Source organism: Bubalus bubalis, chromosome 3, assembly GCF_019923935.1.
Source record: "Bubalus bubalis isolate 160015118507 breed Murrah chromosome 3, NDDB_SH_1, whole genome shotgun sequence".
Taxonomy (NCBI): domain Eukaryota; kingdom Metazoa; phylum Chordata; class Mammalia; order Artiodactyla; family Bovidae; genus Bubalus; species Bubalus bubalis.
In genome coordinates this window covers 43,024,830-43,160,981 of record NC_059159.1, presented here as the reverse complement: position 1 = coordinate 43,160,981, position 136,152 = coordinate 43,024,830, and the positions used below count along the sequence as shown (strand labels likewise).

The 136,152-nt window shown below is 50.4% G+C and overlaps 8 protein-coding genes and 3 long non-coding RNA genes across 36 annotated transcripts in view; 4 read left to right on the top strand and 7 right to left on the bottom strand.

The window, feature by feature from the left end:
- Window positions 1-15,681, top strand: part of SLC13A2 (solute carrier family 13 member 2) — a 27,175-nt gene extending 11,494 nt beyond the window's left edge. For 2 of the 3 annotated variants that reach the window (XM_006042198.4, XM_006042196.4), the window contains exons 2-12: window positions 6,268-6,396; window positions 7,128-7,264; window positions 7,372-7,577; window positions 8,266-8,446; window positions 8,548-8,670; window positions 11,204-11,422; window positions 11,600-11,688; window positions 11,979-12,100; window positions 13,584-13,745; window positions 14,375-14,512; window positions 14,983-15,681. In XM_006042198.4, coding sequence (XP_006042260.3) covers window positions 6,298-6,396; window positions 7,128-7,264; window positions 7,372-7,577; window positions 8,266-8,446; window positions 8,548-8,670; window positions 11,204-11,422; window positions 11,600-11,688; window positions 11,979-12,100; window positions 13,584-13,745; window positions 14,375-14,512; window positions 14,983-15,153 — 1,647 coding nt within the window. In that variant the 5' untranslated portion in view covers window positions 6,268-6,297 and the 3' untranslated portion in view covers window positions 15,154-15,681. Of the gene's footprint in view, window positions 1-3,542; window positions 3,977-6,267; window positions 6,397-7,127; window positions 7,265-7,371; window positions 7,578-8,265; window positions 8,447-8,547; window positions 8,671-11,203; window positions 11,423-11,599; window positions 11,689-11,978; window positions 12,101-13,583; window positions 13,746-14,374; window positions 14,513-14,982 lie in introns of those variants that run through there. The other variant, XM_006042197.4, reaches the window with a different exon arrangement.
- A 9,602-nt stretch (window positions 15,682-25,283) lies between these two features.
- FOXN1 (forkhead box N1) lies at window positions 25,284-53,177 on the top strand. 14 transcript variants are annotated; one of them, XM_044939512.1, is made up of 10 exons: window positions 32,030-32,079; window positions 35,574-35,831; window positions 38,577-38,713; window positions 39,133-39,591; window positions 41,945-42,058; window positions 43,991-44,121; window positions 45,451-45,547; window positions 48,987-49,194; window positions 49,381-49,872; window positions 51,612-53,177. In XM_044939512.1, the coding sequence occupies exons 3-10, from the start codon at window positions 38,591-38,593 to the stop codon at window positions 51,923-51,925; spliced, it is 1,938 nt and encodes a 645-aa protein (XP_044795447.1). In that variant the 5' UTR covers window positions 32,030-32,079; window positions 35,574-35,831; window positions 38,577-38,590; the 3' UTR covers window positions 51,926-53,177. The 14 variants fall into 14 exon arrangements, with proteins under 14 accessions (XP_025136790.1, XP_025136789.1, XP_044795446.1 ...); XM_044939510.1 differs by having other exon boundaries at window positions 38,562-38,713; XM_025281005.2 differs by lacking the exons at window positions 32,030-32,079; window positions 35,574-35,831 and adding an exon at window positions 25,284-25,536.
- Window positions 26,061-28,097, bottom strand: LOC123332684. The gene is made up of 2 exons (XR_006549643.1): window positions 27,212-28,097; window positions 26,061-26,252 (listed from the first exon to the last, which is right to left on the bottom strand). It is a non-coding gene; the product is annotated as an uncharacterized LOC123332684 (long non-coding RNA).
- A 4,363-nt stretch (window positions 53,178-57,540) lies between the features above and the next one.
- Window positions 57,541-63,209, bottom strand: UNC119 (unc-119 lipid binding chaperone). Of its 2 annotated transcripts, none has more exons than XM_044939517.1 (5): window positions 62,903-63,209; window positions 59,350-59,463; window positions 58,745-58,847; window positions 58,427-58,630; window positions 57,541-58,213 (listed from the first exon to the last, which is right to left on the bottom strand). In XM_044939517.1, the coding sequence occupies exons 1-5, from the start codon at window positions 63,120-63,122 to the stop codon at window positions 58,186-58,188; spliced, it is 669 nt and encodes a 222-aa protein (XP_044795452.1). In that variant the 5' UTR covers window positions 63,123-63,209; the 3' UTR covers window positions 57,541-58,185. The 2 variants fall into 2 exon arrangements, with proteins under 2 accessions (XP_044795452.1, XP_025136792.2); XM_025281007.3 differs by having other exon boundaries at window positions 58,458-58,630; window positions 62,903-63,198.
- On the top strand, window positions 63,097-71,058 carry LOC123332685. The gene is made up of 3 exons (XR_006549644.1): window positions 63,097-63,233; window positions 64,055-64,169; window positions 70,928-71,058. It is a non-coding gene; the product is annotated as an uncharacterized LOC123332685 (long non-coding RNA).
- On the bottom strand, window positions 64,191-75,830 carry PIGS (phosphatidylinositol glycan anchor biosynthesis class S). The gene is made up of 12 exons (XM_006042192.4): window positions 75,676-75,830; window positions 75,258-75,397; window positions 75,065-75,176; window positions 72,584-72,673; window positions 72,075-72,166; window positions 70,508-70,715; window positions 69,836-69,978; window positions 68,678-68,792; window positions 67,365-67,510; window positions 66,486-66,586; window positions 65,645-65,855; window positions 64,191-65,289 (listed from the first exon to the last, which is right to left on the bottom strand). Exons 1-12 carry the CDS (start codon window positions 75,707-75,709, stop codon window positions 65,014-65,016), a joined length of 1,668 nt encoding a protein of 555 aa, XP_006042254.3. The 5' UTR covers window positions 75,710-75,830; the 3' UTR covers window positions 64,191-65,013.
- A 2,236-nt stretch (window positions 75,831-78,066) lies between these two features.
- ALDOC (aldolase, fructose-bisphosphate C) lies at window positions 78,067-81,651 on the bottom strand. Its single transcript, XM_006042191.3, has 9 exons — window positions 81,494-81,651; window positions 80,358-80,479; window positions 80,057-80,268; window positions 79,897-79,951; window positions 79,642-79,802; window positions 79,437-79,520; window positions 79,028-79,202; window positions 78,696-78,895; window positions 78,067-78,566 (listed from the first exon to the last, which is right to left on the bottom strand). Exons 2-9 carry the CDS (start codon window positions 80,467-80,469, stop codon window positions 78,471-78,473), a joined length of 1,095 nt encoding a protein of 364 aa, XP_006042253.1. The 5' UTR covers window positions 80,470-80,479; window positions 81,494-81,651; the 3' UTR covers window positions 78,067-78,470.
- A 624-nt stretch (window positions 81,652-82,275) lies between these two features.
- SPAG5 (sperm associated antigen 5) lies at window positions 82,276-101,254 on the bottom strand. 2 transcript variants are annotated; one of them, XM_006042189.3, is made up of 24 exons: window positions 101,091-101,254; window positions 100,723-100,842; window positions 96,146-97,236; window positions 95,868-96,042; window positions 90,653-90,727; window positions 90,326-90,418; window positions 90,096-90,230; window positions 89,766-89,885; window positions 89,553-89,645; window positions 89,338-89,451; window positions 88,930-89,023; window positions 88,632-88,779; window positions 88,450-88,552; window positions 88,127-88,260; window positions 87,530-87,668; window positions 84,701-84,812; window positions 84,447-84,533; window positions 84,063-84,183; window positions 83,833-83,944; window positions 83,362-83,442; window positions 83,046-83,201; window positions 82,890-82,964; window positions 82,679-82,759; window positions 82,276-82,468 (listed from the first exon to the last, which is right to left on the bottom strand). In XM_006042189.3, exons 1-24 carry the CDS (start codon window positions 101,139-101,141, stop codon window positions 82,397-82,399), a joined length of 3,582 nt encoding a protein of 1,193 aa, XP_006042251.3. In that variant the 5' UTR covers window positions 101,142-101,254; the 3' UTR covers window positions 82,276-82,396. The 2 variants fall into 2 exon arrangements, with proteins under 2 accessions (XP_006042251.3, XP_044795439.1); XM_044939504.1 differs by lacking the exon at window positions 101,091-101,254 and adding an exon at window positions 100,947-101,084.
- A 77-nt stretch (window positions 101,255-101,331) lies between these two features.
- Window positions 101,332-102,595, top strand: LOC123332683. 2 transcript variants are annotated; one of them, XR_006549642.1, is made up of 3 exons: window positions 101,332-101,630; window positions 101,964-102,083; window positions 102,536-102,595. It is a non-coding gene; the product is annotated as an uncharacterized LOC123332683 (long non-coding RNA). The 2 variants fall into 2 exon arrangements; XR_006549641.1 differs by lacking the exon at window positions 102,536-102,595 and adding an exon at window positions 102,461-102,520.
- A 132-nt stretch (window positions 102,596-102,727) lies between these two features.
- Window positions 102,728-108,260, bottom strand: RSKR (ribosomal protein S6 kinase related). 5 transcript variants are annotated; one of them, XM_006042186.3, is made up of 12 exons: window positions 107,972-108,260; window positions 107,343-107,591; window positions 107,166-107,249; window positions 106,976-107,044; window positions 106,568-106,637; window positions 106,228-106,350; window positions 106,024-106,064; window positions 105,747-105,774; window positions 105,548-105,637; window positions 105,372-105,460; window positions 105,135-105,245; window positions 102,728-104,672 (listed from the first exon to the last, which is right to left on the bottom strand). In XM_006042186.3, exons 1-12 carry the CDS (start codon window positions 108,026-108,028, stop codon window positions 104,448-104,450), a joined length of 1,236 nt encoding a protein of 411 aa, XP_006042248.1. In that variant the 5' UTR covers window positions 108,029-108,260; the 3' UTR covers window positions 102,728-104,447. The 5 variants fall into 5 exon arrangements, with proteins under 5 accessions (XP_006042248.1, XP_044795438.1, XP_006042250.1 ...); XM_044939503.1 differs by having other exon boundaries at window positions 102,728-102,860; XM_006042188.3 differs by having other exon boundaries at window positions 106,228-106,332.
- Window positions 108,261-108,409: 149 nt separating this feature from the next.
- KIAA0100 (KIAA0100 ortholog) lies at window positions 108,410-135,922 on the bottom strand. 4 transcript variants are annotated; one of them, XM_025281000.2, is made up of 39 exons: window positions 135,768-135,922; window positions 134,797-134,920; window positions 134,225-134,274; window positions 133,782-133,926; window positions 133,484-133,602; window positions 133,187-133,247; window positions 132,813-133,002; window positions 131,715-131,838; window positions 131,428-131,552; window positions 131,119-131,186; window positions 130,866-131,011; window positions 130,082-130,200; window positions 129,810-129,973; window positions 129,393-129,651; window positions 128,653-128,858; window positions 126,346-127,438; window positions 125,723-125,914; window positions 125,379-125,581; window positions 125,113-125,231; window positions 124,785-125,005; window positions 123,632-123,822; window positions 123,408-123,507; window positions 123,071-123,273; window positions 121,673-121,967; window positions 118,550-118,707; window positions 118,058-118,264; window positions 114,721-114,820; window positions 114,066-114,248; window positions 113,468-113,589; window positions 112,854-113,009; window positions 112,645-112,766; window positions 111,897-112,077; window positions 111,186-111,272; window positions 110,884-110,994; window positions 110,614-110,749; window positions 110,380-110,510; window positions 110,093-110,194; window positions 109,675-109,809; window positions 108,410-109,250 (listed from the first exon to the last, which is right to left on the bottom strand). In XM_025281000.2, the coding sequence occupies exons 1-39, from the start codon at window positions 135,833-135,835 to the stop codon at window positions 109,068-109,070; spliced, it is 6,699 nt and encodes a 2,232-aa protein (XP_025136785.2). In that variant the 5' UTR covers window positions 135,836-135,922; the 3' UTR covers window positions 108,410-109,067. The 4 variants fall into 4 exon arrangements, 3 of the variants coding, with proteins under 3 accessions (XP_025136785.2, XP_025136786.2, XP_025136787.2); XM_025281001.2 differs by lacking the exons at window positions 108,410-109,250; window positions 109,675-109,809; window positions 110,093-110,194 and having other exon boundaries at window positions 110,614-110,669; XR_003107990.2 differs by lacking the exons at window positions 108,410-109,250; window positions 109,675-109,809; window positions 110,093-110,194 and having other exon boundaries at window positions 110,417-110,510; window positions 110,614-110,765.
- Between the last annotated feature and the right edge of the window lie 230 nt (window positions 135,923-136,152).

Here is a 136,152-nt window from a genome sequence, read left to right as displayed (position 1 = left end):
GTAGCCACTAGCCAGTGAAGAGCTTACTAGTTAAGCGTCACATTATGTTACTATCTTGCCCATTTTTCATATTTTAATAACTGTATTTCAATATAAGTGGTTTCTTTTGTGATCCTGTGCATTTTATTTAACGTATTTAAAAACATTATTCTAAGAAGGAGCTGGAAGGCTTCATCAGGCTGCCAAGGGGATCCTAGTACAAAAACAGGGTAAGAATTCTCGAATTAGAGATTTTCCTATGTGTATACAAATACTTACAGACATTTAAAAAAAATCACATATGCAGCCTCCATGTGATCTTTTAATAGACACACCGACCTGACCATGTCACTCTCTCTGTTTACAGTCCTCCAAGGATCTCCCCCTCTTACCTTTGTCTTCCAGATAAAGTCCTATATTCCTCTCAGGGCAAATGAGACTCTTCCTGAGCATTCGATCCCTTCCCCCACAAGAATGTATTTGATCGTTTGTGCCTCGTTCTGTCCCTCTGTGCCCACTCCCTCATGCTGACACTTTTCCCCCACCCACCAAACTCCTATTCACCCCTCAGCACCCACTCAGTTTGCTCTCTCTGGAAGCCTTCCTCAGCCCAGACGGAAGGAGGCACAGAGAAGGGGCCCCTTCTCTGGGACCCCACTCTTTGGTCTCCCCTTTGCAATGATGCTGTCTGCCACCCAGGGCCTCGCCTCTCTCCCTAGACCCAGTAGTGCTCCCTGCCCGCAGCATCCCTACTTGCCAGGGGCAGAGCAGCAGTGGGAGTAGCCTGCCCTTGGGTTAACCTTCAATCACCAGGAGGAATAAGATGTAACATCTTTGAGATTGTGGACATTTTTGCCCTAGGCTTCTCTGTGCCAGTAATGGGTAAAGGCCATGATGCCCTCAGGTCCCCACCCTGTCCACACCCAGGGTCCAGAGTCTGCCCTAGATTCCCTGGCACCAGCATCTTTATTTATACCTCATGCATCCACCCTGGTTCCCCAGCAGCCCAGGAGCACGTTTCTCTGCCAAGTTTAACCCAGGCCACCTGCTCACTGTCATCCACAGTTCTTTACAGCTGAAACCTACATGGTCAAATCCTACATCCTCATAATAACCCAGCAAAGTGGGTGTTTCTCTTATCCCTATTGGTAGATAAGGACACTTCTTAAAAGACAGCAATGTGTATACGGTTGGAAATGTTCAATATTTCTTATTTAAAAAAAAAAAAAAAAAGAACCAAAGCTGAGAGATGTTAAATAGCTTGCCCAGGGACATGCAGCCGTAAAGCTGGGCCTGGGCACTCAGGTTTTCTGACCTCTGACTTTTGTTTCCTATCACAAAAGAAGCAAGCTGCCAGCCTTGGGGTTTGGAAGCCATCTGAGCGTTTATCTCATCTGCTCGCTGTTGGTTTTGCCAGGCAGGCAATCCGCCATGACTATGAACCAGCCCACATGGGGCACTCAGACTCCCTGAGGGCTGGAGCCAGGCCTGAATTATGTCTGTGCCCCAGTGCCTGATATTCATCCACTCATTCATCCAGTGGCAACTCCATAGAGGTGCTAGACACCCTGCTGGTGTGAGCACAAACAGATCCAGACCCTGCCCCCTAGAGAGTACAGTCTGTTGCCAAAGATGGATATTCATCATAAGAAATTTGTGAGAGCAAATGTTTAAGTACAGATTGTAATGCGTGCTATGCAGAAGAGGTAGGGGGACTTAGGGTGTAAAAAAAAGAGAATATATACCTGAAACCTGTGGAGCCGAGCAGTGCAGCAGATTGAGGAGTAAGACAGTTGGGTCCCATGCCATAGGCCACCATCTGAGCTTGGCCAGCCTAACGTGTATAGAGATGGCAGCAAGGCAGAGGGTATAAGGTGGCCTAGGAGGCCAAGTCTGACTCTCAATTGCCCACTTTTTTTTTCTTCTTATTGCACTGGGCCTTTGTTGTGGCACACAGGCTTTCTCTAGTTTTGGAGCACAGGCTCTAGAGCTCATGGGCTCCATAGTCGTGGTGCGCAGGCTTAGTTGCTCCACAGCATGTGAGATCTTAGTTCCCCCGCCAGGGATGGAACCCACGTCCCCTGCTTTGGGAGGTGAATTCTCAACCAATGGACCATCAGGGAAGTCCCCCGACTTCTCACTTCTAAAGCGGGAGAATGCAGACCTTGGAATCAGACACATTGAGGGACCAAAGAGAAAGGATCCTCTGGGTTCTGTTCTCATTTCTGAGCCATGAATGTCACTGACTGTCTGGTGAAGACTCTGGGCCCTTCTCAGAATATTGCCTTGAAATGCACAAAATAAAATGTATGGGATGGAGAAGGAAACCAATCATTTTGGAACACAGTTATAAAAGTATAAAAAAATTAATTGCAGTTCAGAAATATAAGTGTTTCCTTATTAAAGCATTAAATAAGATCCTGTGTTGATATAATTACTACCACGATTTCAAGATAGAGATAGATGTAAACAATATTTTGAGATGCATTTTTGAGATCATTGTAGCCACTGATCTCTGCAGGTCCCTAACAACTGACAATCACAATCGAATATCCTTGACTAAATCGTCATTAGTACCATCAACAGTTGTCTGGTTTGGGGAATTCCCCGCCATTCCAGTGGTTAGGACTCAGCGCGCTTTCACCACTACGGGCCCCGGGTCAATCCCTGGTGGGGGAGCTAAGATCCTTCAAGCCTAGAGGCGCGGCCAAAAAAAAAACCCAGCTCTACAGTTTTGTTGCCTGTGTTCATAACCTTAGATGTTAGCTAAAAGATGAAATAGTTTTCCCACCCAGCTTCATGGACCTTTGGCATTCCATGCCCAAGTTAAGAGCCCCATGATCCAGGAAGAGCAGGTCAGTGGGTTATGCTACAGCTGGACTGACTTCCTGGGAGGGTGGGATGGGAACACAGGTCCAGAGCCACCAGGGCCAGGGAAGACTGCCAAATGGAACTCTGAAACTGGTTTTGACCCAGAGACAGACAGATACGGAGAGGGATTCAGGAAAGTTGTAAAGTACAGAAGCCATAGATTCGACACACTGGTGCTCACAGCTCCCTTTGGAGGGTGCAAATGGGGACCTGGAATTGAAGGAATTTGCCCAGAGCCAGGCAATGGAAAGTGGCAGGCCCCAGCAAAAATGGTTCTGTGTGGATCCTGAGCTCTAACTCACACCCATTCACCCTGCTAGCCACAGCAAGCTCAAGACTGAAGGACACCCCCTACCTGCAAGGCGTCACGCTCAAGGCAGAAGGCAAAACCCTGGGGCTCAAGAACCAGACAGTCTGGATTCTTCACTGATTTGTGTGACTTTGAAATATTTAATTTATTGGCACCTTTATTTCTTCATCTGTGAAAGGAGAACAATGCTATGCTATGCTATGCTAAGTCACTTCAGTCGTGTCCGACTCTGTGTGACCCCATAGACAGCAGCCACCAGGCTCCCCCGTCCCTGGGATTCTCCAGGCAAGAACACTGGAGTGGGTTGCCATTTCCTTCTCCAATGCATCAAAGAGGAAAGTGAAAGCGAAGTCGCTCAGTCGTGTCCGACTCTTAGCGACCCCATGGACTGCAGCCTACCAGGCTCCTCCATCCTTGGGATTTTTCCAGGCAAGAGTACTGGAGTGGGGTGCCATTGCCTTCTCCGAAGGAGAACAATAGTCATTTCTAAATCACAGAGCAACTAAATATGAAATTGGAACCACCTGAAGCATGGAGAGCATGATGTCCATGGAGGAGACCTCAACGATACCTATGCTGTTGTTTTTTGCAAAGCTATCTTCTTGAATCAGCGGAATCATCCACCCCAGCTCCCCTCCTCGTCTCTGGCCAAAGAATTCTAGGGGGTGGGGGCCACACTAGGGTCCAGAGGAGTTGGCCTGCCCGTAGCCTGCGGGGGAGGATGGGTAACAGGCCATGACATCACTGTAACTGAGAAAATGGTTGAAGAAACAGCGATTTCAGCAGAAACTACCTCCAGCTAGGGGAGGAAGAGGTGTAAGTCTCTGCTCAAGGATCAAGGCATTCCCCACCCACCGTGCCAATGAGTTTATGTCTGGGGGAGAAAGGTGGTGGACGTTTCATGGACAAAAAAGTGAGCCTGGCATCAGAGATACTTGGTGTGCAGGCTACGTGTCACACTACCCCCCGGCGGGCCACTGATATGACTCCACGGGGAGTGCTCTGGGAATTGTGCAATCCTGGATACCTTGCCTAGGTTCCCACCCGGCTCTGCCCCTCCCTGGTTCTGTGATCATGAGCAAGCCACATACCCCCTGGAGGTCCTATATAACATGAGACCACCACACCCACCCGTGGCTATAACTTGTTGTTCAGTCACTCAGTCGTGTCTGATTCTGCGACCCCATGGACTGCAGCATGCCAGGCTTCCCTGTCCTTCACTATCTCCTGGAGCTTGCTCAGACTCATGTCCCTTGAGTCAGTGATGCCATCCAACCATCTCATTCTCAGTCACCCCCTTCTCCTCCTGCCTTCTATCTTTTCCAGCATCAGGGTCTTTTCCAATGAGTCGGCTCTTCCCATCAGGTGCCCAAAATATTGGAGCTTCAGCCTCAGCATCAGTCCCTCCAATGAATATTGAGGACTGATTTCTTTAAGGATGGACTGGTTTGATCTGCTTGCAGTCCAAGGGGCTCTCAAGAGTCTTTTCCAACACCACAGTTCAAAAGTGGCTCTAACTACAAACTTGAAAACGCCCAGCTCCTAGAAGTTACTCAGTAAACAGCAGCTTCCTCTCCCTGAGACCTTCCTTCCAACCTCAGGGTACTAAGGGCCTGAGGTATAAGGGGGGAGCCCAGCCCATACCAGGTGGAGAGGGCAAGAGGGGCAGGGCAGCTGAGACAGGTAAGAGAGGAGGGGCCCCCCAGCCGCTTTGTCCGAGCAGGCAGCCCCTTCCTTCGGCAAACAAAGAGTGAGCAAGTGCCCCTGAGGAGGCTTGGATCCAAGTACCCCTCCTGGAGGCTTCCTTCTGGCTAATGATTCCCCTGCCTGCCCTCCCTCCCCTGGCCTGCAGAGAGGCCCTGTAAAGGTGGGTGGGCCCCTGATGTCTTGGTTGGCCGACTTCCTGCTCTAGGTCCCCTACCAGGCCTGAAGTCAGGCCTTCCTAGCTTTGGGAGCTTTCTGAGGGAAAGGGGGGCCTCTGGTACCCCAAGACTCACAAAGCCATGACTCAGGGTTTACTCCACAATTCTCCGTACAACACAGGGATGGTGGAACTTTTCAGATATTCTATTTTTTTTTTTTAATGTTTATTTACTCATTTGGCTGCTCTGGGTCTTAGTTGCAGCCCACCAGAACTTCATTTGTCGTGTTCGGGGTCTTTATTGTCATGTCCCGATCTTTCAGTTGCGGCCTATGATCTCTAAGTTGGCAGTATGTGAACTCTGGGTTCTGGCATGTGGAATCTAGTTCCTCGACCAGGGATAGCACCTGGGCCCCCTGCGTTGGGAACTTGGAGTCTTAGCTACTGGACCATGAGGGAAGTCCCTCACATATGCTAGAAATGTGAATGACACCTCCTGGAGTTGTGCAATGCAGTGGTCATGCCAGGATCACTTGGAAGGAGACTCCTGCCATTCCCAAAACTTTTCAATGATTAGTGAATCATTCAGAAAAGATTTGCTCTGAAGCCTCCTGGGTCCTGAACTCCGAGGATCCAGATGCTGCAAAACTGACTCTGTTCTCATGGAACTCACCTGCTAGCAGAAGAAACAATTACTATTTAAGCGTCATACAAATAGATGTATTCTTATAGACTCTTGATAAAGGAGGGAAGGTCAGAGCTCCAGGCAGTGCTCCACAATTCCCAGGCCCTGGTTTCATTGAGATGAGCTCCCCATCTCATTTAAGAATCCTCATCCAAGCCCCCTGCAATCCCCAAGGGGATAGGATTATATTCAACAGATGGATTATAATGTCTAGACTCCCCAGGGCTAAATACAAGGTGGTGAGTGTTTTGCTTTCTATTTCCATTTTTAGTTTTTTTTGGGGGCACACTGCATGGCACAAAGGATCTTAGTTCCCTAGCCAGGGATTGAATCTGTACCCCCTGCAGTGGAAGCACAGATTCTTAACCACTGGACTGCCAAGGAGGTCCCTATCTCCATTTTTAAATGAGAACTTGGGTTTGGGAATCAAGGGCTGTGAGTTTTACAGGGTCTCCCTGCACTGTTACAAATGGTCTGTTTCCTCTGGGGACAGGAAGTGATGTGATTTTGAGATACAGACTTGCCCCCTCCAATAGCTTGCTATTCCCCTCCTGCCTGCAGGAAGCCTGTTGCGCCTACACCATCATCCTCATGGCACTGCTCTGGTGCACCGAGGCGCTACCGCTGGCCGTCACTGCCTTCCTCCCCGTCATCATGTTCCCCATGATGGGCATAATGACTGCTTCCACGGTAAGCCTCCCCATTCACAGGAGGACATGCTCCCAAGGATGGAGGGGTCTGCCCTAGGATGGTGATGACGGAAGAAACCTCATCAGAGGCAGAGTGCATGGAAGACGGGTCCCTGCCTCTGCCTGGCAGGTCGGGGAGCACAGAGGGAGGAGTCAACTAGAAGACCAGGAAGAAGGCATTCTAGAAATGCCAGGGGCACAGTTGGTGTCAAGAGTTAATTCAAAGTGGAAGCAATTAGGCCTAGGCTAGGGAGGGAAAGGGGGCTTGATAGCCAGCCAAAGAGTCTGTCTTCTTCTAGTTCAGTAGTTTTGAAACTTGAGCATGTGCCACGATCACCTGCAGGGCCAGTTAAACAAAGATTTTGCTGGGCACCACCCCAGAGTTTCTGATTTCATAGATCTGGGGCAGGGTCTAAGCATTTCATTTCTAGCAAGTTCCAGGCCAGTGATGATGCTGACCCAGGGACCACAGAGAACCATGACTTTAGATTCTGAAACAGCATTAAATTCTCCCAGTCAGTGGTTTTAAGCATGGAAGGATTCAGGCTGGACGATCTCTCAGTCATTGCTGACAGGAGAACGGGTTAATCAGAAAGAGAGGAAACTGCTTAATATTCAACAATGGGGGATCCAAAGACCATTTCCATTTGGGTCCAAGAGCCCAGGGAACCAACCTCTTTCTGTTGGCAGAAATAGCAGCGTCAGCACCCTGTAAGCCCTGTCCCCACGCAGGTCAGCCTTGAGTACCTGAAAGACACCAACATCCTATTCATTGGGGGGATGATGGTGGCCCTCGCCGTGGAGACCTGGAATCTGCACAAACGCATCGCCCTCCGCGTGCTCCTCATCATCGGGGTGCGGCCTGCCCTGTGAGTCCCCACAGACCAAGACGGGAGGGCCTGGGGTGTGGGTGTTCTGGGCCGCCAGCCCCTGCAGGAATGCTGGAACACCAGTGTGTGGGTCTGTCCATCGCCAGGCTGATTCTGGGCTTCATGTTGGTTACGGCCTTCTTGTCCATGTGGATCAGCAACACGGCCACCACCGCCATGATGCTGCCCATAGCCCACGCCGTTCTGGAGCAGCTGCACAAGATGCCCACAGACAGGGATGTTGAGGAGGGCAGGCACAACCCCGCCTTTGAACTCCAGGAACAGAAGGAAGAGACCAAGCTTGATGAGAAAGGTGAGGCCAGGCCCTGTCCCAAACCCCTCTTGGGGAGGGTCCGAGATGATGTTCATGATAGGAGGAGTCATCTGAGCACCGATTTCTTTTTAAATTTTTGGCCACACCCCCACGGCATGTGGGACCTTAGTTCTCTGACTGGGGATCGATCCTACACTCCCCCTGCTTTGGAGGACAGAGTCTTAGCCACTGGACCATCAGGGAAATCCATATCTTGGCAACTTTTGGGACAGAAGAGGGAAGCAAGAAGTTCAGTGACCAGCTTGTCCTGGTGGGCTGAGATTTTTCCTGGTTTTGAAATGAAAAGTCCCACAGGCTGGGAATTCCCTCAGTCCTGGGCAAACCGAGATGCTAGGTGACCCTGGCAGGCCGAGAGCAGGAGCCTGGGTGGGCCGTCAGGGGTCCGGGCTCCATTCTTCCTGTGCAGCTTGGATAATCTTCTTCCCTTCTCTATGTCTCAGTTTCCCTCTCCCGAGAGGGGTTGGGCCAGGTGGTATCCGAGGGTCACTCCATCCTGAGACCCCAGGGAGTGCCTGTCCTTCCAGACCTGGGGGCAGCCTCGGCCCTCCCCCCAGCCTGGGTCTAGGCTGCTAAGTGACAAGGCGCCTCAGAGGCCATGGAGCCCCTGCCATGCTCCCCGAATCTGGCCCTGCACCCACTCCCGACCCCAGCTCTCCCTTGTTCCCAGACAACAAGCAGGATTGCCCTGCTCCACCGACTCCTTCGGAGTCCAAGACACAGCAGAACAAGGAGCAGCTCCGCTTCAGCCAGGGACTGAGCCTGTGTGTGTGCTACTCGGCCAGCATCGGGGGCATCGCCACCCTGACCGGCACCACCCCCAACCTGGTACTGCAAGGCCAGGTCAACTCGTGAGTGATTGAGGGGGAGAGGGTCTGCATTCTGACTGGGGGACAAAGGGAGCTGGCTTGTCACCAGGCAGTGCCACACAGCGGCCCTTATTCCCCTTCAGGATCTTCCCCCGAAATGGCAACGTGGTGAACTTCGCCTCCTGGTTCGGCTTTGCCTTCCCTGCCATGATCATCTTACTGCTGCTTTCCTGGGTGTGGCTACAGATCCTCTTCTTAGGATTCGAGTAAGTGGCAGAAAGGGGAAGAGATGCCCAGGTGCCTGCCCTTACCCGTTGGGAGTGCCCAGCTGGGTACCCAGGTAGCCTTTTGGGAAAGGACATAATCACCATCTCAGCGAGCAAACCTCTGCCTCCCAAGGCCCTTCTATGCCCTTGGTCCCCCATTGGAGGGAATGATTGGAGAGTATTATCCCATTTATTAGATAAGCAAGCTGAGGTTCGGGGCATGGTCCATAGCTAGACATGTCAGTGCTAGGACTGAAAACCAGATCTTCTGGTGCCCAGGCCAGGTCCCACTCCATAATGACCCACAGCCCTCTCGCAGGTGCTGAAGGAGTGCACGCTCTGAGCTTGTCAGTTATAGAAGTGCTGACGCTTGTGCTCCTACTGTGTGCCTGGTCCTGAAAACACTGAAAGCGCTAGGCACAGGCCTTGTCCTTGGAGCTCACCATGTAATGGGTGATGACAAGGTGGGGGCAGTGACAGACAGAAGCCTAGGTGCTGTGGGAATACAGCCCAGGAGAGCAGAGACTCCAGAAGGCCCCTGGCAGAGATGACACCTGAACTGAATCTTGCTGAGTTAGAAGTCAGCCAGGTAGAAGATGAAGTAAAGACATTCAGCAGCAGGAATAGCTTGTACAAAGAGGCAAGAAAGAATATGCTGGGTTTGGGGAAACTCCAGTTCTGTGTGGTTGAAACATAAAGAGCAAAAAAAGGAGAATCAGGGGGCTTCCCTGGTGGTCCAGTAGTTAAGAATCTGCCTTCCAACGTAGGGGACGCAGGTTCCGTCCCTGGTCAGGGAACTGAGGTCCCACGTGCTGCTGGGCAGCCTGGCCACCACAACCAGAGGGAAGCCCACACGCTGCAACTAAGACCGGATGCAGCCAAAAAATATTTTTTTAACCACAAAAGAAAAAACATTAATTGCAAAAGAAAAAATGTAATTGTTTTTAAAAAAGGAGTATCAGGATACACATCTGGAGAAGAAGGCAGGGAGAGATTATGGGGGAATCTTATGTGCCACCTTGTTCTTGAGGCCAAGAGTAGTAAGGAGGTTTTATTCTGACTTCCAGCCCTTGTCACCAGAGCTCCAAGTTGAAAATCACGTGAGACCTTGCTGGGGCTCAGTAGGAATCGAGTCTGGGATTGATTAATGATGTCTGCTTTGAGTCCAACCTAGGAGTGGTGGTATGAGTGTTACTGTGATATAAGTTGTTATTTGTCCTTCCTGCCCAGGCAGGGGGTGGTCACTGAAAGTTTTAAAGCATCGTTGCTATAACATTGCTTGGGCAGGTGCAGGGAAATTGGGTTGGGGTTGGGCCTGATACAAAGCAAAGTGTTAGTCAAAGAGACCAGCACAGTGCCAAGCACCATAAAGGATTTAAACATGTGTGAAACATGATTTTTGCCCCCAAGGAACTCACAGTCCAGCAGGGGAGTTGAGATTTGCCCAAGCAAAGAGTTAAACATCAACGTGAGTTAAACCAGTGCATGTGGAACAGGCTGCAGACCCCTGTGTTTCTTTGGACAGCGTGGGTGGGGCTCAGGCTGGCAGAGGGCGCCCAGAAGCGGTAGGAGAGGGAGGGGAGGATTTCCTGAAAAGTTATTGGAGGAGAGGAGTGATGAGTCAGGGCCAGAAGGAAGCACAGGGTCCAGGCTTCTGGGGCCTTCTCACTCTGAGCAAGGGAAAGCTCAGCACAAGAAAACTCCTGGAAGCATGGAGGGGTCAGTGAGACAGATGGCACAGGGCCAAGTACAGGGAAACCCCACCCCCTACCAGCCCCTCTGCTAAATAAGAGCCCTGACAAACCAGTTGTTTGTTCAGTCACTCAGTCGTGTCCAACTCTTTGCAACCCCACGGACTGCAGCACGCCGGGCTTACCTGCCTGTCACCATCTCCCAAAGCTTGCACTCATGTCCATTGAGTCGGTGATGCCATTCAACCATCGCATCCTCTGTCGTCCCCTTCTCCTCCTGCCTTTAGTCTTTCCCAGCATCAGGGTCTTTTCCCATGAGTCAGCTCTTGGCATCAGGTAGCCAAAGTATTGGAGCTTCAGTTTCAGCCTCAGTCCTCACAATGAATATTTAGGGCTGATTTCCTTTAGGATTGACTGGTTTGATCTTGCAGGCCAAGAGACTCTCAAGAGTTTTCTTCAACACCACAATTAGAAAGCATCAATTCTTCGGTGCTCAGCCTTCTTTATGAATAGAGTTTATAAACCAGAGTCTTCTGCTTTTCTTCCAGAATGTTGGGGGCACCAAAGTCTTAGTGTGGTAACCCTAAGGAGGCCTCTGCATGTCTCAGCCTTTAAGACACAGGCACTCCTGGGAGTTCCCTGGTGGTCCAGTGGTCGACACTCGAGCTTTCACTGCTGTGGCCCAGGTTCAATCCCTGGTCGGGGAACTAAGATCCCACAAGCAGCTTGTCGAGGCCAAAACAACAACAATCAAAAAGAAACAAAACCTCAGGCACTCAGAGCCCCTTGCTCCCCTGCCTGGTGTGGGGGCCCTCACAAGCTGTCCCCACCCCCATTTGCAGCTTCCGGAAGAACTTTGGCTTGGGGGAACAGAGCAAGAATCAGGAGCGAGCAGCTTTCGAAGTCATCCGGAGAGAGCACAAGCTGCTGGGCCCCATAAACTTCGCGGAAAAGGCTGTCACCCTCCTCTTTGTCTTGTTGGTGGTGCTCTGGTTCACTCGGGAGCCAGGCTTTTTCACAGGCTGGGGTAACTTGGCTTTTTCCGATGAGAATGGGAAGAGGTGAGGATTGTGGGAAGGAGGAATACTTCTCGGAGGAGGGAAGGAAGCAGGGCCCCCAACTCAGAACAGGAGGGAGGTTGGCATGTCTAGGGGAGGGGTTCCTCTCCAGACCCTCTCCCCCTCGTGACCCTGAGTAGCCTTGAGCCTTTAAACCTGCCCTCCCTGCCCCACCCACAGCATGACATCCGATGGAACAGTAGCCATCTTAATCGCTGTAATTATGTTCATCGTGCCCTCCAAGATCCCAGGGCTGACTCAGAAACCAGGTAAGCACCTGGCCTGGGGCAGGGAAGGGCCTCTGGGCAGACCCTGCCTTCTGGCACTCAGCCTCCCTCCCACCATACTCGGCAGGAGTAGACAAAGCCCAGAGAAGCTGGGCTGACTTGCCAAGGGCACAGGGACTCAGGGACAAAGCCAAGATGTGGCAGAACTGAGGGCCCCTCTCTCCCATGCATTAAGCTCTGATCAAGACTGCTTGGAGAGCCCCCAGCGGGAGGGGAGGGGAGGGAAAGCCTATTGGCTCCTGGTGACCCACCCTCTTCTGCTTGGGGAGTAGGAAACCCAGGGAAGCTGAAGGCCCCTCCTGCCCTCCTCACCTGGGATATAGTAAAAAAGAAAATGCCTTGGAATATCGTGATCCTTCTGGGTGGTGGCTTTGCCCTGGCCAAGGGCAGTGAGGTGAGAGACCCCACCCCCTCCCCAGCCCCGTTGGTGGGAGACCCTGTGACAGGGAAAGAGGGGCCCTGCTTCTCTCCCATCCCGGGCAGCCCTGACCCCCTACGTGGGAGCCCCCTGGTGGGCAGAGCCTTTGCAGCAGCTGGAGAGACAGGTAAGAGCCCTAAGGGAGGGAGAGAAAACACAGGCCACAGGGAGCTCTGCCCAGTCGGGTTCTCAAAGCCAAAGAGAAGGCAGGATTTTCTGGTGAGCAGGGACTGTACTCAGGACCACCCAGGCCCTTCCCTCACCCCCTGCCAGACAGAGAAAATCTCAGCTTTAACACCAGGGAGGAGACGGAAGCCACTGGGTTGATGCAGTTTGTTGGCTGAAGCCACCAGGGGGTGCCACGATCATACCCAGCCAGGCTCTGGGGACCGAGTCATCATTCTGCAGAGCCTCCATCCAAGAGGGGAATCATGAACCTGCACCCCTAGGCCTCGGGATTCTGGCTAAGCTCGTTCACTGCATAGACAGGAGCTTCCCTGGGTCAAGGATTGGTTAGTTCAACCATCAAGCACTCAGTAACTGTGCCAAGCTCTGTAATGGGTGTTGAGTGCTAAGTGGGTGATGATGTATAAAATAAAGTCCCAGATCCCTGGGATTTACAGTCTGGCATTACAGGAGCTCTTCTGACCCTGTGACTGTCCCTGTCCCCCTGCCAGCCTGTTCCCAGTTTCTACCAGGGCCCTTCCCCCTCTCCCTTCTTGCCAGGAGCAAGGTCCCTTCTTTCCCAACCTGCTGGGCTGGTGGGGGCTGGGAGAAGGCTAAAGTTGGCCAGGGACCCCCGGAAGAGAGGTCAGGAGAACAGGAGTCAGTGGGGCCAAAGGTCTTTTCTCCCACCAAGTCCCATGTTTCCCAAGAAAGCCCTTTGACCCCTTCTCTTTGCTACCCATCTCTTTCTTCCCACATCCAACTGTCCTTCAAGAGGAAGAAAGGGGGCTTCTCTGGTGGCTCAGTGGTAAAAAATCCACCTGCCAATGCAGGAGACATGGGTTCGATCCCTGCTCTGGGAAGATCCTACATGCCGTGGAGCAACTAAGCCCATGTGCCACAACTACTGAGTCTGTGCTCTGGAGCCCAGAAGCCACAACTACTGAGGCCCACGCGCCCTAGAGCCCGCGCTCCGCAACAAGAGAAGCTACCAGCAATGAGAAACCCACGCACCTCAACCCGAGAGTAGCACCCCTTGCTGCGGCTAGAGAAAAGTCCGTGCGGCAACAAAGACCCAGCACAACCAAAAATTAATTAATTGATTTAAAAAAAAAAAGCAGGAGAGGGAGACTTTGGTTTCAGCTGGGTCTCTTCATTCCCTCCCAAGCTGCCCTTGACCCTGAAGACTCTAGAGAGGTATGGGCAAGGGCAGGACCCTCCCCAGAGCCTCAGCCGGGGACTCTGGAGCCCCAGGCAGCCCAGCCTCTCACCCACCACCCTCCTCTGCCGGCAGGAATCGGGCCTGTCAAAGTGGCTGGGGGATAAGCTGACCCCACTGGAGAGTGTGCCGCCTGCTGCCATCGCCTTTATCATCTGCCTCCTGATTGCCATCTTCACTGAGTGCACCAGCAACGTGGCCACCACCACGCTCTTCCTGCCCATCCTGGCCTCCATGGTGAGCTTGGACCAGGAGACACACCTCCTCCAGGGAGCCCTGTTGCCCATCCCAGCCAGGGTCAGAGCAACTGTCTGTCCCCTCCCTCCTCTCACTTCTGAGAAAGGACCCCCGAGCCTCCACCCTTCCCCAGGCTCTTCAGTAACCTTGGGCCCCAAGGCCTTCTGGCCCCTGACTCACTCCATCCCTGGTGACGTCACCTCTGGAGTATCCTGCTGGAGCTCACCGGTGGCCCCACCCCACATCCCTGGCCCAGTTCCGGTTCTGGTCGTTCCTGAGGTGACGGCATGAAATTGCTTCCTGGAGCGTCCCTAGCCCCTGCTTCCCCAGGAGCGTTCCCGCAGCCTTTGATGACGGCACCCTGAGCCCCTTTGAGATCCGTTTTATGAGTCCCTCCCCTTCCCACGCCCCACTGGGCAGGGCCGCACACTTATCCCCTCAAGAGAGGTCAAGGGGCCCTTCCCAGGTCACCCAGTGCCCTCTGGCAGAAGTGGTGGGCTCATGGCCAGAGTGTGTATTAGGGTGGGGTTGAGGGTTGGCCCTCAGAGAGGGAAGAAGAATTGGGGGTCAGGCCTTCCCCTCTGGGAGGGGGGCTGAGACCAGCTCTGCCCCACGGTCTCCCCCTCCAGTCACAGGCCATCTGCATCCACCCTCTCTACGTCATGCTCCCCTGCACCCTTGCCAGTTCCCTGGCCTTCATGCTCCCTGTGGCCACCCCGCCCAACGCCATCGCCTTCTCATTCGGAGGCCTCAGAGTGACAGACATGGTGAGTGGCAGGGGTCTCGAATGCCTCAGCATGCACCTCCCTGTCTTTCCACCTTGGTGGGCCACCGAGTAGCTTAAACCCTCTGAGATCCTCGAGTTGACAGTGGACCCCTCTGGGGTGGGTGATGGGGGGGAGGAGAGGGTATGGTCCCCACTTGAGGGTCTCCGGTCCCTGCCAGCCCTAGGCCACTGAGAGGGAGAGAAGGAGTGAGGAATATAGGAGCACCGAGAGGCCAGGCACCCGCACCTGGGAGATGGACTCAGGGCCCTGGGAGTGTCCCTTCCCCCTGTCAGCACTGGGAGTAAAGGCAGTGGTAGGGACGTCGCCTTGTGCCGCAGGTTAGACTCAAAAGTGGACTTCCCAGGGAGAGTTTTGCTAGTGAGAGAGCTCCAAGCACCCGTGAATACCTAAGGGATAGGTGCTGGCCCAGCTTAGCACCCACACATTCAGATTGGCTCTCCTTACCCCAGGCCCGAGCGGGATTCATGCTCAACATCATCGGGGTTCTGGTCATCACGCTGGCCATCAACAGCTGGAGCATCCCCATGTTCGACCTATACAACTTCCCCTCCTGGGCCCAGTCCAACACCACAGGCCTCTGTGGGGTCAGCCAGGCAAATGTTACAACATCTAGCCCCTAGTCTGAGGGATAATCTGGCCCAAGCCAGAAAGACCCACCTCGTTCCTACTCTTGTGAGCTGGGAGGGAACACCAGGCTCCAAGCCGAACTTTGAAAGGCACTTGTATATCTAACCTCATGTGCGTCTGCAAGGGAGAGGTATGTGAGCTCAGTCCTGTGTGTCTGAGGAAAGTGTGTGTATGTACATGCGTGTGTGTCATGTGAGGATGTTTGGCAAGGCGGGATTGTGTGTGTGCACATGATCCAAGGTGTGTACACTTGATCGTGTACCCGTGTGAGGTCACCGACATGACAACTTGCTCTGTCTGGCACTCCAGGTCTTTGTCTCCCCAGCTTGGTGGGCGACCAGACCCCTTTGTCCTCTATTTATTGAAACTCAGGGTTAGAGCCACCTGGGCAGCAAAGCCTACCAGCAGTTGTCATGGCAACAGTCTCTGGGACCGGCCCAACATACTGAGTTCTCCCCAGCCTCTCAGGTTTGGGGGGAGGGTTCAAATATCTGCCCCATTAAAGCTTTGCTGTAGAGTGTGTGGATGGTTTTTCATGGCACTTTCCAGGACTGGGTCCCCAAATGTGGTTCAGGCCCCAGGTTGGGGAATACGCTGGGAGGGGACCTGGCATCTACCCTGGATGGCGGCCCCCTTGGCACCCTTCCCACCCAAGGGAGAAGGTAATGGCCAGGAACCTCTGCCAAGGCCAATCGGAGTGGGCGCAGCCACCCAGGAAAGCAGCACTGACATCACCTGGCCTGGCTAATTGGGAGCTGCCAGTCCCTGCGTGTCTTAGAGAAAACCAGCCTCCCGGTTCCCAGAGCACTCCCTGGGCATTTACATAAAACCCTCTGCCCCTGCCAACTCCTCACCGACCCCTCCACCAGCTGGAAAAACCAGTCCCTCCAGACCAGGGGAGGCAGGCTGACCCATGCTAAGGGCCCAGAAAGCTGGACCCTCACCCAAAATGGCAGCCTGCAGCAGGACGCATACACGTGAGGCTCACAGGAACAGGTTCAGAGCCGGCCATGGCCTTCCGAGTCCAGGACCGGACTGCACTCTGGATCATTCTGCCTCCCAACCTACCTTCCCCAACTCTGCCTTCATGAATTCCAGAGTTTTCATTATCTGGCAAAGTCAGGTGGGGGTGGGGAAGGATGTTACCACCTCCTTCATCCATGCTGGGAGCTCAACACCCCTTCCTGGCTGGAAGGTCACCTAGATGGAAATTTCCAAACGTGTTGTCCAGTTCCCTTGTGCAGCCAGAGGGGAAAAAAAAAAGATTTTTTTTCCCTCATGCCCAGTAAAATTGGGAGCTGAGTTGTGAAGAGAGAAAACCAAAAAGGATTTCATTCTGGACTTCCCCCTGGGCTGGAGCTGGGGGAGGGGAGGGTTCAGGGTTGAGGGGAGGCGTGGATGGGAGGAGGCTGCTGCGTGGGGTGGGGGGGAACACGGCTGTCCCCAGGGGACAGGGCATGCTGACAGGACATGCCAGACATCCAGCAGAGTGAAGGGTGTCAGGAGAGGGGCCCAGCCCCCCAGGCTGGCATTCCTCACTCATGAAGCACAGTCATAAATCACGGCTCCCACCCAGACCCACACTAGGACCCCACCAAGGCCCCAGGCGACAGCCCCCACCCCCACTGGGAGCGGGCTGGCCCCAGAATGGTGAGACTCCTCCAGGGGCTTACCCACAATGCAGTGGCCTCCCAAGGGGGAGGACCCTCTGCAAACTAGGACTTTCTTTGCCACCCTGGTTGGGTACCCACAGTCCAGCCCTGGCTGGGGAACAGATGGGCATGCTTCCTAGGGGACACATGACCTCCAACTGTTCTCAGCTCCCCTTCATACCTGTCTGATTCCCCCTCAGTCCTGCTCAGAGAGGGCCAGATGTGCATTGAGGTCACACAGCAGCCCCAGGGGGATGAGGACTGTCTTCTCAGGGAAGGAGGTGGACGAAAAGTGGCCTGAGGGGTGACGGGGCGGCTATGGTGGGTGCCCTGGCAGAGCACAGGGCAGGCTTCCCCAGGTGCATAGAAATCACCTTCCACAGCAGGCGGGAGGGCAGAGACGGGAAGCAGGCGGCACCTGTCGGCCTAATCACCATCATTAGCTGGGCAATAAAGTAGCACAGAGGGACGGAGCCAGCCTTTGAAGGAAGGGCCTGTCAACCCAGGTTGGGTTTGAGCAGGTGGCCTAGCAGCTCAGCCGCTCCTGGGCACACACACTCTGGGCTGCAAGAAGATGGGGCTTTGCAGAGACGGGGGTCTATGCCCTCCCAGCCTGGGCCCCACCCTCTCCCCCATGGCTTCCAGGAAGGCAGCAAGGGGCTTTGGGTGTCTCCTGCCAGCTGCACTTGTGCAGTGCTGGGACTCAAGAACATCTATCGTAGTGAGTTCCCCATTGCTGGTGAGATCAATGAAGCCCCAACAACTTGAGGACAGTCTGCCTGACATGCCATGCCCCCAGTTCCTAGCAACAGTCTGGTGACTGTTGTATGAATGATAAACATATTAGAAGAATGCAAGTGTTTCTTGCTTCTGGAGAGAAGTCTGACCTCAAATCCCCTTTCCAGGCTGCTGTGTGTGGAGTGCTGTGTAATCTTGAGCCAATGTCACCTTTTAGGCTCATCAGATAGACCCAGTTTTCCCCTGCCCCTGTCCCCTAGGGCCCTGGGAATGTCCCTGGTAACGTCCCCCCTCTTCTTGCTGGCCAACCCCAGCCCCAGAGGCAACTGTAGCAGCAAGAAGGCCTAGCAAAGAGCTACCAAGCCAAGTGTTCTTTGTTTTTTTTTTAATGGGTTTTAAAAAATATTTGTTTATTTGGCTACGTTGGGTCTCAGTTATGGCACGCAGGATCTTTCTTGTGGCACGCTAGATCTTTCATTGCGGTACCCAGGCTTAGTTGCCCCACAGCATATCAGATCTTAGTTCCCTGACCAGGGATTGAACTCACCCCCTGCGTTGGAAGCCAGATTCTTAAACACTGGACCACCAGGGAAGTCCCAAACCATGTGTTTTAAGAAGAACCTGGCAGGGTAGAAAATGGGTGCTTGTTAGGAGGCTGGAGAAGGTGGGAGAAAGGGATATTAATCCCCCTGCTGGTTTCACCTTGCTTTGGTCTTTAGGCCAAGGGAAACTCTAGGGGTTAGAGTCCTCAATCCCAGCCTAGGCCCCTCAGGGGCTCAAACTGTGACTTTCCTATCTCCCCAAAGTCTCAGAAGGGAGGCTGCTTCCTGAAATGGGAGGGGTGAGCTGCACAGGAGAGTGGACAGTGCACCTGGGGGTGAAGGCTTAGAGGTGGAGTAGAACTGGGATGGGTGAGGTTCTGGTGGGTGCCAGCCTGGAGAGGGTGCCCCCTACAGCCTCCACCCAGTTTGGACCCCATTAGTCATGATTATGGAGAAGGAAATGGCAACCCACTCCAGTGTTCTTGCCTGGAGAATCCCAGGGACGGGGGAGGCTGATGGGCTGCCGTCTATGGGGCCTCACAGAGTCGGACACGACTGAAGTGACTTAACCTAACCTTAGTCATGATTAGCAGAACCAAGAGGTTTTACTAGGGGCTGGAAAAGGGTGAGCTTCCACCACAGGGAAAGGAGGCGGGGGGCACAAAACTGGGGGCAGATTGGGAGGGTTGTGACAGAGATTCAGGACAGCTGCTCTTGGGCTGCCTTGGTAGCTCAGTTGATAAAGAATCCACCTGCCAATGCAGGAGATGCAGGTAAGGTCCCTGATCCCGAGAGGATCCCATATGCCCCAGAGAAACTAAGCCTGAGCGCCACAACTACTGAGCCTGTGCTCCAGAGCCCAGGAGCTACATCTACTGGGCACACATGCTGTACCTACTGAAGCCCTAGAGCCTGTGGTTAGCAATAAGAGAAGCCACCGCAATGAGAAGCCTGCACACCACAACTAGAGAGCAGCCTCCACTCGCTGCAACTACAGAAAAGCCTGTGTAGCAACAAAGACCCAGCATGGCCAAAAATAAAAATAAATAAATATAATTTTAAAAATGAATAGAAGTTTTATTTTAAAAGAACTGCTCTTTTGTTTAAATATTGCTTTATTGATTTATTTGGCTGTGCTATGTCTTAGTTGCAGCATGTGAACTCAGTTTTACCACGTGAACTGTTTCACCACTTGGGTTCTAGTTCCCTGACCAGGGATCGATCCCAGGCCCCCTGCACTGGGAGCTTGGAGTCTTAGCCACTGGACCAGGGAAGTCCCCAAAAGAGCTGCTCTTAATGGTGGGGAGACCCACAGAACCACAGATTCCTGGGTCACACAGAGAACTACAGAGAGACACGTGAACAGACACCTGCATACATAGTCACGCATTCACGGGCACTCACAGCTCTTCAGACACCCAGAGTCATTCACGGACACACACATGTGCGTACACAGTCACAGACATTTGCACACGCACTCACTCAGACATCCATGGAAACACGGATGCCCAAATGCACAGTGTCCAACCTGAGTGTTCCCAGAAGTACAGAGGCACTCACGCACACGGAGACACAGAGTCAGACACAGACAGGCCCAGCCTCACGTTGTCGCTCCAGACTTAATGCACACTCACAGCGGCACGTGTGAGCCTGGGAACAGAAGCGTATAGACTTGCACGCTCACAGTCACACACAGGCACACGTGTACTTACATAGACACAGATACCAGTGAACATGCACACACACACCGGCATCACCCCTCCCCACCTCCATGACGATGCCTCCTACAGCAGGAGGGATTAAGGTGAGACGACCGGAGAAGCCTGCCCTCCCCACCCAATAGGACTCTCTACATCCCTCACTACTGGTCCTCCCCACCAAGCTCTCAGCCTGGAAACTCCCTGGATTTCCCAGAGGGTCAGCCAACCAGAACCGGCTCAGACCTCCCAACCCAGCGGCCCTGTCACACTCTCTCCACGGCCCTGGCCAGCACTCCTCTGATCCTCCACGGCCTAGAAGCTGCCCTCTCTCTCCCAGGAAGCCCGTTCTAACTCCAGACCTCTCCAGCCCTTCCTGGACATGGAGTTCTTGGACCTCAGGGTCTCACGACAGCCGGGCTTGGGCATTCCTCGCAAGTGTTCTCAGGTTCTTCTATGCCTGTGGACTGAGACTTGGAACACCTGGGAAGTGGCAGGTTCAGTCTTGGGAACTCACTTTGGGAAGACAAGTTTAACTCACATGAACGCAAGCAGACAGGGAATTCCTTGGCAGTCCAGAGATTAGGACTCTGTGAGTCCACTGCCAAGAGCCTGGGTTCGATCCCTGGTCAGAGAACTGAGATCCCACATGCCTCAAGGTATGACCAAAAATAAATAAATGAATAATTAAAAAAAAAATTTTTTTTAAAGCTCACATTCTCTTCAAAATTAAAAACCCAAGTAGACAGAAGATGGCCAGTGTTGAGATGGGGTGCAAGGAAAGGGGCCCCTCTTCTATCACACTGGGACTCCCAATAGTGGAAATATAGCTCCTCCTTCTCCCCTGTAACACCAGACTGCCACATGGCAGACAGTGACCAGAGAGATTTCCCTCCCTGAGACAGTCAGGCTCAGAGTGGCCCAGCCCCAGGCATAGCTCAGCAGTAGACAGTGAACCAGTTCTAACCTCTAGTCTCCCGAGACACACAGTTCCTCTGGCCCCTGTCCGTTTAAACACCCAGCTACCACAGCCCATCCAGGCCAGAGCCCAGCTCAGCTCTATCTGCAGGGCCTGAAATGAAGATGTTGGAGTGTGTGGGCCAAACCTCCAGATGGAAGCAGCTTCCAAGGGGGGAAGAGTTGACCCTGTAATAGCTAGATTTGAGAATAGGCACCAGGACAGAATTCTGGGTCTAGGGGAGAACTCTGAGGGCCTCCTGTGATGAGAAAAGGAGAGGATGAGTCTGTCCGGAGGCCGAGAAGGAGAAGAATGACCTCGCAAATCCCCTTTCAGTCCAAGTTTTCTGGAATTCCAGAGGCTTCTGGTTCAACTCCCAGATTGCATGGGATGAGGAAGTAGTGCTTCCCAAAGAAAAGAGGGAGCCAGGGCCCCCGCCCATTCCTGGGGCACAGGTGGATGCTGTCTCAGAAAGGGAGGAATTTCATCTCACCCATCACAGTCTCACTGTGGGAAGGTGAAAACCAGTCTCTCCTGCCATCCCACCAGAGGCTCCCTGGGACCCTTGGCCCCTAAATTCACTTGCCTTTCCCTGATTATTAATGATGTTGAAAATTTTTCATGTGTTTGTTAGCCATTTGTATTTTATCTGTGAATTGCTTATTCATGTCCTTTATCCACTTTCCTGTGAGACTGTCTTTCTTATTTATTTATGTATTATGGATATTAACCATTTGTTATATATATTACACCACTTTCTTCTAGGCTGTTTTTTGTCTTTCAACTTTGTTTATGGAATATTTTGCTCTAATAAAATATTTAGTTTTTTATGTAATCAACTAACACGTTACTTTATGTTTTCTGGATTTGATGTCATGCTTTAAAAATGTATTCTCCATTCCATAATTATAAAAATGTTTCCTAGATTTTTCTATTGATCTGTATGCTTTTCATTTTACATAAGATCATTAATTCATCAGGGACTTCCCTGTGGCTCAGACAGTAAAGAACCTGCCTGCAATGTGGGAGACCCAGGTTCGATCCCTGGGTTGGGAAGATCCCTGGAAAAGAGAATGGCAACCCACTCCAGTATTCTTGCCTGGAGAATCTCCATGGGCAGAGGAACCTGGCAGGCTACAGTCAATGGGGTCACAAAGAGTCAGACATGACAAAGCAACTAAGCACAATCATTAATTCATCTGGATTTTTTTATGTGTAGCATGAAGTAAGATTTAACTTTATTTCTTTCAAGTGGAAAACTCCCATGTTCCCAAGTATCCCAAGCTCACTTATTGGATTTTCATACTTTACTACTGCTTTAAAACTCTTATTATCATATACCAAATTCTTACAAATGCCTAAGTTTATTCTGGACTCTGTTATCTTCCATTAATTTTTTTGTTAATTTGTACCAAGATCACACTGTTTTAATTGCAGAAGCATTATTGAACATCTTGAAATCTAGCAAGACAAGTTCCCTCTATTAGTCTTCTTTTTCATAAACTTCTAAGCTATTTAGTTCAGTTCAGTTGCTCAGTCGTGTCCGACTCTTTGCGACCCCATGAATTGCAGCACGCCAGGCCTCCCTGTCCATCACCAACTCCCAGAATTCACCCAAACTCATGTCCATCGAGTTGGTGATGCCATCCAGCCATCTCATCCTCTGTCGTCGCCTTCTCCTCCTGTCCCCAATCCCTCCCAGCATCAGAGTCTTTTCCAATGAGTCAACTCTTCGCACGAGGTGGCCAAAGTACTGGAGTTTCAGCTTTAGCATCAGTCCTTCCAATGAACACCCAGGACTGATCTCCTTAAGCTATTACCATGTGTTTATTCTTTCCCAAACTTTTAAATCAACTTGGGAATTCCCTGGCAGTCCAATGGTTGGGATACGGCACTATCACTTCCAGGACCCAGGTTCAATCCCTGTCTGGGGACCTAAGATCCCACAGACCCACAAAACGAACCAAAAAACAGCTTGTCAAGTTTGAGGGAGTGGGGAATTAGACTTTTGATTTAAATTACATGTAGTTTATACATTATTTAGAACAGAATGGACATCATAGTTTATACATTATTTAGAACAGAATGGACATCTTTACAATATTATATTGAACTTTCCAATTCAGGAACATGATATGGCTTTATATTTATTCAGAATTTATGTCTATCAGTTAAGTTCTATTGTTTCTTCATGTAGATTTTTATACTTTTTTTTATTAAGTGTATTCCTGGGTATTTGGTAATGTCACTATTGTGAATTGGATCTTTTGTCTTCTTATACTTTACAAGGATAGTATGGTTATTTTAGTTGTATAGAAATGGCTTAGATTTTTCTATATATATGCTTAACATTTATTCTGCTGCCTTGCTAAATTCTCTCACTAGTTCTAATAGTTTTTTAGGTAATTCTCTTGACTTTCCTAGGTAAACAATCGCACCATTTGTAATTCTTGAAGATTTTGCCTCTTTCCTTCTCATATTTATGTCCCCCCTCCTTTTTTTTTTGACTGTACCATGTGGCATGTGGGACTCTAGTTCCCCAACCAGAGATCGAACCTCCACCCTTTGCACTGAAAGTATAGAATCTTAACCACTGGACCACCAGGGAGGTCCCCCTTGTTTCTTTTTCTTATCTTATTGCACTGGTTAGGGCCTTCAGAATAATGTTGATTTGATAGCAATGATAGCAGCCTCTAATTTACAACTTTTACTCTGAGCTCTCTGAGCCCAGCATATCCATAAGGAAATACCTGTGAGTCTAGAAAACAATTAGCCCTGTAGACATCAGATAGGAGCAATAAACAAACACATGAGAAGGTCCTGACAGCTGCCCTTTCACTGTGAAACTTCACTGGTTATCAGGTTAAGGGAGCAGAGCTTTTATTGCTAATTGGAGTCCCAGAGAAAGGTGAATTGAGTCAGGGCTCTAGTTCTAGCCCCAGAACATAATTTCTGTACCCAAGTGGGCAAGCCAGCACATCCTCATTTCCTACCAGCACCACTGGGCTGGATAAATAGAAAGGGGGCACGTGTCTACTGAGCATCTGCTGTATACCAGGGATTGTGTTAGGAACTTTAAACATAATCTCTTTATTCCACAACAACTCTTTGGGTGAATTATATCATTCCTTTGTTAATAGATAAGGAAACTGAGGCTCAGAGTGGGAAGTATGGAAGATGACACAGCTAACCTCATTCACAAGAGTTCATCATTGTTGGCCTCAGCACCCCTTTTTTGAGACGGATATTCCCTGCCATTCCCTGTCTAGGTCTAGACTTCCTAGACCAAGAAGTCTCCAAATGTTTTAGTCTACTCCACGCTGATACCAGATGAACACCGGGACCCCCCAACCAAGGTTGGCGTTACTTCCTTCTGTGGAATGAGATAGAGCATGGAGGGAAGAGCTGACCTGTTTACACTCTCAGGTCAGAAGCCAAACCCCAGGCTTTGCTGGGCATTCCACATCTACAAACCTGGAGCCTAGAGTTCTAGGAAGAGATACAAGTGGGCTTAGAGGCCAGAACAAGGGGGTTGGGGAAGGTGGGAAAGAATGGTCAGGGACAGGAGACAGGGGTGGGGGAAAGAAGATGAAAAAGGAGCAGTGAGTAGGAGGTGGGGACAGGGTCTGGGCAGGGAGCCAGGGAGAGGCCCCAGGCCTGAGTCCAGGCAAGAGCACTGGGGGACAAATTTCCAGGCCTCTCCTCCTCCAGGGTGGACTCTGAGGGGCCAGAACCAGAGCCACAACCACATAAATATCTGTTTCCATCATCCAGGCCATAAAGAGTGGCCATGGGATCATGACACAGAACAGGGGCCCCCATCTCCACCTGCTCAGACACACAGATACATACACAAGGCAGGATTGCTGACCCAGACCAGAGATGTGTGCACAGACACAAGGGTGTAATCACACAGATGACACACGAGAGGACACAGGCTTGGATACAGGGACACAGATCCACACACGGATGTGGGGAAAGACGTAGACGCAGATGCACACCAACCTGGGAGACAAACGTGCAAACACACGGAGACACTCACATGCCCACAAACACACAGAGGAAGTCAAGGACACAGGTACACGTGGGTGCACACACCCCCACACACAGGAGACACCCTGAAGGTGTCAGAGGGACTGTAGAGAGACAGGCAGAGGGGCCAGACCTCACGAACAGATAGTCCCCAGCAAACCTATGCTTATGCCTGGCCCTTGGAGGGTCATGACTATAGCCTGTCCATGGCAGTCCTGAGAACCCCAAGCCACCACTCAGAACTGCCCCCCAGACCCCCCTCACTGGCTCCATGAACATACACGCGGTGGCCCAGCTCTCCTGACACACGTGTACATGTCCCAACAGGCCTGTGCCCCACCCATGGGGGCTGACATCCCTGTGCTGGGGTGCAGGTAGGGGCCACGGGGCAGTCCCCTCCCTCACAAGCCACAGGCTGTGCTTGCTGGCAGAGACAGGGGGCCCAGGCTGGTCCAGGAGGTGGGAGGGGTTTGGGGGGGCCAGGGCGTGGCTGGGGCGGGCTCAGGAGCCGGTACCTGTCAAACAAGAGCCAAGGAGCAAACTAGCTTCTTAGTCACCTTGCTCTTCTCCCCGTCTTGGCAGCAGCCCCTCGGGGCAAGGGGAAGCTGATATCATAATTATTGGCTCACCCAGCAGCTACCTCCCCTCACCTGATGTCAGCACAGACCCGGGACGGCCGAGCTGACGGACTGACAGACAGACGGAGCTCCTGGCCCCCCAGACCCCGGCCCCCACGCCGACCTGCTTCACTGAGCAGGTAAGAGGAGACCCGGCCCAAGTCAGCCGTGGAGGCCAGCAGGGCTGGGCCAGGGAATGGGGGTGGGGGGTGCCTTTTTAACGGGTCCTGTGGGTGAGTGGGAGCACCTGGGTGCTCCCTTCCTTCTCGCTGCTGCTCACGGGAGAATCAGGAAGTGGGGTGAGTGCCTGGAGGCCAAAGAGGACCCCCCTTCTCCTTGCTCTTCCCTCTTCTTCCTGTTCCAGATTTGTCTGATTTCAATCCTTCTTGCTGTCGTGTGGTTTTCCATTCCGGCGTTCAGTGGATTTTGTGTGTGCGTGTATGTGTATCTCCATGTGTTGGAGAGGGTATGCTTGGCCACCATGTGCTGGGAGGAAATAAGGGCTCAGAAAGGCTAACACTGGAAAACTGGAGCTGAAGGACAGAGGCAGATTCCCAATTTAGTGGCTTGTCCAAGTGGAGAGGGGAGAACCCAGCTCTGGGGTCGGTGCGGGGAGGGGATCGCCCTCACCCTGGTGGTGCTAAGGGTGTGTGTTGATCAAGGAATCACTTAACATCTCTGAGCAGTCTCAGCTGGGGTCTAGATGCCTGGGCCTGCGGGGAGGCCTGGGCCACAGAGAGGATGCAGCTGGTGGAGAAGCAGACAGGTGGCAAACAGGTGCTGCAGCCAGAACATGATGCTGAGCTCAGGGCAGACTCCCCCAGAGGCCCAGGGATGTCTCTCTCCCTCAAGACCCCTGAAACCAAGAGGCCTGGTGAGAAGACATGGGATGTGCTGGGAGCCCTCAGACCCTTAATGCCTGGAACTGGGGTCTGGGGAGCAAAGGCCTTTAGGAAACTGGCCAGAGTAGAAGGAAGACCCCTCTGGGGCTCACATGGCTTTTCCCCACGCCCATCTGATCAGGTAAGGTTCTGGCATTCCCCGTGGAGTCCCCAGGCCCTCCACCAGTGTCCAAGTTAGATTAAGAACAGACTCAAATAAGTGGGTGTGTTTGCCTCTCGTCTCTGCACCAACAGGCGTAGGAAGACACATTTGCGTTGTGGCCAAGTATGGCCGGTCAGTGGAATAGGACCGAGTGGAGAGGGCATGTCCTCTGAGAACTCATCTCATCTGTACCCCAACCTCTAGGTTGGTCATTTCCCATGCCAGGCAGGTCTGCTCTCTCCCTGCTGTCCGAATCCCGGGAGAGGAAACCTGGTCATTCCCTCAGAGTCCTGAAGTCCTTCTTGGAGTCTGAAGTCTCTGCAGCTGCAGCACCCAGCTCTGCCTGCCCCCTTAGGCTTCTTTTCCCTCCTGATAAAACCCAGTTCCTCCGGGCTGATCAGAGGGTGAGATGGGGAGGCTGGCATTGCGCTCCATCCTGTCCCCATCAGGCCCAGCTCAGGCCCTTTGACCACCTTGGGCATTCCCTGACCCCCGGGATACAAGCAGTAGAGGGCAGGCATTTCCAACCCATGGGGGCAGTGTCTCCCTTCCCAGCCCCTCCCCCATCTCATGGTGCGCCAGGCAGGGCCGGAGTGGGGCTGGGTCCTGGGGGAGGCTCGGGTCCCCAGGAAGGAAGGTGCAGTGGGGAGAGGCGCATGTCCTCCCAGCTCCGCGCCCGGCCCCGCCCCTGCTGCCTCTGCCGAGCTCAGCTCCGGGCTCCAGGGCCTGCCGAGGCACGCTGCCCCCCCCCAGGCCCGGCGCCTCACTCACCTCCCAGGGCCAGGAACCTGTTCTCCCGGGAATGCCAGGGAGTTCTCAGAGGACTCTATTTCCCAGGGGCTCAGGGAGCCCCAGAACTCTCTCGATTCTGCTCCTGGGGAGGCAAGAGAAAGATTAGGGGATTGGAGCACCCCCCTCTTTTCCCTGTCTTTATCTCAGCCACACACTGACCTCGCATGGCCCCCAACTAACAGCTGTGCCTTCATTCATTATGAGGTGGGAGAAGGCTTGGGGCAGCTGGAGACAAAGGCAAAAGCCCCCTGGTGACACTTGCCCTCTGGGAAGCTGTCTTACGGCCCCACCCTGGTCTCGGGAAAAGCCTTCCTTTTTCCCCTTGGAGAGTTCTGTCTGCCCACCGAGAAAGTACCACCTGCCGTGGCTCTCCATCCTTCTCTGCCAGGAAGTCCTTCTTCCTGTCTAACCTCCTTCCTTCCAGCTTGAGTCTTCATGGGTTAGCAGAAACCCCACTGCCTGCACAGGGCTTAAGCACCTATCCAGAGACTAAGTCACACAGAAACCTCTGAAGAGCTGGTGTACAGGAAGGGACAGAAATGAGGCCCTATGCCCACTGCCCCTCTGTTAGTCTCTCTGACTCCATGGTCTAATGAGAAGGCTGTTGGGAGGCTCTTCTGCCTGCCTCCCCTTACTGCCTGGTAACAGAAGCAGGCCAGGGACAGAGGTCCCGTAGATATGCCTTCTGCTCTTTCTTTCTCAGTCACAGCCCACTGACCCTGCTGAGGCTTCAGGGTGGGGGTGGGGGAGGTTTTAGCAAACTGAGATTGGTTTCTGCAACAGGAGAGAGGGACATGAGACTTTAGAGAGCTGCTTCAGCCTTTTAAATTGAGTTCAGCTGAACTCCGTGACACTGATGTTAAAGAGCCCGCCTGCCAGCGCAGGTAGACGTAAGAGACTCGGGTCCCATCTCTGGGTCGGGAAGACCCCCTGGAGAAAAGAATGGCACCCCACTCCAGTGTTCTTGCCTGGAGAACCCCATGGACAGAGGAGCCTGGCGGGCTGCAGTCCATGGGGTCACACAGAGTCAAACACGACTGAAGCGACTTAGCGCGCATGCATGTGACCACAGGAGGTGGTTTCCTGAGTGGAGAGGCAACCATTGATCTGTGATGGGTGTGGTTGGGCTGGCAACATGCCCAGGAGCAGGGGAATGACAAGATGACCTCTGGGAGAGTGCGTCTCTCAGGAGCATCAAAGGTCCCTGAATAATTTTGGTCTTTCCAATGTATTCCCTCCCATCCTTTGCCCCTTCTTCCATCTCTGCATCTCCAACCTCCACCCCACCCCATCTGTAAGCCCTCTAGTCCAGCTCCATCGCCTTCTACAACCCAACTCTATACCCCCATTCTCATCTCCAACCCTGATCCAGCCCTCCTCCTGTCCAATCCCCAACCCCAATTTCACCTCCACCACTGCATTCCTCTCTTCTCTCTCTCCCTCACCCTGCCTTCACCCTCATCCCTAACCCCATCTTCCCATCCCACATCATTTCCACCTCCCCTAGATGGGTCTCTCCATCAGAGATCCCCTTTGGAATTCAACACCCTTCATTGATGCCCCTGCCAGGCCCTGGTATGTCCTCTGTTTTCCCGGCCAGTAGGACAAAATGGGTTGGATAGGATCATCTCTGGAGAAGCGCTCAGCCTCCTGATCCTATCTGGATCTTAAAGGCTGGATGCTGGCCAAGCACGAGTAAAGAATTCAAGTACAACAAGACAAGTATGATGTCCAGATGGGTCTCTTGACACGGGAGGTGTGTGTCCGGTGAAACGGGAAGATGAAAAATGCCCTCAGAGGGCCCCCAAGGGAGGCAGTGGCAGCATTTGTGGGGGGATGCCGGGAACATAACCCATCCTATTAGGCATGGCCAGGCCCAAAGCAAGGAGATGGACAGAAGCTAAAGCAAGAAAGCCTGCCGGGTTGTTTAGGAATGACTGCAGTCGTGAGCATCCCTGGGTCTCTACTCCGCCTGTGGTTCTTGCTTAGTCAGCTCAGATTAATGGGGCTGGGGAGAGAATTAGCTGAATCGTGATCTCTCAGGGAACTTGACTCTAGAGCTGGCTGTGAGTCACAGAGAAAAGGAAACCCATGCTCCCATGGCTATTCTGGAAGTTCCAGAGGGTGGGCACCCCTCAGGACCCACCAGGATGCAACTGAGTTTCCCAGAGATCTGACCCCAACCCTCCACCCCATGCTCATGGGAGGATGCATATGATCGGTCTACTTCAAGCCCTGCTTCCCAAGTCTGAAAGTACTGCTTCTGACAAACTACAGCCAATCTGGGCACCAACACACACACACACACACACACACACACACACACACACACACACACACACACACACACTCCCAGAGTGGGGCGTGTCCCTGGAACCAGATTGCCTGGAGACAGTTGCAGATCCCACCTACACTTGTAAATTCCACAGCCTTGTCCCAGGCTACACCAGCCCATCAGTCTTGGAAGGCATAGGGTGTGCATGAGGAAGTACACACACACACAGAGCCCTGTGACCATAAAACCCAACTTTCAGACTCTCCACTTGGCATAAGCAGAGTGACTGCAGCAGATTTTGCCGTCAGAGGGGTCCCCAGCTCCCTCTGGGAGGAGTTCCCTGAGCCCACACTGAACCCCAAGAAGCATGTGGTTTTGGAGAAGAGGCTCAGCCTCTCCAGGCCTTCTCATTGTCATGCCCAACCTGCCCAAGGTGGGAAGGGTTTTGGAGAGAAAGTTCTTTGGGATGACAATGCCAGGAGGATCCTTTGCACACGTGCTCTGGATGGCACTGAGGGAGGGGGCACCACCAGTGTGTATTTGTCTTGTGCTAGATCTGTATTATTAGTAGTGGCGACAGAATTAATATCCCTAATAATAGATCGGCAATAATGAGCAGTCCTTCTGATAATGATATGTACAGAGCATTAGAGGCCCCTGGCTCAAGGGATGGTAGGTTCCTGACTCATCTCATGCCCCCACTAAGGTGAGCAGGCGGAAAGGGGTCTGGACCAGTCCTATGGAGAGCACCCAGGGAGGGGCAGACAGTTGAAGGGGCAAAGATCTCAGCCCCCACCTCTTTCCTTAAATCCTATGGATCCAGGGTCCCAGGGGAAGAGGTGGGGTACCATAAGATGGTGTTGTTTTATCTTCCTCAGAGAACTCTGACATCCTGGTCCTCACTCAGTCCCCAGGACAGCCAGGTGAGGTATGTAGGGCGAAAAAAGAGGATCCCATTTTAGAAAGGAGGAAATGAGGTTAATTTCTGTGACTAGCGCAGCCTGATGGCAGAGCTGGGAAAGGAGTTTCTGGGGTCCTTGATCAGAAGGAACCCCTGTGAGGGGAGAGGGGAGGCTTAATGGCAGGAGGGGCATCTGAGATAATAAGTGCCAAGCTAGAGGATGAGGTGAAACAAGGCCCCAGTCATCCCTGTTGGTCTCACAGCTCATATCTTCAGCTTCCAATCACTGGCAGAGCCAGTTACTAAAGTACCCACAGGAAATGGGACCACCAGGCTCAGCCCTGAGTGGCTTGATTATAGGGGCAGGACTTCTGGAACACTGGATCACAGAGCTAATGGGTGCTCAGAGGTGAGCAACTCCAGCCCATCCCCCAGCCCGTTCCTCACCCACTCTTTAGCCAGTGCGGCAGGAAGAAGCTCACTGTAATACGAAGGCCGTATTTTATCATCTGCGAAAAATCCTCCTGTTCCTTCTGTCACTCCCCATCTCATCATCCACTCTTGGATCCCTTTAACAGCTGGGCAGACTGAGGACTGGAAGGAACTTTCTTTGGAAATCAGACCCCTGCTCTCTGTACACTGCCCCCCGGAAGGATAAAGCAGGCAAACAGTCCCTACCTCCCAGGAGCCCAGCTCCCCAGGTCAGGCCCCCAGGGGTTCTAGGTCACCTGGTCCACACACAAGTCCCTTGCCAGGCCTGTTCTCACCATCAGACCCAGTCATGCCTTTAAAAATTCCTGGGGAAGGTGGGGGATGGGGGCACAGCTTCTCCCTAAATTGCCTGTGTAAGGGTCTCATGCTCTTGGAAATGAGAATTTTGCACTGTGCACCACGGGCCCCCCACCCCACCCACCCGGCTAAACTTGGATGGCAAGCTGATTTTGCTTCTGGGAGCAACAGCCTCAGAGCTTGAACTCCAGAGTAGGTAGGAGGGAGGAAAAGACCATGAATGATAACCAGGACCAAAAGATTCCTGGGGGTTGGGAGTGTTTAGGTGGGAAGTATCTTAGAAAGGGTCACTTATGGACCCTAAGGAGAACCCCGTAGAGCCAGTCTCTCTGACTAGGTGGCCATAGCAGAGGAGAAAAGGGGGTCTGTTAGGAATGTCTCAGAAAGAGAGGGATGGGGGCTTAGAAGAATAGCATTTTTTTATTTCCTTGAAACCAGCATCTATTTCTTCCCCATCTACTAAATGAGTATCCAAAGGCAGTTCAAAGACACCCATTAATATATCCCACTGTCCACTTATTCATCTCTGTCCATCTGTCCAGCTTCCCATCCAGTCATTTGCTCACCCATCAATCTGTCCGTCCATTGATCTGCCCATTCATACACCTATCCCTCCCTCCATCCATCCGTCATTCATCCATCCAAAGAAGTCAAGCCCCAGTAGGTCTCCCCAAGGCTGCTGGTAAGGGCCTGTGGTCCTGTGGCATTTATGGGGCATGTGACCTGCCTGCCTGGCCTGGGGAGGCAGCCCCGCCCCAGCCCTCAGGCAGGGGGCTGGTCCAGGCATGTGGGAGTATTTATACCTCGATGGAGGCTCCTGGGGAGTTGCTGGGCTGAATGACTCCCCGAAGCCGTGATGGTGGCCATGGCCCAGAGCCTACTGTGAGTGCTTGGATTCAGTTCCTTTGGGGCCGGGGCTGGGTGGCCAGGCCTGGGAACGGGCTGGAGAGATGGGAAGCTGCCACGGTGTTCAGGGATGGTAGAAAGGAAGGGGTGCTGGGTAAAGAATAGAACAGGAAGCTGTTGGAGTTTGACACCCACAGCAGGGCTGGGATCCATCCTGGAGCAGGACTGAGTCCGTTGCCACTTACGAGCTCTTGGCGAATGGCCGGAAGAAGAGGGCAGGAGGACTAAGATTACAAGAGAGATTAAGGTTAGATACCTGGAAGAACTTCCAGGTCAGCCCCAGGCATGGAAGATGTTTCAAGTGCTTTTTCAGGACAGACATATCCAGTGGTACTCTAGGACCGGCCTATTTCCAGAGGCAGGGGAATGACTGAAATGGCTGAAGGAGAGTCCTTGTTGGGGGGATGGGGATGACTCAGTCTTGGGTGTCAGTGGGTCAGATTTGAGGAAAGCACCCCAGGGGACATGTGATAGCTCTTCATCCTTTGTTCTCCCCCTATCCACCCCCTGCCCTTTCCATCTGTAGCTGCTTTTCAGAGCACTTTAATCAGATCTCAAGGCAGGGGCAGCTGACCCACTTCCTGATACCAAGCCAGGGTCAAGAGCCAGAGTGGACAGGATTTCGACCTCAGAGCCTCCAACCTAGATGGGAGCAGCAGAGCTAGAAAGCCCAGGCTCCCAGGATCCCAGGGTGCCCAGCCTCAGGAGTGGCCCCCGGGCCCTTCCCTGCCACCCCTACTAAGTAACTACTGAACTGCTCCAGGGGACCCCTCCCAGCAGCCAGGCGGGTGGAGCCCTGGGTGGGGCCACAGGCAGCACTGGGCACGGTCCCCACCCCTTGTAAAACATGCTGCCGCAGCCAGCAACAGAAACCATTAAGGCGGAACTCCGCCATCTCCACCTCTCTCATAAAGGGCAGGCAGGAGCAGCCCGGGTGGGAGGGAGTGTAGAGAGAGCCCAGCGAGGGCCCTGAGTGTCCTCTGTGACTCAGCTGCCCACAGGGGGTACAGGGACAGACCCTCCCAAGGAAACTTGCCCCCCACCCGCCACTCTGTCTTCCAGGTGTGAGCAAGGAAGCTGAGGTGTTCCTGAGGTGGGGCTGTGGAGCATAGTGGTTAAGCACCCTAGCTTTGAAGCCAGTGTCTGAATCGTGGGGAGCATCATTTACTAGCTGAGTGAACTTGAGCAAGTCAGGTTAACCTCTCTGAGCCTCAGTTTCCTCATCTATAAAATGGGAGTGATAATACAGCACCTCCCATCTGGGGTATAATAACTCACCCAGCTGTTCCTGGGTCCCCTTGAGGATTTCCTTCCTCCTGAAGGAAGAGCAGAGATGAGGGCCCAGAGATGACAGCTCTGTGGACCACATCCACATCCACAGGACCAGCTTCAGCATCTTTAGATGCAAATGGTCCCAGTGTATCATTTTACTTATAAGGAAACTGAGGACAGAAAGGGGAAGTGACTTGTCCAACGTCACACAACCAGCAAACAGGGTTTTCCCTGACCCCTACCCGACAAATGCTCCCTCTGCCCTGATCCTGGGGTACTAAAAAAAGAGTCTCTGAGGGGTGGGTGCTGGGTACGAGGGGCAAAAGGCCTGGCTGTTTGCGAGGACACAGAGCAGAGATGCCACCATGATGGTTGTTAATCCCACAGTCATACTTCCTGGGGAAATTTCTTCCTCATCATGCCTTCTATTCAGGTTAGAGGACCATTTCTTTCTTCCCTCTGACTCCAGGGAAGATCAAGTCTATTTATTCCATCCCTACCCCAGCCCTCCCACTCTTGCAGGATCATAGAAGGAGGAGAAGTTCAGCGAGCAGAGGTTAGACAGAATACCTGGATGCTAAACCGGTCTTCAGATAATGTTTTGCCAAGGTTGCTTGCCTGAAGTGTGTTTGAGGGTATCGTTGGGACTCTTGAGGCCTGAGACTCAGGAGATATTTTCAGTTTTAACTGTTTGGCCCTGGGCATGTCATTCTCTCTGAGCCTCAATCTTTTTTTTTATATATAAATTTATTTTAATTGGAGGTTAATTACTTTACAATATTGTATTGGTTTTGCCTCAATCTTCTACCCTGAAAAATGGGATTAATGACCTTTCTCCCCTACCGGTGGTATGTCATAAATGTTCAACCACCAGTTCTCCAAAAAAAAAAAGGTGGGAGGTGGTTCTGATCTGTAACATTTGCTAATTTCCTTGGATAGATATTCTCACCACTGCCAATTTGAGGATTTGGGCCAATTTCACCAAAAGTGAATTGTACAATTGGCCCTAACAAGTCCAGAGCGGCTGACTCCAGCACACCACTGCCTGCTACTCTCTGAGGCAAAGGGAGAATGAAATGAGAGAATAGAGACAAAAGTGCTTTGTAAACTGCTGAGTATTTTATAGACATAGAGTTGTGATTAGGAAAGTCCTTATAGTCAAAGGGACCCCAGAGCACAGTCTACCAGCTGAAAGCCCTGGCCTAGCTCCAGCCCCAAAAGCGGGCAGGTTGTGAGTGGAGGAGCCCACACTGAGTGACAAGTCCTGAGTGCCGTCAGGGGTGCTCCTAGGATCCGAGGAAGGGAGAGAGCTCGCTGGACCTCCTGCAATGGTTTGCTGATGAGATTTGCAGACATACATCCCATTGTGCCCTCTGAAACTAAAGCAGGTAGGGTAAAGGTTCGTGTTCACTGAAAGATTCCTCCTGAATGCAGAGGCCAGCGCCCATCAGAGAGGACTCCTGGGGGATCCAAAGCAAGAGTCACCCCCCTCTCTTCCTACTCTAACCCCTGGGAGTTTCTGTAGCCATTCTCCCTCAGGGGAATGGCTAAAATGACCTCTGAGGCCAGAGGGTCAGGAGGAGGGAAGTTCAGCCTCTGCCAATGCAGGAGGATGATGTCAGGGAGATGGAGGTGAGAGGCAGGAAAGAGGAGTTCCTTCTCCCTTCCTGATCCTCGCCACCAGAGCTCAAGCTTTAAAATACTCTGTCCCACTGTTAATTATTAGTAATAGCTATCATTTATTGGACACATACTATGCATTAAGCTATTTACAAGCAATATTTCATCTAACCCACCAGAGAGGTATGTATTATTAGCTCTAATTTATAGATGAGGAAACTGAAGCCCAAGGAAGGAAGTTGAGCAAGTTGCCTAACCAAAGTCCCATTGTTACTGGGATTCAAACCCAATCCTGACTCTAGAGTTTCCAAACTAGCTAATCCAACTTTAGGAGCCCCCATGGCTATTTGAGAAAGGGGTCAGAGGGCAAGGCAGCCTCACCTCCCTCTCCGCAGTGAGTCCTTCGTTGTGCTGGACAAAAGTCCCCACCCCATATACACAAATGATAGCCCCTCTGCCCAGCCCCTGAGGTAAAAGGACCCTTAGAAATGGCAGTCGGCGAAGGATCTCATCTTTCGGGCTATGTGTCCTTAGGCAAGTCACCCTAACCTCTCTGGACCTCCTTTCCTGATTTGTAGAACAGGATTTCAGCTGAGGCAATCAACGGGGTTTGTCATCCAATCAGGAGTCGTCATTTACAAAACCTACCCAGAGGAAACCCTGCAGTGAGGTTCATCCAGGGACGTCTATACCCTCAGTGCAAATCAAGACACTGGCCTCTGAACTCTGCCTAACCTCCCTGGTTCTTATCCTGTCCCTGGGAGCTTAGAGGAAGTGGGGTAGTGGTTTGGCCAAGCCAGGATATGAAAGTCACGGCTGGGAACCGAAGCCTTCAGGTAAGGCCTCTGACTTACAGGAACTCGGCCTGGGCTACCGATAACACTCCAGGACATTGGGGCTGCTGCCAGGATGAGGGGCAGACAGAGGCTGTAGGGGCCCTTCTGGGAAGGCCAGAGCTTCCGCAGGAGGGGTGGCCCACTGAGTCTCAGAGAGGCCTCCGCAGGTTCACGTCTCAGAGGAGCAGAGCCGGGGTCTGAACCCCCTGGGGCCAGGCTGAGCAAAGGCCAGGCAGACAGGGCCTGGCTACAGGGCAGCTGTCATCTGGAAATAGGGTCATTAGCCAGTCTCCCCAGGCCTGAAGCGGTGAGACCATCAGGGAAACTAGAGTCTGGGGTCGGGAGCCACGGCCACATCTGGCCAATGAATCCAGATGTGCACAGTACCTCCTTGAGCACTTTCTATGTGCCAGGCACCTGGTACACATCATGTCACTTAATCTTCATGACGGCCCTGTGAGGTGGGTCCCCAGGCCCCATGATCACAGGAGCAAAGGGAGAAACAGAGAATCACACAGTTTCTCAAAGTCACCAAACCAGGAAAGTGACACAGCTGGGACTCAAATTCAGGTCATCCCCAGTTCAGAGCTTTTGCTTTTGTGTGTGTGTGTGCATTGCAGCACACCACTTGCAAGATCTTAGTTCCCTGACCAGGGATTGAACCCATGCCCTCAGCAGTGAAAGCGCATAGTCCTCACCACTGAATTGCCAGGGAATTCCCAAAACCTTTGCTCTTCACCATGTGCTATTCTGCCTCCAGAGAGGAGAGCAACCACCGCCCCATGTGTTACAAAGCCTGAGAACTGGGGGGAGGAAGGACCCCGGCCTTCTGTCAGGAGGGAATGGAGAAGGCCTGGGGAAAGCAGGTCTGGCCCAGGGCCAAGCAGGGCAGGCGGGCCCTAGCTGTCCAGGGCTTCCAGGGAGCAGGGGCCAGGCCGGGCGCTCAAGCAGAACCAGAGATGGGCTGCCCTGCCCCTCGGCCCGGGGCCTGCTCCACCGCGGTATCCAGTTACGGCCAGCTCGGCGCTTCCCCAGTCACGCCACATTTAGCTTTGCCGAGTGAGCGGCACCGGGACATAGAGAAGGGGCGGCAGGGACTCTTGAAGGGGCGGGAGAGCCTCCCCCAACCCCCCACCTGGACCCCAGCTCCCAGCCCCCTCCACCACCGAGCCTCTGAGGGACTTCAGGCAAATGCCTTCCCTTCCTGGTCACCACCACCTCCTTGTCAAATGAAAGCAATAAGCTTATTTGGCAAAGATGTACCAACCCCAGACAGGGCACACAGGGGGCCTCCAAGGCCAGCCCTCCCTCCCAGAGCTCTCAGGACAGCAAGGTAAGGGAAATGAAGTTGTCCTGCTCTGCAAGAGGGGGTCTTGGGTAAGTGTCAACCTCAGGCTTTTCTTGTTTGGCCCCCTAGCTCAGGCACCCCACTCTGATCCTCACTAAGCAAAGAAACTAAGGGGAGCATAGACTCCAGAGTTGGCCAGATCTGGGTTCAAAACTTGACTCTCAAGGATTGGCTAGGTGACTTGGGCCAGTTATGTAAACCCTCTGAACCTCAGTTTCTTCATCTGGAAAGTGGGATTAATAATGCACCTGCCTCACAGGATTATTCTGACAAATGATGAGGAAGTTCTCCTAATCAATTATATAGTGGCCAGCCCAGAGCAGGCCCTCAGCTCAGGGTAGACTTTCTCAGAGTTTACTCGGGCAAAGAGGAATACATTCAGGAGAAACTGCCCTTTGTAGGTGGTGGAGAAGGAAGGCAGAGAGCTGAGGTTAGTAACAGTAAGAGACATATCAGTCGTGCTGTTAATAAGGGGAGCTGGCATTTATCGAGCACTTGTTATAGCTAGCCACCGTGCTCAATTCTTCATGTGCATGATTTCATTTAACCCCACATCTGCATGAGGGTGTCTCTCTCTCTCTCTCTCTCTCTCCCTGTTTTTGCAGATGACTGATGCTGAAGCTCAGAGCTTTGCTGACACAGGTAGCAAGGCAAGAAAAAGGCTGGCTTTGATCTGGGTCTTTTTTTCCTATTTAATATTTATTTATTTATGGTTGCACTGGGTCTTAGTTGCAGCACATGGGATCTTTTGTTACAGCGCACAGGTTTCTCTCTAGTTGTGGCACAGTCTTACTTGCCCCATGGCATGTGGGATGTTGGACCAGGGATTGAACCCGAGTCCCTTGCATTGGCAGAAGGATTCTTAACCATTGGACCACCAGGGACGTCCCTGAGCTGAGTCCTGTTAACCACTCAGCTATGCTGGTCACAGAGTTCTCCTATAACTCGAGAGTGTCTGAGCAGAAAGAGCCCTCACTTGTCACCTAACGCAAGCCCTGAGTTTTCCGAATGGCGAGTCTAAAGCTCAGAAAGGGCAGAGGCCTGCACAGAGTCACAGGTACTTTGGAGTGTGGCAGACACAGGAGAAAACCCTAGAGGCCACACACTCCTTAGTGTCATGCCAGGCTCACGGGGCCACCAGAATCCATGTCCCTGCAGGTTCCCCAGCTTCTCCCTGTGTGTCTTTCACCGTCTGTCTCTCACACTGTTTATCTGCTTCCTTCCGTTTCTGATGTTTCTCTAGCTTGTCTGTTTGTCTGTCTCTGTCTGTTTCTCTCTCATCAGACATCTGGCTGGAGGCAGGGTCCCAGCCCAGGGAGGGCGTGGGAGGGGTGGACTCGGGCTTGGTCAGCCCTGGACACTGGTCCTCGCTCTCATCACAGCCGGCTTTCTTCAAGGCCAGGACTGGGTGATGGTGTCGCTACTCCCGCCACAGTCTGACGTCACGCTGCCGGGCCCTGCCAGGCTGGAGGGCGAGCCCCAAGGGGACTTCATGCAGGCACCGGGCCTCCCAGGCTCCCCCGCCCCGCAGAACGTAAGTACCTGGCACCTTGGCCTGGGCTGAGGCCAAGACCAGAGGGCTGCACGACAGCAGGTGGGCCATCACCCCCACCCCCCTGGGACCTCCCTGCTTCTGTCTTGTCCTTTCTCCCAGCAAACAAGTACCCAGGGACTCCCAGATCCCGAAGTGTAGAGATCTGGGCCTCTGCTTCTTCCTTGGGTCTGGGACTTTCCCAGACTTTCACAGGGCAGGGCTGTGCATCCGTCCTATTGGGGGTGATCCGAGGTTCGAAGCCGTGCGTCCTCATCAGATCAAGGCTTCCAAGGGCGGGTGAGGTCTCCCTCCTCCACCGGGGGCTCCCCAGAGCTCAGCCACAGACCCTCTACCCTCACACAGAGTCGGGTCTGGATCCAGCCTCCACTCACAGGCTGTCTACCCTCTGTCCACCCCAGAAGCACGCCGGCTTCAGCTGCTCGTCTTTTGTGCCTGATGGCCCTCCGGAGCGGGAGTCCTCACTGCCCCCACACAGCCCCAGCATCGCGTCACCAGGCCCCGAGCAAGTCCACTGCCCAGCAGGCCCTGGCCCGGGCCCCTTCCGGCTCTCACCCTCAGACAAGTACCCCGGCTTCGGCTTTGAGGAGGGGCCTGCGAGCGGTCCCGGGCGCTTCCTCAAGGGCAGCCACGTGCCTTTCCACCCATACAAGCGACATTTCCATGAGGATGTCTTCCCCGAGGCCCAGACTGCCCTGGCCCTCGATGGACACTCCTTTAAGACCCCAGGGGCACTGGAAGCCTTTGAGGAGATCCCTGCGGATGTGGGGGAGGCTGAGGCCTTCCTGCCTGGCTTCCCTGCCGAGGTCTGGTGCAACGGGCTCCCCTACCCCAGCCAGGAGCACAGCCCCCAAGTCCTGGTGAGTACCAGCACCAGCGCGCACCCCATCACCCCTGTGCCAGTTCCCAGCACTCCAGAAAGCCTTCTGAGATCAAACTTTCTGCCATCCCCTTTCCAGACCTTTCTACTCAGGGTCAGTGTACACCTGCAAGCTCAGAGAGTTGGGGTCTTTCAGCTTCATCCGGAGCCTCCAGGTCAGCTGAGGGAGGGGGTGCTGACCTGGCCCTGTGTCGAAGGGGTCGGGTCAGGGAGTCTGGTCAGACCCCGGGATGCTGGAAGCTCCCCAGAGACTCCTGAGTCAGGATTCCTACATGCAGCTTCTCTCTGTTTGAATGTCAAGAATCCCCAGCCAGACCTTCACACCCATATGTAAATGCGAGAAGAAAAACACATTCCAGAGGCCTGGAGAAAGGGCTTAGGGAGGAGTCACAGAGCACCACGTTCTCCATTGCAGCGGCAGCACGCAGAGTTGGGAGAGGACTTAAGTCTTCTCAAAGGACACTTCCAGGCCGCATTCTTTACCTAGAATGAGGCCTGGGTGTATTCATAGAAATACCTTGAAAGCATCTTAGAAGATCAATATGTCCTTTCATAGCCGTACCCATAAACTCTGTGACCTTGGGCAAGTCACTTAACCTCTCTGAGCCTCATCAGAAAAGTATACTTACCAGCACCTACCCCATAGATATATTGCCTTGGGAAGAGGAAAATCCACTCCCAGTTGGGGCTGTGCCTACTCCAGATACAAGAATACTGGAGTGGGTTGCCATTTCCTGTTCCAGGGGATCTTCCCAACCCAGGGATCAAACATGCATCTCCTGCAAGTCTCCTGCATTGCAGGCAGATTCTTTACCGCTGAGCCACCCAGGAAGCCCCATCCCATCAGTTACTGCCCCGTAAATGTCCACTCAGTGCCAGCCTCTGGTCACTGTGCCAGATGCGTCCTTTCAAGTACCCTGTTTAATCCTTACAACAAACCCTCTAAAGAGTTCCCACTATCTCCATTTTGCAGAAGAAGAAACTGAGGTCCCATAGAAACCAAGGAGAAGAACTTGGGCCCAGAGACCCACAGCAGGATGGTCGACTCGCTGAGTGACCTTGGGCACATCCCTTCCCTTCTATGGGCTCAGCCCCATCATTGGCCAAATGATAGGGTTGGACATAGTATTCATGGCCCTTCTAGGCCTGAGATTCTACGATTATGGATATCTCTGCATCAGCCACCCCAGGGCATACCCAGGAAAGAGCTCACAGCTGATTTGACCCTCTGGGCCCAGATGCTGGCTCCCCAGGCCCCTGGTAACCCCAAGAAGAATGGTCCACCTGCTCTTGGCCTGGTTTAGCTTCCAGTCCCTAGCAGTGCTCTCTGTCTGGGTACCTCCTCAGGGTAGAGCTCTAGGCACGTCCCTGGGGGTTCCACATGGGGCTCACAACCTGTGGGAAGCCAGGATCTGGCCCCCACCACCACCAGCAGCTGCAGACTCCCTCTGCCAGAGTGGGAAAGGGTACAGGGCTCCGGCAGACTAGCAACTGGGTAGACTCCTCAGGAGCTTTCCAGGAGGTACGAGCAGTAAAGAAACTGCCTGCCAATGAAGGAGACCTAAGAGGCACCAGTTCAATCCCTGGGTTGGGAAGATCCCCTGGAGGAGGGCATGGCAACCCACTCCAGTATTCTTGCCTGGAGAATCCCATGGAGAGAGGAGCCTGGTGGGCTACGGTCCACAGGGCTGCAAAGAGTCAGACACGACTGAAGCAACTTAGCACACACCACAGACTCCTCAGAACAGAGAGCAGAGGCTCCGAGTTGGGGGTGCTCAGAGCAGAGGGGACTCACTAACCCCCTCCAGAGAACCTGCTAGATCTACCATGGGCTTTGCAGAATAGGAAGTAGTAGGGCCTTGGGGGCCCCAGCTGGACTTCCTGTGCTCCTTCCCCATGGCTCTGCAATGGGAATTCCAGAGCAGTGGTCCTTTGCGGATCTGCTCTGAGGGGCTGGTGGTCCTGAACCAGGAAGCAGGTCCCGAGCCAGGCTTGGTGAGTGGGGTCAGCCCACGCACCCTTGTGCCATTCCAGGGTCCTACCCCAGCTTCAGTGTGACTGACGACAAGTCTCCCCCACTTCCCTGGACAGCCCAGCCCCAGCCTCTCACTTGCAGGCAAGTGGCGGGTAGGGAGCACAGTCAGTTCCAGCTCCAGCTCCACCACTAAGTTTCCTCGGAAAATCCTTGTCCTCCTCTGTTCTCATGTATTTGTTCTCCAGGAATAAGCTTTGCTAGAGGCAAAGGTGGAATTGCTTTTGCATAAGGTTCAAGATGGATGATAGGAAGGAAGAAAGACAAGGTCCAGCCTGGTCATCTGTTTCTTTCCTTCCAGCAGGGGTCAGAAGTCAAGGTCAAGCCCCCAGCTCTGGAGAGTGGTCCGGGGATGTACTGTTACCAGCCCCCCTTGCAGCACATGTACTGTCCTACCCAGCCCCCCTTCCACCAGGTGGGTCTGGGGCAGGTGGGCAATTTCCCCCAGGGTCTCAGGATATTATGTTCATGTGTGATGTGTGGGTGTGTATGTGAGTGTATGTGTGCACACCTGGATGGGCAGGTAGGGGCAGCAGGGCCCTGAAGCTCAGGCTGGGCCACCCAGGGTGGGGAACAGGGGTTCACAGGAAGGGAAGCAATTGCCCTTCTCACAGAGTGGGCGGGGCTTGTCTGAGACCCATGCAGTGCCTGAGAGGTCTCGGCAAAGAGGGTGGGGCTGAGACTGGGGCAGGGCTGGATGGAACCAAAAACGGAGAGAAAGAGAACAAGACAAGGACTGAGCAAAGAGAAAAGAAGTTTAAGTGGGGTGACACAGGAGGCTGAACACCGCAGGAAACAATGGGCTCCTGCCTGGGTCAGCCACCGTCTTGGTATGTGGCCTTGGCCTCAAACTTCCCTTTAGCCTAGACAGGGTGGGACCAGGAGTGAAGCTAGGGGACCTTCCCTGTTGGAGGCTCCCAGTCCCCATCATCTTTGGCCCTATCCCCCCTCCCCACGATCTCCTGGAGAAGGGAATGGCAACCCACTCCACTATTCTTGCCTGGAGAATCCCATGGACAAAGGAGCCTGGCGGGCTACAGTCCATGGGGTCGGAAAGAGTCGGACACGACTGAGAGACTAACACTCTTTCCACTCCCCACCCCGCTGCTCAGCCTCATCTCCCTGATTCACAGGATGCCAAGTAATTGCCCCACACTGGCAGGGGATGGAGATTTTTAAAAAGAGAAAGAAAAGTGCCCCAGAGCAGCCAGGCAGCTCCCAGGAGTCACCGGGCAAGACAGAGCAAGTGGCTGCCCAGCGCCCAGCTCTATCCACCTGCAGCCTGGCACTGAGACAGGCCCTGCCTGTGGAGCAGGTTCTACTCCCAGCTCTTTGGCATTGGCCCTGATGTTGGCCAAGCCAGGGAGACAGGCACGTGGGCGGGAGGGTGGTCAGACTGCTTGCTTTGTGGGGAGAAAGAAAGAGAAGGAGGGAAGCAGAGGGAACACAGGATCATCCCCACTCTGTGAGGAGCCTGGCTGGAGTGGCCGGGCCATCCTGAGGCTCACAGTCTGACCCAGGATAGGGGCGTCCCTGAGGCAGCCTGGCCCAACAGGAACCGAGCCACAGCAGGGCTCAGGGGCTGCCAGACCCTAGACAGCCTCGCTGTGTCCAGCTCTGTCCTGATACCCTCTGTTTTCTGCACCCCCTCCCCGAACAAGATGGCCGCACCCAGGGCTTTATGGAGCCTGCAGAGAGGGTGACTCAGTCACTAAGTGTCTCTCGGGTGACCTGGAAAGAGCACCTCAGCCTGGAGCAGATGGGGGAGTCAGAGTCTCCTACCCCCCTCTCACCCCCATAAAACACAATCCCTGGCAGCCACTCCCTTTGCTGTAAAAACCACCTCCTACCCTCACCGGCCCACCACCATGACCGGGCCTTTCAAAGAGCCACTGAAACTCATAAAAGGGGCCAGTGCCCAGCAAACGCCCAGGCCGGACACCCCACTTCCGGCCCAAGCACTCCAGGAGATGCCAGGGAGCACCTCCCCAAAAGGGTACAGGGGCCCGAGCTACCCCTCACACTCTCTAGTTCAGCTCCTGTCCTATCACCATGGCAACCAGGGTACCTAGAGGGCTGAGAGGAAGATGCTGAAGGAGGCTTTGAGACTTCTGAGACCCTGAATTCTGGAAATGTGGATCTCCTCAGAGGCCCTCCCAGGACAGCCACATCCTTGGCCAGCCTCAGATAGCTCTGCCTTTGGGGCCCATGACCATGGATGGCGGAACGCTTGAGAGAAGAATCTAGTTTCAATTCCTTCTCTGGATGTATGAGTGGGGGGAGGGGGCTCCCTTCCTTAGGAAGACTGGTTACCATGGCAACCACTCTGCCCCTTTGACCTCTACAGTACTCACCAGGTGGCAGCAGCTACCCTGTACCCTACCTGGGCTCCTCACACTATCCCTACCAGCGGATCGCACCCCAGGCCAGCACCGATGGGCACCAGCCCCTCTTCCCAAAACCCATTTACTCCTACAGGTATGTTTCTCAGCATTCTGGGGTAGAAGGAAGAGGGGTGAGAAGTGCCTGGGGAAACTGAGACAAGGAATCCTTGAGGTATTAGGGTAATGGTAGGGGGGTGGAAGTCATACCTGGTAGACTTCCAAAGGATGCTAGAGAGAAGAATCCAGCCTGGGGGCAGAGGGCTTGACCAGCTCCCCTCTGAGCTCTCATCCAACCCTGGGGAGCCATGTCTGTGGCTCAGCTCAGCAGATGCTGGTGCCCTGGGGTGAGCCCACTAGGTTCTAGCCTCCTGGGGCCCTGGAACTGAGAGTTTAGCGGGGGACGCTTCTCCCTTTCACCTCCTTCTGCAGACTCAGAGAGAAGCCTCACCCCAAAGCGCCACCAGAAGTAAGCGAGGGATGAGGTCTGCAGAGGTGGTTCAGTTACTCAGCATCTACCAGATCTAGTGCAGCTGCTCTGGGGCTGGGGTTGTAGGTGCCAGGCCAGCAGCACCCTGCCCATCTGGGATCCCTTCCATCTGAACTTTCATTCATCCAACCAACACTGATACTCAACCTCCTGTGTGCCAGGCCTCATGTGGGGTCAAGTCATCAGCCAGGGTGAGCTCAGGAAATGGAAAAGGTACTTACACATCATCCAGGAGCACAGAGAAGGGGTTTGTGGAAGGCAGGATGGTGCACAGAAAAGAGCACATGTAATCTCTGGAGTCCAGTAGAACCGGGTCCAAGTCCAGGCTCCGAATTTACTAGCTGTGAAACCTCAGGCAAGTGACTTAATCTTTCTAAGCCTCTGTTTATTCATCTTAAAAAAAAAAAAAACAACAACCAAAAAACTGCAGTATTCAGGCCTTTGGATGGATTGAGAGAATATGCTTGGCACATTGTAGGGGCTCAAATAACCTGAGTTCCCTCCCTTACTATCCAATATTCCAGCAATTGGCGGAGGGCTGACTGGTAATGACAGCGTCCATTTAATGAGAGCCTTCTATACGCTAGGCAGCATCCTTAATCTTCATGACTCTGAGGTAGCTATTACTTTCTTCTTTTCAAAGCTGAGGAAACTGAGGCTCAGAGAGGTTAAGGCACTCACCCAAGGTCACACAGCTAGTGAGTGACTAAAGCCAAGAGTGTAACCCAGCTCTCTTAGATGCCACAAGACCCTCGAATATCAGTAATTCCTAACTTCAGTGGATATTTTCTCATCCCTTCTCCTCTCGACTGCCTCTCACCCATGAATTCTGCAGCAGGCTCTTCTTTCTTGACTGTTCCAGCCAGGGTAGGAGGGTGGGGGAAGACTCCAGGCCCAATCAGAGGTTCCAACTCTCAGAGCTTTCTCTGCCTTCAGCATCCTCATCTTCATGGCCCTTAAGAACAGTAAAACTGGGAGCCTTCCTGTCAGCGAGATCTACAATTTTATGACGGAGCACTTTCCTTACTTCAAGGTGAGCCCCAAATCCACCCCCACCCCACCACCCCCAAGTCCTGGAGCAAGACATACCTCTCTAGAACCAGAAGATACCATTGGGAGGTGGTAGATGAGTTTGAATGAAAGCCAAGAGAGGGTGTGCCCTCCCACCACACGCTTCCCTTTGTCTGCCCTTCAGAAGGACAGTTCTGGGTGGGCAACAGAGAGCTCAAGCCATTCACCAGAGGTCACACAGCAGGCTGGAGTCAGACCTCATGCTGGTGGAAGGTGGACATGGCAACCTGATAGGCTTCAAGGCGCATCCACCTACCCCAAACAGGGAGACAGAGCTTGGGAAGAAATGAGAGGCTGTTCCCACCGCTGCCCCCAGGATGCTGTGGGACTGAGGAATTTGGGCGGGAGCTGGCCAGCCAATGTGACCCAGGATGCTGGGGCTGCAGAACTCATTGCCTTCCTGGGAGAGATTAGATCTGCCTCTGTGGGCGGCAGGCTCAGCTGCAGCTCTGCCAGAAAGCGGGGTGTGGGCTTCACAGTCTTAGAGTGTCCTAGGGAGCTGGCTGTTTCACCTGACCTTCCCACGGACAGCATCTAGTCTCTTTCAACCATAGAAGGGGCTTCACCAGACTCTTTCCCTAGAGGCAAGACAAACACCCTTCTCTCTCCATTTGCTCAAGGCCAAACAGCAGGTGGGATCACTTGCTGCTAGCTCAGGCTTTCTGGCTTCCCACTTCCCTTGTCTGCAGGCTCCCCAGGCCCTCCAACAAAAAACCCTCCTTCTGGGGTGGGTGCAGGGGAAGTCAGAACTTGTGTATAAGGAGTGCCTTCTCCAAGGCCTACAACCTGATGGATACGGTCTCACTTGCTGCCCGGGCAAAGGGCGGGAGCTGAGACCCAGGTAATCCAGAACTCAGCTCCATCCACCAGTGGGTGATTTCTGACCCCACCATCTTCCCAATTTTGCTGTCTGGGGATAATTTGAGGTTGATATTCAAACAAGGGGCTTTCCTGATGGTTCAGCGGTATAGAATCCACCTGCCAGTGCAGGAGATGCATGTTCGATTCCTAGCTTGAGAAGATTCCTTGGAGGAGGGTATGGCAACCCACTTCAGTATTCTTGCCTGAGAAATCGCATGGACATAGGAGCCTGACCAGGCTACAGTCCTGGGGTCGCAAAGAGTGGGACACAACTTAGCAACTGAACATGAATTCCAGCAAGTTCGTACTTGCTGAGCTGCCACCGAATGATGAAATGGGCAAGATGGCCAGAGTTCTGGCCAAGAACAAAAAAGCATGGTCATCCATCAGAGCTTCTGGATGGGAGAGGAGCAAGGAGAGAGTTAGCACTGGGATTCAAGCAGCATCAAAGCCGGTATCCAGGGCTCGCCGTCTAGATCCCAGCATGTCAGGGGGCCAAAGTCTCATTGACCTGTAAAGCTTTTAGAGTGTCCCCTAAGGCTTCAAGGAGTCAGGCCAGAGACAGGGAAGTGGGGGAGGGCCCTGCCCCATTCCTCTCAGCTTTTCCTCCCTGCCAACTCCCAGCCTGGCCCCCAGCCCCTCCCTACATCTCATCTTCCTGGCTTAATTATTTTTCCTGGGAGCCGTGTAATCCCTGTTTTATGGGGCTGAGGAGTGAAGAGGTCTAACTGCTTTTTTTTTTTTTTTGGTTCCAGTTGTTGTTCTTAGCCAGTTGCATCACTCCCTCCCTCCCAAGTTTACATTTGACTTCAGAGAGAAACCATCTGTGAGGATGGGACGGGCCCCAGGTGGTAAAGACAATCCGGTGGGGTGACCTGGGCAGGGCCCTTAGTTAGGGAACAGAGCTGGAGTCTGGCTCTGACCCTGCCTCCTTATGTGATCTCAGCTTGGACCCTTTTTTCTCTGGACCTCAGTTTCCCAGTCTGTAAAATGGTCAGATTGGACCAGTTGGCACACAGGTTCCTTCCAGCTCTGACAAATCCCCTCCACCCACCTAAGGAAAGAGTTCAAAGATCCTCTCCCCACCTCTAGCTCTCATTCCCCAGTTGAAGATCATTTTTCTAGGCTAGGACAGAGCGGACCCTGGGGTGGGCAGCACTCATGCCCAAGGCAGCTGAGATGGGCGTCCTGAAGCCCTGTGAGTCAGGGATGTGGGACGGGGCAAGTTCCAGCCACTGGACATAATTGCTAGTGCTGACCATCCCTCTTCCAAACAGGAAGTGGCTGGGGTGGGGGCTGCTCTGGCATCCCAAAGTCACAGATTTATGGGGCTGTAAAAGGGCCTGGTGCCCATTAACTCTGCCCACCGGGCCACACAGTCTTGACTCCTCATAGGGACTGCTGTGGGAGTTGAAGGTGAATCCCTAGCTGGCTGGTCTGGTGGCTTAAGAGTCTTCTCTCATGATCCTGGGAGCCTTGGGGGTCATCTCAACCAGCCCCCTGACCCAGGCCAGTGGCCCCTAAGACAGGCTTCAGCTGCTCCTGCCAACCACTTGCAGCGACGCTGGCAGGGGCCCGGTTCTGCTGGACGTGATTCAGCCTGGCTGCTCCCTGGGGCAAGTGAGCTGGGGAGGAGGGAGTGGCCGCCCCTCATTAGGCAGAAATGGTGAGCTGGAAGGGAGAGGGGCCGGGAGGTGAGGGCGCAGAAGGACCTCACCAGGCAGAGCGGATGCTCTGCCCACAGTCACCCCTGCTGGGCCCAGGATTGTCATAGAGCCTGGAACAGAGCTCTGGGCTGGGGGGGGGGGGGGGGGGGGGGGGTGCCCGTGGCACCCCCGCCACCGCCTCTCACCCAACTGAGTCAGCCTAATGGTTTTTACAACCCTCCCTGGGCACAATTAGTGCGCTGGTGGCATGACCAGGCCTCCTAATGGGTGTTTATTCTGTTGGCACGAGCATCCCCCGCCTGAGGGCTGGCCTCCCCACCAGGGCACGCCCCCCGGGCACACGCATGTGAACACCCACACACACATACAATCATGGATACCCACACACACCCCTAGAGAGACTTTCTCACACACACACATCCTTAGCAACACACACATGTCCTCACACTCAGAGGAATTCATGGACCCACACCCCAGAGTCAGGCTCACAGCAGGGAGACACAGCCCCAGAGTTCAGCATGGCAAGGCCCTCTCCACACAGGGGTCCAAGCACAGGCCTGGAGACCCAGCAGGGAGTGGTCCAACCCCAGGTCGGGGAGGGGCAGCACCTCCTCCTTAGCACCCACCAGCCCCTCTTGTATGAATCACCTCGACAGTCGTCTGAAGGGCATGGGATAGGATGGAGGTAGATTTTAGGTGCTAATAACTGTGACTGAGGTTCTTGCCCATCCCTGCCCCACGACTGATGGGACTGAGTGTGGGCTGGTCGCTGAGGAGCTCAGCAAGCCCCAGAGTGGGTGGCAGTTGTGTGCCCAGACGGCCAAGGCTTTTTCTGAACCCGGCCTGAATTCGTGTCTTGCTCTGCTTCGGCAGACGGCGCCTGATGGCTGGAAGAATTCTGTCCGCCACAACCTGTCTCTTAACAAGTGCTTCGAGAAGGTAGAGAACAAATCGGGAAGTTCCTCTCGCAAGGGCTGCCTGTGGGCCCTGAATCCAGCCAAGATCGACAAGATGCAGGAGGAGCTGCAGAAGTGGAAGAGGAAAGACCCCATCGCCGTGCGCAAGAGCATGGCCAAGCCAGGTGAGGCTGCCGGCTGGTGCGGTGGATCCGGGGTGCCCAGAGCCAAGAAATTAAGAGTGGGGGTGGTGAGAAAAGCTGGGTGACGGAAAGCTGATGAATAAGGAAAGGGCCTGAATGTGCTTCCAAGGCTGGGAGTGACTGTGGGGGAAAGGAGGTCTCACAGTGTCCTCTCTTGGGCCTTTTCAGAGGAGCTGGACAGCCTCATTGGAGACAAGAGGGAGAAGCTGGGCTCCCCACTGCTTGGCTGCCCACCCCCTGGGCTGGCAGGCTCTGGCCCCATCCAGCCCCTGGCACCTCCAGCTGGGCTCTCCCAGCCGCTGCACTCAATCCACCCGGCTCCAGGCCCCATTCCCGGCAAGAATCCCCTGCAGGACCTACTTGGGGGGCACGCACCCTCCTGCTATGGGCAGACATACTCGCACCTCTCGCCGGGCCTGGCCCCTCCTGGACCTCCACAGCCGTTGTTTCCACAGCCAGATGGGCATCTAGAGCTGCGGGCCCAGCCGGGCACCCCCCAGGACTCGCCTCTGCCTGCCCACACCCCACCTAGCCACAGTGCCAAGCTGCTGGCTGAACCTTCCCCAGCCAGGACCATGCACGACACCCTGCTGCCAGACGGAGACCTTGGCACTGACCTGGACGCCATCAACCCCTCTCTCACCGACTTTGACTTCCAGGGTGAGCTGGGGATGGGAGGGGGGAGGTGGGACAGGCCTGCAGAGGAGCAGCTGGTGGCGTGGCCCGGCCTGTCTCAGTCTCCAGGTTGCCGCTAACTGCCCAGTTTCTGGAGCAGAGAAAGCCTAGATCTGGGAAATGGGTGGTGGTGGTGGTGAAGAGTCAAAGAGGAATATTCTTGCCCCTTGAACGGGTTCCAACTGACATATCACCAAACCACTCTCAGTTCTGGGCTGAAAGTGCCCGGGAGAGCCCGGGTCTTGGGAAGCTACTGGTAGAGACAGGCAACTTGAGCCGCATCCCCCTCCAGAAGTGGGGAGCTGGGTTCAACAGCCTCAGAAGAAGATATAGACCAGGGGTACGTGCCCCACAAGTAGCTTCAGAAGAAGACACAAGCTTGAAAGGGGCCGATGGTCTATTCCATAGTTGATTGTGAGCAACTGAGACTCTGAACATTTCCAGAAGTGACTATATTTTTGGAGTTCATCACCTAATGCAGAAGAAGGAGAGAGATCTGCCTCAAAAAGAAGGGGAGGCCAAGGAGCTAGGCAGGTCCCAGGAAGAGATTCTGTCTCTTCCATTCCTTCTCGCCTGCTTCGTCTCTGCCTGTGGCCAATCCCACCCATTCCCATCTAACCTCCAGTGCACCCCCAGGCCCTGGTACTGGCCACAGGAGCTCTGAAGGAGGGTGCTGACCCAGGCCTCAGGCCCTCTGTGTGCACTGAGTAGGGTAGGGGACATCCACAAGCAGGTGGGGGCAGCTGACCCTCAGAGATCTCCCAGTCTGATGAGGAGAGAGCCGGGTCTTGGGAAGTTACCCTTAGAGAAAGGCAACTAGAGCCGCAGCCCCCTCCAGAAGTGGGGAGCCGGGCTCCACAGACTCAGAAGAATCTATATATATGTGGGCTACCATAGACATATACCTGAGCCCTACTGTCTGGCATCTTGTGAGACACTTTACATGCACTCTCTCACATGGGCCTATAGGCTAGGAGGGATTATTCAACCCATTTCACAGATGTGCACCATGGTTAAGTAACTTATTCAAGGTCACGGAGCTAGAAAGAAGGAGAGTTAGGATTGGAAGCCAGGCAGCCAGTCTTGGGTTTAGTTCAGCCCCCTTCCTCCACACCCTGCAGCCCTGATCCCCAGGGAAGGAGCCCCAGGCCCTGGCCAGCCACGACGCAGGTCACACGACACACAGAGAGGGATCGGGTGCGGCACTGAGTGCACCCCAGAGTCAGTGCTTCCAGTGGGGAGCCCTTCCTGACAGGGCTTTGCTCCTGTTCCTTGGTCCCTGCAACGGAGAAGCCCAACCAGCTCACCGGACGCTGCAGTGCATTACTGGAAGATCCTTGGTCTGGGCTGCACATTCACCTTCCTTGGGAACCTGGACAAGAGCCAGGGTGAAGAGTTCCTAGGGCTCCCTACCCAGGCTAACCCCAGAATGTACAGCATCTGCATCAACCCTTCCAACAGGCAGCTCTTAAATCCTTGATCACTCCCCCACCCCCCAAAAAAGAGCCACAGAGATCATCTGGGCTATGGCTTTCAAAATGTCCTACATGGGAGGAAGATGCAGAGTTTAGCAACTGCCTGGGGTCACAGAGCTAGTGCCAAAGGTCTGCTCTCCAATCAGTGTCACCCCAGTCCTGCTCTCTTTAGTGTGTGAGAGCGTGGGGTGAGAGGCAGACAGGGCTCATGGGTGCCTCCCAGTGACGCCTGTTTTCTCCCCCAAATAGGAAACCTGTGGGAACAGCTGAAGGATGACAGCTTGGCCCTTGACCCCTTGGTACTGGTGACCTCATCGCCACCATCATCTTCAGTGCCGCCAGCTCCCCTTCCCTGCTATCCCCCCGGGCCCTGCCTGGCCGAGACCGGCAGTGGGACAGGCGACTTGGCACCCCCAGGCAACGGGGGCTCCGGGGCACTGGGTGACCTGCATCTCACCACGCTGTACTCGGCCTTCATGGAGCTGGAGCCCACACCCCCCGCGGCCCCGACTGGCCCCTCTGTGTACCTCAGCCCCAGCTCCAAGCCCATGGCCCTGGCCTGAGCTATGCCCCGCAGCAGCTCCAGCCTTTGCTTGGCCCAGAAGTCCCAGCCGGCCGCCCATGTCGGGCTCACCTTAAAGGTCAAGGAAGGAAACACACTCCCTGTCCCCTATGTCACGAAGCCAACTTGGTTGTTAGCTGGCAGCTGAGGGTGGAGAAGTCACCACCCAGGATTCTGCCCCTCGCACATTTCCACCACCTGGTACACCAGCACTTGGCCCAGGGACCCCGGAGAGCAAGTGTCTGGGGAAGAAGAAAATGCACTCTCCATGGCTCACACTCATCCACACTTAGGCTCTCGCGTACATGTGCACAGGCACACACACACACACATACACACACAGTTATGCAGACATACACCCACTCACATACCTTATATCCAGAGGAATCAGAACTGTATCACAGACTTCACTGGGGGGCAGCTGAGAGCTGAAGGGTTTGGTTATCAAAAGCTCAGGGCCCCAGCCAGGTCCAAGACCACCCTGGAACCCTCTTCTGACATCCACATTCTCTGCAGGCCTGCCCCCCTCCAGGAGTGATCTTTCCCAGAAGCCCCCTGTATTTATTCTCCCATCTTCATCCCAGCAGCCCATCGAGAAGGAGGAGATATGGAACCTCTCCCCAAGTTGTCTGTGGGCCCCCAAGGGGGTGCTGATATTCACAGCACCCACCCTGCCAGGCTCTCAACCTGTCCTCAACTTAAGCTCTATCTGGCTTCCCCTGGGGGAAGACACACAGGAGGGCAAAGTCTGCCCCAGGACCAAACTGAGCCCACTTCCAACACAAAGTGTTTGGAAAAACCCTTGCCCTCGGAAACTTGAAAGTGTCCTTTTGCCCCAGCCCTGGGTGCCGGAAAGGCCCCTCCAGGTCACTACAGTCACCCCTGAGAGCTTCATGTAGCTTAGGTCCCAGCTTATGAACACTCCTGTTTCAGACAGCCTGGGCAGTTAGGGAGGGAACTCTGCTTCAGGCTGGTGGGGGAGCACCCATGCCCACTCTCTTTGACCACTTGGCAGGTCCAGGATGCCCCTGGGGCAAGGGGGTGCCCACTGTGTCCTACCTGAGAGCCCGACCCACACCAAGTAGGCTGAAGTGGGAGCTTCAGCCTGCCCGGGGCCCGAGGGTGACAAGAACACCCCCTCCCGCCAAGGTTGGGCCTGGGCTCAGATGAGACACAAGCAGAACCCTTGATGGCCTGCCACTGTTCCCTGTCCTGGAACAATAAAGCAAATGCCTTGTGGTCTCAGCTACCAAGACTTCGTTTCTGGACCTCCCCTCTCTGGAGCAAAAAGGTAGATTTCCTGGGCCTGTGATCTTACCCCAACCCTCACCCAGACCTAGGAAGTTTCAATTTGAAGAATGAGGCATCTCAGAGGACTTTTGAACAGCAAGGAAAGGATAAGGGGATGAGGTGGGGTGGAGGGGCGGGGCGCGGGGAGCATCTCTTCCCAGGAAAACTTCCTGAAGGATTGGAAGCAGCGGCTGCCCTGTCCAGAAGCGGGGAGGGAAGGAGGGAGTAGGTACCCTCCCCCACATCCCTTCCTCCTGAGATCTGTCCCTTCCTCAGCCTTCATCTCCTCACACTAAGAAGGGGTCACTTCCCTATCCAGACTGTGCCTTTCTGCCCCCATCTTTCCCTCGCTGGGCTCTGGTTTCCACAGGTGGCATGAACGAAACGTAGCCTGGCGCTGTGTGCCCTGCTGGCCCTGGAGGGTGGTCTCTGGAGGGTCAGGGCCCCACTCAGTCCCACCACCAGGCAGGCTGCTGTCACCAAACAGCCTGGGAGGCAGCCCCACATTCGGCCTGAATGGGGATGGGGCAAGTGTGGGAGCCAAAAGCTTATCCGTGGACCTTGGACCTCGATCTCAGAGCAGCCATGGGTGGGCCTTCTGCTTAGAAAGTTTTCCCAAGGGCCAGGGCCTGGGGGCCAGCCAATGCCACCTTCCTTGGCCAGAGGACATTATTGCAGAGGATCCCATAATAGAACCCTACTCTCCATCAGCACGCTCCCTCAAAGAGGCTCTAACGCTGGGGCCAGAGCTAGAGGGATGCAGGGGTGGGGTGGGGTGAAGGCATGGCCAGCCAGTGTGCCCAAGAGGAAGAACCCCCCTCTCCACCCCGACCCAGCCCAGCCCTGTGCTATACGAAGGGTGAAGCCTCTCCGTCAAGCCCCCAGCTCTGGGCAACCCCAGGCTTGTGTCTTGATACCCAAGCCCCCAAGAGCAGGGTAAGTGTTCCATGGGAGAACTTTACTGGGACCTACTTCCTTGCTTCAGAACCTCGGACCCTGAGGGCTCAGACGACCTCCTCTACGCCTCCAGCCCAGACAGCTGGAGGCCGTCAGTCCAACCTCAATCCTATGGGCCCATTCGGCACACATGTAAGTGAGCTTGCCCCTGTGCAAGTAAGACAGGGGGCAAGCAGATAAGTCTTGGGGTCTCATGTTTCTTTGTTTGTAGCCAGACTGGCCCTTGGACTAAAAACTGGGCGGAAAAACAAACCAAACCAAGAAACAGCTGAGTGGCTGCGGCTCTCTGAACTGAGCCCCACACTTCTGCTCATATGCTGCCCCCTGCTGGCCGCTCATCATGTGTTCACCCACCGTTCAGAGAGGAATTGTTTGAATGGATCCAGGGTCTGAAAGTTCTCTTATTTTCGGGAAATTAACCCTTTTAACTTCTCAGGTTTAGGGGCTGTAAACCTGAGGGTTCTAAAACCAGTTAGAATTCATGAGTCCATGAACTTGGATAAATAAATTTCACCTTCATTTTCACTTATCTCTACCTTGAATTTAGCATTTCCCTCGATTAAGAATGTCAGCAATAAATCACAATAACTTTTCACAGAATTTGTGACTTTGTCATTAGGTAGAGAAATCACATTAGAAATCACAAATGTTTTCATAATATAATACAGGCATTGCAGAATATATATAGATATCGATGTATAGTTTTTAACACGTAAAATATATAGGATTACAACATACTATTGTACCTAAAAGCTTATGGTCCACAGGCTTCGGTAGAGACAACAAATGGGTCCATGACACACAAAAAAGTAAAGCCCCCTTTAGGACTTCCCTGGTGGTCCAGTGGTTAGGACTCCATGCTTCTAGTGCAGGGGGCACTGGTTCAATTCCTGGTCTAGAACTAAAATTCCACAAGCTGCGTGGTGTGTCCCCAACCCCCAGAAAAGTAAAGCACCCTTCATTTAGTTGCCAGGTGGGGGAAAGTGGAGGGTGGCTCCCAGGGGAGGGGCCAGGCTAGGGAGGAAGGCACTGGGGGCTGGGGACAGCAATTCTTCACCGACTGGAAGGGAAGCATCTCAACAGTTGACAGTGGGTTTGGTAGTTCCCACGGGCACCCCTAGCTCCAGCCCAAATTGGCATGAGTGGTGGCTCCCCCTGAAGTATCTGGGCTTTCCTGCGCAACCCAGTGGTAGGGTCCTCATGACACCCCTAAGGAGTCAAAGCAAAAAATATCTGGCTGACTTCAAAGAGAATGTGAGGCACAGCTCTTGCAAGGTTCAGCTCAGCCTTCAAGGACAGCTCATCAGCACCAGGGCCAGAACAAGCCCCACCCGACCCTGTTTCTTCCTCTTTCTATAGCCCAGGGATTCTCTTGGTTCCCAGGAAAAGTGCCAGGAACCAAACGTACCCAGGCGCACCATTAGCAGCAGGACCAGTGCCAGAGGCATGAAGACGTAAAAGGAGGCAAGGGTCCAAGGCTTCTCCAGCCAGGCCTCTGCCAGGCCTCACCAGAGGAGAGCCTCTTTGATACACGCTCCAGGGATGAGGACCTCAAAACAGGGACCGCCCTACCTGTCTGAAGGTGGAAGTAGAGCAGCACCAATCCAGAACATCCGCCCGATTCGATTTAGCACGCTCCCTCCACTCTCCCTTGGTGATCCTCCATTGTGAGGGGTGGAGTGCTCGTATTGAGTGTGTCATTCATTGGAGACCATTTGGCATTCCTGCCCCCAGGTCACTTAACACCAGGAGAGCCCGGTAACCACCTCATAATCCAGTCAGCATCATAAATGCTTGAAAACTCAGGACAACTTAGACAGGAAGAGATGGGGAGAGAGCACTGAAGCAAAGGGAATGGCATAAAGCAAGTGTTTGGAGGCCCGATTTATCAGTTGCTTTCAGGAAAGTAAATATTTACAATGTGAAAGACGTGTGGAGCCTTGCAGTCCAGGTGTTGGCAATTCTCCTGAAGATGATGGTAGGCCACTGAGGAGATTAAGCAGGAATGACCTGGTCAGATTATTTGTGACAGCTGAGTGAAGGGTGGATTGGAATGAAGCTAATAACCAATATATATTGAATGGTAGGCCGAAGCCTGAATGCCTTACATGTGTTAGACTGTCCACATTCAATTCTGAGGATTAACGCCCATTTTTCAGAAAATGCTGGCATGGAGGTTAACTTGCCCTGCCAGCATTGCACAGCTATTAAGTGGTCATGTCAGGATGCTCCCCAGTACTTCCATACGAGAGGCAGAGGGGTGCTGAGGAGGATATTATAGGCATTAGAGTGAGAGGTAAGGAACTGCAGAGAAGCAGATGAAGTTGAAACTTTAAAGAGGCGAAATCTCCAGTGACTGGATGGAGCTAGAGACGGGAGTTGAGACTGAGTCCCTGGTTTGCGGCCTGAATGTTGGGATGGATAGGATTCATCCACGAATCCTTGCTAGAACCCTCCAAGCAGGATGACTCTTGCTCCCCTGTGTGCCCCGTTCATCTTATTCTACAACAGGTATTTGTTCCCTGTGTCTCACTCATTTATTTATTTGGCTGCACCAGGTCTTAGTTAAGGCATGTGGGATCTATTTCCCTGACCAGGGATCAAACCTGGGGCCCCTGAATTGGGAGCAGAATTTTAGCCACTGGACCACCAGGGAAATCCCAATGTCTCACTCATTTTAGAATCCCAGAGTTCAGCCCAGATCTTGGCCTTCCCGCAAGGGTTCCACAGAACCCAGGTGAATTGCAGCACTTCCAGGCCTTGCAGGCTTACATTAATTATAGATTAACTATTCAGGCTACAGAGAGAAATAGTGCCAAGTGTATCCAAATTAGTGCCTGGAACAATAGGCTGTAAACCCTGACATAAACTCTCCATCTACCTGTTTCTGAATTTCTTCCATTAAGAAAATGAAGACATCCTCTGGGACTGGGGTCGGGCTGGGGGCAGGGTTATATGCAGGGCAGCCAAGCCTGGGGTCCTCCTCAAGGCAGCTGAAGGCAAGAGGGCGCCAGGCCTTAGCCTTCTCTCTGATGAAGGCTAAAAGGACAACCTAACGGTCCTAGTAGCCTCTGGGTTCAGAGAAGGTGGGGTAGAGGGCAAGGCCACCTTCCCAACACCTTCCCTCCCACCCGAGTCGCAGGCCCTTGTCCCAGCCTCTGTTCTTCAAGGTTAGCTACGACTTTGGGCCAAAGTTTCTCCTCTGAGCATTCAGGTCACCATCCTTATAAAAGAAAAAACCCTTTCCAGTTGCAACGCATACTAAATACCAACTCTAGATGCCAGGAGTGGTATCCAGGTGCTGAGGATCAGGAGACAGGAGTACCCCTGCCAGCCACCACCACACACACATGCCGACCCACAACCAGAGAACAGAAAAGGAGAGTTTATTGAAAACTATATACAGTTGGTCCAGCCCCTACCACAGGCTATAATCTGGGCAGGTCCTTCCCACACCTCAGGCAGGATCTCAGCCCCTGATGGTACAGATCGGGGCTAGGGTCAGGGCCCAGACTCCCTTGGGAAGCTTGACTGCCAGACCCCGCATGGAACTTCATCTGTGAATTTACAACTCTAAATGGCCTGTCGGTGGTGGGCAGGGGAAAAGCCTGGATAGGGGATCTCTATTCTGCAACTTGGGCCCAAGAGGCTAGGGCCAACTAGGTTGTCCAGAAGTCCTGGCTACTCCTCCAACTGGAGGTCTTCCTGGAATGCGCAGGTGGACAGCCCCGCTACCACCCCACCCCACATGCCAGGCCCCATGGGCTGCACAGGCTTGGACTGGGGGACCTCAGGCTCCCTCCCTCCCAACACTGGCTCAGGGCTTCGCAACACTCCTCCAACAGAAGACCCGGGGTTGAGAGGCGAGTATTGGGGTGGTCACGGCTGTGGGCCCAGGACCCTCCTGAGGTAGGGGGTGGCTTGGGGAGTCAGGGCATCCCGCTGTAGGAATAGTCAGCTTTGTTGTGCATCACCAGCCGGTCATCCACGAAGTAGAAGCTGTCGGACTGTGTCTCATACGGGTGACGGATCATCTCGTTGACTGCAAGAGAGGCCCAGCAAGTTGGGGCAAAGGTCAGGAGCCTGAGCCAGGTCACGGCAGGGGCTTCAGGACTCGGGGACGGGGACAAGCTGAACAAAGAGTTCCCCCAGGCTCTTTGGGTCTCAGTTTCCCTATAGGTGGCTTAGGAATGGTGGCTAGACACAAGAGAGCTGTAAGGGGAAGAGAGGGGCCCAGACCCACGTTCCCTCCAACCTGGTCCCTCTGAGTCCACCCCCCAACGCACTCAGCTCCTCGGAGAGAGCAGGGAAGTCGTAGATGTGCTCGCAGGTGTTCTTGCTGCTGGGGATGCAGAAGCCAAAGTGGAAGTCGAAGCTTTTGAGCAGCTGGTTGCGGAAGTAGTGCCTCTCAATCATGCGGAAGTTGTTGACAGGCTTGTCTCCCACTGTGAACTCCACCCTGAGCAGAGAAGGGGGCGGGGCTGAGCTGGGCCCCAGGAGGGGCTCAGCAAGAACTCAGGAAGGGCTCCTTCCCACCCCTACCCCTACCCTTCTCCCCGGCCCAGTGACTCACGTGGCTCCCACCTGCCTCAGGCGGAGGAAGGCAGGCGTGAACTGGTAGCGGACAAAGCGCCCAGCATTGGGGTCCAGGTCCCGCGGGTTGATGGGCAGCCGCTCTGTAATGTACCCCAGCTGGGGCTCAGTGGGCTTTAGGTGAGGCCCATGCCCACCCGGAGTTTCACCCCAGGGACCTCATCTGTCTGAATTTCTTTCAAAACTCCTCAGGAGATCCTGATGCATATTGAGGGTTCAGACCATTGGCCAAATGGTTCCAATTGCTTCTAAATTGGTCAGCAGGTCACCAGTTTCAACTGAGAGTCCCAGAGCCCCAAGAGATAAAAAGACCTGGGGCCTCTGGGACTGCAGTTCCCAAGGGAGCCTACAGGGGGCAGGCTGGCAGGGACTGAAGAGGCAGGCTTGTCCTCTCAAGATATCCAACCCCAGGGACCCAGGGGAAGGTAAAGCAGCAGCCCAGCCCCAGGCAGAGGGCCCTGCTGCTTGGTGACTCCTGGGGAGACCTGGGTGCCAATCCCAGCTCTGTTCTGACTCCTCAGTGGCCTCCGGAGTCCCTGGGCGGCCCACTTCCTCTGTGGATGATGGCGTACCCAATACACTCACCTGAAGCTGGGGGCTTCTTGATTTCAAAGAGGACAGTGCCTGAGTCCATGTCCCGAATCTTGAACCTGACGAAGTCAATCTTGTAGATATTCTCCTCGGGGGAGCACAGGTAGTCTAGGGGAGACGGGCGGCTGAGCGAGGAAGGGACCTAGCTACCCCAGACTAGCTACCACTTTCTCTGATCCCTAGGGTGACTGCTTTGCAGACAGAGAGAACCGAGCCTCTAACCTGAGGGAGCCCCCACAGAGTGTGGGGGAGACATAGCTCTGCTCTTGGGATCTAACGGCGGACAAAAGGTTCTCTCCTAGTAGCTTCTGGATCAGGGAGGGGTAGGATAGAAGACAAGACTACCTCCCCCACACTTTCCCTCCCACCCGGGGGTGGAGGGCCCTTCATTCCAGCCTCTGCTATGTCAGGAGTGGCTCGGTGACTTTTAACCAAACGAGTCTAGAATTGGGTGGGAAGCCCTGCCCCCCACCACCCTGAGAGGGAAGATAGAGCCCCGCTTTTAGGAACCTCACTCTAATGGGGGTGACACAGCTGTTTCCAGAGAGGATACCCCTGCCCCTCCTCTGCCCCACAGCCGCCCCCGGTGCCACATCTAAGTGTGTCAAGCAAGGACTTTATCTGACCTAGGTAGTGCTGGGGCAAACAACCCCTTCCTTGTTCTTCCTCACCCCCCAGGCCCCTCCTCTCCCCATAAGAGGCTTATACAAACCCAGCTCCCTTAAGCAGCTTACTCAAAGCTCTGCTGACTCAAGCCCAGAGCCTGGAATATTTGGGGGGGAGGGGGGTGTGGAGACAGAAAGGGAGCTACCTTTGCTCTCATCCCCCACTGATCTTCAAACAAGAGGAGGTCTTAGCAGAGGAGGTCTACAGAGGGAACCCCCCCTTAAAGGTCATCCATCCACCCTTGACTCTGAGCCACCCCCAGAGAGAAGAGGCAAGGCCAGTAAGAGGGTGTGGCAGGTGTAGCAGGGCTGTGACTGGGGTAAGGGGAATCCTTGAGCCCAGAAGAGGAACCACGAACAGTGGTGGGCCTGGCTTGAGGAAGCTCAGAAATAGCAGGGCCTGATCAACCCTCACCACTCTTGGAGCAGCAACTGCAAGCACTCAGGGAGGAGGCCCCAGCAGCAAATAGGAAGAAACAGAGAGGTGCAGTGGGGGCTCTGGTGCCCGCACAGCATCACATCCTCCCCGAAGAGGCCCGGAAATCACCCACTAGGCCCCTAGGCCACCACTGATTCCTCTGGGGCAGGAAGAGGAAGTGAATGTAAAGTCATTCTCTCTTCCCAAGCCTTGGGCAGCCCCCTCCAGGAAGCCCTCCTGGTGGCCACCTGGCACTTGAGGTCCAGCAGGGCTTATGGTGGGACTGGAGCCCTGGCCTGCCCATCACAGCCCACAGTGGGGACAGGAGGAATGGAAGTAGGCAGGTCCTACCTCACCCTGGACACAACTTATTTTCACAGAAAGTAAACACTAATCCAAAGACGTAGGAGGAAAGTGCAGGGCAGAGGAGAGGAAGAGGCAGAACTCGGAACAGCATCCTAGTCACCAGGCTCCCGGCTCCCCATAGAGTTCCCCTCCTTCCCCCATTCCCTAACTTCCGGAGCCTCTCCTCTCATTGGAGAACAATTTGCAGTGTGTCTCTTCTACTGCAAACTCAACCTATCAATCCCTTTGTCCTTAGAGGAAGTGAGGAATGGAAGATGCCCATGGTTCAGGACACCACTTCCACTCCCTCCCCCAGACGGAGAAGGATGATGCCTGGGACTCAGGGTCAGGCCCGATAAGGGGTAGAGTGGCTGAGGGTTCAGAACACAACTGTTCCCTTCGCCTCAGCCACAAATAGCTTCCTAAGCTGGATTCAGGGCTGGGTAATCCAGGAAGAACAAACTCAGACCTGTGCGATTAGGGTCAGAGGAGACAGGCAGGGGTGCCAGTGGGGAGAGTTCTGGAGCCCTGTTCTCAGCTTCCACAAAGGAGAGGGATCCAGTGAAGACTCTTCCTCTAATTGCCCACAGATGCTGAATCTGTAAGCGCTATGAATTTCCTCCAAATTCAGACACACAGTTGTATATGGGCTAGAAGCCCCTCTGGCTGCAAAATCACCTCGAAAGTTACCTAGGACTGGGACAAGTTAGACATCCTATAAGGAAGTTCTGCTCCAGAGCTAACCTGAATCCTAAACGCTGCTGTTGCCAATTATAGCCCAACTGGCACCACCATCAGACTGGTCCAGGTGCCCTCCCTTTACTACTGCCTGCTTGGGTAAGGCAGTTCAGTGCTCCAGGGGTCCAGCCAAGAATGGCTGCTGCCTGGCTAAGAGAGGAGGGAGATGCTGGTCCCCTGGGGACCCAGATGCACAGGCCTAGACCTGCCATCAGTCCCCTCCACAGCTGTTTGGAAGCCCTGGACTCTTCTGCTCCTGCAGCGCCAGAGCTCAGGTCCAGTCCAGCAACTGCTCCCTACCCTCACAGGGGGACTCCAAAAGTTGCCCTCACAGAGGGAGCCAGGGCAGGGTTACTAACCAATGAAGCCAAGATAGAAGGCCACTGCCTCTCCAAGCGCCTTCTGTTCTTTCAGGCTCAGCCACGGCCTCTGCCATGAGACTTCCCTCCCTTGTTCCCTGCCTACGGTGACCCCCTCCCCTCCCCTGAATGCCCAGTTGTCTGCCTCCAAGCAGCAGCATGAGCAGTCCTGTGGGGCCCTCAGTATTGACAAAAGAGCCCTATTTACAGAGCATGCACGGCCTGCCAGGCACAGTGCAAAATCAGAGGATTTATTTTCACAACAGCTCTCTAAAGGTAGGGGTCATTATTCCCATTTTACAGATGAATATGCTCAGAGAGGTGAAGTTATTAGCCCAAGGTCACACAGCCAATAGGACGGCAAAGTTGGAACTTCAGTTTGGCAATCCAGCTCAGAAACTCAACCACAGTGGTGGCTTGGCCTCCCAAAAGAGGACAGGCCCTAGTTTAGGCTAAAGGGGGTATTAACCCACTTCCTTGAGAAGCCCAGAGTCAAACCACTGAAGCTTCCTCTTCAGGTCCTTTCCTGGAGAGAGCGATGGCCCCAGACTTCCTGGGGGTGTCCAGTGTGAAGGAGACCTAAGGGTTTTGATACCACACCTAGCCTCTAGGGTGGAGGAGACCGGGGACTGACTGCATTCAGCCCCCCTCCTCGTTATTGCAGAGAAGATCTTCAAAGGACTCTGAAGACTCTGTGGGGAGGGGGTCACAGTTGCAGCTGCTGCCCCACCTCCACCATTGGAAAGGGGGATGGACTCCTCAAAAAGGAAGGAAAGGGGTGGAAACGAATCTCTAAAGGGGCAAGGGGGGCGCAGAGAGAGATCGAGGGAAGGGGGGACATGGAGATCTCAGGCTTGGAGGCAGAAGGGTAGAGGACACAAGCGAGGGGGACCCGGGTGGGGGAGGGGATGCGGGGGGAGGGCGGGAAAGGGGGCGGGGGCCCGGGCTCCGCGCGCCCCGAGGGCCCCCTCTCGTGCTCTCTCACTCCCGCCCGCGGGCGGCGCTGCCTCGCGGGTGCTCACCGCCCGTGATCCGCTGCAGCCCCAACACGTCCTCCGGCCCGATCGGCTGCTTCCTCTGCAGCGGCCCCGGCCTGGGCCCCGGGCCTGCCTCCGGCTCCGACTCGGACCCGGATTCGGATTCCGCCTGCAGCTCCGGCTTGGGCTCCACGTTCGGGCCCGAGGCCCCTGGAGCGTGCTCCGCTCCCGTCCCGGCTCCGCCGCCGCCCTTCTTCACCTTCATGGCCTCGCGGGGCCGCGGCTCGCCTGCTGCCGCCGCGGCTGCCTGCGCCGGCTGGAGCCGAGAGAAGGGGGAGCGTCCGCAGCCCCGCCCCCGGCCGGACCGGGGCCCCAGGTACCGCCCCGCCCCCGGGGTGGGCCCGGCGCTGGCCCCGCCCACCGCCCGCCCACCTGGGCTACTGACCCGGGGCAGGGAGGGGGCCCACCTGGGGACGTCGTTTATTTTTCCGGTAGGGGTTTTCAGGGGTTCTGGCTACCTACTCCTTCTTATTAGCTGGCTTCCAGCCACTCCGCCCTTCCCTCTGCCCCGCACGTGAGTTCCCGTCTCAGGGCCTGGGATGCTCTTCCCCCAGATGGCCTCCTCTCGTTCTTCCGGTCTCAGCTCAAATGTCATCTGCTCAGAGGCCCTCTCAGACACCCCGTCACTATCTGATCAGCCTGTTTTTTTCTTATGCATCATCTGAAATTCGTTTCATTTGCTCATTGACCGGTCCTCCTACAAGACCAGTTCGGTGAAACTGGAGATCTTGTCTTTGTTCTCTAGAGTACCTAGCACTTGGTACAGTGCCCACTGCAGCTTGCAATCAACACAGTTGACCCTTGAACAACGTGGGTTTGAAGTGAGTGGGTCCACCTATCTGGATTTTTTTTCAATAGAAAATACTACAATACTACACGATGGGAGGTTGGCTGAATACGTGGGTATGGAACTGCAGATAAACAGGGCCAAATATAAATTATCGTCTGATTTTTGAATGCACAGAGGGTAGGCATCTCACCCACTATGTTGTTCAAGGGCCAACTATATATTCTTTTTTAGAATTTATGAATCAGGTAGTATCTGAGAGCTTACACTGCTACTTCTCTCCCACACCCCCTGCTAGACAACCCAGGAAATTAGGAGGGACAATAGCCTGCAATGTCTCGCCACCACAGGGCCCTCCAGGACAGGAAGGCAGGAAGGGCATCTGGCCAGGTGGAAGTAAAATGGACCAATGAGCCCAGGAAGACAGGAGGAAACCATGACTTACACACAAATGAAGAATGAAAGGTATGATCACACTTTGTATCATTCCAGTTCATATTCAACCAATGTTTATTCAGAGCCTAGAATATGCCAGACACTTTCACAAGCTCATCACATTTAATCCTCACAGCCACCCTGTAAGGGAGGTGTCATTAGTGCTATTTTAACAAAAGAAAAACTGAGGCTCAGAGAGGATTAAGTAGCTTATTCAAAGCTCCCCTGATACTAAGTCCAGAAGCAAGGGTTGAATTCAGACATGTTGGATCCCAAGTCCAGAACTCTCCCCACTGTACCACACTGCCTCTATAAAGGGATGAGGAAGGGAACCTCTGCCACACACAGCATCAGGCTGCACCCACCAAGTGTAGCCACCCAGGAGGAAGGGAGAAGGCCCCAGAGATGACAGGGGCCTGGCCCCTTCCAGAAGAGCAGTGCTAAGGTTCTCTCTGAGGGATCAAAGAGAAGCAGGAAGGGGGCCCTAGAACCCAATCCAGGGCTTTTCCCTAATGCTCCCCCTCAGTGCAAGAGGACTGTGAGGAACAGGGCAGAAAGACAAGCTGCCCCTGCTGCAGCAGGAGACAGTAAAGGGCCTTCAAGTGCAAGCCAGGTAAGGAGACCCAAATTGGGTCTTTTGAGGTTTGGGGGTTGGAGTGGGGGGAGGAGATGAAGAGTGGGAGGGACCTGAGCCACAAGAATCAGGAGGACAGGAAAGAGGAAACCCTCTTGGATTGTTATACTTTGACTGCTGGAGTGGCAACAGAGCAGGCTGGAGACAAATCATTTGTGGCAGGCCCCATTATGTGCCTCTCAATCCAACACCTCCCCTCCTGGCTGGAAAGGAAGGCTTCCTACTGTGATGCCACCCCACTCAGTCTGTCTTCTCAGGCTTTTTCCAGGACTTGCGAGTCTCCAGGAAGATTTTGGACAGGGACAAGAGGATGGGCACAGCCATGGGCAGGAAGAGTGGGATGTAGATGGCAAACTTCTGGTCATCAGGGAAATAGAGGAGGTGGAGGAGTGACGGATCAAAAAAGGCACGCTCCGAGGATGTCACAGCTTCCTGGCTGGCAGCGAAGGCAGAGGCCAGGTGCCCAGAGGACAACTCCTCTGCCGCCTTCTGGACTGCAGCTACAGCCCTGTACACCTAGGAAGGGGCAGGGCGTTACCGAAAAGTCTGAGGCATCAGTTGGTAGGGAAGGGTGGGAGAGGGCCCCACTGTGTCGTCTATCTACCAGGCAGGTTGCTTGAAGTTCACCCAGGATATATGGCAGCCAGTATAAAAGGGCCAGGGGTTATCTTCTTAGTGCCCATTTAACACTTCACACCCACACTGCACTCCTCCTGGGGAGCTGGCACTGCCCTCTAGAGGAAGCCTGGGCACTGAGGATGGCATGCCCACACACTCTCTGAATCTCAAATGGCTCTCTGCCTTCACCACTCCCTGGCCGTTGCTGGCCACTCCAGTCCTAAGCCACAGGATGCATCCCCTGCCTGCTTACCTCAGACGCCACATCGTCCTTGATGACAATATTGCTGATCTTGCCCAGAAGCTGGGCCAGGGAGGTGAGAGTGGTGGTGGCTGTGGCCAGGTTCTCCACGGACCGGGCCCAGAGCAACCGGTCTAACTCCCAGGTCATTATCCCTTCACTCTTAGGCCCAAAAAACAGGCATTTTGGAGGCAGCTGGGGCTGAGCAATCCCAAAGAGCAGCCTGTAGGAACAGCGCAGAAGATCAAAGGAGCAGAGACCACAAGGTGGGAGAAGATGGTCGAGATTCCTAGAGTAACTATCAAGATTTTCCATCTCACCCAGAACCACAGGGGTTGTAGGAAGCACCTCAGGGTCTTAGGGGGTGAGACGCTACCCTAAGCAGTTCTGAGCCCTAAGCTCCGCTTTAACCAATGATCTCTTTTTGTTCTTGTTGTTGAAGTTTAGTTGCTAAGTCGTGTCCGACTCTTGTGACCCCGTGGACTGTAGCCCGTCAGGCTCGTCTGTCCATGGGATTTCCCAAGTAAGAATACTGGAGTGGGTTGCCATTTCCTCCTCTAGGGGGATCTTCCTGATCCAGGGATTGAACCCACGTCTCCTGTATTGGCAGGTGGATTCTTTATCACTGAGCCACCACGGATTCATAAGGCTTTTTTTCCTAAAACAGTATTTGTCAGCAACTAGTCTTTCTTAGGAGAAGGATGAAGGGATTCTTGGAAACCTTTCTTGGTTTCCTTGGGGCTCCAGGTACAGCCAAGGTATCCCTGCCAGGTAAGAGTTCACTCCAGGCAGCCCAAGAGGCAAGAGTCAGACTCAGTAGCCACGCCCCCAAGCGGATCCCCCAGGGCCTCACCGCAACTGAGCCAGGAACACCTCCATAACCCGCATCATGTCCACCTCGACTCTCACCGGCAGCTGCGAGCCGTTGTAGGCTTTCGGGTCCACGTTGTATACCTGCAGGGGGCAACGAGGTGGCCTCAACATCACGCCAGGACCGTGCACAGCTCTGCCCCAGACCCTCTGGGGGCCACGAGAGAAAAGGAAGACATACTCTGTGCTCTTTAAAAATGACAAACCAAATATGTCTGGGATACCTGCTATTAGGAGTTTTATATACATGATCTCCACTATTATCAGACGTTTCTGACTCTGTGCAACCCTATGGGCTACAGCCAGGCTCCTCTGTCCATGGGATTTTCCAGGCAGGAATACTGGAGTGAGTTGCCATTTCCTTCTCCAGAGGATCTTCCCGACTCAGGGATCAAACCCATGTCTCTCATATCTCTTGCACTGGCAGGTGGCTTCTTTACCACTAGCACCACCTGGGAAGCCCTATATCTCCATTACCCCCTCACAAATCTTATTAAAGAAACATTTGTTAAAAAAAAGAAAATGAAATATTTGTATTCCATTTTAGAGTTCCTACCCATGAGAAACTCCCAATCTTACAGGGGAGACAGAGTTCCCAATCTTGTAAGACTCCCACAGATAGGGCCTAGATCTAAGTTACACACAGACTAGTCCTACGTCAGTGCAAACTGCCAAGTGCAAAAGGCGCTGATTATAGCAACCATGACGGAAACAAGAAGCAGTGGGGCCGGCCGAGGAGGCGCCTCACCTCCCCGACTCACTCAGGCCGGGCCACGGAGGAACAGCAGAAGGAACAGTCTCAGGGAACATCAGTCTGTCCCTGAAGCTTGGGCTCTGGGCTCTGCACGGTGTGACCATTTACCATAATGCCACCCCAGCGGGGACTGTGGAAGGCGTTGGTGGCCACTGGAGCCCCGTCCTTGTCCTTAATGTACAGGGGGGAGTGGGCGAGCTCCGGAACGTAGAGGAGAAAGTTGAGCACGGGGTAAAGGGAGGCGGCGCTGGATCCTGGGGCACAAGGAGAAGGGGAGTCAGCACAGCAGGTTGCATCCAGATCTTAGTTCTAGGTCAGCCGCTGACTGCTGGGCACTCTGTACCTCAGTTTCCCCAGCTGATAATCACTAAGATATCCTCCGGGCCTGGGTGTCTGTGGTAAAGAACCTCAACATTTTCCCAACATGTGCCACTCCCCTGAAAGTGCATTCCTGCCCCTGAATCGCCCCTCCTCCAACAGACCCCCACACCATACCCTGCCACTGCCGACTGTCTAAGACAGCTTTCTGGCCCACTACCATATTGCACCCATATTATTATAACCTGTTCTTAGGCACAAGGATAAATCTGACCTCAGGTCAGTCCCTGCTTCATATCCTTCTGCAGCCAGCCACTCTTACCAGGTTAAAGTTCAGACATCTTAAAGTGGTGATCTAGTGCCTGCCTGCCTGGCCAGCCTCAACTCGGTCACTCTCTCAAAATTCATCCACAGTAAACTTTCCTGAGCTTCCAGAATGTCTATGCACTCTTAACGCTTTTGCCTCTAAGCTCATAGTGGCCTAGCCTGAAATCTCTCTCTCTGTAGACAGTCATGCCGTTAAGCAGTCCCTCAGACTTTGAAGGGAAGGAGGAAGGGAGGAAGGCTTCACCAAGGCCTCTCGTGTTGCCCCTCCCACAGCCCTTGATACACGCTGACCTAACCCTGAAATTCCACAGCTAGTGATTTACTCCCCTTGGTTTGCCTCTATTACAGTTCTCGGTCAAACCTCCTCTTCCTAGGATCCAGCCCCAAAATGATAAACTGGAATCCCAGCTTCAAGGTTCCTCAATCAGCAGAACTATTGACTCAAATTCCGCCCCAATGTATTGCTACTGTTGTCTTTTCTTACAAGAAAGTGTGGCTGTATCTTCCCTGGATGGTTTGCAGGGACGATCCATGTGTTTATAAAAAGTGCTGGGAATGCTTAATAAGTGCTTTTGGCTATGACAGTGTGGAAGTGGAGACGTGTGGAAGTGGAGACTATCATGGGAAAGGAGCCTAAAAGCCCAGCACCTCCTCAACACTCTCGGACCAACCCAACCTGGGAGCCGTCACTATATACAACCCACTTCCCACCCCAGGCTGAGCCTACCGGGTCCTTCCCTGGCCTGCCAGAGAGACCCTCAACCTCAGGAGCTCACCCAGCCGGGACTCCACGGGGTTGATGACATGGGGGAGGCTGTGTGCGGCCAAGTAGTAGCTGGAGGAAGCTGAGTCAAAGCGGGGGTTTACCCCCAACACAGCATAGTAAAGGATCTGCAGAACAACGAGGAAAAGCATGTTATTTTGTCTGATGAGTGATAGTCCAGTGTGTCCTCAAAAAGATAACAATTAGGCAGGGAAAATATGAGAGACAAAAATCAAGGCTTATGTATACCTATGGTTGATTCATGTTGCTGTTTGGCAGAAACCAACACAATTCTGTAAACCAATTGTCCTTCCATTTAAAAAAAAAAAAAATTAAGGCTGAGAGAAAACAGGACTAGGGAAAAAAAAATAACAAAGCTAAGGATAAACTTAACACACTAAATCCATGCTTTGAACACATTATTTTACCAGGCTCTCCAAAAGCCTAAACAAAAAAAGAGCATAATTCAGTGTCCACAGATCAAATCAAGTTAGCTATTCAGAAGTAATTACTCCCACTACCAAGACCTGATAAAAATGTCTCCCACCTTTTCCCTAAAAAGGACACTGTGTGATTCAGAAAACTACATTCTTCACGTCTTTATTGTTACTATGTTAACGTCTTTCAGGAAGTTTTTTTTTGAACTGTTTTATACTGAAGTATAGTCAATTAACAATGTTGAGACAGTTTCACGGGGACAGCAAGCAAAGGGACTCAGCCATACATATACATGTATCCATCCTCTCCCAAACTCCCCTCCCATCTAGGCTGCCACATAACACTGAGCAGAGTGTGCTATACACTAGGTCCCTGTTGGGTTATCCATTTTAAAAACAGCAGTGTGTACACGTCAATCCCAAACTGGCTGTGTGTTTTTAAATAAATTTGTAGGATAGTAAAACTGTTGAATACAGTTCCAGAAGGAGCCATAAGGAAGTTAGTTTTTTAACAAGCACTGACAAAATTCCCCAAGCTGGACACCAAGGAGGGAAAGCAGACCCCAGAACCATATACATACACAGGAATTTCCTAACCAACCAGAAAGCTCAAAGAGCCGGAAGAACAGACTACGCTTGTAAAGGCTACATATCTGTGGTAGGAAAGGATGCTGCAGGATGGCAAAGGGTGGTGTACCCAGGGAAAGGGCTCTTCAGCTTGTTCCTAGTCTCACCTGCGAGTCCACAGAGAAGTTGCCTGCCGCACTGAGGGCACTCAGGAAGGGCTGCACATAGCGCCGGACAGCCCCCTCGATGTCCCAGTGGACGTCATGGGACTTGGGGTCAGGGTTGAGTAAACTGAAGGTGATTTCATAGCCTATAGAAACAGGAGTCAGGGAAGCCAGGGGTTCCTATGGATCAAAGGCAAGCCTGTACCCCTGGCGAAGCTGCACTTGTTTCTCTCTGGAAGGGGCCTGATTGCCATCATGGAACCAAAGGGAGGATAAAACTGGGGTGAGGAACACTGAGTACTTTAAGAAAAAGATGAGAGACTTCTCTGGTGGTCCAGTGGCTAAGACTCTGTGCTCCCAATGCAGGGGGCCTGGGTTCAATCCTTGGTCAGGGAACTAGATCCCCCATGCTGCAACTAAGATTTCGCACAGCCAAATAAATAAACAAAAAAATGTTTAAAGAAAAATGAAACTAAAACCTATGGCTGATTCATGTTGATGTATGGCAGAAACCAACACAATACTGTAAAGCAATTATCCTTCAATTAAAAATAAATACTTTTATGAAATCATAGAAGGAGTGAAGCATCTGCATGTAGATTCCCCTCCCACCCCAGTATCTTTGCATAATTCATTTCCCTCTTCCTTCCCCTGGCAAAAGCTGGGTCATCCTACCCAAGCTGGACTTGAGAGGCCGCCTCTTATCAGAACTCCACTTGTCCTCGGGAAGGTGGTCAGCCAGGGCTGCAGCAAGAACGTCCTCAGTCAAAGACATGGCCTGGGCTACCTGGATGATGCGGCGGCCGATGATGTTAAAGGCCTCCCGGTGCGTTATCCCCCGCACAACTGCCATCCGCTTGGGCCCAATGTAGCTCATCATGTCCTATGAGGGGCAAGCAAGGGACAGGAGGCCCACACAGGTCAGGGAAGAAAGCAGAGGAGCACTCTGGCTCCTGTCTTTGAGAATCTGGTCTTTTGCCACCGACCAGCAGGTCTGCACCTATCTCTGAATTCACAGTGAACTAATTATCTCAGCATTTCTGAGCTATGGGGATATGTGAGTGTTTTCATTCATTTCAGTTCTCTTCTTCCCAGTCGACACAGGTCCGGGCAACAGCTCTATCTCTGTGGGCTAGAAACTAAGAGATGGCACACTGAGCAAGAAGAAACAAACCACTGGCAAGTTTGATACAAGCAGACAGACATGGCAAAGAGGCAAGTACAAGAATTTTCATGGCAGCATTATTTGTAATAGGATAAAACTGGAGACAATCCAAATGCCTGTTAGCGACAGAATGGATAAACTGTGATATGTTTATACAATGAAACATAAGGCAGAATTTTAAATGAACGCATTCGATTCAACTAGACATCATGAATGACTCAAACATAAAGGTCGAGCAAAGTGAAAACTGGAGAAGAACATGCACTCTATTATGCCATTACATAAAGTTCAAAAACAGGTAAAATTAAACATAGTGCTTATAGAGATATAACATGTGGTAAAACTTGAAAAAAAGTAAGAGAATGATACACACTAACTATGGTCGCCTTGGGCTGAAAGGGAAGGGGTATAACCATGGAGATACACAGGGCTGTACTGTAGTTTGCAAACTGGGGGTGGGAAATGCATGTTCAGTAAAATTTTCTTTCATCTTTTTGTAATAATTAACATTTCATTATAAATTAAAAAATAAAGGACTTCCCTGATGGTCCAGTGGCTAAGACTCTATGCTCCCAATGCAGAGGGCCTGGGTTCGATCCCTAGTCAGGGGACTAGATCCCACAGGCCTCAACTAAGTTCACATGCCACACACAACTAAAGACCCCATATGCTACCACGAAGATCAAAGATCTCACATGCCGCAACGAAGACCCGGCACAGTCAAATAAATAATATTTTAATAAATAAATAAAATGTACCTGGTACAGCTCCCACTGAGCCTTTTGCTCAGTAAGTGAAAAGACCAATGTGTGGCTCATATTACCATCATAGCCAATTCAAAGTGGCTTCTTTAATCCTACTGACTTTTTTTTCCCACTTGAAATTGGAACTTTAACCATCTCCAAGCCTTGGATTTAGAAAGACCCAGAGTCAATAAAAACAATCCCTATTTTTAAAAAAATACTTGCGGACTTTTCTGCAGCAAATGGAAGGAATGGGCAATCCCACAACCAGGAGACTTAGGTGAGGACGAGCTGTAGGGAGACGGCCAGGCCACAGCCTGTCTGCTCACCCTACCTGAGGGAGGAGTGAGCAGCGTTCAGAGATCACGTACACTGTCAGGGAGCCCTCTGCTTGCTCCGATGGCTCAGCTAGCATGGCTTCTGCCTCTGGAGACGAGAGCAGGGGGTTTACCAGGAGCAGAAAACACCATTCCCTCTCCCTCTGGCTCCCCCAGGATGCCTAGTCCATCACTCCACCTCCCACTCACACCCAGCTGACACGGTGGCCAGGTTTGGACCTCAGTGGCCCACGCTAGGATACAAGGTCTCTCACACCCAGCTTTCCCAGAGAGGTTCTGGCGTTAAGACAAGGGGTGGTGGGAATTCCCTGGTGGCCTAGTGGTCAGGATTCTGGGCTTTCCTATTGCCATGGCCCGGGTTCAATCCCTGGTCAGGGAAGTGAGATAGCCACAAGCTGCATAATGCAGCCAAAAAAAAAAAAAAGACAAAGTATAGAAACTACACACTTAGAGATCAGAAGGTAAAAGAGGGCTTCCTGTTAAAAATGATCACCCCTTTCGGTACCTTGTATATTGCCCAGTGACAGGGCCGCCTCCTCATGATCCAAAGCCCTCCGATAGGCCTTCTGGAAACGGCATTTGATTTTCAGTTTATCTGAGAGAAAACAAAGAGGCATAATAAGAAGAGCCCACCTTTCCAGCCCTAACACTGTCCAGCATCCTGGAGAGCAAGATGGTGATGTGCAGAGAAAGGCCAAGAAGCTTCAGCCAGTTCTAATGATTTATGCAGACTGTGTGTGCATGCTCGGTGGTGTCTGACTCTTTCTGACTGCATGGACTGTAGCCCACCAGGCCCCTCTGTCCATGGGATTTTCTAGGCAAGAATACTGGAGTGGGTTGCCATGCCCTCCTCCAGAGGATCTTCCTGATGTAGGGATCAAACTCACGTCTCTTGCATTTCCTGCATTGGCAGGCAGGTTCTTTACCACTAGCACCACCTGAAAAACCATGGATGATATAAACACACGAGGCACTCCACCTCGTCCACCTGCCCAGCTCTTGCCTCTCCCTGTGAACCTTCAACCTGAAGTATCCTCCCCACAGGGAAATCTACTACAATATTCATTACAATAAAAAAGGTATAAGGAGGAAAACCATATGATTATTTCAATAAATGCCTCAAAAGAATTAAACTCAGTACACATTCTTGATAAAAAGAAGATGCTGGAATAGAGAGTCAGACATAGAGAAGGGACACGTCAGGACTTCCCTGGTAGTCCAGTGGCTGAGATTCCACACTCCCAATACAGGGGGCCTGGGTTTGATCCCTGGTCAGGGAACTAAGATCCTGCATGTCACACAGTGCAACCAAAAGAAAAAAGTATTTTTAGTTAAAAAAAAAAACAAACCTGAACCTGATTTTAAACAAATCTAACTATCAGTTTATAGGAAATAAGGATAATAAAGGAATACATTAAAAAAATCTTCCAAATCCAGAATGTGAGATGTCCTAACAAAACAAAGGACCTGGTTTCTCCAACAAATCAATGAAAAGAAATATATTGGAATGGGGTAGGAAGAGCTGATATATAATAAAAGAAAAAAGAGAAACTTAACAAAATGGAGGTCATAATGTTAGGATTAAATGAGGCAACACATGTAAATAAAGTGTTTCACCTAGTTTCTGGCATATAATGAACAACTAATATTAGTTATGCTAGTGTTATCCCTTCCTCACCTCCTCATTTAACCTGAATTCCTACACTTCCTTTAAAAATCTGTCTTAAAAATTACAATGCTCGGGACTTCCTTAGTGACGCAGTGGATAAGAGTCCACCTGCCAAAGCAAGGGACACAGGTTCTATCCCCGGTCCAGGAAGATTCCACATGTCACTGAACAACTGAGCCTGTGTGCCACAACTAATGAGTCTGTGCTCCGCAACAAGAGAAACCACCTCAATGAGAAGCCTGCACACTGCAATGAAGACCCAGCACAGCCAAAAATAATAAATAATGCAGAGGTTGTTTAAAAAACAATAAATGCTGTCTCTTAAAAAAAAAAAAAATTACAGCCCTCAAAACCTTCTCTACCTTTTTTTCCTCCCAGTTATAGTCTCTTTCTTAAGTTCAGTCTCTGTTTCTTATATACTTATATACTTCTACATTGATTTCTATCTCTGTCTCTCTCCCCTACCTATGGATTTCTTGAAACCATTATCAATTTCTTATTCATCTCTAAATTCCTGATACCTAGGGAAAGTGCTTCCCCGGTGGTTCAGATGGTATAGAATTTGCCTGCAATGCGGGAGACCTTGGTTTGATCTCTTGGTTGGAAGATCCCCTGGAGGAGGGCATGGCAATCCACTCCAGTATTCTTGCCTGGAGAATCCCCATGGACAGGGGAGCCTGGTGGGCTACAGTCCATGGGGTGGCAAAGAGCCCAGACACGACTGAGTGACTAAGCACACAAGAAAAGTGCCTCACACTCAGTAAAGTGTTAATGTTAAAATGAATAAGGCCTATATACAAGTTCAAACTGATTCCAAATCCTGTGTTCATTCCACTACATCCCACATCCTCCTCTGTCCCCTGAGCATCACCTGCTGCTGATCAGGTAGCACAATTGTTTTATGAAAAAAACTGCCACGTTAATGGTGAATACTGAATTTAAAGCTTTTTTTTTTTCTTCTCAGCAAACACAGTGTTCATTTAGAGAGGGCTTTTAAAATAAGTTTTCAACCACTTTTTCAGGGTACCCATGTTCCTCCTGGGATTCCCAGGTGGCACAGTGGTAAAGAATCTGCCTGCCAATGCAGGAGATGCAAGGGACGTGGGTTCAATCCCTGGGTCGGGAAGATCCCCTGGAGGAGGAAATGGCAACCCACTCCAGTATTCTTGCCTGGGAAATCCCATAGACAGAGGAGCTTGGCGGACTTCAGTCCAAAGGGTCGCAAAGGGTCAGACACACACACATGCTCCTCCTAGCCAATTTATCTGTGGACTGAGCTCAGACCAGAAAGGCAGCCCTGATCCCCCAGGAACTCACACTTCAGAGGGATCTCTCTCTCATGCACAACGGTGAAAGGCAGCTTTTCCTGGTCATCCAATGGCACTGACTCCTGAGTAAACACTACAGTGACCGGCACCATTAGCCGCAGCTGCGGAAGAAGCATCAGAGCCATCAGCTGAGTCTCCATCTTCCCGGGCTGTCCCTTGGTCCTCCTCCCCTGAGGTCTTACCTTCAGGGAATTCAGCCCACTGATCTGGGAGTAAGGCAACGGGGCCCGGTAGGTCTCCGTGGTCTTCCACCAGAGCGGCAACCCTAGCACGATGACCACCGTGGCGAAGAAGAGGGCGGCGCGCTTGCCTCGGACCACCTCTGGGGGGCACGGAGGGATCCACTGAGGCGCCAGCAGTGGGCTCGGGTGCCTGCCCGACCCGGGAGGCGGAGGAGCCCGGGCAACCCGTCCTCAGAGCCTCTCGGCCCGCCTTCCGAGGGATTCCCGGGCTAAGGGCCGGGGCCCGAGTCTTAAAGAATCCTGTCCGAGACAAACCCCGACCCCCAGTCCGCGAGACCTCTTGCACACCACAGTCCCCACCCCTGCATTCCACCCTCGCACTCCGCGAGCCGCAGCCCCGACCTGAACCCCACCGAACCTAGGTCCGTAGCTGCAGCCCCGGTGGCCGCCATGCTTGCTTCCGATCGCTCCTGCCGCCGAGGGGCGGGGCCGCGCAGGCCTCCCCCAATCGGAAACCCGCACGGAGGGGGCGCGCCCACCGCCGCGGTCACGACCAATCGCTAGCGGCACTCCGGCGGGAGGAAGCCTGCGAGGGGTAGGTGGTGAGGAGGTTCAGTTGTGTCCGATTCTTGCGACCCCATGGACTGTAGCCCGCCAGGCTTCTCTGTCCGTAGGATTCTCCAGGCAAGAATACTGGAGTGGGTTGCCATTTCCTTCTCCAGCGAGGGGTAGGAGGGGTCTGCAAAGAGCCTCTCCTGAAATTTGAAAGGTGGCTGCCCCGGCGTCAACGGGTGGTTGAGAAACTGTGCGGGTTTCGGTTTTGCTGGAAGACACCTTCTGATTCCATGTGTAACCTACTCCTAGCCCCAGGGATTAAGAGCGCAAACTCTGCAGTCGTTAAATGCTAGCTGGGCGACCACGGGAAGCTCTAAGTCTCAATTTTCTCATCTGAAAAATGGAGATACTGACTAAAATGAGGTCATTCATAAAGAGCAAACAGAAAGTCACCTATCACGGTCATTGTTTATCATCCTTATTATAGAGCTCCTCTTCCTGAGGAGCAAGCTAGTAGTACCTGTTTTAGCATATTTAGCTCATTTAATACTTTTAATATTCATTTGGATTCGTTCCTAACTTGTTAAAGTCTGAATACTTCACTAAAATTCTTACAAATTCATGAGCACAGACTCTGGATCTTTCTTGTTCAAATTCGGTTCAAATCCCAGCTTCCCCACTTCACCTGAGCGATCTTGAGAAGCGATCTTGTTTCCTCATATTAAAATAGGGATAGCAGGGAATTCCCTGGTGGTCCAGTGGTTAAGACTTTGCAGGGGCATGGATTTGATCCCTGGTTAGGAAACTAAGATCCTGTATGCATGTAGCTCAGCCAAAAGGAATAGAATTGTTTTTTTAAATAAATAGGAATTGCAATAGTATCTACTTTATATAGAATTGTTGTAGTACGTGAGTTAATAACTGTAAAGGCCTGGCAGGAAACTGCTATATAAGTGTTGCTGCTGCTGCTACTGCTGCTAAGTCACTTCAGTCATGTCTGACTCTGTGCAACCCCATAGACGGCAGCCCACCAGGCTCCCCCGTCCCTGGGATTCTCCAGGCAAGAATACTGGAGTGGGTTGCCATTTCCTTCTCCAATGCATGAAAGTGAAAAGTGAAGTCGCTCAGTCGTGTCCGACTCTAGCGACCCCATGGACTGCAGCCTACCAGGCTCCTCCGTCCATGGGATTTTCTAGGCAAAAGTACTGGAGTGGGGTGCCACTGCCTTCTCCGGATATAAGTGTTAGCTACTTTTTATTTATATAAGATCATGCCACACTGAGCCTACATTCCCATATTGCAATAATTAGTTGGGAGAAGCATTGGCTGTGCACGTTACATAGAGCATGGCCTCCGCAGTTTACACAGAACACACCCAGCAGGTTCTCTAGTCTTTTCATCTGCTCAGATAGACCCAGAGTCTCAACCTATTCCCAACACCCAGGCCAAGAGGTCAAAGTTCAGCATGAGACCTCACCAGGTCACTCTTGCCCAGACCCTTAAACTGGCTCCCTCTGTGCCCCTATCTATCTCAGATAGGAATGAGCAACAGCCCTTGGCAACCTCTTAGATAACTGTGCTGGGTCTGGCAGTGCTTAGGTTGGGGATTTTCCTGTTGGGCAAGAACACAGGTGCTGCTCCTGCAGTGGCTCCCCCTGGTGGAATGTGTCAACACAGCTGAGAGGTGAGAGACTCCCATTGCCTCTTGGTCCAGTTTGGGGCCATGCACGAAAGCTGCCGTCAGAAGGTGCTTGGGTCTAGCCTCACTCTGGGCTTCCCTAGCGGCTCAGATGGTAAAGAATCCACCCACAGTGTGGGAGACCTGGGTTCGATCCCTGGATTAGGAAGATTCCCTGGAGGAGGCATGGCAAACCTACTCCAGTATTCTTGCCTGGAGAATCCCCATGGACAACAGAGGAGCCTGGCAGGGTACATTCCATGGGGGTTGGACACGACTGAGTGACTAAGCACAGCACAGCCTCACTCCATCCTTCTGCAGCTGCAGTCAAGTGCCTCTGAAGTGGCAGTTCCTGAAAGACTCACAGCGCTCCATACCTCCTCGCTCCAGCCTCAGACATCAACAAGAGCCTGAGCTGAGAATGGTGACTGGGTGTGCCCCTCCCCCTAAACTTAATGCCCAGTAAAACAAAATCCACCCTTTCCACCTCCACAGTCCAAGATGGCTCAGAGACACTACAGAGATCAGAAACTGGGAGGTGAAATTAGATATGTAAAAAATGCAGACAAAGTAGCATGTTTTGCTACCATTTATTTGCTATGTGGTATGCACACAAAGCATGAGTCAGCTCTGCTGCCCTACCCTCTGACCCCAGGAGAGAGGGCAGGCAAGGAGAGCCCAAGGAGAAGCAACCCTATCATGGGAAAACTGGGGGGGGGGGGTGGCAGAGGCTGGGGGGAGACCCAGGCATCCTGCTCTGACTTCTAGCAAGTTCTGCCCTCAGTCACGAGGGCTCCCTATCCTCCCATCCAATAGTCCCAGGTGCAGCAATCTGAGAGGGGAGGGGAGGAGAACAAAGGAAGATGACTCAGTGCTGGATGGAGGCATCTCTGCTCTGCATGGCTACTTGGCCCTGGCCATAACTACAGGCAAAATTGGGTGTGGGTGGTTGGGCGAAGGGCTGTGGTGTGGAGGGGTACTCAGTAGGCGTGGTTGGCAATGTAGAGGGACTGCACTGCCGCTCCACCATCTTCTCCGCTGCCTTCATACTTGCCCTGGGCTGCAAGCCCATTCACCTGCAAAAGGAGGGGAGTAAGTAAGCCGACCCAGTCCACAGGTTCCTGACCCTGTCCAGGCTAGAGCCTCTGGGCTGCCACCTGCCTAGCTACACCCCACCTCCCCACCCACCACCTTTAGCTCCCAACCTCCGCCCGCTTGATGAACTCCTCAGTGGCGGCCCCAGCATTGTCCTGTTGCCCTCGCCAGGCATTGAGTGCAGAGGCCTGCAGGGCACGCCCATAGGAGAAGGTGAGGGCCCACGGCCGGGGAAGGGGGCATCGGTTGATAGCATTGAGGTTGAGAGATGCCTCTTCTTCACTCTGACCCCCAGAGAGGAAGGTCACTCCTAGGACAGAGAAGAGGAGACAAACCGATTGATCGCTCCTTATTTTTCCAGGGCAAGGAACTTCTGGAGGCCACAAGAAGAACCTGAGAATGGGTCTTAGGGATAGGAACAGCTTTGGAATCAGGGTGGTACCTGGGACAGCCGGGGGCACAGTGCGACGCAGGGCAGTGACAGTTGCCATGGCGATCTCCTCTGGGCTATACTTAATGGGGCAGGCATGGCCAGGGGTCACCATGTTGGGCTTGAGCAGGGTGCCCTCCAGGTACACGTGATGGTCACTCAGGGCCTTGTACACAGCAGCCAGGACCTGGGGACCAGAGGAGGTTGACTACGGTTCTGGGCCCCTGCCATTATGTTCCCTGCCTAGGGGTAAGTGGGTATAACTGTGAGAGTGGATACAGGTCAGACTCACAGGTACATTCTGGGGTCAGGTAAAAATGCGCTTAAGGAAAGCGCCTGCATCTGAGCCAGGGATTGTGGAGCACAGGCTCCCTGTCAGGTTCTCCCTGTGGTGTATGTCTGTGCCCAGGTGCGGACTCACCTTCTCTGTAACGTACTGGCAACGTTTGAGGTCATGGTCTCCATCAGGCAGAATCTCAGGTTCCACAATAGGCACAATCCCATTCTGCAGGTAAGAGCAGAGTAGCTTAGGAGGGGCAGGAGGTAGGATGGAAGAAAGCCATGTAACCCTCTCGCCACCAGGCACAGAACACCCATCTGACCACCTCACACACACATAGGCCCACCTGCTGGCAGATGCTGGCATAGCGGGCCAGCACATTGGCATTCTCCAGAATGGCAAGTGCTGAGGGTGTGCGCTCACTGATTTTCAGCACGCAGCGCCACTTGGCAAAGTCAGCGCCATCCTTCTTGTACTGGGCACAGCGCTCCGAGAGCCCATCCAGCCCTGTAGGCAGAGTGCCAACCTCATTATTCTGTTCCTCTTTGCCAGCAGCAGCCACCCAACAACTCTGTGGTGCTGAAGACCACCCCTCCTGTACCTTGAGTGGTGGTTTCTCCATCAGTTCCGGCTAGAGGCACTACACCCTTGTCAACCTGAAAGGGAGACACAGGCACAGAACTGAACCCAGGCAGGACCCTGCACACGCACACACACACCTAATTCCATGTTCAGCCCCCATCTAGGGCCAGTGGCTGCACCTTGATGCCCACGACAATCCCCTTATCCTGGATGGTGCGGACGAAGGGGACACCATTATCGTCTTTCTGGTAGAGTGTCTCATGGAAGAAGATGACACCGCCGATGCACTTCTTCACACGGTCATCGGCACTGAACAGAACCTGGCGATACAACCGGCGGTTCTCCTCGGTGTTCTCCACCCCGATTTGGCTCAGTCGCTTGGCCATGCTGCCTAGGGAGGGGCAAACAAAGTAGGGTGGCAAGGTCATCCCCAAGCTCCTTGGCCACCTCTTCCCCACCTGACCGCAGGGCCCCACCTACCTACAGACTCATCTGCGGCCAGAATGCCTTTGCCTGGGGCCACAATCCGCAGGGCAATGTCGGACAACTCCTTTTTCTGCTCAGCAGAAAGGGCTGGGTACGAGTGGGGCATGGTGACAGTTCTGTGGAATGGAGACAGGTATAAATGCTGGACCCCACCCACCCTACCTCCTCTGCTTCCTCTCCTGTCCGTGTGGGCCAGTGGCCTCTTCCTTCCACCCCAACAAGCAACGGTTGGGAACAGAGCAGCAGTCCTTGGCGCAAGTCCTGGACATCAACATGGCACCAGTCTCTTGGGCAGCTAACAGGCTCGGGGCCGGTTCCCACATCCCCTTTTGTCCCTGACGGGCACCCTTCCCAGCCCCAGGGTGGGGGTGGGGAGGTGAACAGCCCCAAAGTTACAGGTCTTCTTATGAAACTACTGCCTCAATAAAGATGCCAGTCTTTCTTTCACTGAATTTGGCCCCTTCTTCAGGTACGCAAAAGCCCTGGCCATTCCAATTTCCTTTTTCTCATCCTCACTCAGCAGGGCCCTGAGGGAAGGTGCACTTACTTCCGAGGCTTCAGAATGAGGCAAAAGTACCCATCATCCCTCTTCCCTCAGCTTCTGGAGGAAAAGGGTGGGGGTAGGGAGTAGCAGTGGTGGAAAAAAACAAAACAAAAAACAACGGCCACAGGCTTCCATAACCTCTTCTCCATTTCTTAACGGGAATGGGAGCAGAGGCTCAGGATTGAAAGGGAGGAAGAGACACAGGATAAGGAGGGAGGAGACCTATGGGGAGATGATGGTGAAACAGGCTACCTAGCCAGGGAGAAGGACCTAGCTCAGGGGGACCGTGAAGGCAGAACTGGAGAGGGAACTCAGCCCAGGAGAGGAAGCAGGCTGAGGTTAAAACGGTTTGGGTGGAAGAGGCTAACACTAAGGATAAGTCCAGCCGGCAGAGGAAGATCTGGAATCCGAAAAGCTGCATCAGAGCTAAAAGGAAGGGGTGCTGTGGGAGAAGCTGAGCCGTGGAGTGGACAGAAAGGAGAGAGTCGAGAAGGCACATCCAGGGCCCCGCAGGAGCAGGGCAAGGATAGCAGAGGGAAGAGTCAGGGAGAGGAAGCGGAGATGCTGAGCAACTCCCGGGGCTCACCTGTCCGCAGCGAGGTAGCTGCGCAGCCACAGGAACAGCTCGCTTTCAGATCCGCGACAGCTGCGGTTCCAGCCCCGGCTTCTGTAGATGAGGCTGCGGCTGCCGCAGAGCTACGTGACTCCCCCCGGAGGGCGGGGCCTTCCCCCCTCCCCGCCCTGGCCACGCCCCCTCCCAGGACTGGAGTGCGCGGTGAGGCCACGCCCACGGAGGCGCGGCGATGAGGTGGAGTGACTGACTCTGCCGGGATCTCGGAGGTGGTTGTAGACTGTCCTCCTCCCACCTCGCGGAGCCCAGACACCAGGGGAAAGGCCACCTTGGCAGGAAATGGCCTTGTTCTGATTCCTGCCACGGTGGCCTTATGCAGAGGACTGTGCTGGCTGTTGGGGATAAATCCTGGTCTGATGAAGGGAAGGAGAGTCAACATAAACAATTACCATAGATAGGGTAGGTGGAACACAGGCAGCAACAGTGTGCGAGTCCAGGGCAGAGGGTTCTTTGTCCTCACCCCCTTATTCACCAGGGCTACCCCAGAGGGGGATGGAGAAGGTAAGAGAATGAAGCCTTGTCTGTTTCCCACCAGGCAGTGAGCCAGGGAACAAGTAGTCCAGTGCCCAGAGTATTTGGGGAAGCAAGAAAAGGAGTCAGGAGCTGGCTGTGGCTCTGGATGTGTTGGGAGGGGTGTGTGGAGGTAGGGAGCCCAGGCAAAAGGACCAAGCTGCCTCCCCCTGAGCTCATCTACCCACCTCCCACCCAAGAAATAAGATTATTCAGTGAGCCTGAAGAAATATATTAAATATACTTTATTTTATAAACAGAGCTGGCTCTAAGCCAATTGGTCCTGATGTTGGGGTAAGGGAGTGTTGCAGGTAAAAAGGGGTGCAACAGACTCCGGCTTTCAGTTTCTTAGCTCAGAAATTGCAGCAATCCCTGTAGCTCCTTGCAACCATTCACAACATCTGGGATGGACAGCAGAGTCTGGGAAGAGATTCAGAAAAGGCAGCTCAGGGTCACAGGCCAGGAAGCACCCTCTTAGAGGGGAGAAAATGGAAGCCACAGAGAAGCCCACAACAGTGAATCAGGGCCCAGCTCTCAGCACAGGCTGCGAATCAGAGCTATGCTCATCAGTACCCCCGGCCAGGCCTTATGCCAAGTACCTAAGTTGCATCAATGCCCTCCCTCCTTTACCTCGTAAATATGCTGAACAGTGTCATCTAGTTTCTTTAACTCCTCGTCAGAGCGCCGCAGATTCTCTTCCAGGATGTTTCTCTAAAAAACAAATAGGCTGCATAAGTTCTATCCTTAAAAGAATGACATAGCTTGTGGAGAAAGGTAGACATGGCAGGGAACTTGCTAGAGGAGATGGGAAACAGCCCTGGAATGGCATGGAAATCCTTACGTGGCTCTGGAACTTGACCATGAGTTTTGCCTTCTCATTTTTCATCTCCAGGAACATCACCCTCAGTTTATCCACCTATAGATACGTTCAGATGAGTAGGGGCACAGCCTAAGGTTCCCACCAGTTGCCCAGCTCTTTTGGTTAACTCTGAGTCACCTCCTGGGAGAGCCACACTTTCTCCTGGATCCAGTTCGTGTCCATGGGCTGACAGTCGGGGTTCTGCTGGCCTGCCAGGGTCTCTTGGAGCACCTTAGTCTCTGTCTCTGCACGCCGAAGGGAGCGGGTGAGCTGGGTCACCTCCTCTCTAAGCCTCTGGGGATGAGAATGGAGAGGTATCTAGTTGCGCTCAAAGGTCCTCTCCATCCTTACCCCATGTGGTGAGCAAGGGTAGACCAGGGGACCCAATTCCCACATCTGGGACCCTGGCTATAGTGACACAGAAGGCAGAAGCCAGGCATCATGACAAACGTACTATGAGCTCGCCGCTCTTGTCTATCTGCTCCAGGATCTTCTCGTTTTGCTGCTGTATCACTTCCTGGAGTTCCTTTTCATTCTGTGAGGGAAAAGGAGGTGAGAAGGCAGTGGGAGAGCTGACTTCTTTGCAGCCCTTGCCAAGAGATAAGATTTCATGCCTGACTCATGCTCAGTCCAGGTGATACCAATTACCAACACTCCAATTCTTCCTCTAGGGCTAGGTCAGGCCAGGCACATTTCCCTGTAGAGAGAGCTCTGCTAGAGTTCCTGACTTCTAGGTCAGCCTGGAAGATGGGTCAGCCTATAGCTGGTTCCCAATTATGTGAATTGTCTGACCCCAGGAAGGGCAAAACTAGGGCAATGGTTGGAAAATCCCCACCACCCAGATTCCTGGGGAGACAGCAGCTCCCAGTGGGCCCGCACAGCTGCCCCAGTTCCTCATGGCTTCACTTCCAGGCCCCTCCTCCACCTTGTAGCGCAAGCACAAGGTCTGGTTCAGCTTCTCTATGTCCGCTTCCTTTGCCTTCTGGGCTTCCTGATGCTGTTCTTCCTGGGCCTGCAGCTGAGCCTGCAGATCGCATCTAAGGGAGGGAAGAATTCAGTATTATTCCTGCCCCCACCAGGGGCTGGCTGGGCCCTTGACATTAAGGGGCTGCTCACATGACCTGCCCTCTCTCACTAAGACTGCACTCCACTCACATCTTTTGCTGCAGAGTCCTGACAGCCTCTTCTTTAGACTCCTGCAGCAAGGAACACAGGCTCTGAAGTTCCAGAGTCTTAGTACCCATTTCTGCCAGGCTCTTCTCAATGCCTGGGGTTTCTGAAAGAGAAAGTACTAGATAAGAGACAAAGCCCTTTAGCTCTGGAAGGAAGAAGTACATAGCCATCACTTCTTCCACACTCATCCATGTTCCCCACCCATAGGATTTGAATATCCGGAACATTACCGATCCCCCAAAGGCAGAACTGAAATAAGCCCAAATAGAATTGAGGTTTTTAGAGCAAAGCACTTCTCACTGCTTTAGTCTTTATCATCACAACCAGATCTAGAAATGAGGCAGGATCCCTGGAGCCCATCCTAACCTGTAGGCTCAAGGGAAACTGTTGATGCTACTCTGGTGAAAGCACTCTTGTCACTTCCAAGCAAGGGCACAGGAGTGGATTCTGGGTCTGAAACAAAAACCAACCGTGGCAGAGGGCCCCTCTGGTGACCCCGTCAAGGATCTGCCACTACAGAAACCAGGGAGAGACAGGGTCTGTTGGCAGCATCTTCAACAGCTGAAGATACCAGGAGCAGGGTCCCAACTTTCCCACCCTTCAATTCCAGGGCCTTTAACCTTCATCTGCCTCTGCTGTCTGGGGACTTCCCAAGAAAGTGCTGTCACTGGGCGGAGGGTGTTCCTGGGAAAGAGCACTGGCTGTGCTTATCGGGAGGGTCTCTGGTTCAGCCTGAGGGCAAGGGAGAAAAAATGTCAGCTGCTTTTCAGGGTTAGTTGAGTTCTCTGAACTTACAGGTACTCACTAGCCATCTCCGTGGGAATGCTGTTCTATCTATCACCTCTCTTCTCTATCTTCAACTCTTCCATTAGTTCCTCTCCCTGAACTTAATTCTCTCTTGCTAGAACAAGAATTTTTTTTAAAAAGCCTTCTTTTTACCTTAAGTACCCTTTTAGCTACTGCCTTTTCTCTTTCCCTTTAATTTAAAAAAAAGAAAGAAAAGCCTACATTTCTTGCCTAAAATTCCCACCATCTATGGAATCCCTGGGCCACTACACACAGGATTCTGCCCCACCATTCCACCGTTATTGGAACACCAATGGCATCCTCATTATTTCGTGCTCCAAGGGCATCCTTACTTTCAAATGCAGTGGACTCCTTTCAGATCTTATTTTACCTGACCTATGTAATAACCAATGACCACGTTCTAGTAGATATTTCATTTTCTTAGCTTTTGTGACATGACTCTGCTTCACAGGTAGGACTCATACCTTTCTGGCTATTTCTTCTCTCTGTGCGGAGGTCTTTCTTTAACTGTGGGCTCCTTTTGGTTCATACTTGATCCCCTTTACACTCTAATTCATTCCTCACATGGCTTCACCTCAGGAGCTCCACAGAAACATCCACTTCTACACTGATGATCCTTCAATCTGTCTCTCTACAATTGGACTTTTTCCCAATCTCCTGGTGCAAAAGTTCAACTGCCTGTGAAAAATCTACCAGTTTGCTCCATGGTTCACCTGAAATTTACTATGTATAAAGCTGAGCTAACCATTTTTCCTGTCCCACCCCACTTGTATTTAAGATCCTAGAGCAGGGGGGCAGCAAATGACAGCCTGTGGTTTAAATCTGGCCTGCCACCTGTCTTGTAAATAAAGTTTTATTGAAACATTGCCACATCCATTTATTTACATACTCTCTATGGCTGCTTCTGAGCTACAAAGGCAGAGTTGAGTAGTTGAGACAGAGATCACATACCTTGCAAAGCTGAAAATATTTATCATATTGCACATTACAGGAAAAGTCTGCCAACCTCAGTTCTAGAGAGTGTTGCCATCTTTCCAGCAAAAAAGATCATCAGTCACTCTTTCACCTTACTCCTATATCAAACTGGTCACCATATTCTATTACCTTCTGTTGTTATGTAATTTTTAAGTCATGTTTGACTCCTTTATGACCCCATAGACTATAGCCCTCCAGGCTCCACTGTCCATGGGATTTCCCAGGTAAGAATACAGGAGTGGGTTGCCTATTTCCTTCTCCAGGGGATCTTCCCAACCCAAGGATCTAACCCACGTCTCCTGCATTGTAAGCAGATTCTTTACTGCTGAGCCACCAGAGAAGCCCTCTATTACCTTTACTTCCTTAATATGTATTGAATTCATTCAATCCATCCCCTCTTCCATATCCCTTCTATAATCGCCATTAGTTCAAATCTTCAAAAATCTGGCCTCCTGCCTACTTCTCCAGCCTCTTCCCCTTGTCATCCTTGCCCCATACAGCTTCTATAATCCACTCAATAAAGGGCTACTTCCCAGGCCCCAAACTCACCACATTCCATATGAGCAGAGCCTTGGCCTTGTTCACCTGGTTAGTCCCAGCACCTGACCCAGGTCTTGTTACAGGGCAGACACTACAAAAAGTACCCCTAATGCCTCTATGACTTTCATATGCTGTTCCCTCTGCCTGGTGGGCCTTCCTGTATACCCACCCCTGCTCTACAAACTTATAACCTCAAGACTCTGCCCAAGAGTCACCTGCTCTGAGATGACATCCTAACTCTCCAAACTAAAGCTGATGCTCCTTTCTTTGTGGCCATTCAGACAACCTTCTATCACAATCGCAAGTCAAAATGACAAATTTACATCTGTCTGTCTTCCCAAGACTAGATTTCTGTGCTTATCACATGCTGGGGAATGGGGTCAGCTCATAAGCAATTTGATTTCAGGATTCTGGCTCTGCCCTTAACTGTTGAATAAGCTAATTAACTCTGCAGTCTGAAAGATATCCACCATTTACTCTGCAGTGTGCACTGTGGGGAAGCCAAAGAAGCAATGCTAAACTTCTGCTTGCTATAAACACAGTCTAGCAGAAGAGACCAAACATCCAAGGAAAATTAATACAAGTGAAAAAGGAGAGTAAGCTCATGAGAAATATAGCAGGAGATCACTGAGTCCACTGATGTTTGGGAACATTTCAAAGAAGGTGAACCAGGGAGGATTTTAATAGGAAGGAAAAGTCATTTCCAGTTTGAAGATAGAGGAGAATGAACATGGTAACAGCCTGCATCCGGGTAAGAATGGAAATGAGATGTGTGTGTAGTGTGAGGCAGTCTAGTGGGAGTAAAGAGTTCATAATAGGAAAGAAGGAGACAGACAACAGGCTGAAGATATCCTGTAGGCAACTGAAAGTCACTGAAGGTCACAGAGATGTAACAGTATTTTAGGAAGACTATTCTATACAATAAAGATACAACTGGAAAAAACCTCAGTAAACCAAGATTAGAAGGGAACTTCCTCAACTTGAATCCTTTTCAGCATCGGGGGGGAAGTTCTAGCTAATGCAGTAAGAAAGGGAATAAAAGGTTTACAGACAGGGAAGGAAGAAATAAAACTGTCTTTATTTGAAGATATGATCGTAAGGGAAGAGAAGGAAACCCCGTATCCTACCTTCTCCTTTAGTTTCGTCTGTAGGAAGAGGGTCAGGCTATGGAGTTGCTCCGTCAGTACCCCCAGCTCTTGGGAATACTGGCGCATCTTCTCCAGGTCTTGCTGCCGTGTTTCCGCTACAATGCTGGCTAGTTTAACTCTGAAATAAGGAAGGATATAAGGAATTTTAGCGTTGAAATAAGGAAGGGCTTCCCACATAGCTCAGCAGTAAAGAATCCTCCTGCAATGCAGGAGATGCAGGTTCAATCTCTGGGTCAGGAAATTCCCTGGAAAAGGACGTGGCAACCCACTCCAGTATTCTTGCCTGGGAAAACCCATGGACAGAGGAGCCTGGAGGACTACCATCCATGGGGTCAGAAAGAGTCAGACACAACTTAGCAACTAAACAACAATAAGAAAGGAACAGAGAAGATGGCCAAACACCAGGTGACCTTCTCCAAACACCTCCCCAAACTGCCCCCACAGAACTGCATTCAAAGAGAGAAACAAGAGGCTCTTGGGACCCTGGTATGATTCCCTTCTTGGAGACTTCCACTTCCAGAAGCAGGCCTGGGAAAGAAGTCCTCAGGGAGAAGCACTGAGAGGTAGAGATCTTACCTCAGGTTCTCCACGGTGTCCTTGAGGCCCTCACATTGCATGCTGCGCTCCCGGAGCACTTCCAGCGTGGTTTTCAACTGACACTCAACCTGGCCCAGCTCCAGGTGAGCAACCTGATTCTCCTGTTCAGCAAACTGGGGAGATAGGAGAAAGAAGGCAAGGAGTGAGTGGGGGCAGGGAGGGGAAATGCATCCAAGTGGGACACTTTATAGAGTCCTGGGATCAGAGGCTTTTTCCAGTCCACAGTCTCAAACCTCACATCGGTACCATCAGGGAAGAGTCACACTCCTGCCAGCCCCCCTGCCCCAGGCCACCTTACTTACCTCCAGGGTCTCCTTCAGGTCCTGCACCTCCTTGGCCAGGACCGCCTGTTGCTGCTGCAGCTTTGCCTGCACGTGTTTTAGCGCCATTTCTTCCTTTTGCCATCTGCCAGAGACCTTATGTGAGATTCCACTGGTCCCCTGTTCTGGGTGCTCACCGCCACCACAGCCCAAGAGGAACTCACTGAGCAGCCTGCTCCTCACTGTTCTGGGTGAGCCGGCAGAGCAACTCGTCCTTCATGGCCAGGTCCTGGGTACAATGGGCATGCTGACTTTGTAGCACTTTTAGCTGACTCTCTGTGCTGGCCAGAATCTGCAGCTGAGCCCGGAGATCTAGGCCAAAAGGATCCTAATGACGACATGTGGTCAGCAGGCCCAAACCTCCCCACACCTCTGCTCCAAAACCAGTGCTCTAGAGCAGCTACTGCTCTGCTGCCACACCCCAAGCCTCAGCAGGGTACAACTGCTTGCACCCATGCACACCTGCTGCCAGGCGACTGTTTTCCAACTCCAGTCGTTCTAATTGGCTTTTGCAGTCCTCTAAATGGGAAGAGACTTGTTCCAGCTCCCTGGAAACCTAGGAGAAAAAGATAGTTTTCTTCCCACAGTTCCTCCTGAATCAGGAGTCCCAAGACTTAGTCCAGTTTCTCTTTCCAGACAGGACAGCCAATCTCTCCTTGTTCACTGCAGCAAATAAGTCTAATCCTCAGGAAAAAGCAGAAACAGGAGAAAAGCTGATGAAGAAGGTGTGGAAGACCACCTAACAGCAAAGGGACTGGCTGGTCTCCAAAGCCACAGATGGAAAGAAGATAGGTCTAGGGGAAAAGGCTCATCAGAAAGGCCTTTAGTGGAGGAGGAAACCAGGCCTAAGCAGTCCCCTCTCCTGTGTACCTGCTGCTTTTCCTCAATTGCAGCATCACGTTCCTGCAGGGTCTGCCGGCTCTTGGCTGTACATTTCTCCGTGAGTTGTCGAAACCGGCTCAGCAGAGCTGTCCATGTTACATACTACCGGGGGAGGCAAATAGGTCAAGAGAACATGCTTGAAAAAAGACTTCTAAGAGGGCTGGCTGTGAGCAGTGAGCAGTATAATGCCCGCCGATACTCACATCCAGTTGCATTGCTATCCAGTCCTGTTGCAAGGCTGAAGTAAGACTCGCTGTCTGCTGAGCCAACTCTTCTTGCTCAGTGTGAAGCCCTACCTACATGAGAAGGATTGCCAATGGAAGTGCCCCTTCCCATTGGATACTGGGAAGCATGGGTACATGACCCCCTCCCAGTGTGTCAACGTGGATCCCAGGAAAGAAGATGCCCTCAATTACCAGTTGGGTCTGGGTCTCCTTCAAAAGGCCTCTGAATTCCCCCATGGATGCCAGGTCCTGTTGCAGTTGGCTGATGCGCTGGCTGGCGTGTGCACAGAAGACCTCTAGCACTGTCTCTGCCTGTTTAAATAAGAGGCTCTGAGGACATCGTGCACAGAAGGAAACAGCACAAAAAACTGTAACTACCCGTCACACCAGTAGCTGAGTTCATTACTCCTCAAGGGCAGGCAGTTCTCAGGCCACCCATCTGTGACTCTAGTCAATTTGTATTCCTGCAGGAACCTTAGGAAGAGACCTCCCTCATCCAGGAATCAAAGCCTGACACCTTACCACATCCTTGCCTCTGAGGGCCAGTTCCTCTCTGTGCTTTGCCTCCTCCCTTTCTGCTTTGAGGCTCTGAAGCCTGGCCTTCAATTTCTTCAACACATCAAAACAGCAGGACACCAAGGTTTCTGCACGCCGAGTCTACAAGATAAGAATCAGATACTGTGTCTGGTTTCTTTCTTTGGCTGAATTTCAGTCCCACCAGAGGCCTCTGCCTCCATCTTCATGCTGCTTACCTCTTGACTCAGAGCAGTCTTATCTTCATCTAAGTGCAGCAAAGACAGGTGAAGCAAGGATATCAGCTCTCTACAGAGGAGCACCCATGATTGCTGTAGAGGGAGAAGAGGTTAGGCTAGATCAAATAAAGTCATTAAGCAGGAAGTAAGCAGGGACACTGGAGGAAAGCCACTGACCCCAATTTCAAGCTCCCAATAAGGAAGAGATGTTCTTAACAAAAGGAAACCTCTCTTCACTCCCAGGTTTGAGTACCATCATCTGCTCACCACTCCATTCTTGATCTTCACAGGAGACCCAGCAATGGTCTAAGGTCAGTCAACACTTACCATGACATTTCTGGCTTGCTGAAGAGCCTGTCCAACCTCCTGGCTCTCCTGAAGACGCTGAGGTTTCTTACTCATCTAGCCGGAGAAACAGGGTTGTTCCTTTTGCAGAAACAGTATGCAGTGCCAGCACCTTGTTCCCCCTCCCACCCACTGATATACAGGAGCCCTTCCTATTAAAAGCAGGAACAAAGCTCACGGCTTGATGAAGCCAAGCTAGAAAAAATCCAGAGGTAGGTTAAAAGCAAAATTACTTTTTTAATTAAAAGTAATCTAAAAATTACTTTTAAAAATATTTTTGGGGGCTTCCCTGGTGGCTCAGTGGTAATGAATCCACCTGCCAATGCAGGAGACATGGGTTTGATCCCCGATCCGGGAAGATCCCACTTGCCACAGAGCAACTAAGCTCCTGTGCCACAACTATTGAACCTGTGCTCTGGAGCCTGGGGGCTGAAACTACTGAGCCCGTGTGTCACACTACTGAGCCCTCATGCCTAGAGCCTGTGCTCTGTAACAAGAGAAGCCACCGCAGTGAAAAGCCCACGCACCACAACCTGAGAGCAGCCTCCACTTGCTGCAACTAGAGAAAGCCCATATAGCAGTGAAGACTCAGCCCAGCCAAAACTGAATAAATAAATAAAATTTAAAATAACTTTCTTCTGATTATGTGTTTACTATAAAATTTTAGAAATGGAAAAGTGAACAGAATGGAAAAAGATTCATTATTAGTTTTACCACTGAGAGCCGTGATTCTCAACCAACAGTACAGCATTCACCCCAAGAGATTTCAATATACTTCCACACCAGATTTCCTTGCTATAGGGATTTGCTATAACTGATGAGTCTATTACCTCCCTCAGGTGTCAGAGTGAAAAAAGTTGTAGACTACGGATTTAGAAGGAAATTACTGTATTCAGTAAATTCTAAGATGACTATCTTTTTACTTTTTAACACCACTGACATTGGTATGCTTTTAAAATTGATAGTATCTTAGATTTGATGAAAGACAGTAATGCTTAAGAAAAAACACAATTGGTTTTGAGATTGAGATACATAAATAAAATTGGGGTCCTGCTTTTCCTGGGATTTCTTTGGAGGGAATGATGCTGAAGCTGAAACTCCAGTACTTTGGCCACCTCATGAGAAGAGCTGACTCATTGGAAAAGACTCTGATGCTGGCAGGGACTGGGGGCAGGAGGAGAAGGGGACGACAGAAGATGAGATGGCTGGATGGCATCACTGACTCGATGTACGTGAGTCTGAGTGAACTCCGGGAGTTGGTGATGGACAGGGAGGCCTGGCGTGCTGTGATTCACGGGGTCACAAAGAGTCGGACACGACTGAGCGACTGAACTGAACTGAATGTCATTTAGCTCTGAGTTTATGTTCACTCTCCTCATTGACAGCCCGAGACTAGGATATGTGCTTTAGGAAGACCTATCAAAGTGGAGTATCACTCATTTTTAACTTCTGCTGATATTTTACTTCACGTCAAAACCTCTGAGAGGTGAAACATGATTTCCTTTTACCATGAACTTACATTAAACTTATTTTTACATGCTATTAAAAACTCTTCAGGGGACCTCCCTGGCAGTCCAGTGGCTAGGACTCTGTGTTTTCACTGCAGGGAGTACGGTTTTGATCCCTGGTCGGGGAACTAACATCCTGCATGCAGTAAGGCATGGCAAAAGACAAACAAACAAAAAAAAACTCCTCATGAACATATTTTTAAATAACTGTAGAATATCTACATTTTATGATGTACCATTATTTTCTTTTTCATGTTTTTAAAGTTATCTGTATGTGGAATGTTCCTCCCTTAGGATATATACCTAGAAGTGGAGTAGCCGCTGCTGCTGCTGCTAAGTCGCTTCAGTCGTGTCCGACTCTGTGCGACCCCATAGATGGCAGCCCACCAGGCCCCGCCGTCCCTGGGACTCTCCAGGCAAGAACACTGGAGTGGGTTGCCATTTCCTCCTCCAATGCAGAAAAGTGAAAAGTGAAAGTGAAGTCGCTCAGTCGTGTCGGACTCTTAGCGACCCCATGGACTGCAGCCTACCAAGCTCCTCCGTCCATGGGATTTTCCAGGCAAGAGTACTGGAGTCGGGTGCCATTGCCTTCTCCCAAGTGGAGTTACTGGGTCAAAAAGTTTGAACTGCTTTAAACAGTTTAAACTGCCCTTAGAAAGGCTGAACCCATTTAAAGGCATAATGTTCAAACAAGAGGAAAAAAAATGTTTAAGTAATAATAATGTTAAATATAACTGTTTTAAGGCATTAAAAAAAAGGTTCAACCAATTTATGCCTTACTGATGATGGGGCAATATTTACCACCACTATCTATTTTATTCTTAGCTATTTCATCAGAAGAAAATAGCATTTCATGTGCAATTTGCATTTATCTGATCATCAAAAATGGTAACCTTCTCAAATATTTATTTACCATTTTAATTTTCTTAATCTCTAAGGTCTGTTCACTATCTTAGAGCAGATGAAAATTGTGGTGTGCTATGTGAAGTAGATAACTGTGATCTCAAAGGCAGCAGAGCCATAGAGAAACTTCAAAGTTCCAAGAGAAAAGTGGGAAGCCTTCATTACCACTGCAAGACATACATCGCCTAGGGAAAAGCCTAGTGCTGGAGCAGCAGTGCTGAGTCACGACGCTGCAGCAGTCTGGATGTAAGGAGGCAGATCTCCTGGCGTCCATCACTCCCGGCCCCAGCAAAGCAGGCCTCCCTCCTACTGTGTTTTACAGTAAGGACATGGAGTTCCCCACTGAGCCCTGGAACAGGGCACGCATACTGCTTAGGGCTGGGCAGTCAGGCCAGTGATGAGATTAGCGTCAGTGAGGCAGCCAAGCGGCAAAGACATGAAACTGTGGTGGGGAATGGCTGAAGGTACTGTCATTTCCTCTCTTTGGTTCTGCTTCAGTGGTCTCTCAAAGGATTTGGCAAGGTACAGATGGTCAACTTAGGGTCGGGGAGAACAAGGTCAAGGACCAGAGGAAAGGATACAAAAATAAGAAAACACAGGAGAGAAACTGAGCAGCTGGAAGAATGATGCGCCTGTGGTTTCCAGGATTTTGGCAAAAGGTAAAGTCATTATTTGAGGATATTTTCAACCCAGAGAAGACTTTTGTTTGTTTGCTTGTTTTTTTGCCAAGCTGAGTGGCTCGTGGGATCTCAGTTCTCCAACCAGGGATTGAACCCCGGCCTTCGGCAGTGAGAGCATAGAGTCCTAACTGCTGGACTGCCAGGGAATTTCTGAGACCATCTCTTCTTAGCAGCAGCCCCTATTATCTCAACAGCCATAATACAGAGGGTCTCGGTTTCTTCCCTGACACATTCCCTTACATCCTCAACCTATGCTGTCACAGCAAGAATCCTCTAGGACAATGGTCTTTAACTGTCATCCTCTGGTATCTCCTACAATAATTTTGAAAGATGGAGTACTCTGATGTTTAAATTGTTCAAAGGCTGTAATTTCCACCACCTTATAAATGTTGACAGTTTGAAATAAAACTGTTACATCACCCCCAAATATACCCAATGGTATAAATATTACAAATACCATGATTTATTATCTGTTTGATATTTTAAAAAAATACACACACAACCACTTTAACAGTCAGAAATTTTATATCCTTTTTTCTCCTTGAACCTCAATTTTTACTCCTCTCAGAATTTTATCCTAATGTAATATATTTTTACACTTTAAATCAAGATCTCTGCAACAACAAAAAAAGTTCACCTAAACTGAGATAAATTTAAAACATTTTCTAATTCCTCTGACCATAAGACTTTACGTAAAAAAACTCTTGGATGGACAAATATTTTCATCAGTTGTCTATGAATCACTATTATAATTAAAATCATAAACATACCTAGTAAAATTTTACTGGAGATCATTCACTGATACTAATGAAATGGATAAACCAGCCCTCTCCTTACCAGTTCATGTGTCTGTGGATTATTATAATTCCTACAGTAAGACATAGTTCAACAACGATTCCATGTTTGATGAAAGTGAAAGAGGAGAGTGAAAAAGTTGCCTTAAACCTCAACATTAAGAAAACTGAGATCATGGCATCCGGTCCCATCACTTCACGGCAAACAGATGGAAAAACAATGGAAACAGTGACAGACTTTATTTTTTAGGGTTCCAAAATCACTGCAGATGGTGACTGCAGCCATGAAATTAAAAGATGTTACTTCTCGGAAGTAAAGTTATGACCAACCTAGACAGCATATTGAAAAGCAGAGACATTACTTTGCCAACAAAGGTCCATCTAGTCAAGGCTATGGTTTTTCCAGTAGTCATATATGGATGTGAGAGTTGGACTATAAAGAAAGCTGAGCACAGAAGAATTGATGCTTATGAACTGTGGTGTTGGAGAAGACTCGAGAGTCCCTTGGACTGCAAGGAGATCCAACCAGTCCAACCTAAAGGAGATCAGTCCTGGGTATTCATTGGAAGGACTGATGTTGAAGCTGAAACTCCAATACTTTGGCCACCTGATGCAAAGAGTTGACTCATTTGAAAAGACCCGATGCTGGGAAAGATTGAAGGTAGGAGGAGAAGGGGACGGGATTAGATGGTTGGAAGGCATCACCGACTCAATGGACACGAGTGTGAGTAAACTCCGGGAATTGGTGATGGACAGGGAAGCCTGGCATGCTGCAGTCCATGGGGTCACAAAGAGCTGAGAGACTGAACTGATCTGAACTGATGCCTATTTTCCATTCTTATAGGTACAAGATTTATGTGAGGGAATTCCCTGGCTTTCCAGTGGTTATGACTCCAGGCTCCCAGTGCAGGGGGTATGGGTTCAAACTCTGGTCAGGGGAATAAGATTCTTCATGTTGCATGGCATGGCCAAAAAAAAAAAAAAAAAAAATCTGGCAACAGGGCATTTGGAAGATGAAGATCTAGAAAACAATTCCTTTAAAACGTCCCTTGCTGTTGATGTATGGCAGAAACCAAAGCAATATTGTAAAGCAATTAAAATAGATGATTAAAAAAATTTTTTTCAATTAAATTAAAAAAAAAAAAACAAAAAACACCTTCCTTGCTTACATTCCCTGGAAAATCTTGATGCATCCCAGGGGTATAGTGTGTGCCCACAGCTCTAAGGGATCTTCCAGACCCTCAGCTTCCATACTCGCTTTGTGGACGAGGGCCCGCTGAGGCCCTCCACGCTCCGGGAGGGACTATCTTACCTCGTTGGGAAGGGTGCCGGTCTGCGTGCTGCTGTCCTGGACTTCGGGCTGAGGGCCACTCTGCTGACTCTTCCAGTCCCGCAGCTGGCGGGAGAGAACCTCCAGGATGACAAGAGAATTCAGCAGGTTATCTTCCAGGTCATGCCGAGACAAGGCAGTCAGATCCAGAGAACGGCTGTGGTAGGAACAGAAGAACATGGGAAGAAGAGAGGGAGAGGGATGGGAGTGATGGATCCAGGCAAATGAAGCCCCGGAGCACAAAGATACAGGACACTTACCCCCACAGGAGGTGCTCTGTCTCAGAGGCACTGTCCTTGGTGCCCACCAGGCCTGTCTGGGATGTGTTTGTACTCCTTTCCTGTTGTGCTGGGGGAGTAAACCAAGTCCCCACCGAGCAAGCAGAGAAAGGGGTAGTGCCGACTGCAGCATTCTGAAATGCAGAGGGAAGGGATAAGCTCTGGCGGAGATTTTCTAGCATGACTGAAGTATTGACACCTTTTTCCAGCCAGGCCAGGGGTGACATCCAAGGCCCTACATCAGAGCCAGGAATGCCACTGGCATCTTTTCCTGCTGGCCCAGGAGCCACCTGTGATTCCATTTCTCCAGGATTTGGGCTTGGGCATGTGGATGGAATATCATCTGTATTTGACACAAGTGCTTGATGTCCCAATTCAGCCTCCTCAGGGAGTATGGGAAAGCTCATTTCCCTCTCCTCTATAGCTCTGTGCTCTAAAATATCCCCTTCTGGGTCCACATGACTGACAGGGCAATCTGCCGCTAAGGCAGTTGAAGGGGAAAGCCAGAGCAGGGAGGAAGGCAACAAGGTGTTACTTTCCGAAGGAACTAAGTCCTCAGGCTCAGCCTCAGTGCTCCTGTCCTTCAGGCTTTCCTTGGAGCAATGTAACTGCTGCTCAGAACAGGGATTTGGTGGGGACTCCAAGAGCTGGGATGGAGGATCCTGAAATGCAGGTATCTCAGGCATACCAGGAACAGTTTCTGAAAAGCTGTCTTCCATACAGAAGTCCACCCCCTTTCTCAGCAGATCTCCTGGCCTCAGAGGCTCATCTAGAGAGAAGCTGTTTCCCTCTGCCATGGAATCTAGACGGTCCGCAAGTGTAATGTCTTGCTGCTGCCTCCCTGGAGAAGGTACAAGGACCATGGTTTTAACCACATTGTTGTCCCGTGGGTCTACTCCTTTCTCACAGGTTTTGGGAGTAGAGTTGGTTTGGGGAATCAGATTTAGGGGCTGCTCATCTGATTCGTGTTGATAAGCTTCTAGCCACTTTGAGGGATGGTCAAACTGTTCTGAAGGGGAGTCTGTCTTCTTAGCATTGACAAAATCTGGCGGAGATGAGTTGTTGCTGCCTTCCTGCCAAAGAAAACAAAAGCAGTTGACTAAGACAGTCAATTCTAGTTCGCAATATACAATTATGGGCTCAGGATATTGTCTAAACTCAGAAAAGGAAGAGTTCTTACTACCTTTGCCTAGGTAAGAACTTGGCTAAGCCTTGCTGCTTACTAAAGAGACCCAGTAGAAAAGTTGGGAAGACGTTCTGGGTCCTTCCAAGTGAACCAGGTTATAGTATAAACAAGGCTAAGATATTCTGTCCATGTCATATGGAGATGGTAGCTTGAAAATGACGCTCCTCTTCTCCAATCCTAACTCCAACCTAATTCTAGGGTAGGAGGAATCCCTGGCTCACGTTCTCGAGTTGGTATAAGATTTTCTTCTTTTTGGAACAGATGAGAAATTCGGGACTAGAGTTAGAGAGCCCTTGGCCCACAGAGATCCATGTATTCTTGGGAGAAAAGGCAACATTGACCTATGCTAGTGACCTAGTCTCCCTGGGTGCAAGCGCTGAGGTTTTCCTGAACACATGAGTTGAAGCCATTCAACACTTGGAATCTGAAGAGCTCTAGCCTTTGTAGCAGAGGAGAATGAAAAGCAGAAAGACTTCTTCCTGGTGCACTGATAAGGGACTGCTGCTGCTAAGTCGCTTCAGTCGTGTCCGACTCTGTGCGACCCCACAGACGGCAGCCCACCAGGCTCCCCCGTCCCTGGGATTCTCCAGGCAAAAACACTGGAGTGGGTTGCCACTTCCTTCTCCAATGCATGAAAGTGGAAAGTGAAAGTGAAGTCGCTCAGTTGTGTTCGACCCTCAGTGACCCCATGGACTGCAGCCTACCAGGCTCCTCCGTCCATGGGATTTTCCAGGCAAGAGTACTGGAGTGGGGTGCCATTGCCTTTTCCAGATGACAACCTCTCAATTGGCGGTTCACAGGAATACAGACCACTGAACTTTCTACCACTTGCAGGACTGCTGGTTTTGAGATTCAATGAACAACAATAGGAAAATATGAATATACTTATGTGGATCTAGTAGCCAGAAAAAGGACAAACTCTGAGATAGTTAAGAAAGGTAGACCCTACACAGCTGATGGAAGAAAGAGATGACAATTTGCAACCCAAAAAATTTATGAATATATAAGAAAATCTGAGTACAACTCACACACACAAAGACTTCCTGGAAATAATAAATGTTACTTGTATTTATTTATATTTAAATTATTTTTTTGTTTTGTTTTGGCTGCATGGCATGTGAGATATTAGTTTCCTTACCAAGGATCAAACTCATACCCCCTGCAGTGGAAGTGCAGCGTCCTAACCACTGGATCGCCAGGGAATTCCCATGGAAATAATAAATATTACTTTTAAAGAAAAAATTTCAGTAATATGAATTGAAAGAGGATGATCAGGGTTAAGACAGGAATTGCTGGCCTGAACAATCAAGTGGAAGAAAACCTTTAAAGATACAAAGAAGTGTAAATCTGAGGGAAAAGCTAAGAGAATTGGGAGATAAATCTAGTAAACCTAACATGTGAATAAAAGAATCTCCAGGAGAAAAGAGAACACCCATAGGTCTGGCACTGATTAAGAAGTATTAGAAGAAAATTTCTCTAAGGTAAAGAAAGATTTGAGTTTGCATATTAACATAGCTCGCCAAGCTCTAAGCAGGATTGATCAAGGAAATGAAAAAATTTCTAAACTACCAGAACAACAAGATATTTTAGAAGCTTTAGGTATAGAGACTAATTATTTATTTAAAAAAAAAAAAAAAAAGAAAGAGTCAGACTTATATGAAATTTCTAATTTGCATCAGTGGATGAAACGTAAGATTGACCTAAAAAGGGCTTCTGATATTCTAGCAGTGTCCTTGGGTATTGGTTACAATGATGTGTGCTTTACACAAACTTGTTAGGCTCCATGTTTTATGCACTTTCAAGTATTTTATTGCAAATTTTTAAGTTTTTATTTCAAAGTGCTTAAGAAAAAGTAGAAAATAAAGGGATGGCAAAGAGATATCAGGCAAAAACAAAGAGAGCAGAGGCAGCAATATCAGTATCAGACAAGGTAGAATGTAAAGTTATAGCACTTCTGTGACAAGACAAAATTAAAGTTATATGATGAAAAAAAATAATCAGTCTGCACTACATAGCCCAAAAGCTAAACATACAAACCAAACACTTTTAGAAATGTAAAAATGCACCTTAAAGCGTTTGCTATGTTTATTAAGTTCCTATTTATTCCTTAAGGAGTAGACATTTGCAAATCATATATCAGAAAAGGGGTTAATATCCAGAATAGACAAAGGACTCCTACAACTCAACAACAACAAAAATAATCCAATTTAAAAATGGGTAAAGGACCTGAATAGATATTTCTCCAAAGAAAATATATGAATGACAACTAAGCATATGAAAGTGTGTTAGTCACTCAGTCGTGTCCTACTCTTTTAAGACCCCACAGACTGGCAGCCTGCCAGGCTCCTCTGTCCATGGGATTCTCCAGGCAACAATACTGGAGTGGGTTGCCGTTTCCTTCTCCAAGCATATTAAGAGATGCTCAAAAACTTCCAGAAATGTCCAGGACCAGATCATTTCACAGGTTGAATTTTACCATTCAAAGAAGACATAATACCCATTTGTCTCAAGCTCCTCCAAAAAATTTAAAAGAACACTTCCTAACCCATTTTACAAGGCCAAAATTACACTGATACCAAATCTGAACAAGGATAACACAAAACTCAACAGATCTGGCAGACTGAAAAACGGGCAAGGACAGGGTAATTAACTATCTGCTTATGGATATAACAGAATGTGACATTCTTTGAATAGTAAATATGCTTTTTTTCATATGTTCACGGAACACTCAGAAAAAATTCACCCTATACTTGGCTAAAAAGACAACAGATTACAGTCTGATCAAAATGTAAGAAAATAAATTTAAAAGGTGACACACAATGGTTTTTAAGCACTTGGAAATCAAGAATCCCTCCTAGATAGCCCCAGGATTAAAGATAAAAATCAAAAGAAAGTTATAAACTAGCTAAAAAGCATGACAAAGGATGATTATAATATAAAAACACTTAGAAAACAATGAAAAAGAGATAACCCAATAGAAAAATAAGCAAATAATATAAATAAGCGTTTGACTATCTCTCGGAACGGATGAATATTGGCTCATTCTTGCAGCTGGCTGACTTCTCCATAAGTGAACCCTTATTAAGAGGAGACCACTAATCAAAGTGATGGTATTTCTGAGACGTTTGGTAAAGACTGAAAGGGGGAGGAGGTGATAAAAACTAACACCTAAATAGAGATGTGGGCTCTCAGTGGATTTCCTTTAACGACCCTAGGGCACCTCTCTGTTGGCCTGAATAGATGTAAATGGATGTCATCTAGGCAGAAAACTTCATTATCGTTATTAATTACGTTCCAGCCCTGGCCCTCTGTTCCTCTGAGCTCTCGGCCTAGGCAAAGAGCCCAGTCGAGAGACTGGCCAGGCGAATCTCACCTGCAGCCCCAGTTTGCATGGTGATGGAGTCGGCGAGTGTGGGGGCCCTTTTCCAGAGTTGGTGGGGGCGTCGAGCTGCAAGGCAAGTTCTCGAAGAGGCGTTCTCATAGCTGCTTTTCCCTAAGAAAGAAGAGAGTATGAAAGTAAGCCTGGGCTCTGCCAACCGGCCCTAAGACGCTCTCCTCCCTCAAGCTCAGGAGTAATAAACAAGAGTAGGCTCCAACCCCAGTGCTCCGAACATCAGGACCGGAAAACTCCACACGCTCCCCGCCTCAGGCTCGACTCTTGCTTTCCAAGACGCTCGGCACAGCCAGAGACCCCCGAAACCCCGGTCTAGGTCTCTCGCTCTATGAGGCCCTTCGGCTCACCGGCTGGGGCGAAGGCGACAGGCTAAGACTGAGTTTTTTCATCCGCCACATCTTCAACACAGAAAGCGGGATGAACACCTCCCACACGTAAGAGACGACGCCATGCCTACCCGCCGTCTTTATTTGAACCTGCTTCGCGCTTCCCGATTGGCTGCGAAGCCTCAGTGCGTCAGGCGGGCGCGTCCGCTCCGGACTGGGGCCCGGCGGGCAAGGGCGGGGCTTGGATTGGCCCCGCCCGGCCATGCCCACGGTGGGCGCGCGCGCGCGTGTGCCCTGCGGTCTGATCGCCAGCGTCAACCCTTGATGCGGGCGGTGGGAGAGGGGCGCTCAACGCCCAAGGCCAGTCTTTCGGCCTCACCTCCGAGAGCGTAACGGGTAGCTGGACGGTCGAGGAGTCCATCCCTCTAGTTTCTAGAAGGCCACTCTCACTCCCAGTCAAAAAAGTCCCCGTGGCCTGGCCTTAGAAGTCTCTCGCTCAGGTTTCCCACAGTTACTTTAGCCGTGACCAGCAGGAGCCGGCCGAGGGGTCTAGAAGGGAAGGTAAGTGGAGTGGTTTTTTCACTTAGGTTGCTCGGTCCGCGAACAGGTCCTGCGTCCGTGATGGCCTCAAACAGCCTGCGCTGTCATTTAACCCCTCCAGAATTTCTGGTGTTTTCTTAGGACTTACCTCAGAGCCCGAAACAAGTTTACTTAAACAGTCATAGCTCACAAGTATTTGGACATTTATTAGGCACCTGGCACTCTTCCAGATGCCTTTTATATCTTATCTCCTTTAATCCTTAAAAGAACTATGAAATAGGTGCTGTAAATATTCCCGTTTTACAGACATAGGAACTGAGTCACACTTAATGTCTTTTGTTCAATGCCCCTCAGGTAGTAAGTGGCAGGGTACAGATTGCCACCCACACTACCAACTATATTCTATTGTCTCTTGAGACCCGTGTGGGAAACTAGCTACTGGAAGTGGGATTGATTTTGGAAAACAGCCTAAAGGTAAGTATTTGGAGTTATAGTTTATTATGAAGTATGTTCGTTTCAACACTCACAGGCACCTTATTGACACTCTGAAGTCATAATGAATTTGGAAAAGGCAATAACCCAGGGAGGAAAAATCATAATGTTACAAACTTCAGGGCTCTCAGGGGATGGGCTCTTCTGTATTATCCAGTAGCAGAGCCACTAGCCATGTGGCTACTGAGCACTTCAAATGTGGCGAGTCCAAACTGAGACTGTAGGAGTAAAACACAAACTGGATTTTGAGGACTTTGTATGAAAAAAAGAGAAGAAAACCTTATTTTAAAATGTTGATTACATGTTGTGAAAGTCACTTAGTTGTGTCTGACTCTTTGTGAACCCCATGGACTATACAGTCCATGGAATTCCCCAGGCCTTCTCCAAGGGATCTTCCCAACCCAGGGATCGAACTCAGGCCTTCTGCATTGCAGGCGGATTCTTTACCAGCTGAGCCACAAGGGAAGCCCAAGAATACTGGAGTGAGTAGCCTATCCCTTCTCCAGTGGATCTTCCCAACCCAGGAATTGAACCTGGAGGACAGCAGGCGGATTCTTTACCAACTGAGCTATGTTGAGATATTTTTAGATATATTGGGTTAAATAAAATGCAGTACCACAGACCGATGGCTTAAACAACAGAAATTTATTTTTTCACAATACTGGAGCCTAGAAGTGGGGTCAAGGTGTCAGCAGGGTTGGCTTCTTCTGAGGCCTCTTACGCTGAGATATTTGTTGGTGGATCAAGTCACCAGGTCTCCTAAATTCCAGTCTAATACTCTTTACTATTTTAGAAGCCATTAGTTTCTATTTCTAGTATTGTTTTTTTATCCAATGTGAAGTTCTGGTCATGACAACTTTAGAAATATGTAATAAAGCTTAAAGTCTCTAAAGAGAAACAAATGAGATAGTCAAAAGGCTTAAGGATACATTATTTATTTATATCTCAACCTAATTCTAAAAGAAAATAGAGATAATCTAAGATTTTTAAAAAAGGATTAAAACAGAAAAATGAAAATAAGAAAAGTAAAGGCAGAAAAGGAAGATGGAACCAAGAACATGGCTAGCATACAAAACATAACATGAGGTCCTAAACACTTGCTGGAAGTAGACCACAAACTGGGCCCTCAGTGGTCTAGCATCATATGAAAAGAAAAACAGACTCTGTTGAATATAAATTGTCTTTAAGGTAAAAACCAACCAGCAATTGAGGAAAAGCACAACTGGGTTCAGAGAAAATTTTCTCACATACATCCTTATATAGAACATTACGATCTATAAACATCCTTTACAGTATCCACAGCAATTAAATTTCATAGGGATTTTCATATGGATTGTCAAAGTGTAATTCAGATAAAGCAGTTCTGCAGAGGTCAATAAAATGCCATCTATATACAGGGAAAATCTGGCTTAAAGTAGGGAAAAAATTAATAAACAGTACTCAGAATACTTCCCAGACTCTCTTCAGATATGACTGAAGAATAATGAAAGTAAAGCTTTTAGGAAGTTAAAGAAAAATGAAAAGAAGTCATGAAGGCCAGAAATGTATTCAAATTTAAGGTTCAGATGATTTTCCTATAGGAAAAGTTTCTTGAGTTACATCTCTTATCTTAAATCTCAAAGTTGATGTCATGCCTCTTAATCCATTAGTTTGCCCATCACAAACTAAACCCTTGGCCATCTAGGGAAGAGATCAGTTTGAGAATACTTATGTCTTTCAAAGAGGTTTTGTTTTGGAAAAAATGTGGATAGTTATTCCAGTTACCCCTAAAGAAGACATGTAACCCACCCATGTTTCATTTCTTATTCTCTTCCTCACAGTATGCTATTAGATTAACTTTTTAAATTTTTAAAAATTAGACTGACTTTGGGCCCTAAATCATGTTTTTACCTGCATATTTAGGGGTTGAAATAAATGCTAGCTTTTGAGATCTCTGAAAAACATTCATACTGCTTCTGACAAGCCTATTAAACATATAAATAGCACCTTGGGAACCCATGAAATGTTATTGCTCATGAAAGGAAACATGGCACAGAAACAAGAAGGAAAAGTGGAATAAACTTCTGGCTAAAAACTGCAGGGTATAAGCACCGGAGAACTGAAATAAAGGTAAAGGTCCACACTCTGATCTGAGATTGAGAGATAGGTTGTAAGATGAGGCAAGGACTAGGGCATCATGGCTGCCAACAGCAGAACACCCAGTCTGAACTCTGGCTCAGCACCTAGAGAAGCAGAATGATAAGAGGCTACAAAGTGAAAACAAACTGATCATCAGGTGGTCACAGTGGGCTGGCAGTGGAGGAAGTCCTCAGGTTCCCGGATGGGCCCCAACTCCAGTAGAGGAGCTCAAGCCAGCCTCGGGTGGACCAGGAAGGATTCCAGATTACAGTCAAAGTCCTTGAAGAACATGGACTCCGATGATGGACTAGACTGGGTAGCTTGTGTCTCCAAGACAAAGTTCACTGGATGCTTCTGTAGGAGCTCTGGGTCAAAGGCCACACCCCGGAAGAAAGGGTGGACCTGGAAGTGATGCAAATAACGTAGACGGTGAAGGGGATTCTGGTGTAAGAGCTGAAGGAAAACAGAGCATGAAGGATGAGAGACTGGGATATGAAAGGGACGAAACAAAGAAGCTGGAAAAGGAGAATGAAGTTCATGGATCTGTGGAGGGCAGGGAGAAGAACCCAAAAGAACAGAGATATGTAAAAGTGGGAGAAATAGGCTAATTTCAGGGCAGCAGTAGGAATAAAGGAGCTGTATTGATAAGAGAGCAGCACTCTCTCAGAAGTGACCTGCTATGGATAGGGACGAGCTTTGGAGGATCAGCAACTCAGGTATAAAGTCTGAAGTGCTAGTTAGAAGGCAGCTAGTGAGGTAGTACTTGATCAAGTTGGAACAGCCCCCGTACCTGCCCACCACCAATAACTAATCAGAGGAATGAGGACATATCACTTCAGTGATAGGCAAAGAAGTGAAAGGTTGTTTGTTTTGTTTTGTGAAAGGTTTTTGTAGTGAAGTCGTGCTCGCCCTTACCTCGTGGAGCAGGAGTGAGAGCCCCTGGTTAAGAGAAGATGGGATCTCAGAGTCATAGTGGGTCACACTTGCCAACATGGCCACATGATCTCTCTCTGCTGGCACCGGGAACTGAGTTAAGGGGTGGGAAGATGTTATTGCTTAGTAAGAATAAGGGAAGATTTCTTAACATCTTCTTTCTTCCCACCAGAAAGCAACTCCTCTCTTCTTTGCCCAATGTCACTACCATTCTCTCACCTTTCCAGTTGACAGAGAGAAAAGCAAGACACCCAGGGACCACCAGTCAGCAGCATGGTTGTAAGGCCCTCCACTCAGGACCTCGGGTGCTACAGATTTGAAAGATACTTGTCACTGACATCTGTTGGCATTCCTCCTGCCTACTGCTTACCCATCAGCTTTAGCTTCTCTCTCACCCATGTACTGAAGAGTGCCACAGATAGTATAGGCGCGGGCTCCTTGGGGCAGGTGGCGGGACAAACCAAAGTCTGTCAGTTTCAGATGGCCTGTGAAAAACAAGGCATCAGCACCACTCTGTTCCAACCCTCATCAGTCATGACTTATTTCCAAACTGCAGTGCCTCTTATTCTGGGACTAGAAAAAGAAATGACTTACCTCGTTCATCCAGAAGGATATTCTCCATCTGAAAAACCACAGGTGAGAAGTTATTATTCATTCTCTTCCTTTCACCCCTTTTTCATCATGTATCCTCAGCTGAAGAAGACGCCCTTGCTCAGCAGCCACGTCTATACTTGGAGGGCCCTTGCCCAAATCCTTAACACCCACTAGGGTCCCAAGGTCAACTGTTCTCAGCAGCTCCTCCCACCTTCTTGGACCTATTGGAACACCTTACTGAAGTCCCTCCTCAGACAAAAACAAAACATTTAGTTACCTTCACATCTCGATGGATGATGCCCAAGTCATGGAGATAGCCTGTGGACGACAGCAAGCATGAGGGTTACTAAAAGCTCTTTGTCCTTTCCAATCTCCCTGATAGCTCCCACCCCGTTTCTATCCCTGTTGACTTCAATTCTCTCCTGCCTCCTCCCTCCCTCAATTCCTTCCTCATTTCCATTACCACTCCTGTTTCACTTACACAGCACCAGGATCAGCTCAGCAGCAAAGAGGCGGATGGAAGCCTCAGTCAGGCAGCCAACAGCAGACCACAGGGAGTACAGATCTGTGCTGCAGTAGCTGCACACTGCAAAGCAGCAGAAGTCTGGGCAATATTTGGGGCCTACTGTGCCTGGGCGCAAGGCATTGTATGCCTCCTGCCCAAACCAATGCCACCTGCTGTCCCCTCCCCCTTTGGGAGAGAGCAGTACTACAAGAAGGGGAACAGAGCAAAGGCAGAACAAGCCAAAGGGATGGGTAATCTCAGGTGGGGAGTACAGCAAAAGTACCCTTGGGAATGAGGAGAGAAGCCAGTTACTCACTAATGAAGAGGTGTCGTTTTCCCTGCCAGCTGTCCCCCATACTGTGTACAAAAGGATGCTTAATCTGTCGCTATGGACAAAGAAGACAGAAGTGAGGAACATTGAGGATCAAGGCAGCCAGAAGTCAGGCTTTACCTAGTTGTGCAGAAAGGAAGCTGCTGCCCCACCTCTCAGTTCAGGCTGCCTGCCTGGTACCCCACTAAGGAACACAGTGGATGTGCTGGAGAGTTTTCCCTCAGGACCTAGAATCACTCTACTGATAGCTGCATTTCCCGAGGTCTTCTGGTTACAGCAGAGGGAGGGGTCAGAGTCAGGAAAAGCAGGCTAGCTGGACACAAAAGGTGCTTTCTCCACCTGTAGTTTGGTTCTTCCGAAGATCCTTTCCAGAGCTGTGTGCATACTGCGTACCTGGATGCTGACCTCCTCTTTGCACTGCCTCAGGATGTCCCTCTGTAGGACCTTTGCCTTGGGTACCACCTATAAAAGGAGAGGAATGATGCTAGAGGGCAAGTGTTACTATACTGTTTATTCCTCCCGACCTCTCTAGAATCAAGGCTGAGGCAGGGACTAGAGAATGTGGGAGTGTCTTGATCCCTACCTTCACTGCAAATACTGCTTTCTGGCCACAATCTAACACCTTGAGGACTGTTCCAAAGGAGCCTTTAGCCACAAGGCCTAAAATCTGTACAGAGAAGTGGAGAACAGGGCAGTTGAGACTCTGTTTCTTGATTTCTCCCTGAGACTGAGACCCTTTCCAGGGATTCCATTGACCTACCTTTAGCTGCTGATGCCCACTAAGGGGCCTAATAGGAAATTCCGGCAGAAAGAGGTTGATGAACTGAGGCACTGGCCATTCAGGCAGCGGCTTCTCTACTAGCAGTGGGGCTGGCTCCAGGGGCTCCCGGTGCAGGAACTGATGCCCCCGTAGTCCCCACAGTTCTTTCACACCTGACCTTGTGGTCCCCACACCTGACCAGAGGCTCTTCCAGCCTTGGACCCAGGGGCCCCGGATGTTGCCACCCTGCTGAGAACCAAAGGAGCCACTAAACCTTCTGCCCCTGAGGCATTACAGGTTCTGCCCATCTTTAGCAGGCACTCCCTCAAATCTCAACCCTAAAGACATAGATTTGACCCAGGCAAGATGGCCACTGCCCTTGCATCAAGCCAAGGTCTGGATTTCCTGGACACAATGAAAATCCTCTAGGAAAGGAATATTTGGACATTTCCCCCATATGGCATCAGAAATTCAGCCTGCACCTCTCAGTATGGGGCTGGGATAGCTACTTTGATACTAAAGCCTCCCTGCCCCACCCCCACAGTGGACACTACCAGTCAACTGCCAGGCCTCAAGCCCATGCCTCTTTCACCTCCCCTAAAGAAGCTGCCAGAGGCCCCACACCCTACCTTATGAGAAGCAGCCATCTGGGCGTGGTGCCCCTGCCGGCAGCTCACTGCTCCCATCCCCAGCTTCTGCCTCCTCTCTCCTGCTAAATCTGCTGTCCCAGTTACATAAGCAATTCCTCCCCACTGTGCTGTTACACACAAGCCCCGCCTCTTTTCCTTGCTGTTCAAGACTAGAGATGCAAATGATGCAGTCAAACCTCACTCTTATCCCCAAATCCTATGGCCCTGGTGAAGAACAGCTTAGAGCCAGGACTAAATATGACAGCATGGGACCCATGTCACATAAGAGCTGGGAAATATCTGTGATATAGCTTCAGGCAGGAGGAAAGAAGCCACCCTCAGAGTGGCAGCTAGGATTGGTGGTTTCTTGGATTGATAGAGAGAAAAGGATACAGGCTGAAACCATACACTCAATACAATTAGGAAAAAAAAACAGCATCAAATTTAAAATATATTTTTTCTCTTTAAATCACTTTTTTTTTTTTTTTTTTTTTTTAACCATTCTTCAGGGGATACCCCAGGGAGAGAGATCCATGGCCAGCCCTGTCTCCTACTGCCATTCTCCAAAGTGAGGTTGGCAGTTTGGGGAGGGGCTGATTCCCCCAGAACACTAATACCTCTTTTATACAGGGTGGTGGGATGACGGACAGATGATCAGCCCCTCCCCTCCACTTTCTGGCACATAGGGAGAGCAGTTACACTTACAAATATATATATATATATATATGTATTTTTTTATATATGCCTATTTATAAAAATTTATCACACTTGATCAGAACTGTCCCCCACCCCCCCCTTTCAGTTGATCCCAAGGGAACCAGATTCTGGCCTTGGAGCCGTTCCCTGGGTCTTGCTCTCTTGATGCCTCTCTGGCCCTGGACCTGCTGATCAGTGTGAGGTAGAACTCAGCATTATCCATCGTGGTCTGCAAGGAACCAGCCAGCTGTTAAAGAGCAGGGCCTCTCTCCACAGCACCCTATGGGTTCCTGACCCCCACAAATCCTAAAGGATGAAGGGAAACACCTCCCACCCCACAAGTCCCTGGGGCCTGAGTCAGAGTCAGATCCTGTACTGCAGCCTCTCTTGGATTGCCGGATCACTTGCGCCTGCCAAAGATGGACTTCTTCCCAGGATTCTTGTTGCCCACACTTAAACCGATGAGGAGCCGGGCCTTCTCCTCCTCTTCCTGCTGTTGCATGTTGAGGTCTGATTTAGTTTCTAGTTTTCCCCGGACCTCAGACCCTGTTGCAGGCTTCAGCCTTAGCTTCTCTTTGATTACCTGATAGGTTAGACAGGAGTAAAAGGGAAGGTAAATATTAATGGGACAGGCAGAGTAAGTTAACTGGACCAAGTCAATATTTATTTAACTTACATGGACACACAATGGGGGCAATTCAGATTATTAAACGATCTCTGCTCTCAAGAAGCTTACAGTGTATTAGAACCCATTCTAAACATGAACTTATGTCAGTCCTCACTTCCCTAAAAATCAACAGTAGTTAACATATGAAACACTCAGTAGACATTCAATTTAACCATCTGAGCAAAGTCATGGAGAGGATAGAAATAAAAATCACTCCATTCACCTGCTCCCTTCCCATGGCTGCCTGCTAACACATACATGTTACAACAAAATGCCCCTGAGCAGAGGATCTGCTTGCCAGCCTCTGCTAACCAAACAGCCATGAACTCTGCTGGGATACCTGGGCAACCAGGGCTTTGCGGCTGTCCCTCTTGACAGCCATGGCAAAGTCTAGCCACGTCCATGTGTTGTTGTGGTACTCCAGACAGGGCAGCACCAGGTTAAGGTCACCCCAGTCCACACTGTTCTTCTCACCCTGCAACAGAAAGAGTGGGAGGGAAGAGAAGGGAAAAAAAATATATCGGCTGCCATTTTTAGTCCAAGCCAGTACTTGAGTCCACATCTGGTATCTTTCTGCAGCAGCAACCTACAGATACTGATACTGATTTCTCCCTATCTCAGTCTGGTACTGATTCCTAAGAGAATCCAGAGGGAATAGCACATTACCCACAGACCACCTTCACTATCTATTTTTAATCTCTGATCTTATCTGGTACCCTTCCCATACTGTTCTAAGAAAGTGCTGGGAAAGGGCAGACCTTGTAGCTGACGCACAGTGGAACCTGTGGGATCTTTATATAGATGAAGGAGTTGTTCATGGCAGCTCGCTCTTTCATCTTGTCAATATCATCGACAGGGTGCTAGGAAAGGAAGGAAAGAAGTATGTACCCCTCAAGCCATCACAAGAAATTCAGGACCCCAAACATCTCCAACTCCTTTCATCCCTGGAGTAGACTCAAAAAGAAACAGAAGAAATCCCCAGCCGGGCCAAACAGAGTACCCCAGGACTCGCCCATTTTCCTATTATCAGGGGCATGTCCGGTACCTCAGGTGCTTTACGAAATGACCTTCTGACCCCAGAACTCCGATTCAAGCCCTGTGCCACACCCTTCCCAGGGCCCAGTGGTGCTGTATCATCTGTTGCAATCAGCTGCCGAGGCTTCACCACTGGTATTCCTACAAAAAAGCAAGTACACTAGCTGTTGTCCTCCTTCGGAAGCTTCAGCCGTCTCTGGGGCTGTGACCCCAGTCCTCTGGAGCTCCCCATTAAAGTTCTCACCAGTAGTCACCAGTTTGGACTTATCTTCTTCATCACCAACCTCATCATCTTCCACACTTCGGCCAGGAAAGAAAAAACCCATTATTCTATGGAAGAACTGGTGTGTCAGCTGGATGGTGAGAGGCACCACATTTACCTAAAGAGGAAAAAGGCTGAAGAAGCAATTAAGCTCAGACATCATCCCTCAGTTTACCTACCCCTAATGTAACAATGCACAGATAGCATTTAACTGCCTTTTGTTCCTGGGTCCCCAAAGGAGTGTTTACTAACCTCAAAGTGCTCCTTAACAGAAATACCCCCAACTGGGGGCCGGACTTTGCTAAAGAGGCGAAGGGCCAGTTGTCGTCCAGACTGGCAAGAACTCTGGGGCCGCAGGACTACCTGTAGGAGAGACAGTGATAAATCAATCCACAAATCCTCTGCAGACTGAGAGAAGCAGCAATGGTCTTGCTAAGCTAGGCAAGTTTTCATCTCACATCACCACATTGTATCCCATAGTTGGGAAGTGTCATTGCAAATGCCCAGTGTTAGGAAGCCTGTAAATGGGCTAGGAATAGGAAACTAAGACTTACCTTATAGACAGCATTAGGGAGGAGATTGTTCATAGTGAACCAGCCCAACTCCAGAAGATGTTCTGCTGTGTCATCCGATTTATTCACCTATAAAGACAGATCCCAACCCCCCAATCCACTATAATAAGCCTTTCTCAGGAGCTTGCCAGAGGACTGCTACCTATATCATTTGTTTTCAGGTTCTACAAATGCTTTTGTTATGTCTTTCAATCTTAGACTCAACACACCCTCTAATCCAGTATTTCTAATGGGCACTGATGGCCAGGGCACTAAGTGCCAACAATACTTTCCAGTCCCTATGACATTAAGAAATGGTCTCAACACATTTCCAAATATCTCTAGGGGAGACGGAAGAATAATGAAGAACGTCCTGTCCTCCACGCCAAGGGTAACTGCAGGAAAGACGTATGCCATATAGAATTAATGATTCTATTCTAAGCTGGACTTGGGAGACTACTTTTCTCTGGCCATACAGAATAATTTTCTTCTTCAATGAGGGAAGCATTTGATCAAGCTCATCTGTATCTCTATTATTTACTATCACAAACAAATGTGTATGAGGGGTACTCTACTAATGTTTCTATCATTATTAATAACCACTCATACCACCATTAACAATCAAATAATAGTCTCTCCTTGTGAGTTAGACTCCTGAGAAAGGTCAATGCCTCTCAATACTGCTGTCTTTGTGTGACTGTATATACCCGATACCTTGCTGTAGAGGAACCGCTGCAGCTCCAGTTCAGCAATTCCTAGCTGTCCGTCTTCCTCGGTCAAGCGCCATCGTGCCTGAGCAAAGTAGAATTCGGTGCGGCGGACCACACTCACATCCTCTTGCTGCTTTCGCAGCTCCATCTTGTTGGCCTGCTGCAACTGGAAATCTTTAAAACACCTATAAAAGGATAGGAAGGTCAAAGCCAATACAGGCAACAGCATTTGGGCTAGAGGTGGAGTGGAGTGCCCTAGAATGATGCAGGAGGTAAACCCAGAGATGGACCTATTCTAGAACAACTGTTCCCTAAATATTTTCATTGGATTCATTGTTTCTTACATGCTGCCATGTGAGGACAAATACCATCTTCAGTTCTACAGCTTCTTGAAGTAAGCTGTTCCTACTAATAACCCCTGCGATTATATCTGCAATCCTGTTCCCTACTGATCAACTTCAAAGCATTTTATTTTTAGTTCAGTTGCACAGCATCATGGCCACAAAAATGATCTTTCTGAACTACTTGTTTTTCTTTTTCCTGAGGTACTCTAGTAAGGATCCTAAAAAAGGGCTCTCCTGTTCTCAACCTGTTGGCTAAGTCTAACAAGGCTCATTCAGGAAAAGGTGCCTGAACCTACTACATCAGCCTTCGATAACATACAGTAGACCTAAAGACTATCAGAACGCAGGCAAAAGAAACTGACTCCATCTTGGGCGCTGGAGAAGGGCATGGGGAGAATGCTGTGGCACCTGATGAGGATATTAAGCTCTTCACTTTCCAGCTGTAAGTTGGCCTTCTCCTGGTTTAGCTGCAACTGAAGCTTTAGGTTCAGGTCAAGCAGGTTCTCATTCTTGCTATCATCCTGCAAAGACTAGGGAGCCATAACAGGAGAAACTGAGAGATTGCCCATGTCTTAGGAGACCTCCCTACCCTCAGACTCCCTACTCCAAGAGACTACCTTCATGATAGAATACATCTGCTTTTCCAGCTGCCGTATCTGTGCCACATGCTGCCGCACTGCCTCCTGCAAATGTAATATGCTGCTGCGCTGCTCCTCAGGATTGCTAGAGATCTCGAGCTGGAACCTGACCCGCTGCTTCTTCTCACTGTGCTCCTAAAGGAACAGAAAAGGCAATGAACAAGAGACAAGCCTTGCAGTAACATAAAATATAGAGAGGAACAAGAAATGACCTCTTCCGGAATGTTCACCTTCATCTGTCACCGTTAGTAGCGAGAGTAAGGAGGAGGCCAAGACAAAAGATTTGGCAATGTGGATTTCACAATAAGCCAGTTCCACAGGGGAGGGACAGAGGTGGAAGTGGGGAGCAGTTTGGTGTTTTTCGAGGTAAGTGACTGAGTAAAGAAAAAATTGACCAAGAAAAACAAGGGACACTCAGACCTTTCCTAGATAACTAAAATTTCAACTGCTGCTGCTAACTAAAAGAGGATATATCATCCACCAGGCCCTTTTTCAGTCTGAAGCATGGCTTTTCTTACTGGACCCCAAATAAAACCACAAGGTCTGGGGGTTCCTCTGAAGCTAACTGGCATTCTATAACAGATCCTACTCACCTTCCGCTTGGGTTCTACATGGAGCAGCAGGTTATTGACGATGTCCAGGATCATAGCATATTGAGCTGGGTTGGTGGAGATTTCCAGCTCATGATGGATGAGGGTAAAGGTATCCACAGCCCCTAAATAATTGTTTGCAGCTGAATAAGAGAGTTTCTCCCTAAATTTCTATCCCATCTCCTAATCCATATCTTGAACCATGTCTGTTAATTAACCCCATAAAAGGGCTTGGTGAGATATGTTCATGGGTAGAAACACCTGCTTATTTCAGAATCAAACAATATGCATTCATTCCAGTTATTTGGTTTTTTTTGGCTGGGACTCCCGGCATGTGGGATCTTAGTGCCCCAACCAGGGATCAAACCTGTGCCCCCTGCAGTGGAAGCACAAAGTCTTAACTATGGGACCACCAGACAAGTCCCCCATTTATTCCAATCCTGTTCTTTCCTAGCAGAACTTAAAAAATAAAAAGCAAAGTGAAATGCTAATGCCCTGTGCATAGTGGGACTCTTAATAACACTACTGCCTCAAAACCACCAAGGAAATTACTTTCACAAGGTTCCTACTCCCCCCCAGAAGCTTTTCAAACCCTGAATACCTTCTTGCTTCTTCAGGAGATCTTCCTTTTCCTGGTTCTCAGGAACCTCAGGTGGCTTAATCTGTGTTGCCAGCTCAGGATCAATGTCATGGCTGTAACTAATATAGTACATTCTGCAGTTGCAGCGTGAAATGATCCTCTGGATTTGCTGGGCTTGCTGTGCCTCAGCTGGCTGGTTCCAATCTGGGAAGAGGTAGGAAAGAGACAAGAGGACGACATTCTCAAAAGAGGTATTTTAAGAGCCTCCCAGCTATGTGTGATGTCTAGGTAATTCCAGACACTTGCTTTCAATATAGCCTAACACAAAAATGGTCCTAATCCACATATATTAATCTTGTGTGTCTGCGTGCGTGCGTGTTCAGTTGCTCAGTCACATCTGACTCTTTTGTGACCCCGTAGACTGTAGCCCACCAGACTCCTCCGTTCATGGCAAGAATACTGGAGCAGGTTGCCATTTCCTTCTACAGAGGAATCTTTCTGACCCAGGAATTGAACCCATGTCTCCTGCACCTCCTACACTAGCAGCAGGAAGACTCTTTACCACTGAGTCACCTGGGAAGCCCATATTAATCTTAAGAATAAGTAAAGAAATGAGACCCCCTTCAGGATGCATGTCTGCTCCTCACCACATGATGGGGAAGAGGTGAGAACTGACCTGTGGTGGTAGTAACCATGCCTCCCACTGCCTGACCGCTCTCCATCAGCTCCTGCACAGAGTCCAAACTACGCTGCCGGTGCTCCTCAATATTCTTTACCTGAAGACAGAGAGATATAGGCATCTTTAACTCCTGGGGGGACCAGTAGCTTGTCCTGTCCAACTGGGTCATATATCTTCATAACGCAAGTATAACACTATTTAGACTTTCACTGCCTAGAACTGATGAATCTCCCAAGGTAAAAGACAAATGTCCCTCTCTCCTGGCTCAAACTACCCAAGCTCTCCAAACCCAACTTGAGTTACATTCACGTTTTGCCAGGATTCAGGCCAGAAAAATATGAGCTAGGTAAAAACCGAATCGTGTCCAATCTCACACCCATAAAGATGGCTGCTGCTAAGTCACTTCAGTTGTGTCCGACTCTGTGCGACCCCATAGATGGCAGCCCACCAGGCTGCCCCATCCCTGGGATTCTCCAGGCAAGAACACTGGAGTGGGTTGCCATTTCCTTCTCCAATGAATGAAAGTGAAAAGTCAAAGTGAGGTCAGTCAGTCATGTCCAACTCTTAGCGACCCCATGGACTGCAGCCTACCAGGCTCCTCCATCCATGGGATTTTCCAGGCAAGAGTACTGGAGTGGAGTGCCATTGCCTTCTCCATAAGGATGGCTACCATAAAAAAATGAGAAAATAAGGCAAGGATGTGCAGAAACTGGAACTCTGTGTACTGTTGATGAGAAGTAAAATGTTATAGCCAATATGGAAAACAGTATGGCAGTTCTGCAAAAAATGAAAAACAAGGACTTCTCTGGTGGTCCAGTGGTTAAGACTCCCTGTTTCCAATGCAGGGGGCATGGGTTCAATCCCTGGTTAGGGAACTAAGATCCTACATGCCACACAGTGTGGCCAAAAATTAAAAACAAACAAAAAAAATTAACAGAATTACTCTATAATCCAGCAATTCTACTTCTGAATATATACCCAAAAGAATTAAAGGCAAGGTCTTGAATAAAAATGTATACTCCCATATTCATAATAGTGTTATTCACAATAGCTAAAATATGGAAGTCACCCAAGTGTTCATCAATGGATGAGTGGAGAAATAAAATGTGGTATATATATACAATAGAATTCAGGTTTAAAAGGAAGGAAATTCTAACACGTGCTGCAACATGGATGAACCTTGAAGACAATATACGAAGTGAAATAAGTCAGTTGGTCACAAAAAGACAAATATATATGATTCCACTTACATGACATACCTAAAAATTTTATATATATATATATATACACATACATATATATAAAAGATATTTAAGAGCACTCAAAATCATAGAGATAGAAAAGAGAATGGTGGGTGCCAGGACCTGGGGGAAAGCAAAATGGGGAGTTACTATTTAATGGGTATAGTTTCAGTTTTACAAAATGCAAAGAGTTTGGGACATGGATAGTGATGATGGTTGTAAAACATTATGAATGTACTTAATACAACTCAACTATACATTTAAAATGGTTATGATGATAAATTTTATATAACGTTATCAATTTTTTTTGGCCATGTACATTGCATGGAGCTCTTTGAACCTGCACCCCTGCAGTGGTTTGCAGAGTCTTAACCACTGGACTGTCAGGCAAGTCCCTTTTTATCTTTTTTATGTTTATAAGTTTTATATTATGTATATTTTAATTACAATTTTTAAAAATGGAAAAAAATCACATCATGAGCAAAAAAAATTCATCAAAACAAATGACTTCCCACCCATTTTGGTATTCGTGTGTTTGTATTCTTGCTGTTTTCTGTCTTTGGATTGTTCTGACACTGTTGCCATGGGGGAAGGGAACTGAATCCTTTGGACTCTCTCTGCCAAGCTGAAGTCAAAGTGAATAGAATGAGTGATAACGAGAAGAACACAGACAATCTGCCAATTCACAAAAAAATTCATATAGGAATGGCAATATCAAAGTCCTTCCCACCTCAGCCAAGGACATTCTACTCTAAAGCTAATACCACAGTCTGAGAAAAAAAGAATTCCCTTGCAAAAGAAGGCATGCCAAAAGAACAAGAGGTCCAGAAAACGCCAGGAAGGGAGACCTTGCATAGCTCATCCTGCCTACCTCTGCATGAACAGCTGACATTTCCTCCGCCTATCTCCTGAGACTACGGTCAACAGTACTGCTTGCCTGAACTACAGCTGTAATATATCAGCATGCCCTCTCACACTATGATCAACCTGACCCTGATTCAATGCTTATTACCTCTTATATAACTTATACTTGGGGTTGAGCCTTAAGATCATTGGAGTAATAAGTACCAGTCAGGGAGAAGGGAAGAGGGGTTAGCTTTGTCTCCAGTGAGTAGAATGAAAAATGAAATTATCACGTTGGTCCCAATCAGATGTAGCTGGATCCAATAACTCATCTGAATGGACCACACCCAGCACAATGTGGACATTTAACACCTGTTAAGTAATCACAATGCAGAATAGTGGCCAGGTACATCTCATACCCATTAGAGCTCCCAATAAATTTGATGATAGTATATCCTAGAAATTACAGTGCAAACTTAGTTTTACCAAAATGCTGAAAATTTATAGCTTAGTCCCTGCCAACTGCTCACAATCTCACCTAACAAAAAAAATTACCTTAATATACAACTAAGACCTCCCCAAACATACTGACTTAAATAAGACTTTACTTCCATCTGAATGAAGCTTTGTATTTTTCAAAGAACTTTCTCTTTGATCCTTTCAACAACCTTGTGTGAGTGAAATATTAATTCAGTTTCACAAATAAAGGTGACTTGCCCAAGGGCTCATGGCTACTAAAACGGCAAAACTGAAATCATATCTCACATAATAACCTGCCTCCCAGACAAGCAGTCTTTCTATTCAACCTTACCGATTTTCTGAAACAACTAATCAACCATCTTCATGAGCGATCAGAGAAAGGGCAGCTAGAGAGCTTATTGAAAATTCCCAGACTTACTGCCTGGTTTTTTTGGCTGCCTACTGATAAGTATGATCTTATTAATAGTGGTCAGCAATCTCAAGTTAAAAAGTTGCAACTTATTTTATTCTTATGTTGGGAAATGAGAATTTCTCTTGCAATGAAATAGAATAAGTAGTATGAGATCTAAAAAAAAAGAAAAAGCACTATGTTGTCACAGATCACAAGCCAGAGACTGCATGGAGTTTCCATATTCAAGTGTTATGAGCCTCATTATTCTACAACCTGCTAGCAAAAGGTACTATCAAGGACCCTGCAAGCCATTTTGGTGAAAGGTGCCAACAATGGAGAACTGGAGAGATATCAGGCCTTCCCAGTCCTGCTGACTAACCTCTAACCAGAGCTGTGGGCCATCCTGCTCAGTGGGGCTGCTTTCAGTGGTGGCAAAGTACTGCATGCCATCTAGGATGCAAGTCCAGGAGGTCTTTTGCTTCAATGTGTCACCATACCAGGCTGGATGGTGTTGGCACTGGAGCAGCTGGGCTTTGGCAGCTGACACAATGACACAGCCTTCCGTCTCTGCTCCACGAAGAACCATCTATGCCAGAAACAGAAGCAGAGTCACAGCACAGGGGCCGGGAAGAAAATGGAAGGTTAGTCAAAGGACTGTACCAGTGACTACAGGTGGGTCTAATTCTGGCTTAGTGAGCTCTGCTGGCTTCTACTAATGGAAGCGATTATCCATTGATACCTGTTATTAATAAAAAGGATAGTGTTTTGGAGCTCTACCCACCTATTCTTATGTAGAGGTGGAGGGGGGCAGGTAAACACACATGATTATCATCTAGCCCTATCTTGGGGTACTCTAGTAAAGAGAAGGTACCTGGCAGTTGACCAGTTCGATAAGGCAGTTTCGGTTATATATGTCATCAGTCTGGCAGGCAGCAATGCCACACAACTGGTCACTCACACCTGACTCCTCTTCTGTGAACACTACGAACCTATCTGTCTCTTCAATCAGCTTCTTCAACATGTAGGCACCTGGCAGAGGAATAAGAAGGGGGGTGGAAAGCCACAGAGTCAAAGGAAAGAGAACACATCCAGGGCCAAACTCACCTTCTTTCAATTTCTCTAGAACATATTCTCCCCAACCTGCAACTCCAGCTCGGCCCACTCCACCCCTTTTGGGTAACAGTTGTCATTTCATTTTCCTTCAATTTTAATAAAAGTTACAGATTCCCAAGAGAAACTTAGAAACGCTATGTAAACGCTAGCATTTTTTTCTCTTAGGCATATCCACCTCTGAATTACTCTAGGATCTTTTTCCCTTCCATCGTGTTCCTTCTATTTTTCAGTTTATATATATTTTTTAATTTTTAATTTATGTTTTAAATTGAAGGATAATTGCTTTACAGAATTGTGCTGGTTTCTGTCAAACATCAACATAAATCAGCCGCAGGTATACATATGTCCCCTCCCTCTCGACTTCAAATTGTTTTAAATGCTAGTTGTTGGCCACTCCTTCCCACACACATCATTCCCTTGCCATCGGTGTCACTGTGTTCTAGCTCTGCTGCTTTCTCGGATCATGCCTTTAGATCGTCCACCTTCTCCCAGGTTTTAGAGATAAGTCTATCTCTTGAGGTCTCTCCTTGGCCTGTTCCCTGTGCTTTCTTCTAAAGTTTGTCCAACAATGGTAGGTTAAGAGCACTGTCTCCAGAATTAGACTAGCGTGCCTATGTTCAAGATCCTATCTCTGCCAATTACTTTGATGGTAATCTTTGGCAGTTGGCTTTAACCTGTTTCCTTGTGTGTAAAATAATAGTAACTATCTAATATGGTTTTTGAGAGAATTAAATGGAATAATATATAAAGTATTTTACAGGATACCTGCCACACAGTTAAGCATTATCTCCTGGGCATTAACTTTTAGCTCTATGCCGAAACTCCCAATCTCTATCTCTAAGCCTAAGCTTTTAGATCCTCATTTCCACCTGTTTTTTAGATGTTATCCAGATGTACTACTTGCACAACAAACTCAGCATGTCCAAATTTGAACTCAACAATCCTACACCTCCACAAACCTGTTTAGCCTCTGGCTTTCCTATTTCTGATATTATTGTTACTATCAAGTCACCAGGTCAAAGCATCAGTCAACTGTTCTCTCTTTCTCCATGTTCTAACTCCCTCTTCCAACCAGCTGCCAAATCCTACATATGTACAGATCACTTCTGTTCGTCCCCTCATCGCCACTCCCACTGCCTCTGCCTAGTTCAGGCGCTCCTGGCCTCTTGTTAAAATGCCGTAATGGTTTCCTCATTTGTCTCCCCCACCTCCGGTTACTTTCTCCCCAGCCCTCCCCAACACCACCACCAGATTTATCTTTCTAAAAGTAAAATTCTAGTGATGACACAGCCTATTCAAATCCGTCAGCAGTTCACTGCTGTTTCCTGAATAAGGAACAAAAACGCCCAAGCCTTGTGTGAAAGACCTTTGATGTTCTACCTGCAGCTTTCCTTTCCAGCATCTTCACCCTTAGCTACACCTTGTGCCAACCCAGACTGTTCACTCTCCTCTGAACATACTGAGCGTGACCAACTCCACTCCTGTTCAAGATACTCCCTTTGCTTTCAATGCCCTTTCTCCTCATTTCCACATGCTTAAACCATTCTAAGCCTTACTAAACCATACTAAGTCCAGCTCAACTGCTACTTCCTCAATAAACCCTTCCCTGACCATAGGACCTCCTTCACTACAGTTAAGAACTCACATAAGCTGTAAGTTCTCTCTAGTGGCACTCAGCATTTTTCACCTTGTCTTTAAACTCACCATAAACTTGCATTCCTCTGTACTTGTTACTCCCTCTCCCTAAAATGCCCTCTTCCTTTTCTTTGCCTATTAAACCTCTCAGTCATGTCCAACTCTTCTGCAACCCCATGGGCTGCAGCCCAACAGGCTCCCCTGTCCATGGGATTTCCCAGGCAAGAATACTGAAATGGGTTGTTATTTCCTTCTCCAGGGGATCTTCCTGACCCAGAAATCGAACCTGCATCTCCTGCACTGCAGGTGAATTCTTTATCACTGAGTCACCGGAGAAGCCCCTTATCAGTCTTACTCTCTTTTAAGACCCATCTCAATTATATTATCTTTTCTGTGAAGCCTTTCTAGACTTCCCTATGCTCATTTAAATACTTTCTTCTTAAACATTCCTACAAAGCATTTTCATGACTTATTTTTTTTGGCTGCACTGCACGCAGGATTTCAGTTCCCTGACCTGGCAAATCCACGCCTCCTGCAGTGGAAGCACGGAGTCTTAACCACTGGACCTCCAGGAAGTTCCTCACGACTCTTAGTTTCAGAACTTCCCCTCATCTTTACAATTCTAATGTTTAGGGTCACATGTCTAGTACATTACAAACCGTCAGTAAAGCTAAAAAGTGAATCCATGAATGAATGAGTGATTGATTCAGTGAGTGAATGAACTAATCTTAGCTCAAAGATGATAAACTTGTGGAGGCAAGTAGAATGTCATATATATTTCTCGCTAAATCCAGTACAGTGCTTTGTGCCTATGAGGTATTCAAAAAATATTTATTGACTGAACAAATTCATCAAAACAATAATTCTCTAATTCTTTGTTTCTTCTCCTTAGTCATTCTGACTAAGTCATCACTCCTTCCTGATCCTCTTCTCCTGGCCAAAGGACCAGACCCTTTTTTCTTTTTTGCCAGAATCTTAAGTTTCCTGACCAGGGATCGAACCTATGCCCCCTGCAATGAAAGCATGGAGTCTTAACCACTGGACCACCAGGGAAGTCCCATAAACCAGACCTTTTAATGCCCACCTGGCACTGCTATGTAAGACTTAGGTGGCCTAATATGGAAAAATAACAGTTTCATCTCTACACACAGATTGAACCACCCAGAATTAGTCCTTCTCAAACTCCTGTTCAAGCCCACATACATATTCTAAACCTAACCCTTCAGAGTCTTCTCTCCCAGCTTACCTCCTGAAGACCCCTTATCAGGCTGTCCACTGAAGCTGGGAGTGCTGACAGGAGGTGGGGTTGGGGCACTGGAAGGAACACTCTGCTTTGGTTTTTTGGCTGGCAGGTGGGGATCAATCTTTAACCCCTTCAGGGCCTCAGTAGAGAGGTTACGTTTGAGCACAGCCGCCTTTTTGTAGCCATCATATAAACCAAAGGCGATGTCCCGATTGGTGGTTGTCCAGGAAGCCCGTAAATCTACCAAGTGCAGCTGATGTGTGTGAAAGGCAGAATCCCCAACTCGAGTAGAGGGCTCCTAGGAAACAGGGAAAGGACCTCAGAGTTGCATGGAAATTCCCACCATTCCTCCTGAACCACAAATGCAAAGATAACAAACATGCTTCCTGAATAACAGACCTCTTCTGAATGATACAAGACGACTGAGTGAACGAAAAACTACGTGGGCTTAGTGTATGTATTATATTACACTCGTGACTATATCCACTGTATTTTAAACACAGTTTTCTTGTTTGTTTGTTTTTAGTCACTAAGTTGTGTCCAACTCTTTTTCGACCCCCATGTGCTATATATATAGCCCACCAGGCTCCTCTCTCCATGGGATTTCCCAAGCAAGAATACTGGAGTGGGTTGCCATTTCCTTCCTCAGGGGATCTTCCCGACCTAGGGATTGAACCTGCATCTCCTGTACTGCAGGCGGATTCTCTGCCACCGAGCCACTGGGGAAGCTCTACCCACTGTATTTTAAATGACGCAAAAGAATTTCATCTTAAAATCCTTCCTTAATTGGGGGCAGGGGAGGGACCACCAAATAAAGCACTAGTGGAAAAAAAAAAGTTTTACTCTATTTCCTGAAAAGCAAGAGACTATCTTTAGAAAGAGGGGAAAAAAACTTTCAGAAAGAGGGGTGCACATACTAGTGAATATATCATAAACAAACAACATAGATGGAACCTAGTTAGGAACATTACCCGGGACTTAACCTAAAGCCTACTGCTATGAACTGAATTGTGTCCTCACACCAAATTTTTATGTTGAGGCCATAATCCCCAATGTAATATAATGGGGATTATAAAGATGGGGACTTTAGGAGGTAATTAAGTTTAGATGGGGTCCTAACTAGGGTGGGGCCCTCATGACAGGATTAGCGTCATCACAAGAAGAGCCATCAGAGAGCTTCCTTCTTTTCCTGGCTGGTGAGGTCACAGTGAGAAGGCAGCCATCTGCAAGCCAGGAAGACAGCCCCCACCAGAACCTGACCACGCTGCCCGGCCTCCAGCAGTGAGACAAATTTCTGCTGTTTAAGCCCCTCTGCTTACAGTATTCCGTTATGGCAGCCTGAGCAGACTTAGATAGCTACTGATACAAGCAAGGTAGTAGAGTGAATGTGTCAGGTGGTACCTCCTCGGCCGTGCGACTGCTGTGCCGTTGGTAGGTAAGGGAGGACAGGCTCAGTAGGTGGGTCTTTGTTACCAAGGGATCAAGGCAGTGGTCAGCATTCTCTTCAGCGGGCGAAGCCATCAGGTGGACAGTCGCCTGGCTTAGGTCACTAACCATCTGGGTCACACTCCAGTCAGAGATGAGGCGCCGCATCACTGTGCCCGCTGAGGAGAGGAGGCACACAGGGCCCATACAAGCCAGCACAGAAGGCCAGTGTGGGGCACAGAGAGAGGCAGGGGGGCACTGAGGAGCAGGATGGGGGACAGGCGCAGAGAGACAAGGGAGCCTCTGGTCTCACCTTGAGGTATCAGCCGCTGAGTTCCCCGAGTGAAGATGTGGCCCTGACTGCACTCAATCTGGACGCCACGCTGCTGGGCGAATGAGGCCCAGTAATGCACCTGGCAACAAGAGAACGTAACACTGAACCGAGGACGGCGCCAGGGAGGTGACTCAGAGACCCAGTGAGGGAAAACAAGAAAACTGGAGAAGTGGACAGCTGTCAGCAGCGCCATCAGAGCTGACCTGCAGCTGGGGAAAGAGCGCGGTATAGGAAAGTTGCTTGTAGTGCTGGCCGAGTTTCTTCTTGCTGGGTTTCAGGTTGTTGAAGAGCTTTCCCCTACAAATAGGCCTTGTGACACTAGTCCAAGTTGCCCAGAAGTTCTGCATCCAGCGCAGGGTGCTACTATACAGCAGAATCCGGGGCTGGGATATCGCTGCAAAAGAAATGATAGACATTTCCCAGCTGTGGTTAAAACTCAGATGAAAGGACTACCCTGGTCGTCCAGTGCTAAGACTCTGCACTCCCAATGCAGGGGGCCTGGGTTCAACCTCTGGTCGGGGAACTAGAGCCCATATGCTGCAACTAACAGTTTGCATGCCACAGGCCTCAACTAAAAAATTTCACAGGCCATAATGAAGATTCTGCACGCCAGCTTAGACCTGGCACAGCCAAATAAATTAAGAAAACAAAAAATGAAGCTAAATCCTTTCCTAGCTTCGGGTTTTTTTTTTTTTTTTTTTAAATTCACTTGTTGAAGGGCTTCCCAGGTGGCACTAGTAGTAAAGAACCTGATTGCCGATGCAGCAAACTCAAGCGATGTGGGTTCAATCCCTGGGTCGAGAAGAGCCCCTGGAGAAGGAAATGGGAACCCACCCTGCTATTCTTGCCTGGGAAATTCCATGGACAGAGGAGCCGGGCAGGCTGTAGTCCTTGGGGTGGCAAAGAGCTGGACACGACTGAGCACACCACACACTGCTAAAGCACTAGCTCCCAGTACTTTCTTTTTTTTCATTTTGGCTGTGCTGGGCCTTCAGCAGCACAGGGGCTTCACTGCCCCGGCATATGGGATCTTAGTTCCCTAGTTACAGATCAAACCCATGTCCCCTGCATTGGAAGGCAGACTGACAACCACTGCACCACCAGGAAGGCCCCCAAGCTTCAGATTTCAGAGGTTTAAAAACCCCAATGGCACTCAAGCCTCACACTCTCCAACACTCTCTCCTTTCAAAGACCCAAGAACTCTACTTCTACCAACCCTCTTCCAAAAAGAATCCTAACCCCAAAGCTCCCTTGCTCTTTTCTGACCCCCTCTCCAGAGGGTCAAGCTGAAGTCCTCAGTGTCTAAGCTCATCCTCCCAAGCCCTTCCTCCCCATTGCCCCAGACCCAAGCCTCACTTCCACTGTGCCGAGTCAGATCCATCTTGATGGAGAGATTGAGGTTCTCAGAGCGAAAGGCCCGGTAGGAGTCATGGAACTGGCCCAAGGGCACCTCAGGCAGGAACTCTGGGGCCCGCAAAGTGACACTATGGTGATCATGGGGGTTCCCGTGACACAGCCACTGCAGGTCCAGGGTCATGCAGAGGTCAGGCAGGTGAAGGAAGCAGCAGTCGTCATACCTAGCTCACAACACAGCCCTGGTCACCAGCAGCCCCTTGGCTCTCCCCATCTCCCCCACCCCTGAGTCCCACACACTGTCTGAGGCTCCATCCATTACTTCACTCACTTAGAGGCTGTTCTCACGTTGATATCCAAGTCACCCTTGAAAACAAACTGACCGGGTTTCCAGTGAAAAGACAGGTGGTTCCATTCCCAGTGCATATTTTCAGTTGTGTTGTATGGATCCTGTAATCACCCCAAAAACTTGGTGAGATATAACTAAGCGTTATCACCTCCTCCTCCCAAATCAGTGCTTTTCTCTCTTCCCCCATATGCTGTACAAGCGCCAATCCTACCATCCTCAGAAGAAAACAGCTCCTCTGGACCCCTCACCTCAGTGGCCAGCTGGTGCAGGTTGGCCTGTTCAATGTCCATGTGCCAGTCCCCGTGGAACAGAAGACGGCTCTTGTCCCACCAGGGCAGGGGTGGACTGGGGTCAGCTGAGGGCTTGGTCAAGAGGTCCACACACTGGCCAATCAGTGTCCATGCTGGATCCCAGCACGGGCCCCATACCACGGTGTACTGGAAGATTTCCGCTGGGGCAGAGGAGCACAGGACGCAGCCTGTTATACACTTTCACCCCTCTCTTTGGCCTTTACTCCAGAAGGGCCTCAGCTCATCTCCCACCCCAGCCATCACCACCATCTCAGTCAAATCATCTGCCCTCCCCTACTCACAGTGGAAGTCGTGATAGAACTTGAGTGGGGGCATGTTCCTCTCGATGGCCACGTTGCCCCAAGGAAGCCCCAATGGCAGGATCTGGCGCCGCCGAGAGCAGGGCTGACCGCTCTGCTCAGTGCCCACCAGTCGACCCATCAGTCGCCAGTCACGGATCTCAAACAAGTACCGGGGATAGTCTCTTATCCGCACTGTCAACACAGGGAGGACACACAGTGGCTACCCAGGAAACTGAGCACTCGCAGGCCCTTCTTCCCCCTGCCACTAATTTTACATCTATTTCACAAAGTCAACTGAGAGAATAAGAGCTGGCAGTTGGCAGCAAAGCCAAAAAAAGGGCACGGAGACCTTGAACAGAGAGTGAGGGGGATAACGCTGAGGTCCAAGAGCCGCACCAACCCTGAAGATGATTGTGTTAGCTGTGCCCCTGTGTTCAGCCAAGCGGTTTCAGGGTGAAATTCAGGAACAGGGAAAAGGAAGAGGAGTCCACCCATCCCACTCCACCCACGCCCAAAACGGCCGCATTTCCCAATATAACTGAGCTCCTCTGTAATTGCTCAAAGAGCTTCCTGGAGCACCAAGGGCAAACCCTGGGCTCTGCAAATAAAGAAATGTTACTTACCCAGAAATGTCTTGACGCTAAACTTGAGCATCCTACACCACTGAATGACAAGATCTATTCCCTCAGCAGGGAAAGGGCTGCCTGGATCAAGCTCTCGAACCTGCTCTAGCACACGCTCAGGACCGTGGAAGGAGGCATCTGCCAGAGCCACCAGTTCCAGCCCTGCCAGGCTCCAAGTGAGCAGTGCCCGGCGCATGGGCGTGTTGCCATAGAGACGACGGGAGCGCTGGATGTAGATTTCGATGTTTTTATGTTCCAAAGAGGCATACAGCTCCTCGATTTTGCGGGCAGGCAGTAACTCCCCGTGCTGCTTCCGCAGGGCGGCCACTTTGGCATCCAGCAACTGCAGCCTTTTGGCACTCTCCTTACTTTCATCCTTCATCAGCTCGTAGTTATCACGAAGTTTCACCTCAAAAATGTCATCCAGGAAAACCCATGAGAAGTGCTGGACCTTCAGGAGTATATCAGGTGGGAGTGGGGCAGAGCTGGGAGAAGCCTGAGAGCGAGACCCTCCGTGCAGGCCCTTCAGCCACTTCTGAACTCCCACGGCCTCGTCCAGAGTCCTCGAGAAATCATACTGATAAGGAAACTCCACGGAGACTGAACCCAGGGAGAGGAGCCACACACGGTTCCGGAGCGTCTGCAGCCCAGGGAAGGGGTTCCGGTGAAGGATCATTTCCTCCAGCTCGGGGAGCAGCTGCACCTCCATCTCCTTGAAGCTGAAGATGCTGTTGCCATCGAAGCCCGCAGCCAGCTCTGGGCAGTAAGCCTGCAGTGAACCCCCGTGCCGGCTCAGGGACACACTCTCGGCAGCCAGGGTAATGAACCTGTCCTCAGCTACAAAAGCTGTCAGCTTGGCTGTGCTCACCTCCAGCGTCAGGTTTAGCAGCCGCTTTGGCGGGGAGGACTCTGGGGGACAGCCTTCTGGCTCAGAGGGGGTCGCTGCAGTCTCTAGCTCAACAAGGGGAACAGTCTCAGGGAAAAGAGTGGTTCTTAGTAGGTCTCGGCACTGCAGGGTGGCCAGCACATGCTGGTACAGGTACATGTGATCTGGGGGGCTCCAGAGTAAGGTCAGCCCTGAGCCACACTGAACCTTTACAGAACAAGAGGAAAGGACTGATCGATTACCACATCCTAGAACATGAGAGATGCAGGAACTATTATATACATGCACAAGAACTGTCTCTACTCAGAAGTCTTTCCTGAGCAACCACATTAATTACCCCCTTGCTTTGCTCCTCTTTGCACTAGTATGCTGAGCTAACAGTTCCTACTTATACTTACAAGCACTTACTCTTTTTTTAAGTTCTCCTCAACCGGATTCTAAATTGTCTGAGAGTAGAAGCCATTTAATTCTCTGGTATCTACCAGAGAATATCCAGTATACAGATGTACTCGATAAGTCATTTGGCTTTTATGTTTCTGCTCGTGAGTTACCTTTCCACAACAACCACCTTCTGTATAATAACTGCAAGAATCAACTGGAAAATGTTTCATGCACTGATTGTACCTTGACTTAATTCTTAAAAAGTACTGGTCACAAGTTCATATAGCAACTGACTTATGGGAAGGTATGCCTCAAAGAAGGGATTAGAGGAACTCTGTTAGCCTGAAAAACAAAGTCAATTGTCCATAGTTAAGCAGACAGAGAAAATTTAAATTCCAAGACCAAAAAACTCCTCTGAGTTCCAATCTCTGTAAAGGAAACTCTTCAGTTTCCAAAGGAAGTTGAAGTACGATAAACAGGGAAATATCTCACTCTCCTCCCAAGAGGACCCCATGTCCAACTGAAATGATACCCTGAGAAGAAAGGTACTGGGAAGCCTCTCAAAGCTTTCCAGTGCCTCCATCTTCAGATCTCTTCTAGCCTGTTGATGAGCTGAGTGCTTCAGTAAAATGCCACCAGGCATGACCTTTAAGAGCCCTTTACTTATATATATATCCGTATATCAGATATATGCACTGAAATCTTTACAGTTGAAATTATATGTCTGATATCTGCTTCAAATTAATCCCATAGTAGAAGGCAGGCATGACTGCTCAGAGTTTAGCTAAATGAGGTTGGTCCTAAGTTGGTAATTATTGAGGCCAGGTATGGTTGCATGAAAGTTCATATACTCTCTGGTTTTATATGTATTTTAAGTTCCATATTAAAAGATAAAAATGTACAACACAAGCCAGGGAAAAAAGACCAACCACTAGGCGTTACGTTTCTCACAGGTGAGTTTCACAATGTGACTCAAGACTGGAAAATGCTCTAAGCCAGGGAAAAACCAACCTGACCCCACCTTGCCATAGAAACATTACCTCTAGAGAGCGGATGCTGCTGTGATAGGTGACGGAGAGCATGGAGAAGCTGAGCACCGGAGTGGGGATGTCAGGAGCCTTACAACAGGGCTGCATCTTCTCTGTGACCGACTTCACCAGCGCAAGCACAAGTCCTTGAACACCCACAGTGGAGGTCTCAGCACTTCCCAGGACAGTCAGTGTGTCCAGCCGGATCTCAGAAGCACCTAACATCCAGAAACCATGTCAGGGCTGGTGCTTGGCTCTCAAACACCAACTTCAGTCCTCACTCTCCTTCCTTCCTTATTCCCTTCACTCTGGTTATCCTTATTCCCCACACTTTCCTAACCTAATTCCTCATGTTTTAGGGAAGTTTTTCCTTTCCCATTTTAACCTAACTACAGCTGGCAGGGCCAAAGAAGTACCCAAACTCCCACCAATTCCCCAGAGACATCAGTTTCTCTCTAGAACTAAATACACAAAGAAACAGAAAACTAACTGCATCTCCTTCTCCTGATCAGATATCAAAGCTGTTTTTTCTTATACACTTTGCTATCTGTAAGCCCTTAAGAAATATCAAGAAGCCCAACAGTTACGCAAGACCTTTTAACATTTCCTGCCTCTGACTTAGAAAATTTTCAAATAACTGATTTTATTACATGAGGAGCAGCAGCGTAATCTGCTTAGGTTACAAACTACCCACTTCAGTATAGTATACTGTATACTATACTGTATAACTACCCACTTCCTGTCCCACTTACCAACCAGGGCAGAAAGGGTGAACAAGTTCATGTCCTCCACCTTCAAGTCCACCTTCCACAGTAATGACACAGATTCCCCAAATGAGGATTCCCTAGAGACAGCTGACTTCCCAGACTGTGGACCCATCAAGGAGAAGATCCGAGACAGACACTGAGCGCAGGTATCTGATGCCTCCACCTGCAGTCCTCGGATGGTACAGTCAAGAAAGAGGGTATCTGACTGAGTGCTGGACAGGCCCAGAGGCTGGTTATAGCTACCCTAGAAAAGAAACAACAGGACTTCATCAGAAGCATGCCGACACACAGTTCTGTCATGCACAGGTGCACCATCTGCTGCCCAAATTGGTGTTCAGTGCTCTAGAGTGTGGCAGGATGAGCAAACTCTACAGGCTACTGTTCACCAAAGTCCCTACCTACCTGTAGTGTGAAGGAGTCCAGGACAAGCGCCTCACCCCAAACATGCATATTGGGTGGGTGGGGTGCTCTCTGAATATGGGAGTCACTGCCCACCCGCCAGCAGAGATGGTCCACAGTTAGGACGCCCCGTTGATGGATACTCTGTGGTCTCAAGTGCTGGTAATCTAAACACAGAAGGTGGGAGAGAGGACTTCTTTGGAGCCACAGTGGCCATCAACTGGGCCCAGCTCCACTAATGAACAAATTGTTCCTTTTCCATCGCAGAGCCTTACCCAGAGAGATGGAATTGAATCCCAAGGCAAAGGGCGGCGTATCTCCCAACTGAATGGAAACATTGACGTTGGAGATGGAGGTGCTAAAGATGATAGGTGCCAGGATTTGAGGAAAGGCTCTGTACGGGGACAAGACCTCATTGTCTGACAAGGAAAGAACTGCAACTTCCTATCATGTTACAGATTTCAGAAGCTCTCAAAAGGCAGGGTGAGTTTTGTTGTGATTCTTAGGAAAGGATGCAACTAGAAAAAGATTGAACTCATCAGCTTCCTCCTACTCCCAGTGATAATCCATAGAGACTTATGAGGTTGAACCAGATGAAATTGCTATTTTCATGTATCAAATAGTATATATCAAATATGGTGAATATCAGTATATCTTATGATTCAACTTAATACCACCAAGTAGCATTACTTACAAACCACTGACCTCTATGGGACACAGTGCAAGTACTACACACACAGACATGGCAGGCACCTTATAATCTAAGGCACATGAGATATTGATTATCTAAGTTCAGTTCAAGAAATATTCATTTTATATAATAAGGAACTGTGCTGGGCACCGAGGACATAAAAACAAAGAATTCTGTCATTCATTCTACTGCCAGAGTCTCATCTAACAGAAAATATAAAGCATGTTTGCTGTTAAGACTGGGCTGTTGAAACTGAGATTTAAAAAAGATCAAACAACTAAATACATATTTAACACAAGATGCCACTCTAGACCAAAAAATCCAAGAATCCACCTGATAAGACGGTGGTCGAAAAAGATTACACTGACCTGTCCTTCCTTTGCTTAAGAACAGATGAACTAGACTCCTGGGTTTCCAGTGCTAGCATGTGTAGCCAGTGAGAGAACTCCTGGTGCCGGTAATGAATAATACAAGTGTTCAGAACCAGGGAGGCTGAGAGGTCAATGGTGGTCACCTGGAAACAAGCACACCAGAACTGTGGGTTCAGGTTTTATTTTACATGCTCACGACTCAATGACATACGGGGAGAACAGAAAAAGGGATGATTCTCGGTCAACAGACCTGCACGTTAGCCTTGAGAGAGTTGAGGCAGACAATGCGCTGGCGGCTCTGGGACAGCAACAACCCATCTGGAAGGGCAAAGGGCAGATGAGAGGAGGACACGGAGAGGGTGAGAGGAAAGACTAGGAGAGGGTCAGGGGCGGGCGAGGAGATGAAAGAATGTCACCAACACTCGTTAGTTTCAGTACATTCCCAACTCCCCCTCCTCTGCGTCACTGATATTGAGTTAAGAAGACCAAGTAAGGCATTGGGGAAGTGTGTGACTGGTCCTCCCGTTCTCTTCTCAGTACCCCGACCCCACCCATGAACCTTTCAGAAGGAGTTCGGTGCTCATCTGTGCCACATCAGAATTTGCCGTGAAGCTTCGCAGGGGCAGCTGATCCTCATCACGGTGGTACAGGAAATGCAGCAGCTTCAATGTCCAATTCAGGTGCCTGGACCAGAGACAGAGTCTGGCTTAGAAATATGTGGGATGCTAGTCTTACTTCCTTTCCCCCTTCACACAAGCTCAGTGCAGCTACTGGGCTGGTTATGGAGACCCCAGCACACAGCTCCAACTATCACTCTCCACACTTCTGTGTCAGGAGAGACCTCACCTCTTTTGACTATTCATGGACAACACCACACTTGTGATCTCCATCTTCACTTTGACCTGGTCCGGCAGCTGCTGAAGAAGGTACAGGCCAGGCAGAGTTGGCTCAGCCAAGTCTTCTGTCACGTCTGAAAACACCAATAAATAATACAAAAGCCATCAACTCTTAACACTCAAGTCTCTCAATATGCCAATCCCTCTTCAGCTAAATGTTCCCACGTAAAGTAGGCTAGGCAAACGTCCAAACTTAGGCAATAAGGCCAAGATCCCAGGGATCCAGGCACCTACTGTACTTCCTTCTCCAGGGTCTAAAAAACAGTCTGGAGGACTTCCCTGGTGGCGCAATAGATAAGAATCTGCCTGCCAATGCAGGGGACACAGGTTCAACCCCTGGTCCAAGAAGATCCCACATGCCACAGAGCAACTAAGCCTTGCGCCACAACTATTGATCCCATACTCTAGAGCCTGCGAGCCACAACTAATGAGTCTGTGGGACACAACAACTGAAGCCCAAGTGCCTAGAGCCTGTGCTCAAGAACAAGAAAAGCCACCACAATGAGAAGCCTGTGCAATGTAACAAGAGAATAGACCCAGCTCTCTGCAACTAGATAGCTGGCATGTAGCAACAAAGACCCAGGGTGGATAAAAATAAAACAAATAAACGTAATAGTGTGTACATGTCAAAATAAATAACTAAAAAATAGTATGGAGAGCAGGTTATTATAATAAAAAGAATACGGACTTTTGGGCCAAATAATACAAACCCCGTTTTTATTACTGACTACCCATGTGATCTCAGTCAAGTTACCTAATCTTCCTAGGCACTTTAGTTTCCTCATTTGTGAAACGCTGAGGATTTAGTAGGGGGATGTGTACAAAACACAAAGTTCAGGCCTCATTTATGATAATTACTCACTAAATGTTCTTTCACGTACCACAAGCAAATGCCTTCTTTCCTCTAGCTATCCTCAAAGGCCAGGATTAAAGGCCACTGCAAATAACAAATCACACCTAAATGAGTGGTGAGACCACTATTTTTTTTTTCTACTTCCAAAAGAATGCCCAACAGGGAAGCTAAGAAGCTCACTGACTGGGACTTTACCTGAACAGGGAAGAGGCTTGGGGGCCAGGCCTGTGCCCTGGCGCAGCAGCTGACTGTGAAAGAGGCCCTCATGCAGTTCGGCATGGAGTGTCCACACATCCACCGTGATCGCCTTCAGCTGCCCGCTGCTGATGCCCACCTCGAGACACAGCTTTAGGGCAAGTGAGAGCTCTGCTAGACAGGTGTCCTCCTATAGGGAAGATAAGCCTCTAAGGTATGACTGTGTCGGGAGCTTGCGGTCAAAATGCTATGGTCTGGAACACATCCCTGAGGGAACCCCATAGCACACATAATCTAGAGTGCAAGTCCTGAGCGCCTTCGTATTTTATGCCCAGAAGAAAAACAAGGCATCTGAACGACTGTGACATACTCACCAACTGGCCGCTCTTTAGAACTTTGCTGTTGATCTGACTTAGGCTCACCTCACATTTCAGCCTGGGAAAGGAAAAATAAAAAGAGCACCTGGCCCCCTTCCTCATCATTTACCTTCAATCAAGCTTTGTTTGCTGGAAGGCACAAGGCAAGCAGAAGTGCTTAATCTTACTCTCTCCTCAAATTACACAGAATGAGAGAACTTGACACCTTAATAAGAAAGCCCTGATATCCACCCAGCCTGAAACAACTGTAAGGCAACAACAGGGTTACCGAACCTTCTTCTGCCCCATGCTTACCTCTTCCCATCACTATCCAAAAAAAAACTGCTTTCTCTGATCTGAATATGCCACAAGGACTCAGAAGTAGCCACCTTGAGGACCATGATGTTTATAGAATCTACATGAATGGAGAACAGCTGGAAGGAAGATGCAAAGATGAATGATAATTAATATCAAGGCAATGTCGTGCCTTTCCAATGGAAAAATAATGAAGCACCTCTTAGCATTATGCCTCAAGTACATTAGAAAAAGCCACCCATGACTCCAAAACCAGCCATTCCTACTTCAGTCCACGGAAGTGGGAAAGTAGCCTCACCTGGCAGATTTTCAGTAAGGATGGGCTGAAGGCCAGCTCCTTTTGGTGCGCCCCAGTACTCTGGGAGAACGGGGCAAACAGGCTAGAAACCTTCTGTAGATCAGTTCTGATACGTACTTCTCCAAAGCACAAGGCCACATAGTGTCTGTCCAGGAGAGAAATCTCACTGCCACCAGGTCCAAACCCCTTCCATACCAGTCTTTTCCCCTCCCTCATACCCATTTTCCCATCCTCCCTAAAAACAGCTCAAATCATGGAAGACAGTCTCAGAGTACTTATCAATATCTGCCTCACAAAACAACAGCTTCCAGGCTAACCCAGAGACACCATCAAGAACCTGCTTCCCTCCTTGGGCTGTGGGGCCTCTGTAAATGAATCTCAATATGCAAACCACAATCCCAAAACATTCCCCAAGAGGAGAGTGAAGAGATAAGAGTACTCACGGCAGATCATGGCTAAGGAGTTTGCTGGAAATCCACAGGCTATCGATTTCCTAAAACAGTGTGGGAGGAAGCTTTGTACACTGGCTGTTAGGTAAGCCCAGAGCAGTTTGACAGGACAAGAAAGGGTATAAGAAGAGGAGGAAGTGCGAGAGCCCTTCCACTATTCTCCATTCCATTTCCCCCAGCCTCTCTCCTCAGCACTATATCTTGTTCCTCTCAGTGACATTGGTTAGACTTTAATATTTCTCTCATGGATTTTTGCCATTTCCCCTTTTATATTAGAATGGTAATCTTTGTTATCTTTGGTCTCTGTGTTACTTCTTTATTTTTGTTCTGTACTTTACTTCCCTATTTTTTTTACATGCCCTGGACACCCTGTGCCTCAAAAGCATTTTTAAAAGAACTTGCATCAGTTCCAGTATTCTCAAATAGGCTCTAAAATCATCTTGGCAAAGGGATGGCAAGGCTGGGTTAACTAGGAAAGCCACCAGGATTTTTTAAAAAGGAAATTAGAAGTTGAAATTCAGCTAAATCAACCCACATACATTCCCCAGGAGTTTCCCAGGACTCACCACTGTTTGCTGGTGCTGCTGAAACTTAAGACTGACATTCTGAATCCAAAAAAAGGAGCCAATCTTTAGTTCCGCCTGCAGCTTCTGCTGACACCACTTGGTGGCCAACCGGACCACAAGCCACCTGCAGAAAAATCCTTGTGAGTTCACAGGACCCTCTCCCAAAGGGTGGCCACCCTCACCCCCTGCAGGTCTTAGAAAGCCTGGCAAAGGATCATGAACTGGAGGTGGATCTTCTGGGGCAATTCTGTCTCCCAAAACACCACTCTGTCATATACATTCAGCCACGCTGATCAAGACCCTAGCCCGAGTGTCCCCTCCACCCAAATGAAATCAGACGAACTAAGCACCGCCGTTTAAGTTGGAGACAAAGAAAGCAATCCCTCAAATCCTTAGGAACCTCAGAGGTAGAGAGAAGAGGTCCCAACAGGAGTTTAAGTCCAGATATCCATGTCAGGTGTGCCATCACACAACCCCCTAAAGGTCTCCTTCTCCGCCCTCCAGACAGGTGTCAGCGAGAAGGCAGTGTGGGGTCACATCCGGCCGGCTCCAGTGCCGCTCTCCCTGAGCAGCCAGACCTGTTCCGGCTCTCCAGGGCGAGGCTGCAGGTGCCCTTCGCACTCGGGGAAGGGGACATTCACGGGCATGCGGACGGGGAAAGAAAAACCACTATGCCGGGCCCCCTCCTCATTCACACCCCTATTCACCACCCAATCTCAGCATCTTCTCAGGCCTCGGCCGCTTGCTCAATCTCCCGGTTCTCCCGGTTGCCTCCAGCTAGCTCCACTCTTACGCCCCCGAGCGACCCCTCCCCTCGTCGCGCGCCTCCTCCCCGGCCCCTCCCCCTCCGCCGCCCGCGCAACTCCCCCCAACCCCCTCCCGCGCGCCTCTTTCCAGCGCGCCCCCTCCTCAGTCTCTCTTCCTTCCCTTCCCACCCCCTCCGCCACCCGCCGTGGCCGGGATCCCCTCACCGGGCTAGGAAGAGGGCGCTGAGCCCTAACAAAAGCAAGGCCAACAGCGCGGAGAAGAACAGGGGCATTCCGGCCCCGGCCCGGCCTGGCTCCGGCCCCGGCCCGGCCCGGCTCCGGCCCCCGCCCTGCCGGGGCGCCACCCCCTCCCGGCGCCCGCCCCGCCAGCTCCGAGCTGCGCCGCCGCGGGCCGACCAGCAGCACGCGCAGGGACGACGCTGGGCGAGGAAGCGTTGGCGCGCCTGCGCCCCGCCCCCCCGCAGCCGCCAGCCAGCCAGCTGTCTCCCTGCCCTGCCCCGCCCGACGTCCGCGATCCAGCGGGGCCGACTGACTGCTTGCGCGAAGTGAAGGCGTGGCTCCAGAAGGAGAGCGCAGGGTAGCGGCCCAC

Excerpts from the sequence above, each read along its gene's own strand:
- FOXN1 (XM_025281005.2), top strand. The coding sequence starts at position 38,591 with ATGGTGTCGCTACTCCCGCCACAGTCTGACGTCACGCTGCCGGGCCCT. Across the intron at positions 42,059-43,990 it reads CCCAGCCCCCCTTCCACCAG|TACTCACCAGGTGGCAGCAG; the intron begins GTGGGTCTGGGG and ends TGACCTCTACAG. Across the intron at positions 49,195-49,380 it reads CAAGAGCATGGCCAAGCCAG|AGGAGCTGGACAGCCTCATT; the intron begins GTGAGGCTGCCG and ends GGGCCTTTTCAG.
- UNC119 (XM_025281007.3), bottom strand. The coding sequence starts at position 63,122 with ATGAAGGTGAAGAAGGGCGGCGGCGGAGCCGGGACGGGAGCGGAGCAC. Across the intron at positions 58,848-59,349 it reads CAAGAAGCCCCCAGCTTCAG|AGCGGCTGCCCATCAACCCG; the intron begins GTGAGTGTATTG and ends GGTACATTACAG. Across the intron at positions 58,214-58,457 it reads TGCTCTCTCCGAGGAGCTGA|TCAACGAGATGATCCGTCAC; the intron begins GTGCGTTGGGGG and ends CCTCTCTTGCAG.
- PIGS (XM_006042192.4), bottom strand. The coding sequence starts at position 75,709 with ATGGCGGCCACCGGGGCTGCAGCTACGGACCTAG. Across the intron at positions 75,398-75,675 it reads GGCTGCAGCTACGGACCTAG|AGGTGGTCCGAGGCAAGCGC; the intron begins GTTCGGTGGGGT and ends CGTGCCCCCCAG. Across the intron at positions 68,793-69,835 it reads ACTTCTCTGTGGACTCGCAG|ATCCTTTACTATGCTGTGTT; the intron begins GTGAGACTAGGA and ends GTTGTTCTGCAG.
- ALDOC (XM_006042191.3), bottom strand. The coding sequence starts at position 80,469 with ATGCCCCACTCGTACCCAGCCCTTTCTGCTGAGCAGAAAAAGGAGTTG. Across the intron at positions 80,269-80,357 it reads GGCCGCAGATGAGTCTGTAG|GCAGCATGGCCAAGCGACTG; the intron begins GTAGGTGGGGCC and ends GCCCCTCCCTAG. Across the intron at positions 79,521-79,641 it reads ATGCCAGCATCTGCCAGCAG|AATGGGATTGTGCCTATTGT; the intron begins GTGGGCCTATGT and ends TCTTACCTGCAG.
- SPAG5 (XM_006042189.3), bottom strand. The coding sequence starts at position 101,141 with ATGTGGCGGATGAAAAAACTCAGTCTTAGCCTGTCGCCTTCGCCCCAG. Across the intron at positions 89,452-89,552 it reads GGATAGCAATGCAACTGGAT|TATGTAACATGGACAGCTCT; the intron begins GTGAGTATCGGC and ends CTCCCCCGGTAG. Across the intron at positions 84,184-84,446 it reads AGTTTCCCTTGAGCCTACAG|AAACCCCAGGCATTGAGAAG; the intron begins GTTAGGATGGGC and ends TTTCTCTTTCAG.
- RSKR (XM_006042186.3), bottom strand. The coding sequence starts at position 108,028 with ATGGGAGCAGTGAGCTGCCGGCAGGGGCACCACGCCCAGATGGCTGCT. Across the intron at positions 106,065-106,227 it reads TGAGCTGATCCTGGTGCTGT|GCTATCTCCATGACTTGGGC; the intron begins GTAAGTGAAACA and ends TGTCGTCCACAG. Across the intron at positions 104,673-105,134 it reads TCTCACTCCTGCTCCACGAG|CTCTTACACCAGAATCCCCT; the intron begins GTAAGGGCGAGC and ends GTTTTCCTTCAG.
- KIAA0100 (XM_025281000.2), bottom strand. The coding sequence starts at position 135,835 with ATGCCCCTGTTCTTCTCCGCGCTGTTGGCCTTGCTTTTGTTAGGGCTC. Across the intron at positions 113,590-114,065 it reads TCTCCTGAAGAAGCAAGAAG|GGGCTGTGGATACCTTTACC; the intron begins GTATTCAGGGTT and ends ACAATTATTTAG. Across the intron at positions 111,273-111,896 it reads AGCGGTTCCTCTACAGCAAG|GTGAATAAATCGGATGACAC; the intron begins GTATCGGGTATA and ends CTGTCTTTATAG.